General features: G+C 50.8%; 2 protein-coding genes, 1 long non-coding RNA gene and 1 other non-coding gene across 11 annotated transcripts in view; 3 read left to right on the forward strand and 1 right to left on the reverse strand.

Moving 5' to 3' along the window:
* Positions 1-27188: 27188 nt before the first annotated feature.
* Positions 27189-100608, reverse strand: NDST1 (N-deacetylase and N-sulfotransferase 1). Of its 8 annotated transcripts, none has more exons than XM_030826534.1 (16): positions 100357-100608; positions 77371-77450; positions 63547-64446; positions 57146-57640; positions 52499-52586; positions 50526-50680; positions 49662-49847; positions 46202-46330; positions 45286-45468; positions 43884-43980; positions 42595-42718; positions 39970-40144; positions 37174-37224; positions 35633-35742; positions 33555-33657; positions 27189-32199 (listed from the first exon to the last, which is right to left on the reverse strand). In XM_030826534.1, the coding sequence occupies exons 3-16, from the start codon at positions 64057-64059 to the stop codon at positions 32080-32082; spliced, it is 2529 nt and encodes an 842-aa protein (XP_030682394.1). In that variant the 5' UTR covers positions 64060-64446; positions 77371-77450; positions 100357-100608; the 3' UTR covers positions 27189-32079. The 8 variants fall into 8 exon arrangements, with proteins under 8 accessions (XP_030682394.1, XP_030682377.1, XP_030682395.1 ...); XM_030826517.1 differs by having other exon boundaries at positions 37054-37224; positions 100357-100607; XM_030826535.1 differs by lacking the exon at positions 37174-37224.
* On the forward strand, positions 41878-41976 carry LOC115832029. Its single transcript, XR_004027505.1, has one exon. It is a non-coding gene; the product is annotated as a small nucleolar RNA U13 (small nucleolar RNA).
* On the forward strand, positions 100388-111393 carry LOC115838001. The gene is made up of 3 exons (XR_004033067.1): positions 100388-100479; positions 101080-101150; positions 111141-111393. It is a non-coding gene; the product is annotated as an uncharacterized LOC115838001 (long non-coding RNA).
* Positions 111394-138041: 26648 nt separating this feature from the next.
* Positions 138042-142263, forward strand: part of RPS14 (ribosomal protein S14) — a 5543-nt gene continuing 1321 nt past the window's right edge. Inside the window, exons 1-4 of the mRNA XM_003266643.4 lie at positions 138042-138110; positions 140063-140213; positions 140831-140992; positions 142122-142198. Coding sequence (XP_003266691.1) covers positions 140065-140213; positions 140831-140992; positions 142122-142198 — 388 coding nt within the window. The 5' untranslated portion in view covers positions 138042-138110; positions 140063-140064. The remainder of the gene's footprint in view (positions 138111-140062; positions 140214-140830; positions 140993-142121; positions 142199-142263) is intronic.

Here is a 142263-nt window from a genome sequence, read left to right on the forward strand (position 1 = left end):
TGAGTCTTGACAGCTGTGAGCCTTGGTTTCCTTGTCTGTAGAATGGGGGAAAGATGATAATCATAGTATCTACTTGTTGGGTTATCAGGAAGACTAAATAAGAGAATGTATGTAAAGGGCCTGGTGCACACGAGCACCCAGCACATGGAAGATACGACTCATGTCAGGGCCACTCTGAACTCCCTTAGGATTCCATGTCTGAGCCATGTATTTGGAGTGCAACACATGCCACCTTAGACCATTAGTGCTCCCGGTGGCCTGTGCTGTCTCCCCAAATAAAAGCCCTGGCCTGGGCACAGGGAGCCTCAACTGTGAGGCCTGGCTCTACGCTCCCTCCTCGTGTGACCTGAGCAAGCCCCCTCCTTCTAGGCCTCACATGATGGGATGAGCGCTCAGTTTCCCAAAGGATGGGAACCTGAGCTACCCACCCCACCACAGGCCCAGTGGTGACCTCAGTGCCAGGCACACAGTAGGTAGGTCCTCCAGTGGCTTGAGAGAGCAAAGGAGGAGAGAACAGGGAGAGGCCGGCAAGGAAAAAGAGGGAAAGAAAAAGGATTCAGGGACAGGGGCAAGGGGCTGCCCCCCATCCAGTTCAGAAGCGCAAGTCTGGGGAAAACTCCACATCTATACAAGCCAAGAAGGTGGTTTACAGCCTGTGTTTATTATGCTTACTGTGTCTCTAGCTGCCTGAATCTGGACAAGCCAGGTCTGTTCCACTGTGTACCAAGGGCTGGGTGAGGCGTGGGGGGTTCATGTGGTGAACACTCGGCTACCGCAGCCCCGGCAGGAAAGCAGTGTGCAGGGAGTTGGGGGGCCAGGTTGTGTCTGAGTGGTGGGAGGGGAGTGTGTGCTGAGGGTGGGGCTCCTCTGCTCAGCATCTCTGTGACCTTAGGCAAGTGACTTTCTCTCATCCTTGCAATGAAGCTAACGAAAGGAGGCTTAGACAATGCCTGGAAGGGCCTGGCATGTAGTAAACGCTCAATAGGTGTTATTAAAAGTATTACTACATTATTATTATTGTGTGTCTGAATGTGATCTGCATGTATGAGGCAATGAAGATGCAGTCTTTAGTTAGAGAGAGAGAGAGAGTGTGTGTGTGTGTGTGTGTGTGTAGGGTAGAGAATGCTGCTGGTAGTAGTTGACTTTATGTGCAAAGTTAAATGAGCGTCTACATGTGAATGTCAAGAAAGGTGCTAGTTCCGTGCAGTTGGGATTCTTGGGTTCCAGGAAGCCTTGAGAGGTCACACCCAAGTCCATTCTACTCCTCCAGCCTTCTCTGAGCAGTCACAGCTCATGCCTCTTTGTCACACATCCCTGTCCTCAAAGAAAAGCAGCCAAGTCTTCTTCAGTTGCTCACTTCAGGGCTGAGCTGCTCTTGCCCTGGCCAGGGTTTCCAGTCTGTTGGTAGGAAGCTGGGCTGTCACTGCACAGGCCCCTGCCTGGAGCAGTGCCCATGACACGAACATCCTGCCCTTGTGCCTCTCACAGTCCCCAAGTGAGTCGCAGAAGTCCCTGCAGTGGGCATATTGTAGAGGACCTGCTGTCATTCACAGACTGTCTAAACTGAAGGAGGCTGTGGTACTGGCCCCCCATCACTCCCAATGGGTAAAGTGTGGACTAGACAGGACCTGGCCAAGGTCCCTTCTGTTCCAGTCCAGGACTTCCCCACCATGTGAGATGCCCTCTAGAGAGAGATCAATGGGGCGAGATATTTCTGGGCTCCCAGGCCAAACTTGTCTGGCCAGAGTGCCCCCCCCAGCCCCTGGTGAAGGGCCTTGCAGTACCACTAACCACCTTCCAAGGTGGGGTGGGGGCACGGTGGACATCGCGGGCAGCTCTGAGGGAAGGACATTAGCAGAGGGAAGAATGAGGGCCTGCGTGTGCGAGTTCAGTTGGTTCATAGGTTTACCCTTTGAGCAGTTTTACTTCTTGCCATTTATCCCAGGGAAATAATTCACATGTGTACGAAGGTGCAGGTACCAAGAGATTCAATGCTGCATTGTCCATTCAAGGGACATTTTGAAAATCCCCTAAAAGCTCGACAATATCAGGCAGCTATACAATGGAACGGCCCTAAAATGGTCGAAGTGGATCTGCATTTCCTAACATGGCCAGGTGTGCACCACTGGTGTTGAGTAGAAGAAGCAACGCAACAAAGCTAGATGGGTATGATAAGCCCACTTTCCTGAAAAGTAAACATACATAAATACTACATAGACCCAGGATAGAAATAATAGGAGAAATGATACCAACATATTGGCAGTTAGTCATTTTACATGGTAATTTTGGGGTGATATTTAGTTCTCTTTTTTGTTATATTCTCTTCTAGTTGTTATGTGTTTAATAATAAAATCACTGGCTGTGTGCAGTGGTTCATGCCTGTAATCCCGGCACTTTGGGAGGTTGAGGTGGGAGGATTTCTTGAGGCCAGGAGTTTGAGACCCTGTCTCTTAAAAAAAATAAGACAACAATAATAATAAAACCATTGAAAGGGCTAGAGATGGTGGCCTGCAGCTCTCTGCTATAATCACCATACTTGAGAGGAGCTCATGAGGAAATGTGCCTTGGGTTCATCTCAGCACCTGCTGGAGGGACTTTGAGAAGTCCAGAATCTGCTTTCGGATCCTCTCCCAAACCACTCACCCAGGGGCCTCAACTTGGATTTTCCTCCTCCGTGGATGGTTCAGGTGCCAGTCACACCTCCCCCTGTGGCTCTGGCCAGGGTAACACAAGAACCTTGGGCAGGTGGGACATTTTCCTTTTTGGAGCTGAAAGCCCTTTCCTAGGCAGCTGTGTGCCTCTCCCAGCAGGACAGGGTGGGTGAGTACCCCACCCCCAATTCTGAACAGAGCCAAAGTCCAGGAGACACAGTCATCGGCCAAAGGTCAGCAGTACAGCCAACGCCACCTGGGCCCAGCTGCTGAGGGGAAGGAGGTAGAGAGGTTCGCTGTCTGGGCAGCTGCCCTCTGGCCCGCTGCCGGCCTCCCCTGCCCCCACCCCAGCTCCCCAAAGGCCAGGAACATCTGGCTGCTGGCCTAGCTCCAGGAAGGGTGAGTGAAGGGGCCTCTTTCCACCAGGCCCGCCGCTGCCGCGGTGCAAGGCACATCAATCAGGACCGCAGAGCTGGCTGGTGCTGGGAGAGGAGCCGGCTCCTTCCCCACCCCCTCCCCAGACATTCCTGCGTAATGGAATCTCCTTTCCTGTTCATTTATTACCAACCCGCAGGACCCCGCCAAGCCCCGTCTGCACACTCAAGCCCCACCGACCCTGCCTGTTCCTGGGGAAAGGGGTTCCTGGGGGTCCTGGAAGGAGCGACCCTAACGGCCACTAGCAGAGTCCCATAGTAATCCTCTGCCTTCGTGCACTTGCCCAAGGGGCCTGCTCTGCTAAGCACTCACATAGGAGATCTCAAGTGTCTATGCCTATGATATGAGCACTCCCATCCTCATGTTAACAGATGAGAAAACTTCAGCTCAGAGATGTTAAGCCACTTGCTCAGAGTCACACAGCAAGACAATGGCAGAATCTGCCAGATTCCCAAGCCCAAGCTCTTTCTTTTCTTCTGTTGAAAAGACTATTCTTTCCCTCACTGGATGGTCTTTCTTCGAACCCTTGTCAGTTGACCATAGATGTATGGATTTATTTCTAGACTCTAGGCTTGATAAACACATATCCTTGTGCCACACTGTCATGATTACTGTTGCTTTGCAGTTGCTTTAAAATCTCAATGTGTGAGTCCTCCTGCTGTATTCTTTTTCAGTATTGTTTTGACTATTCTGGATCCCTTGAAAGTCCATATGAATTGTAGAATTAGAATGTCAATTTATACAATTTATGTCAGCTAGGATTTTGATAAGGGTTGTGTTGAATCTGTAGATCAATTTTGGGAGTACCGCCATCTTAACAATGTTAATTGAGTCATCTAGTCCAGGAATATATAGTATTTTCCATTTGTTTAAATCTTTACTTTCTTTCAACAGTTTTGTAGTTTTCAGAGTATAAAATTTGCATTTATTTTGTTAAGTTTATTTATACGTATTTTATTTTTTCTGATGCTACTGTGAGTGGAATTGTTAATTTAATTTCTGGATGGTTCATTGTGAATGTGTAGAGATACAATTGATGTTTGTATATCAATCTTGTATCCTGCAACCTTGCTGAACTCATTTATGAGTTTCAATAGTTTTTTAGTGAATTTCTTAGGATTTTCTATGTGTAAGATCATATCATCTGTGACTAGAGATAGCTTTACTGCTTCCTTTCTTTTTTTCTTTTACGTTTACTTACGTATATTTTTATAGCGACAGGGTCTTGCTCTGTCACCCAGGCTGGAGTGCAGTGGTGTGATCACAGCTCACCAGAGCCTTGAACTCCTGGGCTTACACAGTCCTCCAGCCTCAGCCTTCTGAGTAGCTTGGGATGACAGGTACACACCATCACACCTGGCTTATTTTTTTTTTATTGTGTTGAAGTGAGGTCTTGCTTTGTTGCCCAGGCTGGTCTCAAACTCCAGGCCTAAAGCAATCCTCTCACCTCGGCGGCCTCCCAAAGCACTGGGATTATAGGCACGAGCCACCATGTCCAGCCTATGTCTTCCTTTCCAATCTGGATGCCTTTTTCTTTTCCTTGCCTAATTACCCTGACTAGAACTCCCAGCACATGTGGAGTAGAAGAGGCAGGCATCCTCATCTTAGCCCCTTTCTTCTCTATGTCCCTTCCTTTCTTATGGCTCCTTTTCCTCTCCTCCACCCAATGAGGGGTGGGAATGGTGTTAGCAGAGAAGAGAGTCTACACAAGGGAAGTGGCAAGAATAGAATAAGAAAGAAAAAAACAATTTGTCAGATACCTGAAAGTCCAAGACTATATCAGGATCCCCACTGTATAATTGAGAAAACGGAGGCCCAGATAAAAAGATGTGACAATTAAATTTATCGGACACCTACTCCATGCCAAGTACCCAAGATACAAAGATGAATCAGAAACTCAAGGTTGAAAGCTGGAATTCAAACTGGGATCAAAGTAGACCCACACTACCATCTTGGAAAGGAGGGAAACATAAAAGAAACCCGTCACTATTGCTCTTAAACCTCTTTAGAAGCGGAGGCTCGGAGCTATCAGGACAGTGGCCACTGCACACAGCCAGGTGTGCCAGCTGTGGTGGGGTGGGCAGCTCTAGGCACTGGCACAGGGGCTGGCTCTGTGTGAAGCTGCAGTTGAACCAGATGTACTGCAAGCAGCTTCCACTGTGGGCACCGGGGAACATGGTGGCTCCTGGAAGCTTAGAGACACCAGAAACCCGAGTCCCAAAGAGGGTGTCACAGCCCTGGCTCAGGGATCCCCTAGGTCTGGGCTCCCTGAAGGGCTGCAGCTCCTCTCTCCTCACCACCCGCAACATGGCAAGTGGGGGGCATGTTTCAGCCTGTTGGTGTTACAGCTCTTTCAGTCCCACCATTCGGTAGGTCCCGAGTTCTTGTCCTGTGTCCAGGAAGTATGAGGTATGTGGACAACTGGAGGGTGAGCAAGACAGAGAGGAGCTTCACTGGGTGACAGAACAGCCCTCAAGAGACCCAGAGTGGGTAGCTCCTTCCTGTAGGCAGGCTGTCCCAATGTGTCCATCTTTCAGCGGAGAGGAGACCCACAGTGGACAGCTCCTTCCCGCAGGCAGGTCATCCTGACAAGTGTCCATCTCACAGTGGAGAGAAGACCCGCAGTGGGCAGCTCCTTCCCGCAGCTGGTAGTCCAGACATCTGTGTGAGTCTGGCTGAGTCTGGGTTTCTATGGGCTTAGAAGGGAGAAAGTTGTTGCTGATTCGTCCATGGGCAGCCATAGGTGGCCTGGAAAAAGCACCATTAGTTATCATTCTGGGCTGGGCCGTGGACTTCACCCAGAATAGGCAGCCCAGCACCCAGGCTTCAGGCCATCCCTAGCTTGAAGGTGGGGTTTCACCAGGGACCTGCCCCTTTCTGCCCAGGAATCTGTCTGCCTCTGCCATCAACATGCTGTCCATGGTGTTCAGGCTGTTCATGGCAAGGAGTGCCAACAGGCCAGTGCTGAGCTGCCCTCAGCCGTCCCTGGCCTTCCTCCCATACTTATTGGTGCCCAAAGTCCAGAGGAGGTCAAGGTGGTGGGGGTGCCGGTGTGTCAGTGCCACCTCAAATGCATGCACACCTAGCTGGGTTGTGACAGCACCTGGGCTCAGCCACAACTTTGCTCCAAAATCACAGCAGGTGCCAGGAGCAGGGAGAGGCCAGGGAGCAGGAGCAGGTACATCAGAGCCTGCACGGGGAGGGGGCTTCCCAGGCCCCTGAGCACACAGGGATGCCCTGATCCAGAGCTGCGGCTGTGCCTGGGAGCATGGGCTCCCACCCTGCCGACTTGGTAGGGGCGGGGCTCCTGCCTGTTCTTGGCCCCCTCTGGCTCTGCAGGATGCGCAGCCCTGGCAGTACCTCCCCCACTGCAGCTGATGTCCCTGCAGCGGCTGCTCCAGACGGGCCGCTGCCGCCATCAGTAGCCACCCCGGTGCTCTATTGTGAGGATTAGATGACTGCTTAATAGGTGAAGTTTGTGGCAAAGGGCCTGGCATGCAATGGAACTATGCGAGCCGTCCCTCTTTTGCATACTTGGCACCCAGAGAAGCCAGCCCTGTTGTGCTATGGAGTGTAGGTGGGGTCATGAGGCCGTCTATGCTGGGACTTCGGACAGGACTTGTCCTTGCTGCCTAGAGCCCTTTGGAGTCATGGAAGAAACTGCTGTGGCTTCTTTTTTTGGTTTTGAGATGGAGTCTTGCTCTGTCACCCAGGCTGGAGTGCGGTGGCACGATCTCGGCTCACTGCCACCTCCGCTTCCCAGTTCAAGTGATTCTCCTGCCTCAGTTTCCCAAGTAGCCGGGACTACAGGCGCCTGCCACCACACCTGGCTAATTTTTTGTATTTTTAGTAGAGACTGGGTTTCACCGTGTTGGCCAGGATGGTCTCGATCTCCTGACCTCGTGATCCACCTGCCTCAGCCTCCCTAAGTGCTGGGATTACAGGCGTGAGCCGCCGCGCCTGGCCGAAACTGCTGTGACTTCTGTTCTGCTTATAAAATGGGACTCCTTGGCACTTGCCAAGGGCCTGCGACATGCAGACCTACTGCTGGGGACTTCCCAGAAAAGGCGATAATTGCGATTGTTATTCTTATCACAGCTCACTATGTGTGTCAGTCAGGGTTCAGCCAGAGAAACACAACTAGTAAGAGATGTATAGTAAGAGATTTACTGCAAAGATTTGGCTTACGTGATCGTGATCGTAGGAGCTGGCTAGGTGAGTCTGAAATGCATAAGGGGGATGGTGAATTTTATGTGTCAATGTGTCAACTTGACTAGGCCATGCGGTGCCCAGAAATTTGGTCAAACATTATTCTGGGTTCTCCTATGAGGATGTTTCTGGGTGAGATTGACATGGGAATCACTAAAGGCAGATGGCCCTCGCTAATGTGGGTGGGCCTCATCCTGTCAGTTGAAAAGAACAAAAAGGCTGATCTTCCTTCCAGTAAGAGAGAATTATTTTTGCCTGCTGGCCTTGGAACTCAGGCATTAGCTTTTTCTACCTTTGGATTTGAACTGAAATAGCTCTCTTGCTTCTCAGGCCTTCAGACTCCAGACAAGAATTACATTCTCAGTTCTCCTGGGGCTCCAGCTTGCCAACTGCTGTTCTTGGGATGGGTCAGCCTCCATAATCTGGGGAGCCAATTCCTTATAACAAATCTATCTATATAAATACATGTGTGTGCACACACGGGTACACACACACATACATACACATGCACATGCACACACGCATGCACACATGTGCACATATGCACACACAAATGCACATGCACATATGCACACACACATGCACACATGCATGCACACACGAACCCACATGCACGCACCCACACACATGCACATGCACACACATGTGCACACACAAACGCACACACGTGCACACATGCGTGCACACATGCATGCACACACCTTCTATTGGTTCTGTTTCTCAGGAGAACCCTAACACAGCAGGGCAGGTTGTCCAGAAGGGCAGGCTGGAACCCTCAGGCACAGCACACACTGAAGCTGGTGTCCACAACTTCTCTTCTTTAGGGAAACTTCAGCTCTGCTTTTAAGGCCTCAAACCACTTAAATCAGGTTCATCCAGATCATCTCAGATGGTCTCCCTTACTTAAGAGTCAACTGATTATGGACTTTAATCACATCTACGAGATACCTTCACAGAACACCTAGATCAGCGCCCGACTGAATATCTGGTGACCATAGCCTGGCCATTGACCATCACAACACCTGCTGAGTGTGATGGTGAGCCCATGACTACAGAGCAGCTGATTTGTATCCCCAAAAATCCCACGGGAAGATGTTTTTAGAACATGTCTTGCCCAAAGTGACACAGCTGGCCAGGGGGAGCGCTGGTGTTAGAAGCCAGGGTTGCCTCCAGAGCTCAGCCTGAGGCTCTGAACCCCTAACCCACCTTCTCAGCCCTCATAGAGGCCCCTGTGGTGGGACTCTCTTCTCTGCTTTTGAAGGACACAGAGGCTCAGAGAGGGCAGGTGGCTGCCCCAGTCACACGGCTGGGCGGTGGAGGCTGTTCCATTTCAGCTCTAGGCCCCTCCTCACAACAGCCTATGCTCACTCCCCTCCCTAAGCAGTCCACCCCAAAGGACAATGCTGAGTTTCTGCCCAGGAGCTCTCTGTGTGATACAGGCACCCCTCCCTCCGGGCCTGAGCATCGCCCAGTGTAAAGAGGGACAGGGGTCTTCCAGGTTTGAGGTCGGGGGCCCTGGCCTTGGAGCACAGGGTAGAATCTCAGGACCCCTGGCTCCAGGGAGCTCCTATTTTGGGACTACTCCCACTCTTGGGAGAAGGTGCTGAGGGTATCTCATGGGGGCTACTCAGTTAGGACCAAATGCCCTCAAATGGCCTCCCTCCCAGAGGGCCTGCATCGCCCGGTAGAACATGTGTTCCTGGGGAAACCAGGGTGCCTCCTGACAGACAGGCCCCCAAAGGGTCCCAACACAGCCGAGCCTGTGGTCAGTCCAAGCCATGGCCCGGCCCACCTGCCCACCCTTTCCTGTGAGGGCCTCAGTGCCAGGGGAGGCAGCCCCTGAACAATGCCTCACTCTGTTCTTGGCCTGGGCAGGGGCAGCTAATTCAGCCACACCTCACACCGGCTGCAGATCCCACACTCCCCTGCTCTCCCCTGCTCTCTCTGGCTCTCCCCTGCTCTCCCCTGTTCACCCTGATCACCTCTCCTAACCCCTGCTCACCTCCGCTAACTGGCCTCAGGAAACCCAGACACTCCACACTTAGCACCCTCCCAGCTCCCTGACAAGCCACAACTCAAAGGTCAGGAGTGACAGCCAAACGACTTAGAGGTCCTGGGGCTGGGGGTTGGGGATGGCCCATCCTCAAGGCCAGCCATGAGCAAAGAGCCTACCCAGCCAATGTAGCCCCACCTTTGCTCAACCACATTGACCATCATCATCTGGTGAATGAGGAGAGGGGCTCAGAGAGGCTGGGCAGCTTGCCTCTGGTCACACAGCCCAGGAGCAGCAGAAGTGGAACTCAAACCCAGGTCTTGTGCCTCCAGAGCCCATGGTCGTAACCACTGCACACAACTGCCTTTAGGAAACCCCGAAGTGATCATGAGTCCAAGAACTCAGAGGCACCTTGCGTGGATTTCAGCACATATGCATGGATGCGCGTGTGCGCGCGCGCACACACACACACACACACACACACACACACACACGCCTTCCTCGGTAACCAAACCCCATAGATGGGGCCTGCCCTTCCCAGGCAGCCTTGAAAAGGGCCTTACAAGGGTCTGAGACATTCCAAGCCCGGTCCCTACCTTCACCTGGAGGGGGCCTCTCTGCCTCCCACATCCCCAGCCTGGGCCTAGGAGTCAGAATCACAGCTCAGAGTCTCCTTGGTGTGTGTACATGGCTTGGGGAGGTCAGCCCCGCCCCAGAGCACCCCCAGCCTGCCAGGCCTGTGGGTCAGCCAGATCCCTCCCCCAACCCTCTCAAGGCCCACAAGCCCCGGGCCAGGCCTGGCTTCCGGAGCTGCCGCCACCTTGGCTGGCCACACCACACATGGTTTTAATCAGCAGCCTGCCTGGATGAATGGCGCCTTGTGAGAGCGCCGCAGGGCTCACCTCCACGGCAGGGACAGGATGGGCCAGGTGGGGCAGCCTCAGGGAGGGAGGAGTGTGAGGGGACCCCATGTGGGGGTCAGGCTGGGGGTGAGGGGGACAGACGGGGACAGCCCAGCACAGCAGTCATGAGCCAGGGTCTGTGGCCAGACAGAGAGCGGGGAGCCTGGCTCTGCCACCCACAGTCTGCGTCCGGGCAACTCACGGAACCTCTCTAAGCCTGGGCCCCACCCTGCATATAAATGGAGCCCTTTACGGGGGGCTGTGAGGATTTCATCTGAGGGTGCTTGGTGCATAGTGTGGGCCTGACACATGGTATGCACTTTGTACCTAGAGGCCAGCCCAGGGCTGGGGGCAGGGGACTCACAATTTGATTTAATGGAAGAGTGGAGAGAACTCACCTTGGAGCGAGGTGGCTGACCTCCAAAGAGGCTAGGGGTGGCATCTACGGCTGACTCTGGTTTCCTCAGTTCCAGGCCCTGGGCCTCTGCTGCTCCCTCCACCTTTCAAAGGGCCTCACAAAGAGTGCTGGAGGGGCACACCTCAGCTCCTCGAAGGGCCCACCTCGCCTCCTTCCGTGGCAGGCAAAGCTTCAGACAGTACTAATTAATGTTTATTGAGTACTTACTAGGTGCTGCACCTGGGTGTTTCATGCATAATCTCATCTAATCCTCCTTTTATGATTGTTTTCATTTATGTAGAACAAAACTATGACTCAGAAAGGGTAGGCAACCAGGCCATGGCCACACAGCCAGGGAAAGGCAGAGCTGGGATGCGACACGGCAGAGCCCTGCTCCTGCTCTTGCCTCAACTCCACCTACCCTGTGTCCTGTCGAGGGAGCACCATTTCCCACAGGGGTGGCTGGCAGTGGGCAGCCTCCCTGGGGGAGCAGAGAGTGCCTTCTCCTCGGGCCTCCAGTGGACAGAGCTGTCTCCCTCACTGGCAACCCTGCTCAGCCTCCCTTCCCTCCCACAGAGCCTCCGAAGGCCCCATCCCAAGGGCCCAGGACCCGTGTCCTCCTCCCTGCCACTCTCCCAGCACCCACCAAGCCTGGCTCCTGGGTGTCTGAGAAATTATGGGAGGGAGGGAGAAAACATCAAGGGAGGGCCCAAACTTGTCACGCCTCTCCTCACTGAGCCATCATGGCAGTCCTGTCATGTGGGGTAAAGTGCAGACTCCTATAACCCCTGCTGAACCCCTGCCCCTAACCTCCACCCTGCAGACTAAGGCTTTCAGCTCCTCCGCAGTGCTGGCTTTGTCTCTCATCTCCAGGCCGTGCTCATCTTTCCCCCTGCCTGGGACCCTCTCCTTTTCTACCCTGGCTAACTTGTGGTCCGAGCCCCGTGCAATAGGATGACTGTGTGAAGCCCCTCTGTTCCCCACCCACCCCCTAGAACAGCCCCTGGAGCACTTCTGGGAGCAGAGCTCTGGGACCTCTGGGAGTTGCTCCAATTTCAGAATCCATTTCTGCAGAGGAAGGACTGCATCCTCTTTCCTCTGTTGGAGATGGGGACATCACCTTTGCAGACTGGTTTTCTCTCGTTCCTCTTCAAGTTCAACTATCTGCAGAGCCGTGGGGGCTGCACTCACATGCCCACATGGGTGTCACTTGCCAAGCTAAGCTCCCAGCCTTTCAGTGGTTCTCTGAACTCAGCTGAGACCATTTCTAGAGGACTGTTGAAAGAATAAGGCATCCTGCTGTCTTCTACATAGATTAGGATGTCTCCCTCAAGCTGACTTGGCCCAGCTAAGAACCGGGTGAGCACACCTTATTGGGTGCTCCCCCCACCCAGGGTCTCCCTGATCCCCCTGCCCTTTGGTATGATGGGTCAGCGAGGGGCCTTCGGGAAACAGCCCTGTGGAAATAACTATAAACACTCTCAAGGGTTAAGCCACAAAAATGTTTCACATAGCTTTGTTTATGATACTAAAAAATATCTAGAATAACCCACACATTCAACAATTAAATAAAGTGTGATACATCCATAAAATGGAATTCCATAAAGAGGGTTATTTAACAACACAGAGAGATGGTCACAATTTATCTGTAAGCGAAAAAAGCAAATCATAACATCTTACGCTGGAAGAGGAAAACCTCCAGGCAGTTCAGTGAACGAAACTGAGGGATGTAGAATGAGGGGTGCTTCAGGGTGCAGACTTGGAAGCTGGAGGCCCGGGTCCTCCGGCAGCCTCTGCCCCCTTGCAGCCAAAAGACTTTGGGCCATTCACCAAACCTAGAAAGCTAGAGGTGGCCATCTGTACAATTGGGATAATATTGTACCTACAGACATACTAGCCACTTAGCACACTGTGTGGCCTGCAACAGACATATAGACTAAGCATGCAACAGACATTATAAACATCATGTATGGGCTTACTTCCATATTATGGGTGATTTTCATTTTCTTACATTTGCCTATTTGTATTTTTTTTTTTTTTTTGAGATGGAGTCTCGCTCTGTTGCCCAGGCTGGAGTGCAGTGGTGCAATCTCGGCTCACTGCAAGCTCCGCCTCCCGGGTTCACGCCATTCTCCTGCCTCAGCCTCCCGAGTAGCTGGGACTACAGGCGCCCACCACCACGCCCGGCTAATTTTTTGTATTTTTAGTAGAGACGGGGTTTCACCGTGTTAGCCAGGATGTTCTCATCTCCTGACCTCGTGATCCACCCGCCTCAGCCTCCCAAAGTGCTGGGATTACAGGCGTGAGCCACCACGCCCAGTGCCTATTTGTATTTTTAAATTTTTCTGCAATGAATGTTACTACTTGTATTAACTTAAAAAGTAAAAGCAAACATGACTTTACAAGGAAACAGCCCAATGGAACTCATTCCTGTGTTAATGGCCAGCATGTTGTTAAGGACATTGCTTATTATGCTGCCCTAGTGAGATTTCCTGGGAGAAACTATGATCTGCTCTTGGAACCAGGAGGCTTCGCTGGTCACACTGGCTGCCTGTGGGCTTCAAACAGCTGTGTTCTAACCTCAATGCCCACTGTGACAGAATCATTTAAATAAACTATGACACGGCTCTACCACGTACACCAGTTTGTCATGTACACAGGAGAATGTCTGAGAGATTTCCACCAAAGGGTTAGAAGTATTACTGGGGGACAGGAAAGAGGGGGACATTTGAGCCTTAAATTTTGTGCACTTCAATAATGATTGCAATTCTTTCACAATAATCTTGTATTATAATCAAAATAGAAATAACATAATTTGATGTAGTAGAAAAATATTTAACAACATATAAAGATGTTGACAATTTATTATGATTTAAAAGAGTTCGTAGTCTGGGTGTGGTGGCTCATGCCCATAATCCCAGCATTTTGGGAGGCCAAGGCGGGCAGATCACTTGAGGCCAGGAGTTCAAGATGAGCCTAGTCAACATGGTGAAACTCCCCTCTTTTTCTTTTTTTTTTTTTTTTTTGAGATGGAGTCTCGCACTGTTGCCCGGGTTGGAGTGTAATGGCGCAATCCTGGCTCACTGCAACCTCCACCTTTCAGGTTTGAGCGATTCTACTGCCTCAGCCTCCTGAGTAGCTGGGATTACAGGTGCCTGCCCCCACGCCCGGCTAATTTTTTATATTTTTAGTAGAGAAGGGGTCTCACTATGTTGGCCACGCTGGTCTCAAACTCCTGACCTTGTGATCCGCCCACCTCAGCCTCCCAAAGTGCTGGGATTACAGGCATGAGCCATCGCGCCCGGCTGTGAAACCCCCTCTTTACTAAAAATAGAAAAATTAGCCACGCATGGTGCCACACACCTATAGTCCCAGCTACGTGGGAGGCTGAGGCATGAGAATCTAACCACTTGAACTCAGGAGGTGGAGGTTGCAGTAAGCCAAGATCGCAATGCTGCACTCCAGCCTGGGTGACAGAGTAAGACTCTGTCTCAAAAACTAAAAATAAAAATAAAGGGGGTTTGTAAAATACAGTGTATGCATATTCTCCTTTCTGCAAAAACAACTTTATATATCAGACAGAAAGGAAACGTCCTAAAATATGAACCATGGTTATCCAGGGTGGTGGGATACAGACATTTAGATTTTCTTCTTATGTGTCTGTATGTTCTAAATTTTCCACGATGGAGATTTATAACTCTTGTGATGAATGAAAAAAATGCATTTTCTTAAAAGGAAAGATTTGGCCCCAGCTCTCCCCTGCCCTGAGTGCCTAAGTCACAGCAAACTCATTCTTAGCCTTCTCGCCTCCTCGCTCCTCACCTAGGCATGTCTGTTTCCCTCTGGCTTTCATATGGGCCACCTTGCTGTCCTTCCTGTGTCCTTGTAAAGGGCCTGAAATCCTTGTTAGAACCAGGCAAGGCAGAAGTCAGGACACAGGCCCAGCCTCCAATGGTCCCCCAACCACCCGCCGCCGCCTCCTGGGGCATTGTTCTCATTAGTGAGGATGCAAAGCAGACCCAAAGGCGGAACTATAAACACCAGAGGCAGAGACCCATAAACAGCTGGGTAACCAACTGCAGCTGTGCAGATGGGCCCTGGCCACACTGGGGGGCAGATGGGGGCTGGGCTGGCCACTGAGGAATTGCCCTTTGCCTGTCCTCCTTAGGCCATGAGCTGCCAGGAGCCAGGTGGGCACCACTAGTTAGAGAACTGGGGGGTGGAGGGTCTGCACAAACCTAAGTGAGATTACATGCAAGTGAGCAGGGGTCTGGGGGCCAAGGATTCTCAGGCACCTGAGCCCCATTACCTATGCACCTGGGCCTCAATTTACCTATCCGAAAATGGGGAAGAAAAGAAGTAACAGACTAGATGGGCTTTCTCAGCTTTACTACATCATGACCCACCCATACATCTATGCACTAGGCCTAAATGCCTGTAATGTATCTGTATGTAATAAAAATATATACTATGCGATAATATAAACAAATGTTGTAACGAAATTATCTATACCATAAGCCATACATATTATATGTGTATAATATTATATATTATATGTTTTATATCAGCCTCTTTAATGTTATGTTTCTAAATGTTTAACGACCATCTCTGGATATCTGTGATCAGAGAGTATGTGGAGGCAAGCCAGGAAGACCTCCTGGGAGAAGGGAGACTTAAAGCCTATGAATTCCACAGGCAAAAGGAATGAGCCTCCAAAAAGGTTATAATGGAGGAGAAGGGAGATTTGAGTGTGAGGGGATTTATAGGGCTGTTGAGGGTCATCTGGGGAAGGGATCCATGTCCATCTTCCACCCTAGAAACAAACCTTCTGGCACAGGAGAGGGCAGGGAGAAAGCACAATGGACTGAAGTGACTAAGATTTGCCAGCCCCAGAAGCTCCCAAACCTGGTTACATAACAGGACTACTGGGGAACTTGGTAAAATACAGACTCTTAGGCCCTTCCCAGGGCTCCTGAATCAGAATCTAGGACAGTAGTGTCTGAAGATTTGAATTTTTAATAATTGCCTGGTGGACTCTGAGGCTAGAAGTCTGTTACAGGTGGGTGTTTGGGAACCTCTGGCCCTGAGCTCCCAGTGTCTGTGGATTGGATGTAGGGCAGAAGGAACACCCATGATTTTCACATCCTGTCCTGTGTCTGATCAACCAACACAGGGTATAGTCATTGCCAGACAGCTGGTGCCACCCTATGCTTGGGGTCTGATGGGACTGGGGACCCTTGAGAAGCTCATCACCTAGTGAGGGGTCCAGACCCCTATATCAGCCATCTGAGCTCAGTGCTGGATGTTGGAATCTTCTCAGGCGGCACAGCCCAAAGGGTTGATGCTGGAGGAGCCCAGAGGAGCAAAAGCAAACCTCTGAAAGCAGGACTAGGAAGGGGACCACAGAAGGCTCTAGAGAAGATACTCTGAAGGATGGGGAGGATTCAGATGATGGAACAGGAGAGGAACAAACAGGCTATATGGAGGGAATGGTGGGATCAAAAGCGAGAAGTGCAGAGGCAGTAGAGGTACAAATCATATGGGAACCATTTTCTGGCCATATGGTTTGTCAGGGGCTCTTTCTGTTGGGCACTGTGAAAAGGCAGTGTGCTGAACAGCCTGGGCCAGGGGACCAGAGAGCACATCTCCCATGTCATAGGCAGTTGGCCCAAGGTCCCAGAGGAAAAGCCCAAGCCTGGGACTCCCCCCACCTACCTGGGGGAGACTCCCCGTCCACCAGGCCCAGCCATGTGACTTACCCAGTTCCCCCATCTGGGATCACATGAGGCAGGCATGGGCAGGGGAGAGTGGCAAGTTCCAACTCTGACCCCAAGTTCAGAATCTCCTTTTCCAGAGGGGCCCCTGAGGCCAAGTCAACCCTGATGCAGGTCACATCTCCCCAAGCCAATTCAAAAATGGGCAAAAGACTTGAACAAACATTTCTCCAAAGAGACATACAAATGTCCACCAAATACATAAAAAGATAATCAACATTATTAGTCACTAGGGAAATACAAATCATAACCACAATGTGGTACCACTTCACATCCATTAGGATGGCTATAATTTAAGAAAAAAAAGGAAAATAAGGCCAGGCTCACACCTGTAATCTCAGCACTTTGAGAGGCCGAGAGGGGAGGATCACTTGAGCCCAGGAGTTAGAGGCTGCAGTGAGCAATGATCACACCACTGCACTCCAGCCTGGGCAACAGAGTAAAACGCTATCTCTTAAATAATACTAACAACAACAATAATAATAATAAGGCCAGTCACGTTGGCTCACGCCTGTAATCCCAGCACTTTGGGAGGCTGAGGTGGGCAGATCTCTTGAGCCCAGGAGTTTGAGACTAGCCTGGGCAACATGGCAAAACTCTGTCTCTATAAAAAATCCAAAAATTTTCTGGGTGTGGTGGTGCATAACTGTAGTCCCAGCTACTCAGGAGGCCAAGGTGGGAGGATCCCTTCAGCCTGGGGGGAGGAGGTTGCAGTGAGCCATAATCCCATCCCTGCACTCTCGCCTAGGCAACAGAACGAGTCTCTGTCTCAAAAATAAATAAAATAAAGTGGAAAGAAACAAGTTTTGGTGAGGATGTGGAGAAATTGGAACCCTTGTATATTGCTGGTGGAAATGCAAAATGATTCAACTGCTATGGCAAAAAGTTTGGTGGTGCCTGAAAAAGTTAAACATAGAATTACCTTATGACCCAGCATTTCCCTCCTACATCTACACCTAAAGGAATTTCAAATAGATAATTGTACATGAGTATTCACTGCAGCACTATTCACAATAGCCAAAAAGCGGAAACAACCAATGAATGGATAAACAAACATACCAGTAATGGAATCGTAGTCAGGCATTAAAAATGAAGTATTAACACAAGCTACAACATGGATGAACCTTGAAAGCACATTGAGTGAAAGAAACCAGGCACAAAAGGCCACATATGGAAGAAAGATTCCATTTATGGGAAACGTTCCGAATATGCAATTCATTGAAACAGAAAGTGATTCAGTGTCTGCCAGGGCCTAAGAGAAGGGAAGAATGAGGAATGACCACTTACTGCTATGAGGTTTCTTCTTGAGGTGATGAAATGCTCTGGAATTAGATAGTGGTGATGGTTGCACAATTTGCTAAAAACCACTGAATTATACACTTTAAAGTATTATTTTGTGTATGTAAATTATATTTCAATTTAAGAAAACAGAGCTGCCTTGAATGCCATATATGTATTTTTATTGTGGTGAAATACATATAACATAAAATTTGCCATTTTAACCATTTTAAAGTGCACAATTTAGTGGCATTAGTACATTCACGATGTTACACAACCATCGTTACTATCTATTGTCAACATTCTCCATCACCCAAGGAGAAACTCTGTGCTCCTTAAGCAATAGCTCCCATCCTCCCTCTCCCCTCAGCCATGGTAACCTCTAACCTACTTCTTATCTCTATGAATTTGCCTATTCTAGATATTTAGTATAAAGGAAATCAGACAATATTCGTCTTTTTGTGTGTCTGGCTTATTTTATTTCACATAATGTTTTCAAGGCTAATTTATGTTGTACCATGTATCAGAATTTCTTCCTTCCTTTTTTGTGGTGGAATAATATTCCATTGTATTATATACCACATTTTATTTGCTCATTCATCTATTGATGGACACTGTGTTCTTTCCAGCTTTTGGTTACTGTGAATACTGTTTAACCTTTTGATGAAACACTCAACTGTTTTCCACAGTAGCTGTACCATTTCACATTCCCACCAGCAATGTATAAGGGTTCCAGTTTCTCCATATCCTTATCAAAACTTATTTACCTTAAAAAAAAAAATTATAGCCGGCCACATGTGGTGGCTCATGCCTGTAATCCTAGAACTTTGGGAAGCCCAGGTGGGCAGATCAGCTGAGGTCAGGGGTTCCAGATCAGCCTGGCCAACATGGTGAAACCCCATCTCTACTAAAAATACAAAAATTAGCCAGGCCTGGTGGTGGATGCCTGGAGACTGAGGCAGGAGAATTACTTGAACTCGGGAGGTGGAAGGTGCAGTGAGCCGAGATCACACCACTGCACTCCAGCCTGGGTGACAGAGCAAGACTCAGTCTCAAAAAAAAAAAAAAAAAAAAAAAAAAAAAAAAAAAATTATAGCCATCCTAGTAGGTGAGAAGTGGTTTTGATTTGCATTTCACTAATGACTAATGTGTTGAGCACCTTTTCATGAGTGTGTTGGCCATTGTATGTCTTCTTTGGAGAAACATCCATTCAAGTCATTTTCCCATTTTTTAATTGGATTGTTTGTCTTTTTGTTTTTGAGTTGTTCTTTATATTTTTTGGGTATTAGGCCCTTATGAGACATACGATTTGCAAATATTTTCTCCCATTATGTGGATTGTCTCTTAACTCTCTTTATAGTGCCCTTTATTCTTTCTTTCTTTTTTGAGACAGGGTCTTGCTCTGTCACCCAGGCTGAAGTGCAATGATGCAGTCTTGGTTCACTGCAACCTCCACTTCGCAGGCTGAAGGGGTCATCCCACCTCAGCCTCCCAAGTAGCTGGGACCACAGGCACACCACCATGCCAAGCTAATTGTTGTATTTTTTTGCAGAGATGGGGTTTCACCATGATGCCCAGGCTGGTCTTGAACTTCTGCTCTCAAGTGATCCACCCACCTAGGTCTCCCAAAGTGCCAGGATTACAGGTGTGAGCCACGGTGCCTGGCCTTAATGGTGTCCTTTGACACACAAAAGTCTTTTAAATTTTAATGAAGACAAATTTATTTTTTTCTTTGTCGCCTGTGCTTTTCGTGTCATATTTAAGAAACCATTGCCAAATTCAAGGTCATAGATATTTGCACTTATGTTTCTAATAGTTCTAAGTTTAGATCTTAAATTTAAGTCTTTGATCAATTTTCACTTAGTCTTGGCATATGGTATGTGGTAAGGGTTCAACTTCGTTCTTTTGCATGTGATATCCAGGTTTTGGAGCACTATTCTTTCTCCAGTGAAAGGTCTTAGCACCCTTGTCAAAAATCAATTGGCAATAGATGTGAGGGCTTGTTTCTGGGCTCTCAATTCTACCCCAGGGTCTGTATGCCTATCCTGTGCCAGTAGCACACTTATAATTACTGTAGATTTGCAGAAGTTTTGTTTTCTTGTTTTGTTTTGTTTTGTTTTTGAGACAGAGTCTCACTCTGTTGCCCAGGCTGGAGTGCAGTGGTGCGATCTCTGCTCACTGCAACCTCTGCCTCCAGGGTTCAAGTGATTCTCCAGCCTCAGTCTCCCAAGTAGCTGGGACTACAGGCATGTGCCACCACGTCCAGCTGATTTTTGTACTTTTAGTAGAGACGGGGTTTTGCCATGTTGGCCAGGCTGGTCTCGAACTCCCAATCTCAGATGAGCCACCCACCTCGGCCTCCCAAAGTCCTGGGATTACAGGTGTAAGCCACCGTGCCCAGCCTGCAGTAAGTTCTGAAATCAGAAAGCATGAATCCTGCAACTGTGTCATTTTTTTTCAAGATTGTTTTGGCTATTCTGGGTCTCTTGTAATTCCACATGAATATTAGGAATTTTCATATTAGGAATTTTTTTTTCGTTTCTGGAAAAAAACCTATCGGATTTTGATAGGAATTGCAAAAAATCTGTATATTCCTTAACAATACTAAGTCTTCTAATCAAACATGGGATGTCTTTCCATTCACTTAGATCTTTAATTTCTTCAAGAAATGTTTTATAGTTTTCTGTATTCAAGTCTCTCACCTCCTTGATTAAATTATTCCTATATATTTTATTTTTATTTATTATTATTATTATTATTATTATTTTGAGAAGGAGTTTACCTCTTGTTGCCTAGGCTGGAGTGCAGCGGCAAGATCTCAGCTCACCGCAACCTCCACCTACAGGGTTCAAGTGATTCTCCTGCCTCAGCCTCCCAAGTAGCTGGGATTACAGGCATGTGCCACCACACCCGGCTCATTTTGTACTGTTAGTAGGGATGGGGTTTCACCATGTTGGCCAGGCTGATCTCAAACTCCTGACCTTGGGTGATCCACCCGCCTTGGCCTCCCAAAGTTCCAGGATTAGAGGTGTCAGCCACCACGCCCAGCCTATATTTTATTCTTTTTGATGCTATCATAAGTAGAATTGTTTTCTTAACTTCCTTTTTGGATTGTTCATTATAGTGTATAGAAATTCAATGGATTTTGTGTATTGATTTTGTATCCTGAAATTTTGCAAAATTCACTTATTAACTCTAATAGTTTGTGTATGTGTATGAATTCTTTTGGGTTTTCTAGGCATTAAGATCATGTCATCTATAAGTAGAGATAGTATTACTTCTTCCTTTCCAATTTGGATGCCTTTTGTTTTTTTCTTGCCTAATTGCTCTGGAACTTCCAGTATTGTGTTGAGTATAAGTTTCTAATCTTAACTAGAAGTTATGAAAACAGACATCCTTGTTTTGTTCCTCATCCTAGGGGAAATGCTTTCAGTTTTTCACCATTAAGAATGATGTCATTTGAGCCCAGGAGCTCTAGACCAGCCTGGGCAACATGGCGAGACCCTGTCTCTACAACAAAAATAAAAAATTAGCCAGGCGTGGCACGTGCCTGTAGTCCCAGCAATTTGGGAGGCTGAGATGGGAGGATCGCTTGAGTCTGGGAGGTCGAGGTTGCAGTAAGCCACAACTGTGCCACTGCACTCCAGCCTGGGCAACAGAGCGAGATCCTGTCTCAAAAAAAAAGTTATGTTAGCTGTGAGTTTTTCACATATGGCATTTATCATGTTGAAAGAGTTCTTTTCTAGTACTAGTTTGTTAAGCGTTTATATCATGAAAGGGTGTTGGATTTTGTCAGATGCTTTTTCTGCATCAGTTGAGATGATCATGTGGTTTTTTTCCCCTTCATTCTAATAATGTGGTACATTACTCTGCTTTCATATGTTGAACCACCCTTGCATTCCTGGGATAAAACCCACTTGATCATGGCATATAATTTTTTTGTTTTTTGTTTTTTTTTTTGAGATGGATTCTCACTTTATCACCCAGGCTGGACTGCACTGTCGCAATCTTGGCTCACTGCAACCTCCGCCTCCTAGGTTCAAGCGATTCTCCTGGCTCAGCCTCCCGAGTAGCTGGGATTACAGGTGCATGCTGCCATGCCTGGCTAATTTTTGTATTTTTAGTAGAGTTGGGGTTTTGCCATGTTGGCCAGGCTGGTCTTGAACTCCTGACCTCAGGTGATCCACCTGCCTCAGCCTCCCAAAGTGCTGGGATTACAGGCGTGAGCCACCGCACCTGGCCTGCAATTTTCTTTTCTTGTAGAGTCTTAGTTTCAGTATCAAGGTAATGCTTGGCCTCATAGAATGAGTTGGGAAATGTTCTCTCCTCTTTAGCTTTTTGGTAAGAGTTTAAGAGAAGGGCCGGGCGTGGTGGCTCACGCTTGTAATCCCAGCACTTTGGGAGGCCGAGGCGGGTGGATCACGAGGTCAGGAGATCGAGACCACGGTGAAACCCCGTCTCTACTAAAAATACAAAAAATTAGCCGGGCGTGGTGGCGGGCGCCTGTAGTCCCAGCTACTCAGAGAGGCTGAGGCAGGAAAATGGCGTGACCCCAGGAGGCGGAGCTTGCAGTGAGCCGAGATCGCGCCACTGCACTCCAGCCTGGGTGCCTGGGTGACAGAGCAAGACTCCATCTCAAAAAAAAAAAAAAAAAAAAGAGTTTAAGAGAAGGATTGATGTTAATTCTCCTTTAAATGTTTTGTAGAATTCACCGATGATGCCACCTGGTGGTAGGCATTTCTTTGCTGGGAGTTTTTTGATTACCAATTCAATCTCCTGACTTGTTACAGGCCTATTCAGATTTTCTATTTCCTCTTGAGTCAGTTTTGGTAGTTTGTGTGCCTCTAGGAATTTGTCCATTGCATCCAGAGCATCTGATTTTTTAACGTGCAGCTGCTTATAGCAGTCTCTCGTGTTCCTTGTTTTCCTGTGAAGTTGGTGTTGTGTGTGTGTTTTGAAGGGTCATTCTCAGCGCCTCAGATCACCCACCACTTCCATTTCAAGGTTCCAGGAAGAACAATCAAATGTAATGAGTTTCCACATTGAGTGGGCTGCTTGACTCCTCAGCCCATCCTGATCTGCCTCAGGACAAAGGTGGCAGTGCCACCCCCAGGCTCAGGCTCAGAAATGGGGTCTGTATGTGTGTGATACCAGGAACTGGCAAAGACTTCACTGAGCACTCACTGTGTAGCAGGCTCCTGCTGAGGGCTTTCCAGACACTGTCTCTTGATTCCTCACAACATCTCTGTCACCTCAGTCCTGTGACTATCCCCACTTCACAAAAGCAGAGACTGAGGCTCAGAAACATGAAGTACTTGACCAAGGTCACACAGCCAATATTGAGCCTGTATTTGAAACCAGATCTACCCAGCTGTGCATATTCTGACTACTGTACTGCACATCCTATTCCTTCCCAAGGGAGAACACCCCAGAATGGGGCAAAGGCCAAGGAATTCAAGCTCCAGTTTTTACCCCCACTCCCTGAAAGGTGTAGTAGAGCAGAGCTTCTCCAAGTACCCATGCAGAGGAGCCCCCCATCTGCTGCCATGCAGCGCAGTAAATACCCTCCACCCACGGACCAGAGGCACCCATGGAAAAGCACAGTGCAGAATAGCCTGAGGGTACACACCAGTAGGGCGTGCATGCGCAGTCAACTGTTTGTATATGTAAAACAATTTCTGGAAAGATCCACAGAAACTGCTAATGGTGGTTTCCTCTGAAGAAGTGAGTTGGAGGACAAAGGTCAGGGAGTGGAAGGAGACATACATCTCGCACCATTCCGTTTGTACTTCTGCTTTAGATTTGTAGGTACACATACTGTTAGGCACCTTTAACAGCTTCCCAGGACCACCCAGTCCCCAGCCCTATAAAGGGCAAGGCCAGGCTCGGTGAATTGTCCCCACTCTGCCTCATGGTCATGGCACTTTCCTGTGCCAGGACACATTCCCAGCCTCAGGCCCAGGGGGCAGGACAGCCTAGTGGACTCCAGGCTGTGGACTCTCATGGACCAATGACTACCAGCTCTGTGATCCTGGCAGAGTTACTTAACCTCTCTGAACTCAAATTCCTCAAATATACAATGGGAATGATAATACCTACCTCAGAGGATTGTTATGAAGATTAAAAGAGGCCGGGCAAGGTGGCTGATGCCTGTAATCCCTGCACTTTGGGAGGCTGAGGCAGGAGGATCATTTGAGGCCGGGAGTTCAAGACCAGCCTGGGCCACATGGCAAAACCCCATCTTTACAAAAAATACAAAATAATTAGCCAGGCGTGGTGGTGCATGCCTGTAATCCCAGCTACTCAGAAGGCTGAGGTGGGAGAATGGCTTGAGCCCAGGAGCTTGAGGCTGCAGTGAGCCGAGATCACTGCATTCCAACCTGGGTGACAGAGGGAGACACTGTCTCAAAAAAAATAAAAAATTTTAAAGATAGCACTTGATAAGCAGAGGGTCTGCCTGACAGGATAAGAAATACTTTTTATTTATATTATTTAATTTATTGATGTTAATATTGATGATAATATTGCCCCACCACCATTAATCACCAGCCCAGTCTTCCCGGGAGGCATTCTTGCTGACTACACTGTGAGAGGCTAGGATAATAGTGCCCCCTGGTGGACACCTTTTGGACTGCATCTGATGAGTACCTATCATCTAGTACCACTAGAGAAAGAACAGGAGTCAAAATTCAGTTCCATTTCTTCCTTTTTACCCCTAAATATTAGGTTGGTGCAAAAGTAATTTAAAAAAACTAATACCTCACATGCACTTCATTAGATACTCTTTCATAACAGTAAAATAATCAAAACCAGAAAATTGAACATCAGTTGAATAGTATTTATCTAATCCACACGGTCCATTTTGACATTCTGCTAGGTGTCCCTATGGTATCATTTATAGCTAATTGTTTCATGGTCCAGGACCCCTCCAGGGTCACACATGGCATTTGATTACCACATCTCTTTAGTATCCTTTAATCCTGAACCATTTCTCAGCTTTTCTGTATCTTTCATCACCTTGACACTGTTGGAGTTCAGGCCAGTTATTTTGCAAAATGTCCCTCAATACGGATGTGTCTGTCTGTTCCCCTTGGCTGGATTCATGTCCCGTGTTTTTGTTAGGAATTTCCCAGGTGTTGCACTGGGTCCTTCCCATTGCATCATATCGGGAGACACATGGTGTCAATTTGTTCCAGCAATGGTGATATTAACCCTAGCTCCCCCGTCTGTCAGCCTGGGGAAGCTAAGCTCCCAGGGCCAGAGAGGAGTTGAGACTGGCCTACAGTCACAGGAATGTTAGGCTCTTCAGCTCAGGGTCTTCACGAATGCTTAGGATAAATGCAGCAAGGCAAGAAATTCATCACCGGCACCTAGGCCTCCTCCAGATCCTAACTCCATAGGAGCTTAGGGCTGGGTAAAGCAGTGTTGGCCTTCATCGCATCGTCGTGTAAGTCTAGCTGCTTGGAGTCCCCCTTTCTGCTTTGTCCATTTCTATTTTTCATTAAGACTTTTTCATTCCACAAATGATATACAAATACATTATACTTGTCTTATATATATTTCAGCCAAGGCTGAAGTCTCCTTTGAAAGTTCCCCTTCTCAGTCTTTCCTCCCCTAATATCAGTTTGATGTGAGATACGTCTATCTACAACCCCAGGAAAAATACAAACTGTAGTGTTCTCTTTCCATGATGGTCACATTGTATAGGTCTGTCATAGAAACTTCCCTGGCAGGGCTTGGAGACTGAGCTCAGTACTTTCAACTGAACCATCATTACAGTGAATGGATACACTGGAGGTTACCTAGCTGAGCCCCTGTGGATGGACATCTAGGTTGTTCCCAGCGTTTTGCTATTGTGAAACACACTGCCCTACACGCATGATCCAGGCTTCTCCAAGGGAACTCCCCACCTCTAGAAGCCCGAACCACTCCTGCGGCACCAGATTTCCTGGGTGGACATCCCCGTGGGGGGTGAGGAGGGGCTGATGGGCTGCTATTCATTCAGCCTATTAGAACTGCAGGACTTTTAGGACCTCTGGAAGCAACTGGGCTGGGTTTTCACAATGTGTTTTGAGAAATCTTAGGGTTCCAAGATAGGCTAAGAGACAGGGAGGAGGTGAGCTGGGAAGAGTCCAGAGCTTCACTCCCACTCCAACCACAGAGCACTCTCACCTTTACCTGGTTTTCAATTAAGTGATTCTTTCAAAACAGAATCTCAGCTGTATTTAAATTCAAAAATCCCTGTTGCAGGCTGACCCCTCAGCTGGCACAGTCACCTTTCTGCACCATGCCTCTGGATCTGCTCTTGTCCATGCAGCCTCCAGCTGTGTTCTTGCTGGTGTGGGCCACCTGACCCAAGCCAAGCTCCCAGCTGATGAACTCCAAAGAGGGCTCTGCAGGTGCTGCCCTTGTGCCATCAGAGGCGGCACTGTGGTATGTTCACTTTGAACATACTGGGTCCTGGGAAGCAGGACTGCCCAGCTGCGTCCCCAGCATGCCCCTCCTCTGCCCCTCAGAAGCTGTGCCCACTTCTGGGTACCGTCTCTGACATACATGGTGGCCTGGTTCCGTGTTCCCAAACTTCCCTGAACACCAAGGAGTCCGTTAAAGTACACAGTGCTGGGTCCCACCCCAGAGGTTCTGAGTGAGCAGATTTTGGGGGAGCCCAGGAATGTATATTGTTTAAAGCTTCCCAAGGGGATTCTGAAGGAGCACGTCTGATCACCTGCATTGCAGACACTGGCCTGGGCCCCTCCCTACCTGTGAACTCTCCTTCTCCAGGCAAATCTCGAGTCTGGCCCTCAATTAGGCTGTGAGGGCTTCAGTCATTTGTTTTACCCTGTTTTCCTGGACAGTGGGGCTCTCCGTATTAATTAGAACCCATAGGAACCATGGATCTGAGCCAGAGTTTCCCACTCTGAGCCAGAGTTACACTGGGCTGCCTCAGTGCACTGGAGGGCTCGTTAAAAATTCCTCAGTGTACTGGAGGGCTCCTTAAAGATGTTGGGCCCCACCCCACATCTGCTGGAGTTGAATCTCTGGAAGTAGACCTGGGAATCTGCATGTTCTAGGCAAGTTCTTCAAGTGAGGCCACGGAGTCCAACTCCCTCCATGTGGGTAAAAGTGAGGGAAATGGGATAAAACAGTAAAAGTGGCTTGCCCCCAGCTACAATATACATTAGTAGCAGAAATGGTTCCAGTCCCCAAGTCTCTTCTCGGTCCAGTGCCCGACCCCCAGGGCTTCTGAGCAATCCAGCTTGTCTGAGGGCTCCTGTCATCTGAGATGCCCCCTGTGGCTGCCCCGGGATAGGCCTCTGCTGTATCTGGGAAATCTTCCATTTATAACCCAGTGAAAATGATCTGTGTTGACCAAGTCACCATGTGTATAGGTGTGTGCATATATGTGGGCACGTGTGCATGCCTGAGGTGGCAGGGACAAGCGGGCTTTGGCCATGCATGAAAACACCCCTACTCCACTCTTCCCTGCAGGCCTTGCAAAAAGGTCAGACAGGACCAAGGTGTGCAAAAAGGTCAGACAGGACCAAGGTGTACAAACAGAACCCCACTTTATTAGCAGTTAGTTCGAGATTGTACATTAATGGAGGAAGGTCTCACCTTTAACACAACCCAAAACGGCTGGTTTGAGAGCGCTCATCAGGCAAACTGGGTAGCACCCACTCTCCCCACTCTCCCCACCCCCCTACAAGGGAAGGAAATCTCTGCCTGCTCCCCCAATGTGCCCCCCACCCTCTCCAGTCAGCCCTCTCCTCTCCCAGGAAATGACATGAATTTCATGCACAAATTACAAAAGGAGCCCTCTTGCTAATAATAAAAGCTAACACGGTCATAGAAAACCCTCTCCTCCCTCATTCTCCTCCAGGGCCAGAAAGAGGAAGAGCAGGAGGGATGAACTTCTTAGGATAAAACGCAGCCAGTTACCCCCAGGTTCCTGGCATTGACCCCACAAAACCCTATGCCCGTCCCTTGGGGAAGCTGAAAACTCTCCAGCCGTCTGAGCTGGCAAGGGCAGCCAGCCCAGAGCTGTCAAGCCAGGAACCCACTATTGCCTCAAGGGCCTGGGCAGCAGGGGGTCTAGGCACCCCCCCCCCCCCACCCATCCTCACATCAACTAGAGCACAGCTGCCTCCTTTGATGTGTGAAAATCCCTGCTGTGGCCCCTATCTGCTCATTCTACAGATGAAGAAATTGAGGGCCTGGGAGGAAGATGGTCAGGCAGCTACTAAATGCGTCCGGCTGGGATGAAATTTCACAGCTCCTGCCGCCAGCCAGGGCTCTTCTCACACCACAGCTTTCGGCAGGCAGTTCCCCATGTAGGCTTTTCCCTGCTGCAACCGAGAGCCTGGCTCTGCTCCAGTGCACACAGACCACGGGCCTCCAGGAAATGAAAACCCTGGGACCCCAAAATAGAAAGACAGAGACATATGATGTGTTTGGTGCCCTGTGGCCCATCCCCAGGGTCAAAGGCCCAGCCTTCAGGCATGCAGCCTCTTCCTTCCAGAGTCCTGTGTCCTTCCTTCCGAGGCCCAGATATTGTGGCCTTCTCTAGGGAGCCTTTCCAGACCCCCCCAGAGCTCTTGCTCTAACTGGCCCCTCTGCTGTTTTGGCACTTGGTACAGGTGACAGCGGAGGCGCATCTTAGGCAGAAGTGAAGCTGTCAAGTCAGCACAAAAGGCAAAATCTCATGTAGCCTAAATTATCCTTGAAAGTACAGGGGATAGAAGAAGTGGTTATGCGACACCATGAGCAAACAATTGGACAAATTCAGAATGTGGGGCTTCAACAAGACAGCAGGCCTAGGGCCTCAAAAACAATGTCATTTAAAAACTCAAAGTGAGCCGAGGGAAGACCTTTCAGCATTCAAAGAGGTTTTAAAAACATAGTTAGAAAATGCAACGTGTGCACCGTGACTGGATGCTGATTCCAAAACCAGACATAAGTTACCTGGGAGACAATTGGGGGGATTTGAATACAGATTAGATAGCAGACATCGTTGGGAAATGACTTCTCGTCTTGGCTGTGATACTGGGCCAATGTGTGGGACAATGCCCTAACTCTTAGGAGATGCAGGCTGAAGCTTTCAGGGATCAAGTTTCATGATGTTTGCAATGTACTTTTAAATTAGGACAGAGAACATATATGTATACAGAGAGAGAAAAGTGAATGTGGCAAAATGTTAATAATTTTATATCTAGATGCTGGGGAGTGGGCATTCATAATTAAATGTTTGGTAAAACATTGTTGTACTTGCTTTTCCCACTAACAAGCCCGTGGGCACAGCTCTGTGCTGGGACCACCAAACTCTGCAGGTCAGCGCAGCAGCTCTCCTCTGCTGGGAACAGATGGCTTCCTTAGCTGGATCCAGAAGCACTGACTGCTCATCAGGGGGGTTCAGAAAAGGCCCATTTTTAAACTTCAGACTCATCCCCCAAGCAGCAGGATGCTCCACCACAGAAGGCTCTGGAACCCTGAACGACTAAGGCAGCTGCAGGTGACACTAGCACCTGCACCCACCCTGGGGCAAAGGCTCATGGAGGGGACCACAGAATAGACGGTGGAGCCACCTGAACAATTTCAGCTATTTCTCTCCTTTTTTTGGCCAAATGATTAGAGTGAATTGGTGGACACTGAAGACTGGCCTTGCTGGCCCACTCATCTGTGGCTTTCTCTTCTTGGGAGGGGGTGTCCGTGTACCCATTAGCCAACAGCCCCTCAGGCAGCTTATCTGCCTCTCCTATCCCCCATACCTGCAAGTCCCGGCAGTGTCTGGGCCTAGTGGGTCTTCAAGAAAGGTCTGTTAGTGGGAGGAGAAGTGGCAGCAGCGACCTAGGCAGGACTTGGAACATGTGGCAGGTCCAGTCCCCAGGCTTGCAGAAGGGTCCAGGCAAAAATCCAGAAGATCTCTGCTGTCACAGGATTTCCAACCGCCTGCTCCTTCCCACAGCCAGAGGCAGAGAGAAGTGGAGCTCCTGCCCCAGGCCAGCCCACCTCTCCTGCCTTCCAGGCTCTGCGAGAGAGGCCCCCAGGCCCAGAGGGTAGATTTCAGAACCTGGGAGCTGTAAGATCCTCACCCATCCCGCAGCCCAGTCCCCTCACTGACGGATGGGACTCTGGAAGTCACTGCCCCTCTCTAGAAGCCCCTGGCTCCATGGTGTGGGCAAGTCTTCATAAGCACACAAGCAGACATGCCACCCTGTCCTCAGACCCTTTGCTGCTCATCCTGCTGGCCCAACGATGCCCAAGGTTCCCAGGCTTGCAGGCCCCATTGGGAGGCATGATGGGGACACTGCTGTGTACACAGTGAAACCACCTGCAGCTGGTCCCACTGAGTGTCCAACTTTCTTCATCCCAGCAGAGAACTGGAGAAAAGGGAATCAGCTCAGAACAGACCCAGGTCCTCACAGGCTGGGGAAGGACCCCTTGAGGGAGAACACGACAGGGATGCAAACGCAGACCTCGGAATGAGAAGGCTCAAAGGCACCCTGGCTGGGAAGGAGTGGTTTGTCCCCATATCCTGGAATGACCATGGTGTGACGGAGGAAGGGACAGGAACCTGGCACAGAGTAGGGTCCCAAGGATGGGCTCAGAGGCAGTGTGGCATTGGAAGAGGAGCACAACGGGACTTGGAACTGGGAGCCTCGGGTTCAACGCTCAGCCCTGCTGCCAGCTGGCTCCATGACGTCGGCCAAGCAGGCCACCTCCCCTTTCTGGCCCTGTTTCATACCCGTCAAAGGACCTTGCAGCCCCAAGACGCTAGAGTCTTCTGAACAAGACAAGGCTCTCCAGAAAGTATTTCCTGGGGTTCAGAGGGAAGCAGAATTTGGCAGTTGGAGGGGGCCAGGGAGAGACACCCCAGCCTCAGTCACTTCACATTGTTAAACGGGGTGGGGTAGGAGCAGACCCCAACCAGAAATCAGCCCAGAGATCCCACTGTCTACAAGGGCCTGGAGACAGTTCTGTGGGCCCTGGTGGGCATCCCAGCTCTCAGGGCAGCTCCCAGCCTAGCACCATGTGAGGGAGAGTGGGTGGGCCAGCTTTTGACCCCAGCTCTCCTAGCCCAGCCCTGGCTGTTTCCTTTGGCCAAAATCCCCTCAAGGTCACTGGACTTCACGCAGCCCGATGTCCTGGAGAGAGCTGGTCTTCCCTGCGCATCTCACCACTTCTGTTCACCTAGGGTAGCCCCAGAGCAGCCACAGCACTGGGGAGGGCCCCTTCCTACTGTCTGCTCAGCCCCAGGCCACTGAGGACACAGCCTCCCTCCCTGCCACCTCATCTCTAGCTCTAAGACAGGGCGCCCCCTGAGACTGGGGCTTACCACCATTTTGTAAGACTGAATTAAAAACAAACCCAACCAAAAAAAATAGAATATATATATATATATATATACACATTTTATATATATATATAACACAGTGCGACCCCAGCACCCAGGGTATAAACTCTGGCACCAAAAAAAAAAAAAAAAACCAAAATATTAAAATACTTTAGCTTCTTAGTATTTGGGAGGTTAAGGGGGTCTCTGAGAGCCCTCGGCCACAGGTGGCCGAGCAAAGCTGTGGCCGGCAGTCTCACCAGCTCGCCCACGTCTGCCTGGGCCTGAGGCTGGGAGGGTGTGGGGACCGCGTCTGTACATGGGAACATGTTACTGGCAGACCCCTGGTCTGCCTCAGTCTTTTACCACAGGAAACACCACACATGTCATATCCCAGGGGGGAAGAAAGGGGTGCAGGTGGGGCCCGGAGAACTGGGCCCGATGGCAAGGCAGTGCCCCAAGGCCCTGCGGGAAGCCTTGAGGATGGTGTGGATACTGTAGGAACCAGAGATTCTTTCCCCAGAACGGGAGGGTGAGATGTGAAGGTAGGAACCAGATGTGGAGGCTGGGAGTCCTCTCGAGGTGGCCACCCTCCCATCCAGCCTAGGACTGACTCCGGGGACCCAGCTGGCCCCTTGGAAGAGCCTGGCTTGAAACAGGGAAATGTCCAGTCTGTCTCCCCCCACCAGGCTCTCCTCCCCTACAGCCTGGAGGACAGGGACATATGGCAGCGAATACTGAGGGGCACCCTGCGGAAGCAGGGAGTGATGGGTGACGAGAGGGGACGGTCGGCGGAACACAGTGAGGGACAGAAAAGAGTCTTGTGGACTCCCTCCTACCAGGAAGCAGCCTCCCCAGGAGCGGCTGGGAATGGAATGGACCTCTGTTGGCGAGGGAGGTCCCGTAGGCCGCAGACCCAGCAGTGGGTGCTCCGAGGTGCTTGCAGACCCGCCTGGTTGCTCCCCCGGCCCCACCAAGCCTCCACAGAGTATTGCTCATAAGCGCGCAGCTGCCCTGGCCCAGCTTCCCACTCTGCAGCTCAGTCTGGCTCAGAGTGTGGTGGGATGTACCAGCTGTCACAAACGTTCAGTCTGGCTGTGGTGGCCGAGGCTACCTGGTGTTCTGGAGGTCCTCTCGTAGCCAAGTGGGAAGTGTCTGGCCCATCTTGTACAGCAGCTTGGAGAGCTCGATGTTGTGGTCCCGGTAATAATCCTTCAGGAAGGCTCGGGACTGTAACGGGAAGGAAAGCTCAGACCTTGCATACTGACTTAAGAGTGACCTCCTCTTTAAAAATCGCCATGCTCGGCCAGGCGCGGTGGCTCACGCCTGTAATCCCAGCACTTTGGGAGGCCGAGGCAGGTGGATCACCTGAGGTCAGGAGTTCAAGACCAGCCTGGCCAACATGGTGAAACTCCATTTCTACTAAAAATACAAAAATTAGCGGGGTGAGGTGGTGGGCGCCAGTAATCCCAGCTACTCGGGAGGCTGAGGCAAGAGAATCTTTTGAACTCGGGAAGTGCAGGTTGCAGTGAGCCAAGATCACGCGATTGCACTGCAGCCTGGGTGACAAAAGCGAAACTCCGTCTCAAACGAAAACAAAAAAACAAAAAACCCACCATGTTGATGGCACCACCCCCCATACACATCTTATTTATCCACAATCTCCTTCTAAATGGTAGCCTCCAATAGCGAACTCCCAATTGGCAGGAGCATCAAAATAGAGCTAAGTCAAAATTCTTCTGATAGGGAGAGGAGAGAGAATTAATAATCAAATCCCAAGGCGGGGCAGGGCCAGGGCCAGGCACGGTGGTTCACGCCTATAATACCAGCACTATGGCAGGCTGAGTCGGGAAGATCGCTTGAACCCAGGGGGTCGAGGCTACTGTGAGCCATGATCATGCCACTGCACTCCAGCCTAGGCAACAGAACAAGACCCTGTCTCAAAAACAAAACAAAACAAAAAAAACAAAGCAAGTAGGAAAAGGAGGAAGTAACAAGACCCCCAGTCTGTGACCCTTTTTCTATATATTTTTAAAATTTCTTTTTTTCCCCCTATGTTTTTACACATGCTGTTCTTACCTACCCTCCCATTCCATAAGTCCAAATCCTATAAAATGGATCTCATCCTTCTAGGCGCAACTCTGGAGACCCCCATTCCTCCTTTAAGGAGCGCCTTTTTTACCCCTCTCAGGTTCAAGTGACATCCCCTTGTTCTGAATTCCCATAGCACTCGTGTGCCCTCTCTGACTGCGCACAATACTCTCTGCCTGTATTCTACTTAGCGGTGTTGGGACTCATACCCCTCCAAGACCAGGGGTTCCTTGAAGGCAGAGAACATGTCTGGCTCATCCTCAAAACCCCACAGCACTCAGCCCTTAGTAGAAGGTAACCAACACTTGTTTGACGAAATCAGTTCTGACCCACCATGTCCCAGCCCCCGTTTCCTCCTCTTACAAATACTGTCCAAGAAATGCTAAGGCCGTGAACGTGCTGAGTGCATGGTAAAGAAAAGAGAACGCCCTCAACCCCATACAGGGACCCCTTACACTTATGCAGGTGCTACAGGTAGTGTGTCTACCACTTACATCCAAGTCCATCTCGGGATATTTCCGGCCCTTGCTTTTGCCCAGACACTTGGTTTTTCCTCCTTCGAGCAGTTGGCACCAAAATCCTTTCTTTGGATCAAACCTGTGGAGGTGGGAAAGTCTCTGGATGGGAGCTGGGTCAGCCCACCCACTTCCGACCTTAAAGCCATGTTCATGGACCCCAGGAATGGCAGAGCCCAGGGAATCTACTGCTCTTGAACCCACGTGGACTGTCAGAAGCTATGTGCCATCTGTGGGATCAAATGTGTCCTACGCTGCACTAAACGTGCCTGTCCTACTTCCGGCAAAGGGCAGCTCGCACATTCTGAGTCTTCTCTTCTCCAGCCTGAGCAGCCACAGCCGCTTCAGCAATCTACAACATGAACAGTTTCCCATCCTTCAATGTTCTGGGAAATCTTTTCTGGCATTCTCAATGCTGAGTAACTTTTTTTTTTTTTTTAAACCCAAGAAGGCTTCTTTACCCCTCCCAGCATCACTGGGGGAGAGGGGTGTTTAGTGGAGGTTCTTTTGCTTTTTAATAAATTTCATCTTTATCAAAACATGCAGTATCCACAGCTGCACTTAAGCATGCCTATCACTGGAGAGTTTCATTTTTTGGAGTAAACTTCAGAAGTGACGCAGCAAGACTGCCAACATCATCCTGTCTTCAAAGGCATTTTTGGGATATGAGATCCGAAGCTGTTATGGGAAGGGAGGAATACTGACATCAGAATTTAGCCCTGGATCAGGAACTATGAGGAGATTCTTGAGCATGAGGGCATCAAGAAAACAGAATTCCCATGAATAGCAGAAGAGAACAGAGATTTCTGAATGGGTCACAGGATAGGTATAGACGATGACGATGATGATGGTGATGATGATGATGACAAGGACAACAGCAGCTACCATTTATTTAACACTTAGTGCATGCCAAGCTCTCAGCTAAGAGCCCCACATGAAGCTTTCATCCAATTCAGTGACCTTCAGGATGCAGGGATTACTATCTTTATCCCCAACTTACGATGAGGAAAGTGAGGCTTGAAAGACTGAGGAAATGGATGTGGGGCCCTAACCCAGGCATCTCTGACACCATGGCCCACAGCCTCAGCAGGTGGCCCTTTCTCCCTCAAGGTGAAGGACTGACTTCCCTTCTCCCTTCAACTCCCACGACAGTGAAGATGGAATATTCTTGTTGCAAAACTTTCCCAAGAATGGAGCCAGGGAGGGTGACTTGATTCCTCCTTCTCTTGGGGTCCCATCATCCAGCTGAGTGTGTCACTTATCTGTGACATAGCACAGGAAAGCAGCCTTTCCTAGCTCTGAGCTCATGCAATGCGGGCAGGCCCTTACTCATAGTGGGAGGGCATTCTTAATGCACTTGCACCAGGTTCTGAGTGAGTAAGGTTGTTAACTGTCAACAACATTTGTGTTTCCTTTTCCTGAAATCATAAGCCAAAATCTAATGCTGGCCGGGGGCAGTGCCTCATGCCTGTAATCCCAGCACTTTGGGAGGCTGAAGTAGGCAGATCATTCGAGACCAGGCTGAGCAACATGGTGAAACCCCTTCTCTACAAAACATACAAAAATTAGCCAGGCATGGTGGCACATGTCTGCGGTCCCAAGCTACTCAGGAAGCTAAGGTGGGAGGATCACTTGAGCCTGGGAGGTTGAGGTTGCAGTGAGCCAAAATCACGCTACTGCACTCCAGCCTGGGCAACAGTGACCCTGTCTTTAAAAAAAAAAAAAAAAAAAAAAAAAAAGCTAATGCTAAGAAAATCTCATGGGAATTAGGGCTGCTCATTACTGATCTAATTTACTTACATAAAACACTCTGAAAATGTTCAGCCCAGACCAAAGAGAACACCCCATGATGGTCTGACCAGAGTAGAACAGATTCATCACCTCCCTTTTTCTTAAGGTGATACGTTTAACAATCTGACTTAAGTCATATTAATAACTTTTCATACTTGCTGACTCTAATTAACTTCTCTCTCTCATAATTATTCAAGCCTTTGGCTTTTTTGGCCCAGGTGCCTTATCAGGGAAATAACCTGCAGAGAGGCAAAGGCAACACTCACGCCAAGGTTTTGTGGTAGTCAATGGTGTTGGTCACCCCAAGGAACTTCTGCACCATGTCCATCACTTTGGCAGGTTCTGTGCGTAGCAGTTTGCCATCTAAGACCAGAATCTGGAAAGGGAGAAAGGGGATCGGGACCTGCTTTGACTTCGGTGGCAAACAAGGGCAACAGCCACAGCAGCAGGAATGGGCCTGCTTATAAATATGGGACCCTGCACCCTCTAGAATCTGGCTCCTCCTCCCCTGTTGAAGGGCAGGTATCCCCAAGCTCAGGCCTCTGTGGTCTCACGCCTGCTTTCTACCAGCTTCTGCTGCCCAATGCCATTTCTCCTAGAATTTAAGCTCTCACCAAAACCCTGCCTGCCCCTCAGGTCCCTACAAACATCCCTCTCTGGCCTCTCTCTGAGCTTCCAGTCCATGTCACTCTCCTGCTCAAACACTCCACAAGTTTGCCTAAAAGGCCTGGTATGGCTGGGCATGGCCGGGCACGGTGGCTCACACCTGTAATCTCAGCACTTTGGGATGCTGGGGCGGGCAGATCACTTGAGGTCAGGAGTTCAAGACCAGCCTGGCCAACATGGTGAAATCCCATCTCTACTAAAAATACAAAAATTATCTGGGCGTGGTGGCGCATGCCTGTAATCCCAGCTACTTGGGAGGCTGAGGTGGAAGAAAGGCTTGAACCTGGGAGGCAGAGGTTGCAGTGAGCCAAGATCGTGCCACTGCACTCCAGGCTGGGAGACAGAGCGAGACTCCATCTCTAAATAAATAAATAAATAAATAGCCTGGTATGATTGGGCTCCTGCCTGCCCCTCCAATCAGGCTCTCCCTCCATCACCACACCCAGTCTCCTCGCTCCCACCTGCCTGCCTCAGGGCTGTTTGGGTCCCTTTAGGGCTACAGGGTCTGTGGTGATGGGACACAGGCTTGGGGAGTTCTCATGTATCAACCTTGGGATAAACAGGTCTACAGTATTTTTAGGCCAGGTACAGTGGCTCAGGCCTGTAATCCCAGCACTTCGGAAGACCGAGGGAGGACTGCTTGAGCCCAGGAGTTTGAGACCAGCCTGAGCAACATAGTAAGACCTTGTTTCTTAAAGAAAAAAAATTAGCTGGGTACAGTGGCTCACACCTGTAGTCTCAGGTACTCAGGAGGCTGAGGTGGAAGGATTGCGTGAGCTCGGGACACCGAGGCTACAGTGAGCTGAGATCACACCACTGCACTCCAGCCTGGGCAACAGAGTGAGACCCTGTCTCAAAATAATAATAATAATAATAAAATCTTTTTATAGACCCAAGGGTCTAGCTCTCCAAGGAGGGCATATCTGTCCCCGTGGCTGGTGAGAAAGACTTGGAGGCTCTCCGCTAACCACAGCAAGCCAGTACTGTGACTGCCCTCACAAGGGTCAGGGACAGCAGCTACCTGGTTGGCGTGATAGGCACTGAGCCAGCGCTCGATGTGGGTGGCGTACCAGCCGGGGACCAGGCAGCGGTTCTGGAGGGCACGAAGCTTTGAGGATGCATCGGAGCCGGCCGTAATCACCTCATGGAAGGTGTACTTTAGGGCCACTGGGTCGTCGTGGGCTCGCTGGTGCTGTAGGCAAGGAAAGAGGGTCAGCATGCCACATGGAGGACACAAAGGAAGTGGCCTTAGAGGGATAGCAGCCCACAAGGTGGCCAGAAGAGCCTCAGCTGGACCCAGGAGCTCTGTGTCTGAGTCCTGGCTTTGCCTCTCACTGTGTCCAGTATCAGTGGAAGCCACTCCTCCCAGAGCCCCAACTTCTCCATCTTTGAAATACGGGAGCTGGACTAAATCAGGGTTTCCTGAGGCCAGGAATGGTGGCTCATGCCTGTAATCCCAGAATTTTGGGAGGCTGAGGTGGGTGGATCACTCGAGGTCAGGAGTTCAAGACCAGCTGGCCAATGTGGCGAAACCCCGTCTCTACTAAAAATACAAAAATTAGCCGGCATGGTGGTGCACGCCTGTGGTCCCAGCTACTCAGAAGGCTGAGGCACGAGAATCACTTGAACCCAGGAGGCGCAGGTTGCAGTGAGCCAAGATCACACCGCTGCACTGTTGTCATATATAGAAGGCAACCACTCATAAATGCAATAAAAACAAAGCAATGTTCTCAAACTCCAGCCAGACACAAATGTCTGCAACAGGCCCTGAATATGCTCTCTTTGTTGAAAGCGGAGGTTGGCAATGTTAAAAAGGACATAAGACCACTTGCACTAAAGTGAGCATTTCTCCTTTAAGGAAATCAGAAGGATTGGGAAAGAACTATAAAAGGGAGACTGGCTGGTCTGAACCACTTAAAATAATGCCATGGGAGGTCTGAATCTGCAGAATTCACTAAGTCCAGAAAGCCAGAGCTCGGGCACCTGTGCAACAGGCACTATCCCCCAGCCACCAACCCCCTCCCCTGAGGATCACATACAGCCCAGGGCCGGGGCAATATGGTGCACAGCAGCCTCCTCCTCATCCCAACCTCCTTCTGAGACAGGCCCCCATCCTTCCTCTCCTCCAACATCTTCCCAGGTCCTCCTGGAGAGAATGAGTATCGCTTCTCCTTCTCTCCTTTACCCCTCTTGATCATGGACAGAAAAAGGAATAGGGTCTTAGATTTAGAGACTTGGATTCAAATGCCATCATATGAAACTTGCTGAAACTTGGTTTTCTCATCTTTGAGAAGGGGACACGAACGTGAAACCCCTCCTCTGCCTTCTAGAAACCCGCTGTGACTCTCCAGTGAGGTGGCAGATGTACAGCAGTGTCAGTGCAGAACAGGGACTGACCCAACCTGTGGCGGCTCCCTCTCTACCCTACGTTCCCCCATGAAAGCAGACTGCCCGTTCCCTGCACAGGGCCAGTAGGCAGGGGCACATGGCACGGCAGAAAACAGAAACACTTGACAAGTGTTTCTCAGTTTTCTTCTCCTAAAGAAAAAGCCACAGGAAAGCAGACATCAGGGCATAAACAGAAGCCCTAGAGAACAAGAGCAAGAAGGGGCTTCCCCACCAGCCTCACAGACTGGCAGGAGGAGAGACTTCCATGGGAGCAAAGAGGAGGCAGGTGCCAGTCCTGCAGGAGACCGTGAGGTCCCAGGCGGGAGGCAGCCACTGTCACATCTGAGAAAAGAGCCTCAAAGCAGGGTGGGAACTATGACAGTGGCCAGGCCTGAAGAGGCTGTCCCAGCCAGGACAGGGGACACTTCTCTGGCAACCATGGGCTAAGACCCAGGGCCCCACCCCCTCCCCAACACCAAGCACAGGCCTGGTCTGCTGGGTTAATGAGGATGCTCAGGACCTCGGCCTGGACAACAGGGTGGTTTCTGCTGGGGCGCCACTTCCGAATCACAGTGCTTGGCTCTGTGGCATAATCACAGGAATGCTGGCAGCCAGGGGAGGGACTCCCCCTACCCCACCAGGGAAGGCCTGAAAGCATTCCTGCAGGCTCAGTGGGCTGGCAGGCAGGAAATTAAGTCAGGCCATAGGCATTAAAGAGAGCTCTGGTTCAGCCGGGTGCAGTGGCTCATGCCTGTAATCCCAGCACTTTGAGAGGCCGAGGCAGGCAGATCACAAGGTCAGGAGTTCGAGACCAGCCTGGCCAACATGGTGAAACCCTGTCTCTACCAAAAATACAAAAATTAGCCTGGCATGGTGGTGCACACCTGTAATTCCAGCTACTTGGGAGGCTGAGGCAGGAGAATCACTTCAAACCGGAAGGCGGATGTTACAGTTGAGTTGAGATCAGGCCACTGCACTCCAGCCTGGGCTACAGAGCAAGACTCCATCTCAAAAAAAAAAAAAAAAAAAAAAAAAAAGAAAGAAAGAAAGACAGCTCTGGTTCGTACATGTCCCATATAGGGGCTTGGATCCACACCCTCTCCATGTATCATAGTCCAGGTAACTGCCTCACCTGGTCAGGTGCCCGCCTTCTCCACTGTGAATGGCAGTCTTGTGTCTTGTCCTTCCATGAGCTCCCACTCCCACCCGTGTCCAGCGAGGAAGTTATAGTCAGTATGATCCTGCATCGCTGTTCACCAAATCTAAGCTTCCTCTAGGTGTAACCAGCCTCCACCTCTTGTCAGTGTCAGAAGTAGAGGCAGGACCCCGCATGACACTAGGCAGATGGACAGTTAACTGGTGTCTGGCTTTCCATTTCCACCTGTCACCTCCACCAGGGACTCTATTCTCAGCCACCACCAAGCTCCAGGAGCCTGGCTCAGGGCTGGCACACAGTAGGTGCCTACTAATATCTGTTGAGAGTGAGTAACAGAGTGTCAGACGGAGCCCTGCGTTCCCTACACAGGGACTCCACCCCAGCCCCACTCACCTGGTACCATGAATAGGCCCGGTCCGCGGGGTTGATGAGGATGGTCAGGACCTTGGCTTTGGGCAAGAGGGCTGCTGCCCGCCGGGGCGCCACTTCTGAATCAAAGTAGTTGGCGCTTTTCTCAAAGTAGAAGTCAGAGGTGGTGTTGGAAGGGATGGGGAAGAACTCCATGTACCTGCAGGAAGCCCAGAGAGGGGGCTCACAGACAAAACTCAAGAGGAGGGGGCTAGAGGAATGCAGCACAAGGGTGAGGCACTGGGGTAGAATGTCCTCAGAGAGCAAGCAGGACGCTTTGCTCCCAACCAAACAAGGACTTGCCTCCAGTGGGGATTCTGGAGGGGAATGGCCTCTCGGCAGCCTCCCTGTTTCAAATTCGTTCCTTTTCCAGAAGACTCTGGAGTCGGGAGGATCTGAAGACTTGTGGGTGCGCCGTCAGTTGCAGGTCATGGGGAGGGGGTAATGCCCCTCAATCCTAAACTCTAGGATCCCGCCCCCTCAGCTGCTCCAGGCTTAACTGCCAGGGCTGTCACTCTCTCTGCCTCTAGGGGGCGAGCTGGGGCTCAGAGCGGCTCCAGGACTGCCCCAGGGAGGCTGGCACAGAGCAGAGGGGGACTCTAGAAGGTGGGCTTTCTTTCCTGACCTGGGGGAACACCTTCTAGGCCGTCACTGTGGACCAGGATCTCCTGCTACCCACAACCCCTCCCCAGCCTGCTGTGGGTGAGCACAGCTTTCCAGACTAATGCCCATATCCCACCAGAGCAATGGCCACCTCTGGATGAAGGAACCTCTGGAAACCAAAGGAACACTCCAGACCCTCCCAGGGGAACCTACCTATGCAAAATCAGGGTCCAACTTCTGGGGCTTGTAGGAAGCAAAGTCCACTCTCATGAAAGGTACAGGGTCCCTATCCTATCCTGTGAGGTGGGGCTGCTCTAGGCTGGTCCCAAGGATGCGCATCATCAGAGTGTTCTGGGGGCCTGCTAGATTCCTGCACCCCACTTTAGACCTGCCTACAAAATCAAGCTCTTGGGAATTGGGCCAAGGAATCACGCTTTCTCTCATCTTTCTTAATTTTCCTTGCATGTCCACAATCCTTTGTTTACAATATCTCAATTGAGAAAGCTCTGAAAACACAGGCTTTGTTTCCTAGGTTTGTAGCAAAGCCATTTGGCAACAAAACCTGACTTATTCCTCTTACTTAGTGTAAATATTCACATACTTTGCTACAGACATATTAATGAATTTGCTAACAGGGTGCTGCTCCAGGCATCGCTGAAGATGTTACTAAATATATGGTTTCGCACCACATTACCTTTCTAAAATCTGAAAAATGTTGACTTCCAATGATCCATCTGACCACAATAGATTTTAGATAAGAGACTGTGGAGATGTTAGAAATGTAGGTAGATGGGCTGGGCGCGGTGGCGCACGCCGTAATGCCAGCACTTTGGGAGGCCGAGGCGGGCAGGTCACGAGGTCAGGAGTTCAAGACCAGCCTGACCAACATGGCAAAACCTCATCTCTACTAAAAATACAAAAATTAGCCAGGCGTGATGGCGGGCGCCTGTAGTCCTAGCTACTTGGGAGGCTGAAGCAGGAGAATCACTTGAACCCAGGAAGCGGAGGTTGCAGTGAGCCGAGATCGCACCACTGCACTCCAGCCTGGGTGACAGAGCAAGATTCCATCTCAAAAAAAAAAAAAAAAAGAAATGTAGGTGGATGGATGGATGGACGGATGAACAGATACAAAGGCAGACAGACAGAGCAATGATACACAGATAAAAAAGAGAAATATGCACAGAAAAATACCAAAAAACAGACAGAAGACCCATAACCTCTCCACCCAGGGAACCCACTGACATAAAAATAATAAATAATGGTAATACATGGACAAGGTTTAAAAAGGCAAACTTTGCAGTCCATGCACGTGATGATTGGTGTTCACAAACATGTGAGGTGTACCCACCTCAAACCTTGTTATGATGTTGGCACATTACCTGCCTGACATGAAAAATTTTTAAAAAAGAAAGAAAAAAGGCAAATAGAGAAAGATGCCAACTGAAAAGGTGGAGAGTAAAACCATCTCTGCTCTGGCCCCCACACCCTTAAGGGAACCTCTACTAGGACCCTCTGCTGGGAACCTCTACAAAGGTAACCTCTGCAGGCTCTGGTGGGAAGTGGCAATCTTAATGACTTCCCCAGGTGATGCCCAAAGACCAGTGACCTGCCCCTGAAGGGCCTGCAAGAACACCTCTGCTTCACAGTCAGCCACACACAGTGAGGAGGGCCAGAACATTTGGATTTCAGACCTTGGGACCCTGGGCAAACCCTTCTCCTCCCCAAGGCTCAGGATGTTTTTCTGCAAGCAAGGGAGGGGTGGACTTGGACTTCAGCGTCTGACTGCAGGCAATAGAGCAAAGGGGCAAAGGGCCTCCTCATCGAGTGTCCTGTCTATGACAACACTGTCACACCATGATTCAAGGGTCACCGCACTTTGTCCCTGTTTACAGGAATGACAGCTGTGTGTGAGCAAGCTCCAGCTGCTTCCTGCTGTGTCCACAGCAGACTCCCGCGAGGCCCCAGGATGGCCTTCCCGTCCTGCTGTGGACAGAAAGGCCAACTCACCAGTCGATGCCTTTGTGATAGTTGTGGCCATTAAAAAACTGGATCTCCTCAAAGGTCTCAGAGCTGGGGTAGTTGCTGCTTAGGTCAGGGTGCATGCCCAGGAACAGGTAGAGGGCAGTGGTGCCTGTGGGGAGGGTAGACACCTGAGACCCAGGGCCCAGCCCCCAGCCAAAAAATAGAGTCTGGGTTCTGGGCCTAGCTCCCCACGACCCACTGGGGGCTCCTGGGAAGGTCTCTGCCTTTCTCTGGTCTTAGCTTCTTCCTCTGTGCAATGAAGCAATTACTAAATCCAGGGTGGCAAATATACGGCATGCATGTGGACACCGCAACTCCTGTACCTACTGCGGACATCACTAATCTATCACAGCATTCTTCACTAAACAAGGACTTGGCCTCAGAATCCGCCTCACCACTGCACTCTGGCAGCCACGTTTGACTGACTGCTGTCCCCTCAGCATCCCAGAAGAGCTGGTCCTTTCCAGCTCTGGGCCTCTGTCCTCTGGCAGTTGGTAGGAGCTCAGGGAAAAGGGAGTTTGTCACCCTCCAGCTCTGTTAATGTGAAATTCTTAAAGAACGAAGAAATCTTGTTCCTATCTACCTCTGCTCACTCATGCACCCTGCCCTACCTCCTCCTCAGCGAGTTCATTCACTTTCTGTGGTATAAGTCGATGGTTTACATGCTATAATGAGAGCCCAGAAGAGAAGGAGGCTATAGAGTTTGGCGATTAAGAGTGTATGTTTCAGGGTCACAGAGACCAGAGTTCGGGCCCTAGAATTGCCATTACCTAACTGAATATGTTAAGGAAAGTCACTTGACTTCTCTGAACCTTGAGTTTCTGTCTATAAAATGGGAGTGCCCATTTGTGCCTTGCAGGGTTGTATGGATGACAAATGCTTAGCAATCATGTCACTGCTTCTCCCTGCTGCACCTCTGGCAGACACGGCTAATTGATCACTGTCCTCTTTGTACCCGTTTTGCTTGGCATTACTCAAACTAGCAGAGCAACTGATCTGGGCTTCTCTGACTGGACTTGGATACTCCCAGGATAATGCAGGGAGAGCTCACTGAGGCTATGGTTCAGGATATATAGGAGAACTCCAGGCCTCTCCTCCACCTCTTTCCCCTCCATACTGACAGGCAATTTGTGTTCACCCCAACTTCACTCCTACTTCCTGGGAAAGAGGGAGCAAGTTATCCGGGAGTGGGGCCAGGGGGAGGCAGTCCTCAGAATTCTGTGGCTGAGACAGCAGGCAGTTGGGGAAGCTGGGTCAAGAGCAGAGAGACCTGCCTGTTTTCTGGGGGCCGATGATGAGGAGCTTTGGGAAGCGGTCACACGTCTTCTCCTTGGACCAGATGTCTTTGTGACGTTTGTCCTCGCAGGGGTCCTAAAACAACAGTGGAAGGGACGTGTGGGGTGCCCCAGAACCCAGTCAGCAGACTCCCACTGCACATGGATGTGTGGCCCTTACAGCCCAACAGGCATAATACCTACATGCTACATGTGTCCTTGTCACATCCCCACCCCCAGACACTGAGCCACTGACAGACAGGCTCCACTTCTGGTCAGTTTCATGTCCCCCAAAGAGCTGGCAAAATGCCCCTTAGCACGTAACTGGAACTCATAAGCACTTGTTGAATTTAACTGGACAAGCTGCATCTGAACCAGGGGGTCAAGAAACGTTTCCTATAAAGTTTAATTAATCTTTTGGTAAGTATTTAGTAAATATTTTAGGTTTGGGGTATGGAAGTTTCCATTGCAACTACTCGACTCTGCCGTCATAGCACGAAAGCAGCTATAGACAGTACATACAAGAATGAGCATGGCTGTCTGCCAATAAAACTTTCTTTACAAAAACAGGTCTCAGGCTGGATTTGGCCCATGAGTCATGGTTTGTGGACTCCTGGTCTGAACTATGTGACTGTCACCAATTCCAACTTCTGCTTCCACTTTTTAAAAGCCCGTAGGAGCAGACTTTCCCAAAAACTGGCCCCCAAACCCTCCCATCAATCCCTTTTCCCGCTCAGAGCCTGCTGGAGTTAGAAGAGATACAAGAGATTATCTAAGAGTCTGACCAAGACAGGGCAGTCACTTTCTATACTTCGTCTGCACTGTGTTCACTTGGAGTTGTTTTTTGTTTTTGAAACAGGGTCTCACTCTGTTGCCCAGGCTGGAGTGCAGTGGTGTGATCACAGCTCACTGCAGTCTCAACCTCTAGGCTCAATTGATCCTCCCACCTTTGCCTCCTGAGTAGCTGGGACTACAGACATGCACCCTCATGCCCGGCTAATTTTTGTATTTTTTGTAGAGACAGGGTTTCGCCATATTGCCCAGGCTGATCTTGAACTCCTGGGTTCAAGCAATCCACCAACCTTGGCCTCCTAAAGTACTGGGATTATAGGGGTGAGCCACTGCACCCAGCCCACTCGCTTTTTTAACACTGTTTTTTCCAAGGCTATGTATGACTGCGTGTATGTAGGTCTGCGTGGGGAGGTATGTACATGTATGAGCATGCATGTGTGCAAAGGAGTGAATGCACCCATGCTGGTAAGTACATGGGGACCTGAGTTTACATTCAAGCGAGACTGTGAGGGCATGACGGCTGAGCCTTGAGTCCATATCTGGAGTGTATGCCTGTGAGTGGTGGCGTTCCATCCCTGCAGCAAGGTACCCAGGCTGCCCAGCCTCCCACCTGCCACAGCGGGTCCTTCTCCTCGGAGAAGATCTGGAAGTACTTCTGCGCCAACTGCACAGGGGGCAATGTCTGCAGCCGGAGGTTGGTCCAGGAGTGCAGGAAGCGCACCAGGTGCTTGAAGGTGTACAGGCCCAGGCGGTCATTCCCATAGTTGGACAGGTGCGTCATGAAGATGCTGATCTGCTCCAGGGGAGGGGAGGAGAGAGGCAGGGCCCATCAGTGTCTGAGCCACCCTCACCGCCAACTCTGACCCTTCTGACCCTGCCTCAGCTTGCAAGGCTCCTGATGACCAGTGAAGTTATGCTGGGGCTGTCAACAAACTCGCTGCGAGTACTTGGATGAGGCAACAGATGAACCAGGCCTGACTGACCCCAAATATTACAATCCTGAAATGGAAAGCAGACCCAACGTGGGAGCTATTTGGGTTTTGTTTTGTAAATGTTAGGGGTGGGGTGCATGGAAGATAAAGAGTACTCAGCCCACAGAGCTGAATAACAACCACCACTTGAAGTTTATTTAATATTATTAAAGTAGAGGTAATTGTTTGCATTTTACAAATAAGGAAAGCGAGACCTAGAAAACTCAAATGCTGTTTATATATGTGTTTATCTGTGTATGTGCCTATACACACATAAGCAAAGCCTGAAAGGGAACATGCATAAAAATGCCAACACTTTTGTATTAAAGTACATGATTAGGAAAGGGAAAAAAAAAAAAAGCACGCTCAGATGCTTTAGCCAAGGTCACACAGCCGAGACAGGACAGGGCCAGTGCTGGAGAGTAGGTCTCCCAACTGCCAGGCACTCACTCATGCCTCTCCGCCCTTTCCTGGCTCCAGGAAGCCTGTGTCAGCTGCAGACGGGCTGTGCAGCAGCCCCTTCTCACCAGCAGCCATGGGCTGTGGAGCACTCACAGGATTGAGGAGCACGGTGAGGAAGAGCTCGCCCCCGTTGATGATCTTGTCCAGCTCGCTGGAGCCACCAGGGTACTCGTTGTAGAAGATGGTGTGTGTGAAGAGGCCGCAGGTCTGCCGTGGGAGAACCTGCGAAGGGGGTGGGGGAGAGGAGCTATGGTGCCTTCTGGAATGAGGGTGGTAGGAGGACTCTTCCTCAGAGGAAGAAGGCCTAGCTGCTCCTCAGAAAGGCAGTCTCCATGTGGTTGCACAGCCCCTACCCTTGGGTGCAGCCTACAGCACAGTGTTCCCCCCGGTGAACTACGGGCCCTTGCCATTTTACAAACTTCACTGCTATTCTCTGCACAAAATGAGCAGGCATCAAAGTAACAGAGTGGGAATGTTTCTGGAAACTTGGGACTGCTGCAGCCACGGCCCCTGCCTGGCCCTCTCTGAAGCAGCAATCCCAGACATGTTCTGCAAGCCCCCTTGCAACATTAGAACCTCACCTGGTGACACTCGTTGTCACACACTGGCTTAGCCATTTGTCGTCTGCCTCCCCTCATGAAACTGTGAGCTCCAAGGGAGCAGGGAATGGGCCTACCTTGTCACCACCTCATCCCTGGAGTTCAGGTTGAGGACCTAAAGGAGTGCCTGGAGTTTGGCACAAGGGCCTGGTGCTGAGTCAGTGGGTGGATGGGTGGATGGACTGATGGACAAATATACAAACCTTGCCTACCCACTGCTGCCCCAGCTCAACTGATGACAACTCATCCTTCCAGCACCTCAAGCTAAAAACCCTGCAGTCATCTTGGACTCCTCTCTTCCTCCCCCACCCTACATCCAACTCATCTAACCACAGGCCTAACTATTCTAAGCCCAGAGTATGGCCACGTTCCAACATTGGGCCCTGGTCCAAGCTGCTGCCACCTCTGGTCTGGAAGACTGCAGTGCCTCTTAACTGGTCTTCCTGCTGCCACTTTTGTCCCCTGCAGTCTCTGTACCTCACAACAGCCAGAATGATAGAAATCCCTTTCAAAGATGAGTCAGATCATGCTCCATTCAAAACCTTCCCATCTCAGCCTAAAAGCCCATGGCCATCCAATGGCTGGCCTTACATGGCCCTATCAATCTGGTCCCTCACCCACCCCGACCTCATCTACCACCGTCCCTCACTCCCCTCCAGCCATCCTGGCCTCCTATTTGGCCCTCAAACACAGCCAGCACAGCCCGCTTCAGGGCCTTTGCACTTGCTGTTCTCTGCCTTGAGTGCTCTTCCTCATGTGGCAGCGTGGCTTATCCAGGAAGGCCCACCTAGCCACTTTATTTAAACCAGCTTCTCCTCTTGCCAGCCTTCCTTCCTTCCATTTCCTGCTTAACTTTGTCCGTGGCACTCATCACCATCTGACCACTGTATACTTTACACATGTATCAGGGGAAACCAACCCCCGATACTCAACGTGGGTCCTTTTCTATTTTCCCTAAGTGTCTGCTGGTCTGAGAAATAAAGGGAAAGAGTACAGAAGAGAGAAATTTTAAAGCTGGGTGTCCAGGGGAGACATCACATGTCAGCAGGTCCTGTGATGCCCCCCGAGCTGCAAAACCAGCAAGTTTTTATCAGTGATTTTCAAAAGGGGAGGGAGTGTACGAATAGGGTGTGGGTCACAGAGATCACATGCTTCGCAAGGTAATAAAATATCACAAGGCAAATGGAGGCAGGGTGAGATCACAGGACCGGGGCGAAATTAAAATTGCTAATGAAGTTTTGGGCACACACTGTCATTGATAACATCTTATCAGCAGACAGTGTTTGAGAGCAGACAACCAGTCTGACCAAAATTTATTAGGTGGGAATTTCCTCGTCCTAATAAGCCTGGGAACGCTATGGGAGACCGGGGCTTATTTCATCCCTTATCTACAACCATAAAAGACAGACGTTCCCAAAGTGGCCATTTCAGAGACCTCCCCTTGGGAATGCATTCTCTTCTCAGGGATGTTCCTTGCTGAGAAAAAGAATTCAGCGATATTTCTCCTATTTGCTTTTGAAAGAAGAGAAATATGGCTCTGTTCTGCCTGGCCCACAGGCAGCCAGACTTTAAGGTTATCTCCTTTGTTCCCTGAACATCGCTGTTATCCTGTTCTTTTTTGAAGGTGCCCAGATTTCATATTGTTTAAACAATTTGTGCAGTTAACACAATCATCACAGGGTCCTGAGACGACATTCATCCTCAGCTTACGAAGATGATGGGATTAAGAGATTAAAGTAAAGACAGGCATAGGAAATCACAAGAGTATTGACTGGGGAAGTGATAAATGTCCATGAAATCTTCACAATTTATATTCTTCTGCCATGGCTTCAGCCGGTCCCAACGTTGGGGGTCCCTGACTTCCCGCCACTAGAATGTCAGGTCTACAAGGGCAGGAACTTTCCTCCATTTTGTGCATTTCTGTGTCCCCAGTGCCAAGGAAAGGGATAGATGCGAGGCCAGGCATGGTGGCTCATGCCTGTAATTCCTGGCACTTTGGGAGGCCAAGGTGAGCAGATCCCCTGAGGTTGGGAGTTCGAGACCAGCCTGACCAACATGGAGAAACCCTGTCTCAACTAAAAATACAAAATTAGCCAGGCATGGTGGTGCATGCCTGTCTTCCCAGCTACTCGGGAGGCTGAAGCAGGAGAATTGCTTGAACCCAGGAGGCAGAGGTTGCAGTGAGCTGAGATTGTGCCATTGCACTCCAGCCTAGACCAGAGTGAAACTCTGTCTCAAAAAAAAAAAAAAAAAGAAAAAAGAAAGAAAGAAAAAAAAAGGGATAGATGCATGGTAGAAGCCCCAGGGAAAAAAAAAAAATTTTTTTTTTTTTTTTGAGACAGAGTCTCACTTTGTCATCTAGGCTGGAGTGCAGTCACGCAATCTTGGCTCACTGCAGCCTTGATCTCCCAGGTTCAAGTGATCCTCCTGCCTCAGCCCTGCAAGTAGCTGGGACTACAGGCACGCACCACCACACCTGGCTAATCACCAGGCATACTTTTTTTTAGTACTTTTTTAGTAGAGATGGGGTTTCACTACATTGCCCAGGCTGGTGTGAAACTCCTAGGCTCAAGCAGTCTGCCTGCCTTGGCCTCCCAAAGTGCTAGGATTACAGATGTGAGCCATCAGGCCCAGCCAAGAAAAAAATGTTTAATCAGTAAAAAGACTGTAACAGAGCCCTGTCCCACATCCTCATCAGAAACCTCTTTCGAGAATGCTCACTATTCCTTGATCCTCTGTCACAGAAGCTAAGAAAGAGCTCATGAAAGGGGTCAGAGTGGCAGCTCACCTTCCCTGGGACAGAGAGCCTCAGGTGCCAGAGGAGGCAGCAGAAGCTGATCTGCAACCCCTAAGCCAGCAAACCAGAGCCATGCTTCCCAGGACAGCGTGTGCACACACACGACAGACTGTGCTCTCCATTCTGCCACCTCCTGGGCTTCCAGGGGCCCACTCACCATGATGCCATTGTGGATGAAGCCACGGCGGTAGCGGGCTGGCTTCAGGTGGGGGTACTCCTCCGTGCTGGTCACGCGGATGCTCCACACCTGCTTCCAAGCCTCGTACAGCTGCACATGCACGGGGTACACGCCCGAGTGGTGGGGCGCCACTGCATACCCCATGTCTGTGGGAATGCCATGCTCCTGGGGAGAGGATGACCAGGCCAGGGTGAGCATAGGGGTCCTTCCCCTTTGGGCCTTATTCCCCCTTTGTAGAATGGGAGAGAGAAATCAGAGGCTAGGTTGGCATGGCTGCTGGTCTGAGCCTTCATGGTAAGGTGGGAAGCTGAGGCCTGGGAGGGCAAGGAATGTGCCCAGAATCTCAGTGTGGGCAACTGGCAAAGCTGGGATTAGAACCCAGGTCTCCTGACTCTTGGTCCGGTGCACATGCCTCTAGCACAAAGGACTCAAGTACCCTGTAGTGAGGGACACGGATGAGGGCCTTTCCTGCCTTCTCTTCATTCTACCTAGCACCTAGGGCTCGTTCCCTCCTCATTGAGCATCTCTTCCAGCTTTCCAGAGCCTCCCCTTCTAGTAAGAGCTTGGGTGCAGGAAACAAATGGCCTGAGTTTAAGTCCCAGCTGGACCTCTTAGTAGCTGGTGTGACCTCCCTGAGCCTTGGTTTCTTGTCTGTAAAGGGGTTATTCTCTTGAGGCTTCAAGGAGGCAGTGGCTATAAAGGCAGCTCTCCCTGGGCCCTGGCCCAGAGGTGTTAGTAAAAATCCATCAGAGCAGACTGCAAAAGCAGCAAGAGGCCAGCAGTCTGGACCTCTAGCCCAGCCCTTAGCCCGCCCCACTCTGCCCTGCAGGGAATCTTACTCACGACAGCGAACTTCTTGTTCAAGGCCATCTGCTCGGCCAACACGGACTGGTTGTGGAAAAGGTGGGGCTGCATGTGGCTCCACATGTGGGGGAACCACCAGAACTCCTTCACATACGACAGCAGCAGATCATCCCCAGCGTCCTCCGCATCAGTACCTGCAGCAGCACAGGCAGCTCAGACCCGCCCACTGGGCCTCTGCCTGGGGATGGGAGAGCAGGGCCACAGCCTACCCAGGAGCTGCCTGAAAGAGTTATCTGGGCTACAGCACAGGAGCAGACAGAGCCCCAGCCCAGAGCCCTGAATTCTAGTCTAGAGTGTGCCCTTGACTCAGTGGGGGACCTTGGCCAAGACTACCTGCTCTCTAGATCCTTGGGCCCATCTGCACAATTCAGGGTCTGGAGTCAATGATCTCAAGGGTTTCTTCTACCTCTGACATACCTGCTCTGATTCTATTCCAATGATCCAAATCAGGTCACTTGTCTTTTATCTAATGATCTATGGAAGCTCTTTGTATATATACAGGACGTTTGACCCTCTATCTCAGACACATTACTATAACCACCTCTGATATACTAAGGGTTATGAATATAAAAAACAACCAGGTGCAGTGGCTCACACTTGAAACCCTAGCATTTTGGAAGGCCAAAGTGGGAGGATCGTTTGAGCCTAGAGGTTTGAGACCAGCCTAGGCAACATAGTGCGAGGCCCCATCTCTACAAAAATTTTTAAAATATTAATAGCCAGGCATAGTGGCATGCACCTGTAGTACCGGCTACTCGGGAGGCTAAGGCAGGAGGGTTGTTTGATCCCAGGAGTTCAAGGCTGCTGTGAGCTGTGATCGCACCACTGTACTCCTGCCTGGGTGACAGAGAGAGGTCCTGTCTCTAAAAATAAATAATTTTTTTTCTTTTTGTTTTGAGATGGAGTCTTACTCTGTCACCCAGGCAGGAATACGGTGGTGCGATCACAGCTCACTGCAGCCTCGAATTCCTGGGATCAAGCAATCCTCCTGCCTTAGCCTCCCAAGTAGCTGATACTACAGGAGCACGCCACCACACCAGGCTAATTTTTGTATTTTTTTGTAGAGATGGGGTTTTGCAATGTTGACCAAGGTAGTCCCAAACTCCTGACCTCAAATAATATGCCCACCTCAGCCTCCCAAAGTGCTGGGATTACAGGCGTGAGCCACAGCACCCAGCCAAAAACAAATAAAAAATTTTAAAAAGAATATAAAAAATACAGACAGACAACCCAGGATCACTCCTATTTGGCTTTGGGGCTATGTTGCATATACTCTTCCATCTACTGAATTATTGACTAAATGGTTTTCTTAGAATTCAAGAGACGCTGTCTCAATGAGGCCTGGGCAGAAGGCAGTGAGGGGGAATGGTCACTGCAGATGACCAGCTCAGGGGTTGTTCCTTCCTACCCAGTCCCTGAAGGACAGCAGATGAGGAGAGGACAGCAAGTGAGAGAGCCGCAAAGAGGAAGGAAAGTGTGCACCAAGCAACCTATAGCCCTCACCCTCAACCCTTAGGACTCTAAAATAAACCCAGGACACTGGTCATCCGAGGTGGGTACAATTACAGGGCATCTTCACTTTCTATGCTACATGTTTCTGTAATGTTCTTAAAATTCAGCCAGCTTCTTTTATAAGCAGAAATAATACACATAATTGTAAAAGATAGGAGGGAGAGGCAAGAGGGAGAAGATGCCCCACCCAGGCCAGCACAGCCCGAAACGACAGGGAGGGACAAGCGGCTGCTGTTGCTGCTGCTGCTGTCCCCAGATGGCCTCTGCCTGGGCTGTGACTGCTCTTGTAGGCTGTTGGCTCCACGGGGGCAAAAGGGTCACCTCTGCCCCTAATGTGGGCCAGTAAGCCCACCTGCTGCCCTCGTGGATGGGTGCTTTGAGGGTTTGGGTGCTGAGGAGTCCTGGTAGTTGCTAGTGAGGGCAGGGGCAGGCCCACTTACCTGTGTGGAAGAATTTCCCTGAGTAGCCCAGGTTGAAGGTGAAGTTCGGGATGTGTGCGCGTAGTTCGTTCTGTGTGTCAAACAGGGCCTAGGACAGGCAGGGCAGAAACGAAGGAGTGAGGGAAAGCCAGGAGCTCCCTGCTCCTCCCACTGAGGGCAGTGAAAACACGTGGAAACCTCTTGTTCAAAAATGATAAAGAATGTCAAGGACGGCGTGGCGGCTCATGCCTGTAATCCCAGCAGTTTGGAAAGCTGAGGCGGGTGGATCACTTGAGGTCAGGAGTTCAAGACCAGCCTGGCCAACATGGCAAAACCCAGTCTCTACTGGAAATACAAAAATTAGCCAGGCATGGTGGCACAAGCCTGTAATCCCAGCTACTTGGGAAGCTGAGGCAGGAGAATCGCTTGAACCTGGGAGGCGGAGGTTGCAGTGAGCCGAGATCGCACCACTGCACTCCAGCCTGGGTGACACAGCGAGATTCCGTCTCAAAAAAAACAACATCAAGAAGGCAACAGCAGGCATTAAACCATGTAATGGGCTCCCGCTGAGCATGGGGCTCTGTGTGGCTGCACAGATCACATACTCTTGAAGCCAGCCCTATGCTGCCGTCCCCCAGGCCTCTGGCAAGGGAAAATCTAGAATCCCACCCAGCTCTGCTATGTGTCCTTGAAAAGGCTTCACATTCCTCTAGGCCTTGGTTTTGTCAAATGTAAAACAGGGATGATAATATCTCCCTCATAAGGCTCTTGCAAGAATCAAGTAAGATAACCGCATGTATGCCAGCTATTCGGGAGGCTAAGGCAGGAGGATTGCTTGAGCCCAGGAGTTAGAATCCAACATGGATCCAACTGTAAGACCCTGCTCTAAAAAGATTAAACAATTATAAAAAAGATATTGTAAGTAAAACTGCCTGACATCTGGTAAGTGATGAAAAATGGTGTCCAATGCTATGTCTGTGGTCACTGCCGCTGTGAGCCTGTGTCTTCATCTATCAAATGTGGAGGATTTCTCTTTGCTGATGGAATGCAACGCTGATATTAAAGGGCCATAACCTTTCCAAGGATGGGATACTGTGCGCCCACCAGTGCAGTCTTCCCATGCACTGCATACCCAGTGCTCTTCAAGTCAATGAAGGGACACTGACTTATGAAACAAACATACAGGTGTACTCTGGGGTTAGGACACATGAGCCACAAAGTGACTCAGAAACCTGTAAGAGCCGCTGGGCGCGGTGGCTCATGCCTGTAATCCCAGCACTCTGGGAGGCTGAGGCGGGCAGATCATCTGAGGTCAGGAGTTCAAAACCAGCCTGACCAACATGGTGAAACCCCGTCTCTACTAAAAATACAAAATTAGCCAGGTGTGGTGGCAGGAGCCTGTAATCCCAGCTGTTCGGGAAGCTGAGGCAGAAGAATTGCTTGAACCCAGGAGGCGGAGGTTGCAGTGAGCGAAGATCGTGCCATTGCACTCCAGCCTGGGCAACAAGAAGAAAACTCCGTCTCAAAAAAAAAAAGAAAGAAAGAAAAGAAAAAGAAAAAAGAAACCCGTAAGAGCCAGCTATCAGAGCACTTTACAAACTAAAAGTCCTGGCCCTCCCCAGGCAATGTAGTCACCACCAGCATCTTACCAGGGCCGTGCACTGCCTGGTGGACATGCATGCTCCAGCTGTGTGGCCTTGGGCAAGTTACCTCAACTCCCTGAGCCTCAGTGCCCACCTCTGTAAAATGGGACTCAGAACAACACCCACCTCACAAGGCTGCTGTAAGGACCCAGTGAAGCAACAGCCAGAAAGGGCTAAGCACAAGGACTCACCAAGCCCTGAATAGGCAGCTGCTATTGGTATTATTTAAATTGTGCTGTACAGTCAGTACTGTACAAGCTAATGAGGCGACATTCATGTCTCTGAAAGAAGGGCTCTGTTGTAGGCTGTGCTTGGGATTAAAGAAAAAAAAAAAAAACCTCTGCCCTTTCTGACTCACAAAAATGTTTAAGGCAAGTAGGATTGTGGCTGGAGAAGCACTTTGCAATCTGAACTGAGCTGAGTGTGTAAAAGAGGGTGCCTCTATTTGCATTTTTGGTTTGTATCCTATTTTTCTATTTCTATTGTTCTACAGAAATGGCCTCAAACCGCTATCATTCCTCTCACTTTAAAAATAGAAAAAATAGGGCCAGGTACGGTGGCTCATGCTTATAAACCCAGCACTTTGGGAGGCCGAGGTGGGTGCAGCACTTGACTCCGGGAGTTTCAGATCGGCCTGGGCAACTGGCGAAACCTGGGCTCTACAAAAAACTAGCTGGGTATGGTGGCATATGCCTGTGATCCCAGCTACTCAGGAGGCTGAGGTGAGAGGATTGCTTGGCTTAGGATCACTTAAGTGAGCTGTGATCCCGCCACTGCACTCCAGCCTGTGTGGCAGACTAAGACTCTATCTCAAAAAAAAAAAAAAAATTAAAATACGGAAAATTAATAAGAGAGAGAAATTCAGGGCTTATAGGAACACAGTGAGCCCAGGAACCTGATCTCCTCAGCCTCAACCTGACCCTGGACCACAGTCTCTCCAGAACTCACTGGACAGACAGCAAGAACCTAGGTTCCTGCAGGAGAAAATGAGCTTGGGCCACTGGAAGAACATCTCAAGTAGAACACAGAGCAATCTACCTTGCCAGAGGCAGGTGGTGGCACTGCATGAAGACTTAGACTGGAAGGCTAAAACGTTCTTTAAACAGGAAAGCCTTTAAGAGAATGGAATTTCAGGAGGAAACACAATGCGTAAAAGCAGCGCAAAGCAGCACTGCTGGAGCAACTGAGGTGGAGCCTGGAGGGCTGAGCCTGGCACCAAAACATCCCCCTCACCCCCACTCCAGCTATCCAGGCACCTATGGGAGACCCCTGGGGCACCAGGAAATAGCCTGAAAACTTCCCATCCACCCCATCTCATCATTTTATAGCTGAGGCTTAGGCATGGGACTCGACTCAAATTAGGTCTTAACTCCTCAGACAGTGCCTGCTCCCGAATGTCATCCATTTTGCTCTTCTCTAGAGGTATAAGGAAGAGCAAAGTTCACTCCTGACCAAGGCAGGGCGATGAACGCCACCAGGACCTTCCTTCCAGGCCCCAGGGCCAACCCCTACCAGAGATTTCAGAATTCCTCTTACAAGTCTCTTTTTAAAGCCTCCTGCTAACATCAAAGACAAGCCTGGGTTTGGTGCTAATATGTTTCTAACACTTGCTAATCTCCTATAAGAGAGGACAGGCTGTCAGCAGACAGCAGAATGTCTCTAGAATTTAATCCCCCTGTTTTGTTTTCATTGGATTTATTGTTATGGTTGCCCTCTATTTATGGCAACTGATCCGGATTTCCTATTTACACCAGGATGCCATCTCCTTTGCGAATAAGTTTAAGTAAAACAGTGAGTAGATGAAAACTGTATTTTAAAGATTGTTTAATGGTCTTAATTTGTAGGCTGTTTGTCACAATGACAGTTCACGTGTGTGTAAAATCTTGTGGTCTGAAAAGTACTTTTACACAGTTTTGTTTAGTAAACACTTTTTTTTTGAGACAGGGTCTTGCTCTGTGGCCCAGGCTGGAATGCCATGCACAATCATGGTTCACTGCAGCCTCAACCTCCCAAGCTCAAGCAATCCTCCTGCCTCAGCCTCCCAGGTAGCTGGGACTACAGGACGACTACCACCACAGCCAGCTAATGTTTTATTTTTTGTACAGACAATGTCTCCCTATGTTGCTCAAGCTGGTCTCAAACTCCTGGGCTCAAGCAATCCTCCTCCCTTGGCTTCTCAAAGTGCTGGGATTACAAGCACAAGCCACCACACCCGGCCAGCAAACCTTTTTTGAATTAAACACATGCATTCCACTGTCTACTTACACCTCAGTTAAAATCTGCCTCATGCATGATTCAAGCTTTCATCCTTATTTTAAGAGTTTTGTAGGCGCTCTGACATTAACATAAACATTTTTAAGAGTTAAAAATCATATTTAAATTAAAGGCGGACAAACAGCATTGTACAGCTCCCATCTTTGTCCGGATGTCTTCTTCCATACATATTATACAAACTTAAACTCCACATTCCAGATGCAAAATTCCTCTATATTCAATACTTCAATACAATAAAGTTTTTTTAATTTTTTTGAGACAGAGTGTTGCTCTGTCACCCAGGCTGGAGTGCAGTGGCACAATCTCGGCTCACTGCAACCTCCACCTCCCAGGTTCAAGCGATTCTCCTGCCTCAGCCTCCTGTGTAGCCAGGATGACAGGCATACACCACCACACCTGGCTAAGTTTTTTTTGTATTTTTAGTAGAGATGGGGTTTTGCCATGTTGGCCAGGCTGGTCTCAAACTCCTGACCTCAAGTGATCTGCCCACCTCGGCCTCCCAAAGTGCTGGGATTACAGGTGTGAGCCACTACACCTGGCCAATGCTTCAATCAAGTTTTAAATGATACTTGCTTCTAATAAGACAATTAATAAAAACCAACTGGCAGGATAGGAAGCAGAGTGGGACTGTCTTTTAAGTAACTCCCAGCACAGGGGAGATGCAGACAGGGCACACCCACGATGGAGCACCTGAAGGCTGAAGCTTGCCAGGCCCCGCCTGCCTTGCCCGGTCTGGCACCCCCAGCCATACCTTCACGTCCTCCACCTTCATGCGTGTGCCCTCCTTGCCCACGAAGATGTCATCAATGTCCACCAGGATGTAGCGGTCCAATGGCAGGGAGAGGCGCTTCCCCGTGAGGAAGGCCACGGCGTCCACGAAGACAAGCTTGTGAAGCCAGAAGTTCAGGTTGTTGCCAAACAGCACGCGCTGGATGCCGTCGTGCAGGCCCAGGTCCTGGACTACAGTGGCGTGCAGGGCGGCGTGCAGGCCGGCATCTGCGCCCAGGTGCGGGATGGACTCAGATGAGCGCGTCTTGGCCAGCAGCACTGGCTCATAGGTGGAGTGATTTGACTGGAACACCGTCCAGTCCTCGCCGGGGAGCACACCCTTCTCCACCTCGCTAGGTCGCGTCACGTAGAGCAGCGGGGACTTGGGGTTGATGCTGCAGTCCTTCAGGCCCAGGTTTGAGTGCAGGAACAGGGGGAAGCCCTTGAGCTGCGCGCTCAGCAGGCTGTTCTCATTGGCCTGCAGTCAATGGGGGGCAGGAAGGGGAATAGAACTGTCACATCCAGAACCCCAAAGGACACAGTCTCTCACATGTGGACCGTAACAGTGGTATCAATATTCACCAACATTCATGGAGGGCTCACCACCCTGGCCCTGCGCTCCACCCTGCACAATAATATACTCACAAACACACATGACTCACTTACCAAAGCCAGGCACTAGGTGCCGTGCACTTTGCAGACAGGAATGCCGTTAACCCTCCAGTGACCCCATGATGGAGACACTGCTCTCATACCCATTTTACACATAGCAGACAGAGGCCTAGAGAGGCTAAACCACACAGAAGAAAATCTAGCAGTTGAGAATATGAATCCTGCAGACTGCCTGACTTTGGGCAAGTTATATCACCTCTCTGTGCCTCAGTTTCTGCTGTAAAATGTGGCTAAGAACAGAAAATAACTCCAGGAGTGGTAGAGGATGATCAGTATCAATACCGGCAACGTGCTCAGAATATGGCCTGTGGCATGATGAGAAACTGCTCATTCAGTCCTCACAGCAGCCTGCGTATCCCACTTCACAGGTGTGGAAACCGAGGCTTGGAGGGGCATGCTGCCCTCAGTAGCACAGTGGTTGGGAGGAGCTATGAATCACTGCCAAGAGGTCGAGCCCTAGCACCCACACACCTAACCATTAGGCGTGGTTGCCTGGGGTTTCCAAACTGGCTCTGGCCACGCAACCTTTTCTTCAGGAGACATCTTACGTGGATGCCAATGCAGAAGCTCAAAGAGGAGGTTTCTGCTGGGGGTGCCCCATACGCCCCTAGCACTCCAGAGGCCACTCCCTCACTATGGTGCCTGCCCGGTCATTGCCATCAGTGGTGAAGTCTCTGCCTCCCTTCTCTCAAGGCATGTGGCTGCCCAGCTCCCTGGAAGTCTGAAGACAGTGTGCCCCAGTCCCCTCTTCCCTAGGCTCACAGCCCCTGTTCCTTCATGACCTTCCTCACCCTCTCAGCCACCTGCCCCTGAATATGGTACAATTTGTCCTTGTTCCTGTGCCAATTCCATTCTGTCTTCTTGGCCTGACAAACTCCTGCTTATAATTCACACCCAATGCATATACCCTCTTCTCTGCACTGGCCTTCCTGAGCCCATGTTAAAGCCTCAGCTGCAGCATTTCTCACCTCAGCTGCAATATTTTATTTTCAGCGTTCTATCTCCCACCAGCCTGCAACCCCTTAAGGTTAGGGGCTATGATGTTTCACCTTTGGACCCCTGGTGCCCAGCTTGATACCCAGCAGGAACACACACAATTTAACGCAGAACTGGATTTTTAAAAGGAATAAAAGAGGAACAGCCAGCTCTCCAGTACCTGGCATATGATAGATGCTCAATACAGGTTTCATCTGTTCATTCCACAACTATTTGCTGTGTCAGGCACTGTTTTAAGTGCCAGTGATACAGTGAGAAAAACAAAGACATGGGCCCTGCTCTCATGAACCTTAAAATCAAGGAGGGAAGAGAGACATTCACTGAAATCACAGGAATAAATATAAAACTTCAGTGTGGCACATGCTACACAGAGGAGGTTCATATTTGTGGAACACTAGATTACTGGGCATAGTTAGTGGGCTCAGAAGGTCTCCTGGAGAAAGGGACTTTTGAGCTAACATTTAAAGAACAAATAAGCACAAACAAAGGGAAAGGTAGAGGCCAAGAATAGCAAGTGCAAAGGCCCTGAGGTAGGACAGGCCTCAGCATGACCAAGGAATAGCAAGAAGGCAGCAGAGTGACCAAGAGGGAAAGGAGGAGATGAGGCAGATAGGTCAGCTGGAGCCAGGCCTGCAAGGTGCTGGAGGATTGAAGCAGCAGCAGGAAGGCCTCAAAGACTCCATCAAAGGATGACAGGTTCCAATTTGCATTTTAAAAAGATCCATGTGGCTGCTGCCTGGAGAGTGAGTGGGGCAGGGCAAAGCAAAATGAGTTTGGAGGGGGAGATGGGGTCATGTGTGGGGCCCCCAGGAGAGCTGCTCAGGGGGCACTCACAGGGGTGCGCAGGTCATGCAGAGCTGTACCTGTCCAGAAGAGTGCCTTTCACTCATCTCTAATTCCCAAAAAGGCTCTGCAGGGCCCTGGCCTCGTAAACCACATTAAGTAGCCTGCATGTGATTCTCCAAACATCAAGAGTACCTCCCCACCTTGTCCTGAGCCAGCCTCGGGTGCTGAGGCTGTGTGGGGACAAAAGCGGTAGGGGCCAGAGACATTTCAGGCCATGTCCATCGCCTGCTGAGGCCTAGGATGCCACACTGGACCACGGGTGCTGAGGGATCCCATTTCAAAGTCCCGACCCTGAGCTGACTGCCAGGTGCTGGAGGCTCAGTCAGCTGCCCAGCCATCCAGGAAGGGAGGAAGCCAAGTCACTGATGGCCTATCCGTTGGCAATGAAATGAACCAGCCAAGAAGGGAATGGAGGGCCTCAGCACCGAGAGGCTGGCCTCACTGCAGGCCTCACTACACAGCAGTGGAAATCCCTCTTGCTCCTCACCACTGAGTACCCGCTCCGGAGACACCAAATCTTCCAATGGGGTCCCCCAGGCAGAGGGAGGAGAAGCCCTGATTCGGGAATGCAGAGGTGGAGGCCAAGCACAGACCTCACCATTACCTGGGGGACCTTGGGAATCCCACATCTCCTCTCTGAGCCTCAGGCTCCCTGTCAGTCCGTTTGCTCCTGGGGCTGGGTTAGAAACAACAAGCTGGACTGTCAGATCTTGGCTCTATGACTTACCACAGGTTGAGCATCTCTAATCTGAAAATCCAAAATGCTCCAAAATCCAAAACTTTTTGAGCACCAATGTGACCTCCAGAGGTCATGCTCAAAGGAAATGTTTATTGCAGCATTCTGGATTTCAGATTTTCAGATTAGGGATGCTCAACTGGTAAGTAGAATGCAAGCATTCCAAAATCCGAGACACTTCTGGTCCCCAGCATTTCAGACAAGGGACACTCAACCTGTAGCTATGTCATTCTGGACAAGCCATTTAACTTTTTGAACCTCAGGTCCTTATCTGAAAATAAAGTGCCTACTTCACAGGATAGCTGTGAGAATTAGCCATGAAATGCCTGCAAAGCACCAAGCTCAGTGACTGGGACACAGTAAGTGCTCAATGAAAGAGGTCAGGTACTCCTTGCCAGACCCCTGCCAGGGTGTGTTTAGCCCCAGGTCACCTGGAACTTCAAGGTTGAGGCATGACAGTGCCAGGCAGTAGGGATCCAGATGAGGATGACCCTATTCCCACCCTCCAGGATCCCACAGGGGCACACATTGGTCAGGGCCACAAGACAGACACAGTGTTACCACTGCTGTTTACTGAACCTGGAGATGACAAAGCATGATAGCTACCATCTATTGAGTGGCTCCAGTACCAGGCAATGGGCTCAGTGCTCCCCGCCCACTGTCTTGTTTTCAACACACACCAGTGAGGCAGGAGCTGTAATTAGCCCCACTTTGCAGATGAGTTGAGCATTTTACCCAAAGTCACTCTGTTTCTAAGTGACAGAGAGATCTGAATCTGTCTGGACTTTTAAGTCCCTGTTCTCACACTGCCCTGGGAATCCAGCACCAGTGGGAACTGGAAAATGAGTCTTCAGATCCCTGGAGCCCACAAACAATCCTCACTTGGCAAGCCCAGCACACAGCGGGGAAGCTGGTCTTGCAGAAAGAGTGGAAAGATGTGCCTTGACCACCAGGGGGCATGCATTTGAGCAGAAAAATCACAGGCCTCTGCTCAAAACCAAGGATAGTCTTGTCCTAGGCAACAGGGTAGGAAGAGAGCACCAAGTCCTTGGAATTACCACTGGCCCCACATTGAGACTCTGAATATGTCCCCACCCCTCACTGGGCCTCCTGTTCACCTTCTGCAGAGCAAGGAATTGGGGCCAGACAGCGCCCAAGCTCCATTGTACCAATTATGCCCAATGACCACAGCCCATTGCCTGGTCCCCAAAGACTGTGGGAGCTCTGTGCACTGGGTGTGGCCTCTGATGCCACTTCTCCTGAATAAATGGTATGTGAGGCTCCTGGACTCATCACATCGTGGTTAAGACTAAGACCTCTGGGGCAGGACTACTTGAGTTCAAATCTCAGACCTATACTCATCAGAGACGTAGGCTTGGACACATTGCTTATCCTCCTTTGCCTCAGTTTCCTCCTATCTTAAATCAGGCTGCTGGCCACCTGCCTTGGTGTGAAGTGCGTGAATCTGCACAACGCATGTAGACGGTGCATGGCACTGAGTGAGCACTCAATAAACGTCAGCCTACTGACGCTTTTCAGGCCTGGAGCTCTGAATAGAACTTAATGAAGTTCATGGCAGGAAAGGGTACAGAGTCCAAGAGAAAAGAGAAAAACAGACAATGGAGATAGTCTGACTTGATGTCATTGTAAAGCCATAAACCAGGCCAGCGTTCCCCTGAGGGTGCTCTGTAAAAGAAAAGGTTTTGTGATCAAGCCAGTTGAGAACAAATCTCACTGGTTGCTCTACTGCAGGACTTCTAAGGGCCTTCAAATTCTTGGTTCACAATACCTTTCAGTGGCAGAGCTTCCTGCTGTATTAGGGTGTGAAAGAACACACCATGAGAAGCCCTCCAGGAGACAGGGCCCAGTGCACAAGTGCACTAGGAAGGCCTGGCACAAACGGGCACCCAGCAGTGGACACGGGCCACTTCTGACCCATCTCCCGCTCCTCCTCTCCTGGCTCACACCAAGCAAGAGGCTGCTTTAGGACTTGTGCACTTACTGTCCCTTCTTCCTGGAAGACTCTTTGCACAGAAAGCCACACGGCTCCTCCCCTCATTTATTTCAGGTCACTTTATCAAAGACGACTTTCCTAAAATAATGTCAAGCTCCCACCCCCACTACCCTCTGTGTCCTTTCCCTGCTTTGTTTCTTTTTGTACTGATCACACCTGCCCCATCCTGTGTTTATTTGCTCACTGCCTGTCACCTACCCACTCCCACAGCACTGAAATGCCAGCTCCATGACAGCAGGGACTTTGTCCACTTCGATCACCGCTAGCACAGGACCACAAACACTGTGAGTGCTCAGTAAATATTTGTTGAATGAAGGAACAAATTCCCTGCCACCTCCAAAGCATCCAACTAGAGTCCCAGCTAGTGTCTGCTTTCATCTTGCAGGTCAGCCTTCTCTGACCACAGCATCTGGATCCCCCGCCCACCATTCCCAACCTCCCCCCGCCAAGGACAGATTCTCTGTGACACCCTTTCTGCAAGGACCCCAATCCTGACGGTCATTCTGGGAGCCCCATAAGGCCCAGAACAACTCCCCATCTGCCAGTGGGATTTCATTCTCCTTTCTCCTCACACAAAATGGCTCTGGGTCAGAAGGTATATTAACACCACACTCCACTACCACCAAGAGGAAAGAGCATGGGATAGACAGCCCAAACTGTCTATGTCTAGGTTCAAATCTCAGCTTCTCCACTTACAGGCTGCAAAACCTTGCATAAGTAACTTAACCCCCGGAGCCTTGGTTTGCTCATTTGAAAAATGGGTGCACAGGCCCTCCTAGGGGAGATTGCCTTGACAGGTTTTGGGGCACCTAGCAGAGCATGCCCCTCCGACTTCACACTTATCCTTGTGGCCTCCTTTAGGCAAGCACCTGCTGTGTGCTGGACCCCATGCATAGCAGGTGATCCCCCAGCATGCTCCACTAATACTTACAAAGCCCTTGCCAGGCAGTGGGCACCGCGTGCTCCCAGTGCTTTACATATACTCACTCATTTAACCCTCCCAACAACCCGGGAGGCAGGTGCTACCATTACACCCATTTCACAGATGAGAAGTCAGGCACTGAGCTATGAGTCTGGAGAGGGGGCTCTGAACTGCTCAGGGACCCTGCTTCTTGTGTACCTTGAAGAAGCCAATGATGCCCACGCCATAGGCCACACAGTACTTGTCCAGCAGCTCCCGGTTCCAGGCGTCCAGGTTGACATACTTGAGGATGTTCTCATAGATGATGAGGGCGAAGCGGCCACGGCCCTTATCAGTGAGTGTGGGCATGTCACCCTTGCCCGGCGCAATCTCTGTGCGGTATTTGAAGCGGCTGGACTCCAGGATGGCCACCACCTCCTGGCCCAGTTGCGAGTAGAGGCTCTCCACAAAGACCAGCACCAACGGGTCCGTGCGGGAAGGGGTGGCTGCCTGCACAGGCTTGAGCGGCAGGAGGCGACTGGGGGCCATGGGCGGCGGGTCCCCGCAGTCAGGCTCGGGAGCATCCGCCGAGGGCTCCAGGCCTCGCTTCCAGCCATATAGGTAGTAGGCTGAGATGAAAACGCTGAACAGGCAGAAGACGAACAGCAGGAAAAGGACAGCCTGCGGGGATACATGCCGACACAGCCTCCGGAAGCATGCCAGGGCAGGCATCCTGGCCTCCGAGACCTTGGCCACTGGAGGCCCGGCCTGCCCTGGCTACCCCAAGGCCCCACACAGGAGGAGACACGAGAATCGTCCACTGACCAACAAATTCACAGAGACTTAGGAAGCGAGGCCCTTGTGGGGCACTGGGAGTGGAGGATCTGGGCCCCCAGTCCTTCCTCCCAGCCAGGGGCGCAGTCCACAGGCTGGTCACGCTCCTTCCTTCCTCCGCGCCCCTTTATGTCACCATGGCAAACCCCCGCGTGGTCCTGTGCAGAGTAGAAGTGCCCCAGGGCGTCAGGGCCTTCTGGGGTTGCAGGGCAGCAGGCCAGAGGACACTGGGCAGGCCCGGGGGTGCCGCATGCCGCTCACTCCGTGGGGCCCACGGGACTAAGGCTGTGGAGAGTGGAGAGAACAGGAGCGTCAGAGTGTGGGCTTCAGGGTTCAGCTAACTGTGGACACACAGGAGCTGACCTAGGAGTGCCCAAATGCAAATACGGCTGCCGAACCAAGGTTGCATGATTTAGAGCAAGCTCTTTAATATCTCTGAGCCCCAGTTTCCCTACTTGTAAAATGGGGCAGACAATAAATAATATGAACCCATCTCATGAGGGGTTGGAGGATTAAGTCCAACAATGTTTATAAATGACTTAGAGCAGTACCTAGCATATGGTATCTACAAATGGGAGTTGCTATTTTTGATCATTATCGGAGTCCAAGGCTAGGCCAAGAAAAATCCAGGAGCGGGAAGGATGGGGAGAAATGATAAACATTTGCACAGCCTGGGAACTAGAGGTAGAATTCTAAATCATGACTGAATACCACATCCTTGCCATATTCCATTCCCTTCCTAACCCGTTGCCCTCTTTGAATGAGCCCAGCAGCCCCATCTGATAGACGAAAAGACTGAGTCTCCATCCGAGGAAGAGACTCAGAATGAAGCCAAGCCAGGATTCATTAGCAGGCTGCAGGGCATGTGTGCCTTAGCTGTGTGAGAAGGCCTCAGGTGACCATTACACCTTTCAAGCATCAGTGAGCTCACCTGTAACACCAGCACCCCTGCAGCTCATGGCTGTAGCTGAGTGTTAAGTAAATGTGTCTGAGGAGCTTGGCACAAGAAACATGGTAGATGTCATATTTGCCCCTAATGCAATCAGGTATCTCTCATCCTCGGGGTACGTACCCACAGGTGCACACAGCAGCCCAGGACAACAGACGACCAAACAGCCTTCCTGAGGATCGCCATACTGCCACCACAGGATGCAGAGGGGAGGCCTCCCCTGCCCTGGACCTTCTGTCCACCCAGGCAGCCATAACTCTGGGTTCCAGCCTCCCCCTCAGCCTGAACCCCCCGCACCCAGGCCACGCCTCCTGTACTCATCTCACTGGAAAGAGTTAATGAAGATGCATATACACAACACAAAGGCCCCAATTCTCTCATCCCAAACAGCAACCCCAAACACAGCCTTCCAGTCTCCCTTAAATAGTAATGAAGTCACAAGAAGTGAGATTTCCCAGCAACCCAAGGAGCAACTTTCTTTTTTTCTTTCCTTTTTTTTTTGAGGCGGAGTTTCACTCTTGTTGCCCAGGTTAGACAATGGCGCGATCTCGGCTCGCCACCACCTCCGCCTCCCCAGTTTAAGTGATTCTCCTGCCTCAGCCTCCTGAGTAGCTGGGATTACAGGCATGCACCACCATGCCCGTAGAGATGGGGTTTCTCCATGTTGATCAGGCTGGACTTGAACTCCTGACCTCAGGTGATTCACCCGCGTTGGCCTCCCAAAGTGCTGGGATTATAGGCATGAACCACCACGCCTGGCCCCCAAGGAGCAACTATCAGTCACAGCAGCTCAAAGCTAGAAGGAGAGTTGCCCAGGTCTAGATGGAAGGTGTAAGAGCCAGGGCTAAAGAGGCCAGCGGGGAATTCAAGGCTTGGGCCCAGCCTCGAGGGTAAAGATCTTTGAAATCCCTTCCAGCCCCAAGACTATATGATGTGCTCAGCATGGGTACAGCATGCTCCAGACTCAACAGCTGCACTTCCAGGAATTTATCCTAGAGGCATTACTGCAAAAGTGTGTAAAGATTTTTCCACAAGAACACAAATCCTAGTGCTGCTTATAACAGCAAATCCCAAACAATGGGAGATTGTATTTAGGAATTATAACACAAGGGTCGGGCGTGGTGGCTCATGCCTGTAATCCCAGAACTTTGGGAGGCCGAGGTGGGCGGATGACTTGAGGTCAGGAGTTCAAGACCAGCCTGGGCAACATGGTGAAACCTCATCTCTACTAAAAATACAAAAATTAGTCGGGCGTGGTGACACACACCTGTAGTCCCAGCTACCCAGGAGGCTGAGGCAGGGGAATCACTTGAACCTGGGAGGCGGAGGGTGCAGTGAGCTGAGATCACGTCACTGCACTCCAGCCTGGGTGATAAAGCGAGACTCCATCTAAAAAAAAAAAAAGAAATTATAATACAGGCATATGATGAAATCCTAGGCAGCCATTTACAATATGTTGAAGAAGGACATGTACTGACATAGAAATATAATTACCATATGTATTGTCAAAGTCAAAAACATTTATAAAAGTTTGTACGTGTGGTCACAATTTTGTTAAAATATTTTTGTGCATAGGCTAGAAACTGGTGCTAAATGCAAAAAAAAAAAAAAACATTAACAGTGATTATCTCTGGGTGATTTTTATTTCCGCTTTTTGTTTGTGAAATGAGGAAGTGACTGGGACAACAGGTCTGGTCTCAGCTCTGCCATGATGCACTGTGTGGCTCCCTCTGGGCTTCCTACATGTTAGAAGGGGGTTGGGGCAGGTGATCTCTGGGGGCTCCTTCACCTCTGATATTCTACATTTCTGTGCCAGTACCCTGAGGAACCAGAGGCAGCCAAGAAAATGGGCATCTGCAATGCAGGGGGACAAGTGTGACAGACAGGGATGGGAGGGGTGTTTTGGAGAACTGAGGGGTCCTTAACTCTTCTGGCAGGGGGAAGGAGGGGACAGGGAAGGCTTCCTGGAGGAAGGGTACCTAAGCTGACCAGAACAAAAAGTAAGGGTTGGGCAGGGGTAGATGGAGGAAATGGCACATACCACAGTTTGGAGATAAGAGCATGTGTGGCACTTTCCAGGGACTCCATGCAATTCTAGCTGAGAGCAGGGCAAGAAGGAGGAGGTGTCCTGGGCAGAGCCAGGAAGGCTGGGGTGACTGGTCCTGTTTACACTCAAGGTACCCAGGTATCCCATTTACCACTGATAAGGGCAGCCTGTGGCCGAAGCCCAGCCCCACCCCTTGGCCTAGGGCCAGGACAGAAGCACAGTGGATAGGAGGTGGGGATGCCCTGATGGCGTCCTGCCCACGTTGGCCACCCAATCCCATGGAAGCGGAGGAGAGCAGCCACCAGCCACTCCTCACAGGCTTGAGTGCTGTGGTCAGTGACCCTCTGTCAGATTAACAACCTTTCAGAGTGTGAATGATGCAGCTCAGAGTCTCAGGAATGTGGGAGCCACGAACCCCTGTGGGAATCTGACATTTTTCAGACATAAAAAATATGCACATTAAAAAAATGCACATGGTTGCCAGAGGTTGGGGGTTGACAGTATGAATCAGCAGAGCAAAGAGAATTTTTTTGGCAGTGAAACTACAGTGTATGAGACAACGATGGTGGATACATGTCATTATATATTTGTCCAAACCCACAGAATGCATACTACCAGGGGTGAACCCGAAAGTAAACTATGGACTCTGGGTGATAATGCTGTGTCAATGCAGGGTCATCTGTTCTAACAAATTTACCACTCTGGGTTGGGCACAGTGGCTCACACCTGTAGTCCCCTGACCCTGGGAGGTCAAGGCAGGAGGATCACTTAAGGCCAGGAGTTCAAGACCAGCCTGGGCAATATAGCAAGACCCCCATCTCTACAAAAAAAAAAAAAAAAAAAATGAGCCAGGTGTCAGGGCATGTGCCTGTAGACCCAGCTACTCAGGAAGCTGAGGCAGGAGGATCACTTGGGCCCATGAGGTCAAGGCTACAGTGGCCATAATTGTGCCACTGTATTCCAGCCTGAGCGACAGAGCTAGACTCCATCTCAAAAAAAAAAAAAAAAAGTACCACTCTGGTGGGGGATGTTGATAATGGGGGAAGCTGTGCGTGTGTGCAGGGGAAGAAGGCATATGGGAAATCTCTGTATCTTCCTTTCAATTTTGCTGTGAATGTAAAACTAAAAATCTAAACAATAAAGCCATACACACACACACACACACACACGCTAGAAAATGTCATAATGGTGTGGTGGCTCACGCCTGTCATCCCAGCACTTTGGGAGGCCGAGGTGGGCAGATCACTTAAGGTCAGGAGTTCAAAACCAGCCTGACCAACATGGTGAAACCCCATCTCCACTAAAAATACAAAAATTAGCTAGGCATGGTGGCAGGCACCTGTAATTCCAGCTACTCGGGAGGCTGAGGCAAGAGAATCACTTGAACCTGGGAGGCAGAGGCTGCAGTAAGGCGAGATCACACCACTGTACTCCAGCCTGGGCAATACAGCGAGACTCCGTCTCAAAAATATATATATCATAGGCCGGGCGCGGTGCCTCACGCTTGTAATCCCAGCACTTTGGGAGGCTGAGGCAGGCGGATCCCGAGGTCAGGAGATCGAGACCACGGTGAAACCCTGTCTCTACTAAAAAATACAAAAAATTAGCCAGGCGTGGTGGCGGGCACCTGTAGTCCCAGCTACTCGGAGAGGCTGAGGCAGGAGAATGGCGTGAACCCGGGAGGCGGAGCTTGCAGTGAGCCGAGATCGCGCCACTGCACTCCAGCCTGGGCGTCAGAGCGAGACTCCATTTCAAAAAAAAAAATATATATATATATATATATCATAATAATTTCAAGGAGTTCAGAGCCTCCCCGCCACCTATCCACAGACCTAAAGTCCTAGATTAATGGACCCTACAGGTTACACCTGCAGACTGGAGCCAAGTGGCTTCGATTCAAAACTAAGCTCCACCACTTAGTAGCTGTGTAATCTTGGGCAAGTTATTTAACTTCTCAGTGCCTCAGTTTCCTAGCATGTAAAATGGAAATTCTACCTACTTCCCAAGGTTGTGAACATTAAATGAGTTGATACATAAGATGCTCAGAACCACGCCTGGCACACAGCTGCTGTTATCACGCACCCCTGTTGCTTATTTAACATACTTACGACAATCCCTCACGATGTGGATCACAGCTTAGCTCACGAAGCACTTTCAAGCTCATCCCTCTCTTGAGATTCTGACAGCCCCAGGACTCAGGCAGGGGAGGGCAGCTCATTTCACAGAGGGAGAGCAAGGGCTGAGGCAGGCAGGCACCAGACACACTTATTACACAGAGGGCCAGGCAGCCAGGGCTGCTGTCCTCCTCTTGCAGCATGCCTGAAAAGCAGCCCTATCTTTTGAGGCTGTGGCCCTTACTGGGAGCTGGCTGGCTACCTGGATAGAAGCCAAGAAGCTAAAGATAAGGCCATGGCAAAACCCAGGGCAGAGGGAGAGCAAGGTAGCCCCTGTCCTCAGAGAAGGCCAAATACCCTGGGGTGGGGGCGGGGGGGAAGCCAGTTGCTTTGTAGCAAAGCGCCAGCCACTCAGCCGGCTGGCAAAGGGGGCTTCCAGCACAGCCCCTCTGCAATCCACTCAGAGGCTGCCACCCTCCACCCAAGGCCCTCCTCACCCACCTGCACCCCAGAACTCCCGTGGCTCAAGGGGTAAATAACTGAGGGGCTTCTAATCCCCCTGCAGCCACCAAGGCCTCAAGGACAGCTGGGGCTGAGGCCTCAATGACCCCCACCACCCTGGGCCTGCTGGGCCTTGCAGACATCACCAGCAGTTTCCCCTAAATTCCAGCCTCACCCAGCCAGTCACCAATCTTGGGGAAGCATTGAGGCTTTTGCTGATGAAATTCCCATTGCCTGGAATGCCTCCCCGGACTCCTTGGGACACTTACTCATCTTTCAAGATCCCGGTTCCAAAGTCCTGACCCCTCTGAAGTCATCACCAACCACTGCCCCCTCTCCCACTCCTAAGTCTCATTCCTCAGGCTCCCGCCTCATCCCCACTCCACGGTGCAGAGGCTGAAAACCAGGACCCTGGAGCCCAAACAAAATGCAGACTGTGCTCTTTGGCTTGCACAGTATTTTTCTTTAATTTTGGATTCGTTAGCAACATTTTTAAATCAGGAGATTTTACATAAAAGTCAGAACTTCTAACTTGTCTCTAAAGAGGGCAAGTTCTGGTGACACTGGGCACACATCCTCACCCACCACCATCAGCTGAGGAACTTAAGAGTGCCAGCCGCAAATGGGCCCTGTATCTTGCAGTTGACACCATCAGCATCTCCGTGTACAGTCTCACAGCCAACCTCTTTCCTTCATTTGGCTTCCTGCCCAGCCCCTGGGTGCACCTGAGCATGTGGTCTGTGCAGAGTAAACTGCGGGCATTCCTGCACATGGCTCCACCTCCTGTAACCTGCAGATCTGTGGGGCAGGACCAGGGCTTACTGACCTCTGCACAGGCCCTCACCGGCACCCAGCACACAGAGCCCTCAGCACAAAACAGTGTCCTTTCTTCCTCCTCCCTCGATGCCCGGGTGCCACTCAAGGGCAGGAAACAAGTTTGATTCATCGTGGAAGCTCCCACTTTTCCCAGGGTCAGGTCCTTATTGAATACTCAGGATATAAATGAATGAGCAGCTGTTATTATTTCCAATTTACAGATAAGGAGACAAAGACTTCAAGGTGAAGTGACTTGCCACAGTCACATGGAAACCACCAAATCTTAACTCAAATGGGTTTCCTTCCTGACTTTGAGTTTGGTCTTTCATTCCTCCCTGAAACCCAAGGGTTTCTACAATAAAAATAACACTAACAACATTATAATTATCATCATTATGAATACTGCCATATAATGAGCCTGGCACTGTGCTAAGCACTTTTCTTTTTTTTTTGAGATGGAGTCTCACTCTGTCACCCAGGCTGGAATGCAATGGCACTATCTTGGCTCACTGCAACCTTCACCTCCCAGGTTCAAGCAATTTTCCCACCTCAGCCTCCCAAGTAGCTGGGATTACAGGCACCCACCATCATGCCCGGCTAGTTTTTGTAGATATGCGGTTTTGCCATGTTGGCCAGGCTGGTCTTGAACTCCTGACCTCAGATCATCCACCCACCTCGGCTTCCCAAAGTACTGGGGTTACAGGTGTGAGCCACCGCGCCCAGCCAGCACTTTTTATACCTCATTTCATGTAATCCTTACAACTAATATTGTTATCCACATTTAGAGTTGAGTAAAATAAGGCTCAGAGAGGTTAAGTCACTTGCCCAACATCACACAATGTTCAGTGGCAGAGCTGAAATGTGAACCCAGACCCCATGGGTGGGAGATAACTCCAGAGCCTGCAGAGGAACCTTGGCTTGGGGTAGGCAGGGGCATGAGGGGAACCTCAGCCACAAAGGCCAGTGGCCCACAGCCCTCAGCCAGCCTCCCACTGCACTCCCCTAGCCCTAGTCCCAGCTTTCTCTGCCAAGGTGCTGAGGATAATGAATGAGATGCTCTGGTCGTCATGGAGACGCCATGGCAACGCTGCACTTTCGGGAAATACCACGGTAACCGTGGCCACTGCTCTGGAGTTGAAGTCACTCTATCTAACATCCCCACCTGAAAATGCTGCCCCGGACCCATAAGGGAAAAGGGACAGAGGTACAAGGGCCTTCTTATAGGAGCAAGCTGTCCAGAGACTGGGACCAGGGAAGGGGGTCCAGCTTGGGCCTGTGATGAATGGGTGGGCTCCAGGAATGAGACCAAGAGCTCTGTAAGAGCAGGTACGGAGACTGAGCAAGCCATGCCTTTCATGGTGAATTGTGCCCAGTAACCCAATTCACATGTACACAGTGCCTACTGTGCGCCAGCAGGCCTCCTTAGAAGGGCTGTGCACACCCCTCTATTTCACTCTAGTGGTGACAGCTAGCATAACAGTTAAAGGCCCAGACTGGAGCTAGCCTGCCTGAGCTTGAATCTTTGAATCTTTTCTTTCTTTTTTTAACAGTCTTGCTCTGTTGCGCAGGCTCACTCCAGCCTTCCCCTCCTGGGTTCAAGCTTCGAGCGATTTTCGAGCCGCAGCCTCCTGAGTAGCGGGGGTTACAGGTGCCTGCCACCACACCCAGCTAATTTTTGTATTTTTAGTAGAGACAGGGTTTCGCCATGTTGCCCAGGCTGGTCTCGAACTCCTGACCTCAAATGATCCACCTGCCTCAGCCTCCCAAAGTGCTGGGATTATAGACACAAGCCACTGTGCCCAGCATATTTTCATTTTTTGAGACAGTGTCTTTCTTGTTGCCCAGGCTAGAGTGCAGGGGCACAATCACACTTACTGCAGCCTTGACTTCCCACGCTCAAGTGATCCTCCTACCTCAGTCTCCCAAGCAGCTAGGACTACAGGTGTGTGCCACCATGCCCAGCTAACTTTTTAATACAGACAAGGTATCCCTATGTTGCCTAGGCTGGTCTTGAACTCCTGGTCTCAAGCAATCCTCCTGCCTCGGCTTCCCAAAGTGCTGGGATTACAGGTAATTCAAGCCCCAGCTGGGAGCCACTGCACCCAGCTGGGGCTTGAATGTTGGCTCCATTATTTACCAGCCTCATGACCTTTGAGAAAATCTCTCAACCTCTCTGAACCTCAGTTTCACTAACTCTAAAATGGGGTTTATACTACTTATCTATCTTGCAGGGCAGCTGCCAAGACAAAGAGAGATGAGGCATGTAAAACACTGAGCTCAGTGCCTGGCACATGGTAATATAAGCTAATAAAATGATTACTCAGTAACAGATTTGGAAAGTGAGGCTCAGGAAGGAACTGGCCCAAGGCCACGTATCAAATTAGTAGTGAATTGAGAAAGAGAGAGGAAGGGAGGCCAGGCTGACGCCAGAGGGAAGGAGCAAGAGAATGGGATCCAGGAAGGAGGTTCGAGATCTTTCTGGGAGTGCGGAACAAGCAAACGACCTGTTTCCTCATCCTGTATTTACTGAGCACCACTAGGCGCCAAGCATGCCACTAGGCACTGAAAATGCAGTGGCGACCATGACCTTCCCATAAGGGTTTCTAGAGGTCTCTGGAACCCAAGGTTTTATGTCTCTGGTATGACATGGCTGCAGTGAATGGGGGAAGGTGCCCACAGCCCTGAATGCTCACCCAGCCCACATTTTATTTCCAGCCTAGGTCACTCTTGACAATGCCCTCTGTGGACCACACACCCCTCCCCGCACCCCCCAACACACACCACACTCACATGCACACGACAGGCTCGAATGGCATCATCATAGGCATCTGGGCCACATGCACATGGGGTGGGGGCTGAGAGGAGGTCAGTGCAGAAAGAGCTCTGCCAGCAGCCTCAGAAGGATGTGAATGGGTACCTGGACTTGGGCAGGGACCTGAGCAGGGGAGGGCGTAGTAGTGGCTGCACGCCTGAGGAACAGGTAGCCCCACATGCACTCAGGGCCACTCCCCATAGCTGATCCAGCCCCTCCCAGCCAGTCACACCCCCAGCACAGTCACATCATCACCCCCCACCCAGCCACACCCCACAGCTTCCCAGCTCCACCAGCCACCCTACCACAGCCTGCTCCACCCACCACATCCAGCTCAGCAAGGAAAATCCTCCACATTTGCTTCCCAGCTGTGCAGGAGTTTCTCCAGCGTGATTACATCCCTGGGAGGCCGAGACCAGAAGCAAATCCCTTCCTCTGCTGGAATCTGCTACATGCCCCAGCCCCCATCACCTCCACAGTGCTGCGTGGCCAGGAGCCAAGCTGCCGCCTGTCAGTCACCCCAGAGTCCAGGACTGCCACCACCGGGAAAGAGACTGTTGGAGGTCTGGCTCAGAGTCGCAGGGCCACAGAGAGCAGTCTACCCTGCAGTAAGCCCCTGAGGACACCTAGACCCAGAGAGAGGAAAGGACCTCCCAGCCTTGTGCCATCTGGTGTGCCCCACTCTCATGTACCTTGGTCCATTTTCTTGTCCATTAAAACCCTGTCCCTCCTCCTCCAATGCCAGCCTCAGCAGGGAGGTGAACAAGCCTGCTCTGGATTTCTAAAGTCCTGGTTGAGCTCCCCTGCTCCACATCCCACTATGCAACACCAGGTATCAGTTGTTCTTGCAACTAGAATGTGGGGCTCCCAACTTCACTGAAAGCTTTCCAAGGCACAAGCCGTCTCCTACCCACAGCAGGTACTCAAGAGCCTTGTGCCCTTGCCAATTACCTTCCTCTCTGTGAATCTGCTACACGACATCTCCAAGCTAAATGCATTAATAACATTAACTTCCATTTATGAGACATGCCATGTCTGTGTTACATGCCATTATTTCAACCCTACCACAGCATCATGACCTAGATTCCCCCCATTATACGGATGAGAAACTGAGGCTCAGAGAGGCCAGTCACTTGCTGCAGCCCACAGAGCTAATAAGGAGGTGAATGGGAACTTCAGCACACAGCTGCTGGGCTCCAGAGCCTGGGCCCCTCATCCCCCATCTCCACAGCCCCTCTGTGATCACCTAAGACAGCTAACACTTGCCAGATGCCCTGCACATCCCATTCTCCATTCCCTTTGAATAGTTTTCTGTCTGTGTTTGTTTTCATCCATTTTATATGTGTTTTAGTATCACAAGCAGCCTCTAGTGATCTTTCTTGGAAGTAGCCCACAGATCATCCGTCAATCAACAACGAAACAAAGCATTAAGCACTACTGGTTCACTCCCTGGTTCTCAACTTGTGAATCTGTTCTGGGTTCCCTGGCAGGGAAGGCCCAACAGAAAACCTCAGGAACTTAGACCTCACTTGTTGAGAATGTGTCCTTCTTCCAGCAGGGCCTGAGTTGCGAGTTTACTTTTGTACCAGCTCTGAAAAAAAGGGCTTACCGAGCAAACATACCAGAAAGCCTGGGGGTGGGGCTGTGTGGGGAACACGGCAGGTCACCTGCCACCCTCCCGTCCAGGACGGGACAGTCCTGACAGTCCCACTGAGGCTCTTCACGCACACCAAGGCTGTCAGGCCCATCACATAAAATGTTATGCAGTGGCCACAAAGCTTCCCAAAATGGGGCTCTCTGCCCACCCTATCCCCAAATCTGCCTATGACAGAGTCAAATCCATCCAGAACTATTGTTTTCTTAGGCTCAGATCACAGACGCTCAAAAGGAACAAAGCAGCATATCCCAACACATATCATAACCTCCCTTACTGGCGGCCAACATTAAGCTCCTGCAAACATCTGGGGCTGTGCCAGGAGCCTTCCCTGCTCCACCACGCTCAATCCTAACGCCCTGAAAGAGGTGTCACTGCTATGAGCACTTTATAGACAAGGAAATGGAGGCTCAGAGAGGGCAAGTAACTGCTCTAAGTCACACAGCTAGGCAGAGGTGGAGCTAGGATGCCCCTCCCAGCCCACCCCACAGCCCCTGTTCGTGACCCCTCTGCAGTCCTGCTTTCCACACCACTCCCAAGCCAGGTCTGCAGCCCAGGAGAAAGGCTTCCTGGAGGCGACCAGGCCCAGGGCTGCTGACCCGGCTTCTCTAGCTGAGCTTCAGCCTCCTGGGAAAGCCTGCACTGCAGAGAGGTGCACCATGGGACCCAGCAAGGCAGGACTTCAGCCAGAGGGTCCTCACGCCCCCATCAGACACCCCAACATAAGAAAGGGGGATGGCAGCTCGGGGCGGTGGTCCCCGCCTGTAATCCCAGCACTTTGGGAGGCTGAGGCGGGTAGATCACAAGGTCCGGAGATCGAGACCATCCTGGCTAACATGGTGAAACCCCATCTCTACTAAAAATACAAAATTAACCAGGTGTGTGGCACATGCCTGTAATCCCAGCAACTCCAGAGGCTGAGGCAGGAGAATCGCTTGAACCCGAGAGGTGGAGATTGCAGTGAGCCGAGATGGCGCCATTGCACTCTAGCCTGAGCTAAACTCCATCTCAAAAAAAAAAAAAAAAAGCGGGGGCCACCTCCTGCCCCAGGCAGAGGCCTCATGCTAAGGAAGAGGCAGGAGCGAGGGTCAGAAGCAGGAGATCTCAGCTAGCAGGGCACCGCAAAGGAAAATGATGAGCACCTCACCTCACAGCCTGGCATGTGCCAGGCGCTCTACCAAGCACTTCCCAACCCTCACTTATTTGTCATTTATGCCCAGTAAAGTAAAAACAATTTTATCACACCCTGAGCTTCTCCCCTATCCGCCTCCCCTGCAGAGGAGCTGGGAAATGTGGGTCACCACCAGCCCCCACCCTCCCGCATGCCCGACTCCAGGCCTCAGATATACCCTGAGAGATTCCAAGGCACAGGCAGACTCAGGGGCCTCCATCTCATGGATGCAGAAGCCAAAATCCACGCGGGCCTGGAAACCGCAACAGCCTCCCAGTCCTTCCCGAGGCCCTGAACACTCAGGGGATGACAGCCATTGTCCCCTGAATGAGCCAAGCTCCCCCAGCCTGTGAGGTCAGGCAGAATGCTGGCAGGAAGACAGAGGCGGGGGGTGCCACAGCCTCCATCGCTGCCTGTGAGTCTCTGGGCAAGTCCCTTCCCTTCTCTGAGCCTCAGTTTCCACAACTGCAGTGAGGGGTATAGACTAGAGGAGAAGTCTGTGACCTTCTGGGGGTTATAGAACCCTTTGAGAATCTAATGATGGCGATTAGCAGATTCTCTCCCCAGACACACAAATTCAGAGTGGTTGTGACTGGCCCCCATCAAAAGCCAAGTTAAGAACATGGAAATTCTCTAGGGGCCCCTCTGGCTTTGACAAGCCATGGCTCTCATAGTCTAGACAGGACCAAAGCCACAAACACAACATCTGAGAGCTGTGGGATCTCACCATTCCAGCTTCCCCCGTGGCCCTGAAGTAAATCTTTAAACTCTTGGACCTGCTGGCTTCAGGTGGATTTGTGGACATGCCTAGCTGTCTGGAGAAGCCACAGGAGAAACTGAGCCCTTCCTTCCCATCCCTCAGCCTCCTCCTCCTTCTCCTCCATCAGGAATCTGCCAGGTCAGCCTAGACCTCTCCCTGAGGCAGTTCCGGGAGCTGCTTCTGATCTGGAATGAAGGCAGGACCCAGTGCCAGGCTCAAGTGCCATCCTGTACCCCCAGGTCCCTCCTGGGGACACACACACATACCACATACACACACACACACACACACACACTCAGATGGACCTGGAAGGACTGGACAGGGCAGGGGGCCAGGGACAGTGGTCAGAGGGGACAGGAGCCAGAGAGAGAATGACCAGACCCACCGGAGCTCCAGGCAGTGGCGTGCAGTTCCTCTTCACTTCGCCACGCCCTCTCGAACGTCCTCTCCTTAACACGGCTGCACCTAATCCCAGGGCCAGGAAAAATGGCATTACTGTTGGCCCAGTCCCCTCCCCAGGAGAAAGGGAAGGCAGAAGCAAGGGAGGGAGGTGGCCCTAGAGCACCCTGTGCCACCAACCACGTTCCTAGAAACCTCCACGCCCCTTCATGCCACCTCCCTTGTCAAGGCCTCCAGCCCCTACCTCCTTAACCCCAGAAAGAAGATGTCCTCTTCCGATTCTGCCCCGTGCCCAGGGGACCACTGACACCTCGCTTGCCTCACCCAAGCCCTGCCTGGAGGAGCCTTCCATGGGAAAGGAAAAAGCATGCCCCTCACCCTCGTGCTAGTGGGTCTTCTGACCCTCTCAAGAGAGGTAGCAGCCAACAGCAGGAGGAGCGCTCACTGGCAGTAAGGATAACTGGGTCCTGGTTCCAGCCCTGGCCCTTCCCCCTCCAGACCTCAGTTTCCCCACCTGTCCTGAGAAGAAGAGGAAGGACTGGTATGCCCGGCTGGTGGGAAGTGTCTACGATGCTGGCTTTTGGCCCCTGGCCTCACCCAGCTCAGCTGCCAGGCCCTTCCCTGTGCCCCACCCTGCAGAGGAGGAAGAAAGGTGACCGGCAAAGGTGTGGAGGGTGTAAGAATCCATGCTGGAGCCTCAAAGTGCTAGAGCTGAAAAGGGTCTTACAAAGACGAGACCCAGAGAGGAGAAGCAACTTGGCCACGGTCACAGAGAACACTGGAAAAGGGCCAGGCTGGCCACGGCTTGCTTCTTGACAGCAAATGCTTAAAAGCACCCAGCTGAAAAGGTATTTGCCTTCTTAGAGGATGCCAAAGAGAGCACAAGGCAACCTGACAACGATAGAATTGCAGGCTCTGAGAGCTGCAGTTAAAAAAAAAAAAAAATGGTATGTTTATATGTGGGGCTTAAGGATGGAGGTTGGGCTGGCTTTCCAGGCTCCTCATGTCACATCACGTGGGTGGCCAAGGGTCCTGCTAGCCACAGGGAAATCCTAGGAGCCCCTTCCAGGGATTAGCAGCTTTGGCCACCTCTCAAGAAGTCACCTAAGGCCCAGGAGGCAGGCCCAGCAGTGGTGACAGAGAGAATGGCTCAGATGGACACCCCAAGACTAGCCCACTCTGGAAGACGCCAGAGCCTTGGAGAGACTGAAAATCCCCCAAGCTCCGTGGCCAGTGAGGACGGAAGCCAGGTGGGCTAGGGATAACACAGAAGAAGGGAAAAGCTTTGAGCCATCTGGAGCCCCTAATCTCCTAGAGGCCTGGTGGGCACAACACAGGGCCTGCTGAGACCAAGGAGGCTTCACCGAGGGCCCACATGAAAGCAGCCAGTCCCTGTAGACTTGCTGGGGCTTGTCATCAAAACAAAAGCTGGCCACCAACACGCCTTGGGGTGTTAAGGGGCTCAAAGTACTTACATGGAGGCGCAGCTGGCAGGGGGAGGGAGCAGGAGGAGGGGAGAGGTGGGGGCAAGTAGGCCCGGCTTTCTCTAGGACACAGACAACAGCTAGAGAACAGAAACGTGGAGCAAAAAGCACTGGGTGACCTACTTCACAGAGGCTCCTTTTAAAGAGGAATAGGGGGCCTCGGCGAGACTCTAGAAAGTACCCCACAGGGGTCCAGAACGGTTCATGGGGCCAGGAGACCAGGGTTCCAGTCCTAGATCAGGGACTCACCCAGGACTAGGCTCAGGTGAGGCCAGCAAGGAGCCTTTAAGAAGGCGCTCACTGCCAGGTGCGGTGGCTCACGTCTGTCATCCCAACACTTTGGGAGGTCAAGGCAGGTTGACCCAGGGGTTTGAGATCAGGAGTTCAACACCAGCCTGGGCAACATGGCAAAACCCCTTCTCTACAAAAAAAAATTACAAAAATTAGCCAGCACAGTGGCGTGTTCCTGTAGTCAGTTACATGGGAGGGCTGAGGTGCGAGGATCACCTGAGCCCAGGAGGTTGAGGCTGCAGTAAGCCCAGATAGCGCTACTGCACTCCAACCTGTGCAAAACAGCTAGACTTTCTCTCAAAAACAAAGGTTCTTATTCTCCACAATGTGCAAGCACATAGCAGGCACCTCCTGAGACGCTGCACTTAGATGCCTCACTTGCCTCATCCTAGGCCCAGCCTTACACAACCTGCCTGTGACCTCAGGCAAGTACCACTCCTTTCTCAGCCTCAGTTTGGTCACATAAAACAGAATCATGAAGCTAGGCATGGTGGCACGAGCCTGCAGTCCCAGCTATTCAGGAGGCTGAGGTAGGAGGATTGCTGGAACTCCGGGCATTCAAGGCTGCAGTGAGCTACAACTGCACTAAGGCACTGCAGCCTGGGAGATACAGCAAGACCCCATCAATAAAAAAAATAAAATTTTAAAAAACAAATTAATTTAAAAAATTGAATCATGCCATATGATTCCAAAGACCCTCCTAAATCTAAGCTGGGTTATTCTGTAGGGAGCATAACCGACCTCTGCAGCAAATCCCCAGAAATGGGCACAGTGGCCCCAGCTCCCTGCCATCAATAACCTGTCAGTCACCATGTTGTCAGTGACCACGTTCCAGGCAGAATACACATTATACAACCATTATGCCATTATGTTCTGGGCTCTTTGTTAAATGCTTGGCCTCTACTTGATCATGGCCTCATTTTACACATATGGAGCCTGAGGTCCATAGAGATTAAGCAACTTGCTTAAGGCCCCCGTTGGGAAGTGCTTAGCTGAGATTCGAACCAGCGTCTGTCTGGTTCTTAATCCCCACGTTCCATGGCATCAGCCACAGATAACAGAAACCCCACCAGGGCTGGGGAAATGCCATCAGCTCTTTGCACCTCCCACATTTTCTAGCATATAATGCCGGGGCTAATGTGAAGGCAGGCTGGTGGACAGCCGGGAGCAGGTAGGCGGGGATGGGGAAGTCTGTGTGGGCACTGGGCATTCCACAGATGAACCAGCCTCCAGCCCAGCCAGCTGCCCACCACTGTGGTTACAATGCCCTCATCGCCATCAGCACACCACAGCCACCGCTGTGCCATTTTTAAATCATTACACAGATGCAAAGCATTTTCACAGGCATTGCTGTGGCATCATATGCCAACTTTATTAAAGTATAGCAGAGATTTCTTCCCCCTTTCTCAGAAAAGGAAAGTGGGGTTTCCAGAGAATAAGTGGCTTCCCAACAAGCACACAGGAACGCAGTATTTGAGGTGAACTTGGAGCCCACATCCTCCGCCTCCCAGTCCAAGCTTGGGTCTACTCCTCCATGCTCACGACTTTCCAGTTCAACCAACTGATGGGCCTTTGGGAAAATGATGACCATTTCTGAGAGTTTACTTGGTACCAGGTGTTGTATTGCTACTGTTTTCATTTCATAGAGACAGCGGCTCAGAAAAGTAGGGTATCATGCCCAAGGTCACCAGGCCAGGAAGGGGCAGAGCTGGCATCCAAACAGAGTTCAGACTGGCTCCAGAGCCTGGGGCCTAAACCTCATGCTGCACAGCTCTGTTGGGGAGACTCTGTCACAGGCAGTCAGTGGAGGGGACGGGAGGTAGACACATCAAATAGTGTGCGCATCTGGCAGATTATGGCAAGATTACAATAACGGAGGACAAACAAAGCTCTTAGGGAGCCCGCAAGAGGGAGGTTGTTACAAATATCCAGGCAGAAGGCCAGGAGTCTGTGCAGAGGACATGGAAACAGAGGGGAGTGACAGATATGAGGGAGGCAGCCTTGTGAGACCTTGGTCAAGTGCCTTGCTCTCTCCAGACCTCAATTTACCAAGCTGTTAAGAAAAGTCCTTGGAATATCTCCAGAACCCCTTTCATCCCTGAAGACTCTTGGGCCCTGGGAAAATAAGCAATGCCCGGTGACAGCCTGGCTATGAGCCCTGGGGACTCTGAAATGTCCTTGGCTGTCCTGGCACAGCTCAACTGCTGGGAAACAGGCTTGCAGAAGCACAGGGCTTGGCTGGCATGCCTGGGCACCAGTGAAGTGTGGGTTCTGAAGGGGCCACATTCCGCCCATTGTCGACCTCTCCACGGCTCTGCTGGAGCAAGCACCACCCAGCCTGGATGCAGACCAGAAACCGAGGTCACTCCCAGTGCCCAGTGGACTGCCACTCCAGGCTCCGCCTGACCCACCAGTTCTGTCCAGAGCCCTACCTACAAGTAAATTAAGTTCCTTTGATTCATTCACCCCCAAAGCCCTTCCCTCACATTTCCCTAAGGCTGGCCACTGGGATATAGAGACAAGGGGTCCTATAGGAGGCCTTAAGGAAAATGACCACCCCACCCCAAGGGACCTGTGCAAAACAGAGGCTGCCCATGCCAAGCCAGTGAAGACCCTTGGCTAGGGAAAGGAAGATGATCCGTTAGGGCCGGCCCGCAGCTGTCACTCTGGAAGGTGGAAGGGGCTCTTGGACTTGCTAAGAAAACTCAGCCCAAGTCTCCACACTCACAGCTGCCCCATCAAAAACATGCCTGGCATGCTCCTGTTCAATAACCTCCCACGGTTCCTCCCACTCACTAGGCCAAGCCCCTTACCTGCCTGCCTGAATGGGTCACTGTGAGCAGAGGCCTTGGTTAACTAGGTGTGCTATATGCCAGGGCCTTGCTAAGTGTTTTATTTGCTTGTTTATTTTTTTGAGACAGAATTTTGCTCTTGTTGCCCAGACTGGAGCGCAATGGTGCAATCTCGGCTCACCACAAGCAACCTCCACCTCCCAAGCAACCTCCATCTCCCAGGTACAAGCGATTCTCCTGCCTCAGCCTCCCGAGTAGCTGGGATTATAGGTGAGCACCACCACGCCTGGCTAATTTTGTATTTTTAGTAGAGATGGGCTTTCTCCATATTGGTCAGGCTGGTCTCAAACTCCCGACCTCAGGTGATCTGCCCGCCTCAGCCTCCCAAAGTGCTGGGATTACAGGCGTGAGTCACCGCACCCGGCACTAAGTGCTTTATGGACATTTCCTCATTCAACCTCACAGTAACCCTGTGAGGCAGGTACTATCATTGGCCCATTTCTACAGATGAGAAAATTGAGGCTCAGAGAGGTTATGTTACTTGTCCAGAGTCTCACAGTCAAGCAGCAGGCAAGGATTCATGCCCACGCCTGCCTGACCCCAAGCCCAGATTCTTAACCACTGTACCATGTGGCCTCCTCAAATACTCCCTGCCACCCTCAGAACCCTGGGGCCACCTCAACCCTTCTCCATACAGGAGGGGAAACCAAGGCAAAGAGCTCTGTTGGTAGCAGAGCCAGGATAAGGCCTGAACCTCTACCCCACCCTTCCGCCCCCTACTTCACCTACCCCGGAAGGAACTCCCTGCCAGGAGGCGTGCCAGGCAGAAAGGCTAGGACCATCACAGTGACAATGAGGCTTCAGAATCTGCCTTTTTCCTCTGTCCAAAAGGAAGAGAAAAGCAGAGGGAGGTTTGCAGAGAGAGAAAAGGACATGAAGGGACCAGGAAACATTTGTTCTTACAGAACAGACTCCTAGCATTGGGGCCCCTCACACAACCCCTGCTGCTGTTCCTGACAGCAACAGGAACATGCAGGACCCAGGACCCATGTGCACCATGCCCCTCCCCCACCAGCATAGGCCCCACCCCAGCACAGCTGACCCCAAATCTTTTTTTTTTTTTTTGAGACAGAGTCTCGCTCTGTCACCCAGACTGGAGTGCAGTGGCATGATCTCGGCTCACTGCAAGCTCCATCTCCCGGGTTCACGCCATTCTCCTGCCTCAGCCTCCCAAGTAGCTGGGACTACAGGTGCCCGCCACCATGCCCGGCTAATTTTTTGTATTTTTTTAGTAGAGATGGGGTTTCACCGTGTTACCCAGGATGGTCTCAATCTCCTGACCTCGTGATCCACCCACCTCGGCCTCCCAAAGTGCTGGGATTACAGGTGTGAGCCACCACACCCGGCCTGCTGACCCCAAATCTTAATTGCTCTCCCCAAACCTGCTTGTCCCACAGCCTTCTCTGTCTTGGTAAATAGCAATACTGTCCAACTGTCCTTCCAGTTCCTCAAGCCAGAAACCTTGTGGTCAACCCTCTCTTCTCACACCCCACATCTAATCCATCAGCAAATCCCATCAGCTCATCCTGCAAAATAAATCCAGAACCAACCCCTGGTTGCTCCCCCGCCTTCCCCACCCACCACTGACCCACCCAACCTCTCTCGTGGCAAGACTGCAGCAGCCTCCCAGCCAGTCATCCTGTGTCCACCCTCACCCCCAGCAGTCTCTCTAAAATGTGTACCCAAACCAGTCAGTCCTCACACCGGGCCTGCCAACAGCTTCCCCTCCACTCAGACTCAAACAACAAAGTCCTCCCCAGGGCCAAGAGGCCCTGCCTGTCTCCACACACCCTCTGGCCCCTCTCCTCCACCATCTTCTCATTCTTCCAGCCCTGCCTCTGGCCACCCGTGCCCTCCAGTTCCAGCGCCTTTGCCCTGCAGCTCCCTCTGCTTGGAAAATTCTTCCCTCAATTTCCCATGGGCCGCCCTCCCAGAGTCTACTGCCCCTCACCAGGGACCATCCTGACCACCTGACATGGCAGAGTCACTCCCCCAAGTCACACTCTTGACCCACAAGCCAGCTTTATTTTTCTTCCAGGCACATCTCACCACCTGACAGTGAGCTTGTTGGGCTGTTCATTTCATCCCACCACTTGAATGTCAGCCCCACATCCAAAACAGGGTCTCCATGTGTTTTGTTCACTGCTGCATCCCAGTTCTAGAAAAGAGCCTGGACCAAAGTAGATGTTTAATACAAATATACTGAATGAGGGACTATTGTCTCCCTCATCTGAACACACCTTTAGGCTTACACAGCCCCTATAGACCAGGGGCTAGAGGCCGATACAAGACTCCACCTGGGCCAGCTAAAACCCTGAGGGTTTTCGCCTGGCCAGTTCCCAGCCAAATCCCCAGTTCTGTTCTAGGCCAATTGACTGCTTGAACCAATGGATGACAAGACTTTACGTTTGTCCCTGTCCGGTGCCTTGGCCTCTCCTTTTGGCCATGACGGAGAACTTCTGAGTCCTGACAGTTGGGCTGCCAGAGGGAATGTGGACTGGACTGCCGCCACCCACCTTCACAGCCCTTCCAGCATCCACCCAAGGCTGCCTACCCCATGCTCCCAGCAGGAGGAGGCAGAGGAGAGAGGCTGGTGCTACGCTTGCCCTTTTCCTGTGGTCAGCAGGAGGACTGTCAGAAGGAAGCTTTGTTCTCAGAATGAAGAGCACGAAGCCTAGTGCCAGGCGGAAGCGGGCACAGAGGCAGCTGGCCCATCAGACAGTTTAAGGAAAGACAAAACAACAACAACAAAAAATGGGATGGAGTATGTTTGAGGGGTAGTTTGCACACCCAACCGGTTTCATGCCTCCAGGGTGGCTGTGATGATGGTTCATTTTTCCAGGCTCTAACTAGGTCGTCATAGACAATCAGATGATTGTCCCAGCTAGGTGATCTGCCACTGGCCCTGCAGAGGGAGGTGGAGATGGAAGAGTGTGGCCTTGCCTAGCATTGGAAGACCTGGGGTCCCAGCCCGGCTTTCCACCCACTCATGTGACATTAGGAGAGTGTCTTCCCTCTATGTATCTCAGTTTACCCGGCTGTAAATGGCTTGCTCATGCCTGCACTTGATGTTTCAGCCTGCCTGCCACAGGACCACATAGCAGGAGAGCCCCTCAGCCTGTGGCTAGGTCACTGGGCCACCCAGGCCAGGCTTTCCCTGTGGGGCCTGATACCAGGGGCACAGCACTTGCCCACTTTGAGCCAGGCTTCCAGTCTGCCTCCTCTCCTGACCTGTTCCCTAATGTGAATGTGAAACTCCTCTGGGCCTGGCTAGGGTGGGGCCAGGACTGGCAGCCCTCACCCCACCCAGACACTGGCACCTGCCCCAATCCACTCTGTGTTATCCTCTCCAAGGATAGCTCACATTGCACTCAGCCACGACAACTGGGGAAGCCCAGAACATTGGCACGGGGGCAAAAGAGTAGCCCAGAGAGAGAAAGGGGCATGGTTAATGTCGCCCAGCACAACAGCCACACAGGGCTCCTCCCTACCAGCCCTGGGCTCCATGCACTAAGACAGAGTCCTTGAAGAGTGGTCTATAGACCCCCTGGTCTGAATGTTCTCAGGATGGGGAGGCTATACCCTAGAATGAATCAGAGCAGGAGGCAGGGGGTGGGGGCAGCAATCTGCATGCATTTTTGCAAGCTTCCCAGGTTTTTCCTGTAGCCACAACAATTACAACCTCTCAGCTAAAACCTCTTCCAGGAGAAGACGTCTTAGGAGGCCCTAGGGAATACTTAAGATTTCAAGGCCGGGCGCGGTGGCTCACGCCTGTAATCCCAGCACTTTGGGAGGCCGAGGCGGGCGGATCACGAGGTCAGGAGATCGAGACCATCCTGGCTAACATGGTGAAACCCCGTCTCTACTAAAAAATACAAAAAAATTAGCCAGGCGAGGTGGCGGGCGCCTGTAGTCCCAGCTACGCGGGAGGCTGAGGCAGGAGAATGGCGCGAACCCCGGGGGACGGAGCCTGCAGTGAGCCGAGATCGCGCCACTGCACTCCAGCCTGGGTGAAAGAGCGAGACTCCTTCTCAAAAAAAAAAAAAACAAACAAACAAACAAAAGATTTCAATTGAAAGAGTTAAATAAACCTTAGCTGGACAGACAGTTGGACAAGGGAGCTGTCGGATAAAGTAACATACTCTAGGAGGAGAAAGCACAGAGAGGCCTAATGGAGAAGAAGCCCAGGCCAGTAAACATCTGAACTGGTCCACACCCCCTCTTCACCCCAATGGCCTCAGCACACAGAGGTCTGGACCTGATACCCTCTGAAGGCTGCTGAGCACAGTCCTCCCCTCCCTAAACTCCTCTAAGCACACCATGAGAGTGAAACCTGGTGACAGCTGCAGGTGGATGCTCCTCTCCTTGGTTACACTGCAGGGTGGGGCCTGCCCTTTCAGGGACTGTTATCTGCAGCCTAAGAAGCCGCCTGGGTCAGTGGCTAAGCAGGCAGAGCTTATCTTGGGGGAGGGTTCAAGGGTCACAGAGCAGGCTGACCCAGAGGCCTCTAGCAAATGGAACCTTCACAGCTGGAGGGATAGACCATGGCCACACCTGCTTTCACACAGGAAGCACTTGTTACGCTCCTACTGGGGACACCGTCCTGAGCCTAAGCATGATGCTCCAATGCTTCCATGCTTCAAGGGACACAAAGGTGATTCAGCCCACAGCCCCTACACCCGCTGCCTTAGAAGAGCCCACAAAGGAACAATGTAGGAGAGAAAGTGGTTCATGGCTTAAGGACAGGGTTGCAAACTCAGATGCCTCCAGTGACCAGAAAGATCATGTAAGCGTATGAAATGGCTGGCTGGGGATGGGGTGAAGTGTACATGCCTCACCTCCAACAATGACCCCTGGAGAATGTAGGCTCAAGGTTTTCCTATCTTCCAATTTTTGAAATAATGCCAGAAGTCTGAGTTTTTATGTAAAACGTCTGGATGGCAACCAGCTCAATATCTCGCATGGGCCAAACAAAATCTGCCCATAGGGCAAATGCAGCCTACCAGTTTGTGACCTCTGTTTTCTTAAAAGGGACAGAGAACACGCTGTGGAGCTCAGTAGAGGCCAACTTCCCTGCAGCTGAGGTACCTGGGAAGGCTTCCTGGAAGAGAAGGCATTGGTGCTGGGCTGCAAGGATGGTGAAGGCTCTTCTGGGGAAGGAATCCTGGGTAGGGAGTGGGGTGTACCTGTAGAACTGCAGAGGCCATGGGCAGGAACATCCTGTCCCTACAATCTGGCAGGCTGGACCAAGAGCCCAAGCCATCTAGACTCCTGCGTTTCCTCCCCAAAAGGAGGCATGAAGCAGGCATAGAGGCATCAGTTTAGCGCTGTCCCCAGGTAGTGGGAGGAGGGGCCGCCAGCCCAGCAAACCTCCGGACTAAACTAAATCAATTGGTGGCAGAATAGCAAGGGTCCGATTTCATCCCTGGAGCTTGAGGAACAGGTCAGCTAACAACAGCTCCGTGGTGGGAAGGGAGAGGAAGAGACAATAGAGGGACAAAAGGAGGTTGAGAATCGTGCCCTGCCTGGCCAGACCCGGCTGGTTACATAACCCTGCCTCAGGACAAAGCCAGGGAGGGCCTGGGCTAGGGAGTCCCAGAATGCAGAAAGGGTTTCCCCCACCTCCCCTGCCCACCCCTGCTCTCTAAGCTGGTCCTGCAGCTCCTAGAAAGCCCAACACAGAGTGCGGAGCCAGGGGTGGAGACTAAGACCCCAGGATCAGGCACTTACAAGATCACTCAGCAAATTCATAGCAGAGCTAGAACTACCAACAGCAAACTTTTACCAAATGATTACTTTGTACCAAGCACGAGATAAGTCCTTTACAAACATTAACTTACCTAAAAGTCTAACTATAACACCATGAGATAAATACTGTTATTGCCATTTTACAGAGGAGGCACAAAGTAACTTACCCAATGTCACACAGCTCCTAAGTGGAGGAGCCAGCTCAGAAGCCAACAGCCCATCTCCAAGACCATACTCTGACCCAGGATGCTACACTGCCACCAGGCTACTTTCTACTTGTACCACGCTGCCACCATTTCTCAAGCCCGCAGTGCACACGGCCCCCCGTCAGCACTCCACAGGGACACCCAGCCTTCTGATGATCTGATGAAACCAATAAACTCTTTCTTCAGAAAAAGAAAGCACAGAAATGCCTACAACACACTGCACCTTTGGGGGCTCATGGACCCCTGCACTGGTGGGAATGGACAGGTCACGATCACAGGATACTCAAGAGACAGGAGGTAGCAGAGGGAGCCAACTCCCTCAGGTCCCCTGGGCCTCGTCATATCAGCTTTCATCCACAGGCGTGGGCATGGATCGGTGCTCAGGGCCTCATCATCCCTTCGGGGCTGGGAGAACAGAATGAATCATGGCACACAATGGCCTGCGCCTCTGTATCCACTGGGTGTGACTCACAGCTCCCAGCTGCTGGGCAGACGGTGCACAGCTGGGCCTGGCATCTGGATGGGGGTGGCATTACCAGGTGCACCATCTCAGCCTTCTCCCCACCAGTGGGCTCATCTCGCCCAAGACCAGACCTGGCCCTACCCTATCCCCAGCAGCAATGAGCATTTTGAAGGGAACCCCTCATCAGCGACTGCCCAGCCCCCATGCCAGCCAGGTCCCAGGAGGTGGTAAGTCAAGATGGACAGCCTCTTGCAACACATAGGAAGATCCAAGACCTCGGCTGCCTCACTGTGTGACCTCAAGCAGGCCCCCAACCTTTCAGCCTCCATTTCACCAACTATAAAGTGAGAAGACTACTTGATCGAGTCCTTCCCAGCTTCAATGCCCTGAATCTATAAAAACAGCACCTAATGGCCGGGCGTGGTGGCTCATGCCTGTAATCCCAGCACTTTGGGAGGCCAAAGTGGGCAGATCACCTGAGGTCAGGAGTTCGAGACCAGCCTGGTCAACATGGTGAAACCCCGTCTCTACTAAAAATACAAAAAAAATTTAGCTGGGTGTGGTGGCACACGGGAGGCCGAGGCAGGAGAATCACTTGAACCTGGGAGATGGAGGCTGCAGTGAGCCAAGATCGCACCACTGCACTCCAGCCTGGGCGACAGAGCGAGACTCTGTCTCAAAAAAATATAAAAATTTCAAAAAAAAACAACAGCATCTGACAAGCTTCACAGAGTGCTGGGATCCTGCCTTCAGAAAGTTACACAAACATCCTTCAGAGAAACAAAAGTCAAACTTAAAGCCTGTATTTTTTTTTTCTAAGGATATCAAGAAGCCCTTTTTAACTTCCCTCATCCCACCTCCATTGTTCCAAATATCCTCTCAGGGCCCAGAAAATACATTTGGTTTCCGTCTGGGGTTTGGGCTTCTTGGTGCTCTTCCTCTTGGAAGTTGCCCCACCCCTTCTTGGCAGCCTCTTCATAAGGCACCTTCATCTCTACCCCCAGCACTGCTCTGGGCCACCCTGAGGGCGACGGCTACTCAGCCTGCCAAAGAAGGGGTGGGGTAGGGACAGGTTTTGGGAAACAAATCCCTTCCTGGTTGGAACTGAGACAATTCTGGGTTCTGGCCTCAACAGTAATTCTGACCCCGTGTGGCCGTGGGTGAGTCCCTGCTCCACTAGGCCTCAATCCCCTAAATGTGAAGTGAAGGGGTTCCTCTGTCAGAGAAAGACTGCCCACCCTTGGGCTCCTGGGCAGCAGCTTGGGGACACTGAGGCAGGAAAAGACAGCAGAGTGGACAGTGGGCTGTGATCATGAATCTCACATCCCCTCTTGTTAGAACCAAAGGAGATCTACCTTTTTTACTGTTTGAGACAGGGTCTCACTATGTCGTCCAGGCTGCTCTTGAACTCCTGGGCTTAAGCAACCCTCCTACCTCAGCCTCCCGAGTAGCTGGGATTTCTGGCATGTGCCACCATGCCCAGTTAGAGATCCACTTTTATCTCTCTGATTTGTTCTTTTGCCCTAGCAGTGGAACCTTGAACTCACAACTGAATCTCTGGGCCTCAGATAGCCCATCCACAAAACAGGAGAACAACAATGTCTGCAGTGGAAGCCCCAGCTTGGAGGCTGGAGCCCTAACCACCCCAACACAATCCCATCCACCTTCCTCCAAAGCCTAATTCACTCATTTGACAAAATATATATTTGGGGACATCTTTAGAAAATCGCCGTAAGTTGTGCCTGCGATACAAACACTCCATGACAATCCCCTACTGCTCTCCTTCCAATGAGATCATGCCTTTAAGCACTCTATATCTCTCCATAGAATTCTTATATCTATCCTCTTATAGCTGTGTGGCCTCAGTATTTTCATCTATTAAGTGAGGACAATAATAGTGATGATAGTGCCTACCTATAGGATTGTCCTGGGGATTACTTCTGATAAGGTGACATGGAAGTGCCCAGCAAGCATTTATAAGCTGTCAATAAATGTGAGCAGCAATTATGATCATCATCATTAAAATTATTAAGGCCGGGCGCGGTGGCTCATGCCTGTAATCCCAGCACTTTGGGAGGCCGAGGCAGGCAGATCACTTGAGGTCGGGAGTTCAAGACCAGCCTGACCAATGTGATGAAACCCCGTCTCTACTAAAAATACAAAAATTAGGGCCAGACGCGGTGGCTCAAGCCTGTAATCCCAGCACTTTGGGAGGCCGAGGCGGGCGGATCACGAGGTCAGGAGATTGAGACCATCCTGGCTAACACGGTGAAACCCCGTCTCTACTAAAAAAATACAAAAAATTAGCCGGGCGCAGTGGCGGGCGCCTGTAGTCCCAGCTACTCGGGAGGCTGAGGCAGGAGAATGGCGTGAACCTGGGAGGCGGAGCTTGCAGTGAGCCGAGATCACGCCACTGCACTCCAGCCTGGGAGACAGAGCAAGACTCCGTCTCAAAAAAAAAAAAAAAAAAAATTAGCCAGGCATGGTGGCAGGCGCCTGTAATCCCAGCCACTCAGGAGGCTGAGACAGGAGAATTGCTTGAACCCGGGAGGCAGAGGTTGCAATGAGCCCAGATTGCGCCATTGCACTCTAGCCTGGGCAACAAAAGTGAAACTCCAACACAAAAAAAATAAAAAACAAAAAAAATAAAATGATTAGGCCGGGTACAGTGGCTCACGCCTGTAATCCCAACACTTTGGGAGGCCGAGGCGAGTGGATCATGAGGTCAGGAGTTCAAGACCAGCCTGGCCAATATGGCAAAATGCTGTCTCTAGTAAAAATACAAAAATTAGCTGGGCGTGGTGGCGTGTGCCTGTAGTCCCAGCTACTCGGGAGGCTGAGACAGAAGAATCACTTGAACCAAGTAGGCAGAGGTTGCAGTGAGCTGAGATCGTGCCACTGCACTCTAGACTGGGTGACAGAGCAAGACTCCGTCTCAAAAAAAAAAAAAAATTATTGAGGCCGGGCGCGGTAGCTCACGCCTGTAATCCCAGCACTTTGGGAGGCCAAGGCAGGTAGATCACTTGAGGTCGGGAGATTGAGACCAGCCTGGCCAACATGGTGAAACTCCGTCTCTACTAAAAATACAAAAACTAGCCACGTGTGGTGGCACACATCTGTAATCTCAGCTACTCGGGAGGCTGAGGCAGGAGAATCGCTTGAACCTGAGAGGCAGAGGTTGTAGTGAGCCAAGATCACACCATTGCATTCCAGCCTGGGCAACAGAGTGAGACTCTGTCTCAAAAAAAATAAATAAAAGAAAGAAAGAAAGAAATTATTGAGATGCTGACCAGGTACGGTGGCTCATGCCTGTAATCCCAACACTTTGGGAGGCCAAGGTGGGAGGGTCACTTGAGCTCAGTTGGATTCCAGCCTGCACAACATGGTAAAGCCCCATCTCTACAAAAAATACACACAAATAAATAGCTGAGCATGGTGGTGCACACCTATAGTCCCAGCTACTCAGGAGGCTAAAGTGGGAGGATCCTTTGAACCTGGGAGGCAGAGGTTGCAGTGAGCCAAGATCGCACCACTGCATTCCAGCCTCAGTGACAGAGTGAGACCCTGTCTCAAAACAAAAGGAAAAAAATTATTGAGATGCTTAAAACCACTGGATTGATAGCAGTTAAGGCCACTCAGCCCTCTCAGACTACATATGGCCGTTGTAATCGCACATGTGTGCACCCACACCACACACACGTGTGTATATACACACCTAAGCACACTATACTTTTTTTTTTTTTGAGATGGAGTCTTGCTCTGTTGCCCAGGCTGGAGTGCAGTGGCACAATCACGGCTCACTGCAACCTCCACCACCTGGTTTCAAGCGATTCTCCTGCCTCAGCTTCCCAAGTAGCTGGGATTACAGGCACCCATCACCATGCCCAGCTAATTTTTGTATTTTAGTAGAGATGGGGTTTCACCATGTTGGCAAGGCTGGTCTCAAACTCCTGACCTCAGGTGATCCACCCGTTTCGGCCTCCCAAAGTGCTGGGATTACAGGCATGAGCCACCATGACCAGCCTATTTATTTATTTTAGAGACAAGGTCTTCCTCTGTTGCCCACGCCCGGCCCTAAGCACACTATTCTTCAAGGCAGAGCCCATGCTCTCTGCCCAACCCCTGCCCTGGCCCCAGCCCCAGAAGAGAGCTGCCATGTCCCTGGCACCCATGCTTGCCACCCACAAAATCTCCCCTGCGCTTCTAGCTCCCCAATCCTGCCTTCCTCATGTTGCCCCAGCACTGGCTCCTATAATCATGCTGGGGTTCTGTTGTATTCCATCATTGTGTCACGAGATTGTTTCCTGGGGGATAGGGAGCTGTTACAAGATGGGGGCTCCTTGAAGACAGGGTGGTGAGAACCTGGGCTTTACTCTGGGTCCCCCACATCTGCTGGGTGACTGAATATGCTGAAAACAAGAGAGCCCAAGGAAACAGGCATCAGTTTTTTTTTTTAATGATATATCCTAGTATTTCTTAAAATTCAGCATGTGGCCAGGCGCAGTAGCTCATGCCTGTAATCCTGGCACTTTGGGAGGCCGAGGTGGGCAGACCACCTGAGGTCAGGAGTTCGAAATCAGCCTGGCCAACATGGTGGAACCCTGTCTCTACTAAAAACACAAAAATTAGCTGGGCATGGTGGCAGGCACCTGTAATCCCAGCTACTTGGGAGGCTGAGACGGGAGAATCACTTGAACCTGGGAGGCAGAGGTTGCAGTGAGCCGAGATCGCACCATTGCACTCCAGCCTGGGCAGCAAGAACAAAACTCTGCCTCAAAAAAAAAAAAAAAAAAAAAAAAAAATCAGCATGCATTAGAATCAGCAGGAAGGTTCTTAAAACAGATTGCTGAATCCCACCCTCCAGGGTATCTAATTCAGCAGGTCCAGTATAGAGCTAGATAATTTGTACTTCTAACAAGTTCCCAGGTAATGCTGATGCTACTGATCCAGAACCCAACTTTCAGAACCACTGACTTAGCCTGCAGGTGGATCAGAGAGAGCTTCCATGAATAGATGGTGCTTACACTCATAGAAGCATTAGCAGGAATTGCCCAGGCATAAGGAGAGGGGGAGGGAATGAATGCAGGCAGAGGATGCAGCATGAGTAAAGGCTCTGCTATGACAACACTCATTTCTCCTCATCTGGCCTCTGCCTGGGCAGGTCATACTTGCAAGCTGGTGGTGTAAACCAGAGGTGGCTGCTGTGCAGTGATGACTATAGCAAACCTCCACCTAATGCCACCCTGGGACCTGCCCAGACAGGCCAATCCCTTGGACAGCCTGGGATGATAAAAATCCAAGCCCTTCCTCGTGGAGCCAGACCTCAGGTCTGAACGAGGCCAGAATCCCCACCACATCTTAATCACATGAGCTCCAGGATTCTGCTCCCACCTCCAGAAACAGGGAGCTCGCTCCCTGCAGACACAATCCCTTCCATCTTGGCTTGCTCTAATTTTTTTTTTTTTAAGTCTCCTCATTACACTGAGTTGAAGTCAGCCTCTCCTGGCCCATCCATCCATTGGATTTGCCTTCCAGTACCTCACACAACAAGTCTACCTCCTCTGGCCAGAGCAACCCCTCAGAAAGCAGTGGGCCCTGACTGTAATCCCCTGGGACTAAACTTCTCCAGGCTGGCCACCTACCTCTCTAAGCCTTGGTTGCTACATCTGCTAAAAGGGAATAATAATAGTGCCTATCTCTCATTGCTGTTGTGAGGATTAAACGAGCTCCTTAGTCAATAATATCAACTACAATAATAACGATAACTCACATAGACTGGGCTCACAGTGTGTTATCTTTCTAAATCCTGTCAGATGGGGACAATTATCATCCCCTTTGTACAGAGGAAGAGCTAAACAGCTTGCCCAAAGTCTCACACATAGGAAGCAGCCCAGCAGGGACCTGAACGCAGGCCACCTGGCTCCAGAGCCTGGCTCTCAACCTTTGCTCTGTCTGGATCTTCTAGTCACTTGCCCCAAGACCAAGCCCATGTCACCTGTCTCTGCCACCAACCTCTCCCCCTTCCCAGGCAAAGTGAGACTGGGTGGGAGGCCTCAAAAAGCTCCAGCCCATGCAGTCTGGGGTACGCGTCCCTGGTTACGAGGATAGCCACAGGGCCGCCAGCCCAATTTATCTGGTGTAATCTTTAGACATCCTTCAACATGGTTACCAGGGAGGAGATTGAGCCCATGGAACTTGAGCACCTTAGGCTTGATGACAGGAAGAGGAAAAACAGAGGCATAACGAAGAAAAGAAATCCTGTCCAGCTTCCTAGATGAGACCAGATGTTCCCACATGCCATGCAAATTGCTCTATCTCTCCAGGCCTCAGTTTCCTCATCTGCACATGCCATCTCCGGCCATTACGCAGAAACTCAAATTCCAGGGATTCTTTCTCTCATCTCTAAAAGGACAGATCCCCTCTAGCTACAAACAATAATCATAACAACTGTTATCTTTGAACAGCTTCTACTTACTGCACACTTATTATGTCAAAGCACTGATTTCCTTAACCTCCCTAACAAAACAGAACTATTATTATCCCCATTGTGAAGTTGAGGAAACTGATATCCAGGGAAAGTTAGGTAATTTACCCTAGATCACGCAACTAATAGTGGCAGAATGGTGATTTGAGCCCAGGACTTTTGATTCCACTCTACAACACTGCCCACCCCCATTGGAAATCGGTCATGTGCAGCCCCTGCCTCCAGAGCACAGAGCCTAGAGGAGATGAGACTTGTCTTTAGGAAGCTAGAGTTCAAAGCTAGGAGCTGAAGGGCCCATGAGAGGTCCAGGTAACAGGTTCTACACATGTAAAGGAGGGAGCAGGCAATGCCAGCTCTGGAGAATTAGGGATGGCTGCATGGAAGAGGTGACCCTGGAGCTGGGTACTGGTAGGGAGGATTTTGGGGTGAGCAAGGGGAAGTGACTGGAGTGCAGCATTTTCACCATGAGCAGATTTGTAGAAGCAGGAGGGGTCAGGAGCATAGCCAGGGAGAGGGAAAGAGGCCAGTTCTGCTTGAGGGTTGATGGGGAGTGGGAGAGGGGGCCCTGCAGTCACACAGCAGGCACTTCCCATACATTGCCCTCAAATAAACAAATGCTCATTCGTCATGCACATTTTAAAATTAGATTAATCCAATCTGCATTCAAGAAATAAGGTGACTAGAAATAAAAAGGGCCAGGAGGCAACTTAGCACAAACTCCCCTCCATCTAGATAAGGATTTTGATGGCAAATTGGCTTTAGCCCTGAGGCCACAGGGTCCAGGACCGCTGCCCCCCAAACATCCACCTCTTCCAGTGAGCTCCACACCTCCAAGACAAAAGCTGCAAGGCAGAGCTTTGTAAGAGCCCCACAGACAGAGAAAGCAACTTTGCTGGTGACCCCCAGAAACCAAGAGGGCCTCCTTTAACCTCCACTGCAGGGAAGGAGAGGCACAACCCCCGCATCTTCACTTTCAAATCCACAAACTCACCAGCCCTTTTGCCCTAAGCCCTACTGATTCAGCCTGATTCATGATTTAGCCTTATTTCTTCGCAGGTGAGGAAAAAGAGACTGACCCCATTTCACAGATGAGAAATGGAAGCAGAGGGTTCAAATCCTCTGTGAAAGCACAGTCCTTAGCCCAGCTCTGGCCACTGCTCCAGACATCCCCAAGGGGCCCCTTGACAGTCAGCTGGGCTGAGTGTATTCCAAAGGGCAAGGACTCTCCCAGTGGAGCTCTGCAGGCCAGGCCATATGGAACTCCCCAGGATGTGCAGGAAGGGCAGCTCCAAAGCTATGAGAAAACAGGGGGTGGAGGTGGGCCGGGCACCATCCAAATGCTGACATTCTTGGGTGAAAAGGGAACTGAGAGTGGCCACCCAGGCCTGCCCCTGCTGATGCATCCTCTTGCCGCCTCTGCAGCTCTCCAGGCTCTTTGCATACCTTCAGCCATGCTGTTCTCGCCTTCTTTCTGGGCAGCTTACTTCCAGACTAGCTTCCTTGGAGCTGTCACCCCTGTTGCTTTCTCCATCCTCAGGAACCCTGAAGGACAAGACTATGCCCCCTACCTGTAGAGGGCCTTTCAAGGATTTGAAAGCAGTAATATTGCCCCTTAAGGGTTATTCCCCAAACCTTAAGACCACCTGTGATGATCCCAAATGCCAAGACAGCTACAAAGTCCTGCAGCTTCCCCCCTTCCCTCTCAGTCCACCACCTGAGTCAGCCTGTGGTCAGCTTTCTGCAGGACCATGATGAGCGCAATCTCTGGCCTGGTCTTAACCCTGCCAGTCTTGCTACCATCTTTGGTCAAAAGACCCCTAAGAAGCAACACGGTAAAGCAGAAATAGTTCAGGCCTGGGTTCAAATTCCAGCTCTATAAGTGACTCCACCCCTCTGAGCCTCTATTTCCCCATCTGAAAATGGGGCAGGGATAGGCGACCAGCAGCAGCAGCTACTTTGCAGAGTATTGTGAGATTTCAATGGGGTGTCTGTAAAGAGCCTGGCATGGTGCCTGACACAAGGCACAGGAACAGGCATCAAGTCAATGAGCTACTTACAACCCTCTGTCCTCTCTATAGGCTACAGAATAAAATCCAAACTCCTGAGCAGGGCATTGCAGGCTCCCCATGACCTAATCTTGTCTCCTATTGTCCCATTTCCCGCAGTCTGCACCCTCGAAAACATTTCCTCCTCCAGGAAGCCTTGCTGACATTAATAAGCAGAAAGCGTTTCCTTCCGCTGACCTTCCAAAACCCATCTATAACTGATCAGATCCTGCCCCATAGCCATCATCTGAATCCTTGTCTTCTGTCCCCCATCAGAACAGCCTCTCCTGAATCCAGCAGGACTGCACCCCATTTCATGTCCCCTGTCACCCTCAGCCACAGACATTTTCCATACACATTTCACAAATTACCCTAATGTTCCATTTCAAGTAAAGAATGTCCAAGTCCTCCAAACAGTCCAGATATTTCAAGCTATACTCAAATCCAAATTCCAGGCCAGTAGAAGTCAGCCCAGCCTCTAGAGACTTGCAGGCCTGGCTTTGGTCCCAAAGCATGGAAGGGAGGCCAAAGCACAGCCAAGCAGGTCCAAAGCCCAGGGCAGAGAGAGCTCTGGGCTGCCTAGACCAGAGCCCATTTGTGAGTTTGTCAGATGCCAACCCCCAGCCTATGATCTTAAATTATTGACCACATCCTCAACTTGTGATTACAAAACTGTTCCTCGCATACGTCCTTGTGACAGGAGGCTCACTATCCATGTTCTGTTGCTTGCTGGGGCCCTCCCTTTACTTGTTGATTCCCCCAGAGGCCTTTCCTTTTGCTCTGACCACAATGACAAGGACAGTCTGACCATATGACGAGTCAGCCTTCCAACTCCTCCATTCAATGCCCTGCTTTTCTGAGTCCCTCAATGTCCAGCAAAGCAACGGAATTTCCACATTTATTCCTACAAGCTGAACTCTCAGCCCAGGAAGGCCCCCTATTCCCAGGGCCCTCAAAAAGCCTACAAACCCTGCAAAACCCAGACACAGTGCTGGAACACCCCTCGGAGCAGGCTGAAATGCACAAACTTTCCTTCCCCAAGAACTTCTCTCATTATCTACCCCCACCCACCACACTCTCTCTCAGCCCTAGATTTAAGATGTTGTTAATTAAATTGCAATTTGTTTTCCACTTTTAAAGTAATTACTCAAGGACCTCAATCAGAGCCTGATCAGTACTCATAAGATGTCACCCCCCACCAAATGATTGAGCCAGCCCAGGGTGTGAAAGCCAGCAGAAGTCTAAGCCACTTCACACATTCACTTGTGGGATATTTACTGAGGGCCTACAGGGTGCCCAATACTGAGCTAGCTAGGCTCAGGGACCTGTACACACACGCATTCTCCATTAGGGTTCTGCAATCCTGACACTATTACTATCCTCAAGGACTTTGGGCATCCAGACCCGTCTATTAGTTAGCAATGAGAACCCCTGCCATGGCCAAGTTACACAAGAACACCCTTGCCCTACCTCTGCCCCCTGCTGATCTGAAAGTAACCTGGTCTGAATGAAAAGTAAAGATTCGGCTGTCCCTGGTTGCTAGGGAGAGAGGCTTGTTGACAAAGCCACTAGCTGTCTCCAGTCAGAGCTAGGGAGACGGGCTTCTCCCTGCACCACCCGCACTGCCATAGACCCAGCAGCCAGCAACAGCACTTGGACCATTACGGAGTTCCAGGCCCAGTCTCCAACTGACCATCCCTCCTGCTCCAGCTGCCCATGCTAACAAGAGCCAAGGCACAAGACCTCACTTGGAACAAGTACCAGGCAGAAGACAGCATTACCTGCGGGTGGGGAAAATGAGGAAGAGGACAGATGTCCCCATAATTTAAACTGAAAATGAAACTGTACAAGGCCAAAGTTGTAAAAAAAAAAAAAAAAGAAAGGAGAAATAAACTGTGAGCTGTCACAGCAAGACACTGTAGAGATCTGTGGTTGAGACACAGGCTGAGAGAGGGACGTAAAACCCAAGCTCCACCACTTTCTATCTGTGTGACCTTTACAACCCTGCGCCTCAGTTTGCCCCTCCGTAAAATGTGGTTAATAGTAATGTGGGAGAATTAAATGAGAGAATGTATGTAAAGCAATGAATTCGTCCAGCGCCTAACACACAGTAAACGTGAAATGTACTTGTTGAATATAAGCATGCCACCATTTACTGAAATACCACACACTCCTCTCATCCTTATTCTAGCAAATACTATTCTCCCCATTTTACAGGTGAAGAAACTGAGGCTAGGGGAAGGTAGGGAACCCACTCAAGGTCACACCGCTGGAAACTGACAAACAGCCAGGTCGCTCTGAAGAGACCTGGAGGCAAAACTGCCCGCAGGCCATTCTGAAAGCTCTCCTGGGTGGGGAGGGCGACAATGGATCGTTCAGGGGGTGGGGCTCTGTATTCCCTTAGCCTCGCAGGGCACACCGGGCTGCTCGAATCTGCAAAAAGCCAAGTGACCAGTCCCCGGATTCCCGGCCGGTCCTAGAGCCCACCCGTCCCACCGGCGCCCCCTCCTCACCCCTGTCCCAGGGCGTTAAAGAGCTGCGTGCAAAGGGAGAACTTCTTGCTCCCGAGACCCTGAGGGAGAAGGGGAGTTAGAGAGCAGGCCGCTCAGAGCCCGCAGAAAACCGGTCCGGCTGCCTCAGCCTTCGCGAAGCCAGGACCCGGCCTCTAACCCCCTCCCTCGCTAGACAAAAGTTTCCCCTGTTCGGGAGCAGGGGAGGGGGAGGGGGCATTCCTCGTGAGTGACATTATCCGTGACCTACAGCTGCCGCGCTGCCCTCGCCCGCACCCCAGCCTGCCCCCGGCCCCGCGCGGCCCCCTACCCTTTGTCCTCCCACCCCCGCGCGCGGGGCCCGGCCGACTCCACCCGCCCTCCCGGCGCCCGCCCGCCCGGCGCCCGCCCGCACCAAACTTGCGCCGGCGGCCGCTGGGGGCCCTGCGCGGCCTGCACGCCGGGCTCGGGCCCCACCGGCTGGGCGACAGGGGACTGGCAGGCCCGGGCCCTCCCGGCCTCTTACCTGCCACGGCTGGGGCGCCACTCGGGGGAAGGGGCGCTCCCGGCGAGGAGCGGGACGCCTGGGTCCCCCGGGCCGTGCGTGCGCCTCCGGGCTCCGGCCCGGGCCAGGGTTAACCCCTTCGTGGCCGCCTCCCGCCGCTCCCACCCGCGCTCCACGCCGCCGCCGCCGCCTCCTCCCGCCCGCTCTCCTCCCCCTCCCGCTCCCTCCCGGTGCCCAGCCCCCAGTCCCGGCCCGGCGCTGCGCCGGGGCAGCTCGCAGCCTCACCCTCGTCCCGCGGCGGGGAGGGGTCTCCCTGGAGACTGGAGGTTGGGGCGCGCTGCCTCGCCCCCTAGCCCAGAGGGGCGTACCCGTGCGCCGATAGCCCCCAAGCCCGTCTCCCCTTACCTCCTCGGCCCAGCGCCTACCTCCCCGAATCGCGGCCGCTGGGAGCGGGGTTCGATCCCGTGATGCCGCGTGGGTGCTGGCCAGAGACGAGCTCCGGAGGCCGGGGCGGTCGGCGGGCGTGCGGTGAGCGCCCCGGGGCGGGGGCCGGGGCGGGACCGAGCGTTGCTATCGGGGCTGGATTTCTCGACTTCCACCCAGATTCTCCTCGGCCCTCCCGGCCGATTCGGTGCTGCTCGGCGACCACGTGACGCGGGCTGCCTTTGACCCCTATCTCCGAGCGGGTAGGGGGCGGGGGCCGGAGGGGGTGTCAGATGCAGGACCCACGAGGGCCGGGGCGGTTGCCCGCGTCCCCCAGGCGGTGACCCCCAGGAAACAAAGCCCGGGGGGAAACCAACAAGTTATTCGGGGTCAGAGACGAAACAGCGCTGGGGGTCGGGAGAGGCGGCAGAGAGAATGTGGGAGACAAAAGACCCGCGCCCGCGGCGGCTCCGAGGGCCCTGGGAGCGCTCTGGCTGGGCTCGAGAGGGCCTCCAGGCTCTTCCACTGCTGGGCTTGTGACAGCTCTCCAGGACCTCCTGGGACAGCTCCCCGACCACCAGTGCTCTGCCAGAGTGACCCCTCCTGGACAGACCCTCCCTCCCCCAACACACACCTTTGCCCTGACTCTCGAAAACGCCTTTATCGTGATTATGTGGTTCATTTACTGGTTTCATTGTTTACTAGAATGTCATCTTTCCCAACAAGTTGTTCCCAGCAGAATCCTCTCTCCTGGCACAAAACAAGCAGATGAAGAGGTAAATGACCTTGTGCAAATCTCCCGCTGAGCCTGCCTCCCACCCCCCACCCCTGTTATTCTAACCATCCCAAGGACTCTGCAAATTAGGCAGGATGACAGTGGTTGTTCCCGTTAAACAGATGGGAAGAATGAGGCTCAGAGAGATGAGATGATTTGGCAGGTTAATGAGAGCCTAGGCTGGCGCTCGGATCGGCTTGCTCCCAGTGGAGGGCTTTCTGCCATCCATGAGCTAGCCTGTAAAATGAGCAGGGTGGGGTTGGATGAGTGAATCCCTTAAGAAGCTTTTAAGGATGCAGATCACCAGGCCCCTGGAGATCCTGAGTCTGGGAAACAGTGGATTGGTGGATTCTTAAGGACCTTTAGAGGCTCAAGATTATCCAACTGGGCCGGGTACAGTGGCTCACGCCTGTAATCCCAGTACTTTGGGAGGCTGAGGCGGGCGAATCACGAGGTCAGGAGTTCAAGACCATCCTGGTCAACATGGTGAACCCTCCACTCTACTAAAAATACAAAAATTAGCTGCGGGTGGTGGCGCATGTCTGTAATCCCAGCTACTCAGGAGACTGAGGCAGGAGAAAATCACTTGAACCTGGGAGGTGGAGGTTGCAGTGAGCCGAGATCGTGCCACTGCACCCCAGCCTGGGTGACAGAGCAAGACTCCGTGTCAAAAAAAAAAAAAAAATTAGATTATCCAATTGTAGGAATAAAGCTCGAAAAATATACAAGGCCGGGTGTGGTGGCTCATGCCTATAACCCCAACACTTTGGGAGGTTCAGGCGGGCGGATCACTTGAGGTCAGGAGTTGGAGACCAGCCTGGCTAATATGGTAAAACCCATCTCTACTAAAAATACAAAAAAAAAAAATTACCTGGGCATGGTAGCAGGTGCCTGTAATCCCAGCTACTCAGGAGGCTGAAGCAAGAGACTCACTTGAACCCAGGAGGTGGAGGTTGTAGTGAGCCGTGCCACTGCACTCCATCCTGGGTGACAGAGCAAGACTCTGTCTCAAAAAAAAAAAAAAAAAAGGGCTGGGTGTGGTGGCTCATGCCTGTAATCCCAGCACTTTGGGAGGCCAAGGTGGTGGATCACAAGGTCAGGAGTTCAAGACTAGCCTGGCCAACATGGTGAAACCCTGTCTCTACTAAAAATACAAACATTAGCCGGGTGTGGTGGTTCGTACCTGTACTCCTAGCCACTGGGGAGCCTGAGGCAGGAGAATCACTTGAACCTGAGAGGCAGAGGTTGCAGTGGGCTGAGATCACACCATTGCACTCCAGCCTGGGCAATAGAGTGAGACTCTGTCTCAAAAAAAAAAAAAAAAAAAAAAAGGCTGGGCACGCTGGCTCGCGCCTGTAATCCCAGCATTCTGGGAGACCGAGACGGCTGGATCACCAGGTCAGGAGATCAAGACCATCCTGTCTAACACGGTGAAACCCCGTCTCTACTAAAAATACAAAAAAATTAGCCAAGCCTGGTGGCGGGCACCTATAGTCCCAGCTACTCCGGAGGCTGAGGCAGGAGAATGGCATGAACCCGGGAGGTGGAGCTTGCAGCGAGCCTGGGTGACAGAGCGAGACTCCGGCTCAAAAAAAAAAAAAAAAAGAGTGGGTGGGGTTAGATGAGTGAATCCCTTAAGGGGCTTGCTAAGGATGCAGATCGCCAGGCCCCTGGAGTCCCTGAATCTGCAGGTCTGGGGTAAGGCTGGGACAAATTTGGAAAACAGTGGATTGGTGGAATCCTAAGGACCTTCAGAGGCTCAAGATTATCTAACTGTAGGAACAAAGCTCAAAAAATATACAAGCCAGCAGAGCAAAGCAAAGGAGGACAGAGAAGCCAAGTCAGACATGTAAGGGTGGGACAGACTCCTGTTTCCTCCAAAAGCCAACCTCCTTGTGTTGAAGAAAGGGGCTTTCTGTCAGCCTACTCATATCTCAGAGGGGGAAAGAAGTGGAGGCCTTAACAAAGTGAGATGCTGGGAGATTGGACCAAGCTTCTGACTTCCATATGTGACCATGTGACATCTTTGGACTGGGTGTAGTCAGATAGGACTGGACCTGATGGTGATGGCCACAAGCCCAAACTGCAGGCCACATACAGAGATAGGCTTGTGACTTCCTAGAACATGGTCCTGTCACTCTTCCAGTTTGATGAGGGTAATCAGCATAGACCAGCAAATTCTCCTTGGTAATGTGTTCCTGTGCTCAGCAGTCTAAAATCTTTGAAGAGGGTCTGGGTCTTTGTCATGCTAATTTCTGCCTTAGAGGGTCCCTTCCAGCTACATGAGGCCCTGTGAGCATCTTCTCTGTGCCAGGCACTGTGCTCCTGGTAAGGTAGATGCAGAGTTGAGACAGGAGCTTGCACTCCCAAGAAGTGTCCATATTTGTTTGGAGATGACCTGCATGTCCCTCCTTATGTCCAGAGGCTGGTGGAGCTGAGTGCCTGCTGGTGAGATATAGTATAATGCTGTGGCTTAAGGAAGAGAGGGGAGCCTTGGTTTTTTTTTTTTTTTGGTTTTTTTTTTTTGAGATGGAGTCTCGCTCTGTCACCCAGGTTGGAGTGCAATGGTAAGATCTCAGCTCACTGCAACCTCCACCTCCCGGGTTCAAGCGATTCTCTTGCCTCAGCCTCCCCAGAGCAACTGTGATTACAGGTACCTGTCACCACGCCCGGCTAATTTTTGTATTTTTATTAGAGATGGGGTTTCACCATGTTGGTCAGGCTGGTCTTGAACTCCTGACCTCAAGTGATCCACCCGCCTCAGCCTCCCAAAGTGCTGAGATTACAGGCATGAGCCACTGTGCCCGGCCAGAGGGGAGCATATTGAGGGAGATTTTACGAGAGGCAGATTCTGAGCAGGGTCAGGAAGAATGGATGGGATCAGGGTGGGGAGATGGACATTCCCAGCACAAGGAACAACTCGTGCAAAGGCCACATGGAAGGCTCAGGAAAAGCAGAGTGTTGCATGGGGGAAGGGGATGGAGGAAGCAGGGAGGAAAAAATGAGCAAGAAAACTGGAGAGCTGGTCAGGAGCAGATGATGAGTGACCTTGTGTGTGATAAGGTCCACGGACTAGACCTTATCCTGAGGGCCTGCCAGAATGAGCAGACAGGTGAAAGAGGTGATAAGAGTAACCTGTGGGAATGTGGAGCGGAAGGGAAGGGCGGGAAGCCAATAGGCCAGTCAGGTCAGGGAGCTGAGCTCCCCTGGCTCACTAGGGGAGTGGCAGATCCACAGCATTTGGAGGCAGCCTGTGAGTTGGGGCGACTCCACGTCTCTGGCAGCCCTTGCTCATCTTCTCAGGTCTTGGGAGTTGCTCTTCACCGAGCTGCGCCCAAATCCTTCCAACTCATTGTCACCTGGAGAACCTATAAGGAGGCGAGGCCCGGGCCCCACCCAGGGAGGTGGCTGCCATGGGTACAGGTGAAGCATGGGACCTACATTTCTAACCACACCCTGGGAGGTTCTGAGGAAGACTGCTCTTGAGGGCCTGGCTCCTCTCTCTCCACAGGACCATCTTTTTTGCTGAGGGGCCCCCCTGCCTAGACTCCATCCTCGACCCCAGGTGGCTCCCACTACCCACTTCACATCCTCGCTGGCTGTCCCAAAGTCAGCTCCAACCCAACAAGTCAAAGGCTGAACTCACCAACCTGCTTCTTCTCTTCCTCCTGTGTGTCCAATTCACATGTTCGGTCCTAAAACCTGACGCTCCACTCGTCCCCACATCCCATCCATGAGCCAGTCCCATAGGTCCTATGTCCAGTTTTTTTCTCTAACCCAACCCCATCTTTTCTTTCTTTCTTTTTTTTCTTTTTAAGATGAAGTTTTGTTCTGTTGCCCAGGCTGGAGTGCAGTGCCGCCATCTTGGTTCACTGCAACCTCCACCTCCTGAGTTCAAGCAATTCTCTGCTTCAGCCTCCCGAGTAGCTGGGACTACAGGCACCCGCCACCATGCCCGGCTAATTTTTTTGTATCTTTAGTAGAGATGGGGTTTCACCATCTTAGCCAGGCTGGTCTTGAACTCCTTACCTCGTGATCCATCCGCCTCGGCCTCCCAAAGTGCTGGGATTACAGGTGTGAGTCACTGCACCCGGCCCTCTTCTTTATCACTACCACCCTAGTCCAAGATGCACAGGTCTCTGCCCTGACCATATTTACAGCCTCCTCACTGTGTGTCTCCCTCTCTCTGACTCTATTGCAACCTCATCATGACCATTTCCTAATTAAAACCACAAGAATGTCCCAGAGTTCCCAGGATAAATTATCTGCCTTGTCCTGCCTTACTGGCTCCACCGCCCTCAGCAGTATACTCCACCTTCCCCTTTACCTAATTTCCCATTTAGAGTATGGATGCCATAATATGCCATGGGATTAGAGTTTAAAATAAAAATAAATAAATAAATAAAATAGAGTATGGACTCAAGCCAGGCTTCCTGGGTTTGAATCCCGACTCTGCCACATATAAACTGTGTGACCTCGGGCCAGTTTTTCAAACTGTCTGTGCTCAGCCCTCCTCTCTAAAGTGTGGATAATTATAGTACAACATACCTCCCAGGGCTGTTGTGAGAATTAAATGAGTTAAATATGTAAAGCCCTTAGTGTGTTATCTGTTACAGGACAAGCACTGTACAGTTACAGTGTCCCTCAGTATCCATGGGGGAATGATTTCAGGACTTTTCATGGATATCAAAATGTGTGGATATCCCTGATATAAAATGGCTTAGTATTTGCATATAACCTATGCTCATCCTCCTATATACTTTAAATCATCTCTAGATTACTTATAATACCTAATACAATGTAAATTGTATGCAAAGAGTTGCTATATTTTTTAGAGAATAATGACCCAATCGGCCGGGCGCTGTGGCTCACGCTTGTAATCCCAGCACTTTGGGAGGCCGAGGCGGGTGGATCCCGAGGTCAGGAGATCGAGACCACGGTGAAACCCCGTCTCTACTAAAAATACAAAAAATTAGCCGGGCGTGGTGGCGGGCGCCTGTAGTCCCAGCTACTCGGAGAGGCTGAGGCAGGAGAATGGCGTGAACCCGGGAGGCGGAGCTTGCAGTGAGCCGAGATTGCGCCACTGCACTCCAGCCTGGGCGACAGAGCGAGACTCCGTCTCAAAAAAAAAAAAAAAAAAAAAAAAGAGAGAATAATGATCCAAAAAAAAGTCTGTACATGTTTAATACAGACAATTTTTAAAAATATATTTTCGATTCATGGTCAGTTGAATCCACAGATTCAGAATCTGTGGGTACAGAGGGTTGACTGCTTAAATGTTAGATGAATGATTCATTGTGATCCTTTAGGTCTGAGATTTCTTTTTTTCTTTTTTCTTTTTTTCCTGCAGGCTGGAGTGCAGTGGTGTGATCACGGCTCCCTGCAGCCTTGACCTTCCAGGCTCAAGCAATCCTCCCACCTCAGCCTCCCAAGTAGCTGGGACTTCAGGCATATGCCACCAAGCCCAACTAATTTTTAATTTTTTATAGAGACAGAGTTTCACCATGTTGCCCAGGCTGGTCTTGAAGTCCTGGGCTCAAGCAATCTGCCTGTCTCTGCCTGCCTCGGCCTCCTAAAGTGCTGGGATTACCAGCCTTTTTTTTTTTTTTTTTTTTTTTTTTTATGTGTCAGGGTCTCACTGTGTCATCTGGGCTGAAGTACAGTGAGCAAGATCACAGCTTGCTGCAGCCTCGAACTCTTGTTCTCAAGCAATCCTCCCATCTCGGCATCTCTAGTATCTGGGACTACAGGTACATGCCACCATACCCAGCTATAGGTCTCAGATTAAACTTAATTTCCTCCTGGGCTTTCCCTCAGACCCTAATCCAAACCAGGCTTCCTGTATACACTTCACATCTCCCTCTTTATCACCCTCATAGTTACCTGTCAGCTGCCACTCTCTCCCTCTAGATTGTGAGCTCCATGTGGGCAGGACTGTGTGTGTCTCAGACGCCCTAAGCCCCAGTGCCCCAAACAGCACCAGGCACATTGTAGGCAACCAGCACATACTTGCTGAATAAACAGATGAAATGAAAGCTCACAGATTCATCATGAAACAGAGGACACTGTCTACCTAACAAAATGCCCATCAATGGTACTTCACTCTTCATTCAACAATTATTAGTGCCTCTTCTATAGTCTTCCTCACACCATCCTGGTGGCAGAAGAGAAATAGGGAGACACAAAGATGAATAAGATAGATGTGGTTCCTGTCCTCAAAAACTATACAGTCCACTGTGAGAAAGTGCTGTAATACATAGGAAGATACAGTGCAGTGTAACCACGTTGTTTTAATATGTAACAATTTTGTTTCCTAGGAGGCTGGGGCTGGTCTTTGGAACAATAAAAGTGAAAAGTAACTGAAAACAAACACTGTTGCCTACTTTAGCCAGCACCACCGGTTCCCAGCAAGCTACTTTTCTGTCTCTCTCCCTCCCTCCCTTCTTCCTTTCTTTTTTAACAGGGTCTTGTTCTGTGGCCAAGGTTGGAGTGCAGTGGTGTGATCATGGCCCACTGCAGCCTTGACCTCCCAGGCTCAAGCAATCCTCCCACTTCAGCCACCTGAGTAGCTGGAACTACAGGCACGTGCCACCTAATTTAAAAAGGAAAATTTTGCAGAGGCTGGGCACGGTGGCTCAGCTGAGGCAGGAGGATCACTTGAGCCCAGGAGTTCAAGACCAGTCTGGGTAACATAGGGAGATCCCGTCTCTACATACATACATACTCTAGGCATTGTGTTGTGCACCTGTGGTCCCAGGTACTTGAGAGGCTGAGGTAGGAGGATCACTTGAGCCTGGAAGATGGAGGCTGCAATGAGCCATGATGACACCACTGCACGCTAGCCTGGGTAACGGGGTGAGACCTTGTCTCTAAAAAAAAAAAAAAAAAGAATTGCTGGGTGCAGTGGCTCACGCCTGTAATCCTAGAACTTTGGGAGGTCAAGGCGGGCGGAGCACCTGAAGTCGGGAGTTCTAGACCACCCTGGCCAACATGGTGAAACCTGGTCTCTACTAAAAATACAAAAATTAGCCAGGCATGGTGATGCACGTATGTAATCCCAGCTACTCGGGAGGCTGAGGCAAGAGAATCGCTTGAACCTGGGAGGCGGAGGTTGCGGTGAGCTGAGATTGCGTCACTGCCTGCACTCCAGTCTGGGTGACAGAGCAAGACTCCATCCGTCTCAAAAAAAAAAAAAAGGCCGGGCACGGTGGCTCACGCCTGTAATCCCAGCTCTTTGGGAGGCCAAGGCAGGCGAATCACAAGGTCAGGAGTTCGAGACCAGCCTGGCCAACATGGTGAAACCCCGTCTCTACTAAAAATACGAAAAAAAAATTAGCCGGGCATGGTGGCGGGTGCCTGTAATCCCAGCTACTTGGGAGGCTGAGGCAGGAGAATCACTTGAACCTGAGAGGCAGAGGTTGCAGTGAGCGAAATTCACGCCTCTGCACTCCAGCCTAGACAACAAGAGTGAAACTCTGTCTCAAAAAAAAAAAAAAAAAAAAAAAATGTAGATACAGGATCTCCCTATGTTTCCCAGGCTGGTCTTGAGCTCCCGAGCTCAAGTGATCCTCCCACCTTGGCCTCCCAAAGTGCTGGGATTATAGGCGTGAGCCACCACACCCGGCCAGGGCTGTCTTTAGAGCAGGAAGAGTAAGTCCTGTCCCAAGGGCATCCAGGCCACCACCTTTTTCTCTGCCTGGAAACCTATTTAGCCTTCAAGGTCCCACTTAAGTAGCGCTTGGTCCAGGAAACCTTCTTGCTCCTGCTAGAGGTCTGTATGGGCCCCAGTCACAGCTCTAGTGATTTTCTGGGAATATAGCAGGATTTGTCAAGGACAATCCAAATTTCATGTCATTTGCTTCTTTAAAAAAAGAAAAGGTGATTTAATGAATGTGTAACTACATGTGATTTCATGTTTGGACTTCAGTGGAGGCAGAAAATAGCCTCTGTCAGACCACGTGACCTGATTTGTGGTTTGGAGAACATGGTCACCATAATTACAGCATTGACCACATGCTGTAACAGTTTCCTCTCTCTTTCCCTCCACCCCCCCACTGTGCCCTCCCTCCCCCAGCACACACACACACACACACACACACACACACACACACACTCACCGAACTTTTCAAGTGCTAGGACTATTTTCTTCCTGGCAGACCTTGATATCTGTTAAACAAACAGCAGAGAAAATCTGTAAAATGGGCAGGCTAGGGGGGACGGGGGAGGGATAGCATTAGGAGATACACCTAATGCTAAATGACGACTTAATGGGTGCAGCACACCAACATGGCACATGTATACATATGTAACAAACCTGCACATTGTGCACATGTACCCTAAAACTTAAAGTATAATAATAATAAAATGTAAAAAAAAAAAAGGGCAGGCTATCCCTACTTCAGCCATACAATGGATATAAAATGTGGAAACCGAAGACTGATATAGGGGATGTGGGTAATTCACAGCAATTAATTACTGACTCTGATGCATGCCACCTGCTTTCTTGTATCTGTTACTTCAGCAACCCAGAGAGGTACAGCAACTTCCCCCAGGTCACACAGACAGGGGTGGCAGAAGACGTTTGGAATCTGGGTCCATCCAACTAAAACATGCAATTATTGTCACCACTCACACTACCTCCCAGTACCTAGGGGCCATAAGCCCCCAAATTCGCCAAGACCACCTAGGCTCTGTGCCTCCTTCCCTCACTTCCACGGAATTCCCTCGTGCCTTTCCTTCTACACACCACTTTCATCAGTGCCACTGCTGTTTGAAGAGCACTTCCAGTGGGTTCCCAAAGCAGTCCTGTCTTGGGATCCAGGTTTCCTGTTTCAGGCAGAGCCTAAAGATGCATGTTGTGCCTTCCCAGACCTTCATCCCTCACTCCTGGGTGCTGCTAGCACAATCCATTTCACATGTAGCACTTTCCTCCTGGTTTTGGTTTTGTTTTGCTTTTTGTGACAGAGTTTCGCTCGTGTTGCCCAGGCTGGAGTGTAGTGGCACGATCTGAGCTCACTGCAACCTCCACCTCCCAGGTTCAAGCAATTATCCTGCCTCAGCCTCCTGAGTAGCTGGGATTACAGGCACCCACCACCATGCCCAGCTAATTTTGTTTGTTTGTTTTGTTGTTTGTTTGTTTGGTAGAGATGGGGTTTCACCATGTTGGCCAGGCTGGTCTCGAACTCCTGACCTCAGGTGATCTGCCACCCATGGCTTCCCAAAGTGCTGGGATTACAGGCGTGAGCCACAGCGCCTGGCCAGAAAGTGCTTTCTAAAAACCAGGAAGAAGCCAGGCAAGGTGGCTCACACCTGTAATCCCAGCACTTTGGGAGGCCGAGGCAGGTGGATCATGAGGTCAGGAGTTCAAGACCAGCCTGACCAATATGGTGAAACCCCATCTCTACTAAAAATACAAAAATTAGCTGGGCATGGTGGCATGCACCTGTAGTCCCAGCTACTTGGGAGGCTGAGGCAGGAGAATTGCTTGAACCCGGAAGGCGGAGGTTGCAGTGAGCCAAGATTGCGCCACTGCACTCCAGCCCTCCAGCCTGGGCGACAGAGTGAGACCCCCTCTCAAAAAAAAAAAAAGAGAGAGAGGAAGGGAGGAAGGAAGGAAGGTAGGGAGGGAGGGAGGGAGAGACCAGGCACAGTGGTTCACGCCTGTAATCCCAGCACTTTGGGAGGCCGAAGTGGGCGGATCACAAGGTCAGGAAATCGAGACCATCCTGGCTAACACGGTGAAACCCCATCTCTACTAAAAATACAAAAAATTAGCTGGGCATGGTGGTGGGTGCCTGTAGTCCCAGCTGCTGGGGAGGCTGAGACAGGAGAATGGCGTGAACCCGGGAGGCAGAGCTTGCAGTGAGCCAAGATCGCATCACTGCACTCCAGCCTGGGCAACGGAGCGAGACTCCGTCCCAAAAAAAAAAAAAAAATAGAAAGAACAAATGAACTTTCTCATTCTGTACACCAATTCCTTGGTGCCCCACAGCAGCCCTGAGAGGTAGACACAGCAGAGATTTTTTTCACCCGCATTGTACAGAAGAGAAAATGAAGCTTTGCCCAACCTGCGGGAGATCCCCTCACCTTGCAAAAGAGCCAGGTTGTGGCTAAACTGGGTTCTTCAGTCCCTGGACCATTTAGCTTGACTAAGAGAACAGGAATGGAGGCCAAAAGATCTACAAAATCCTTACACAGAGAAGATGACAGCTTCTACAAATAAATGTCAATCAGTTCATTTCCCCTTTTACTGTGTTCATTGTAATGCACCAATTACAACCTGACAAAAGTAAAACACTGCCAAGCACAAATGGTCTTTAGATGACCCTTATCATCTAGAGGCTCAAAGTCCCTTGAGGATAAGGCCTGGTCCAGGGCCCAGGGCTGAGTCTAGGCCTGGCGAGCAGAGTGCTAGGCTCAGGTGCCGTCAGGGCGGTAGGTGTGAAGGGCCATCCAGGGATTGTTCTTTCACATCCTCCCAGCTGCTGGTCAGAGGGGCTCTGCCCTGGACTTGCCCTCACCACAGGCCATTTCTCATCCACTCTTCCACCATCTGACCTCCTCATTCAGCGATTCTGATTCTCTTCACTTTAGAACTAACACTTTTGACATCATTCAAATCAAAACATTAGATTAACCCCCAGAAGAGGGGAAGGCTTCAAACGGACACTGAAAGGTTAAGTGGCTGGCTCAGGATCCCAGTGTCTGCACAGCAGAATCCAAAAATGCTCCCAATGAGTGATGCAGGAAGGGGTGGTTGAAGTTGCCTGGCCTGGAGGTTGTCTGCAGTTCTCCATGCCCATCACTCCATACACACACACATGCCCACTTTGTTTCTCTGAGTTATTCTCCTGTCCCCGAACACGTCCAATTCTCCTTATAGAAATGGAGAAACTGCTGGGCACAGTGGCTCAAGCCTGTAATCCCAGGACTTTGGGAGGCTGAGGCAGGCGGATCACAAGGTCAGGAGATCGAGACCATCCTGGCTAACATGGTGAAACCCCGTCTCTACTAAAAATACAAAAAATTAGCCGGGCTTGGTGGCGGGCGCCTGTAATCCCAGCTACTCGGGAGGCTGAGGCAGGAGAATGGCATGAACCTGGGAGGCGGAGCTTGCAGTGAGCCTGGGTGACAGAGCGAGACTCCAGCTCAAAAAAAAAAAGAGAAATGGAGAAACTGAGGCCCAGGGAGTCAGAGGGGCCTGCCTAGTCCAGCGGTGGCCAGCAGGTGAGCTGGGACTAGACCTGGAAGAATGTCTATCAGCATTCCCCTCTGCCTATCCTGCATATCTCGGAAGCTGGTAAGGACTCCCAGAGTTGAGCCCAGATGCCATTCCTAGGTGCTTATAGACATACCAGCAGAGGGTGAGGGAGCAGTGCTGACCTGTGGGAAGTCAGCTCTGGGACCGGTGTGGTGGCCAGCCCTTGTCTGGGGCTCTGTGCTCCAACAGGCATGGACATTCTTATCATTCCAAGGCCCTTTCCTCACTCCAACCTGTCTGGGCTGTATCTGGGGTGGGATGGAGCTGGGGCTGGGGGTGGGAAGAGTAAGGGGAACGGCAGGGATAAGCCCCATAGCACACAAAGCATGCGGTCACACTCACTTATGCTCAAGAGTCTGCATGCCCCATACAAATCCCACCTCCCTTCTTCTGCAACTCGCCCTCCATCCAGTGCTTGGGTTCTGACATCAGACTGTCTTGTGTTAGAATCAAGGGTCAGCCCTCACTTACTGTCATTTAACTTGGTTTCAATTGTTTATTGCAGGAGGAGGATACTAGTATTTACCTTATAAGGTTGTTGAGAGGATTAAATGAAATATTAGGAAATTGCTTAGCACTATGCCTGGCATAGCTATAGTTTTCTGTTTGTTTGTTTGTTTTTGAGATGAGTTTCGTTCTTGTTGCCCAGGCTGGAGTGCAATGGCACAATCTCGGCTCATTGCAACCTCCGCCTCCCGGGTTCAAGCAATTCTCCTGCCTTAGCCTGCTGAGTAGCTGGGATTACAGGTGCGCACCACCACGCCCGGCTAATTCTTTTTTGTATTTTTAGTAGAGACGGGGTTTTGGCATGTTGGCCAGGCTGGTCTGGAACTCCTGACCTCAGGTGATCCACCCACCTTGGCCTCCCAAAATGTTGGGATTACAGGTGTGAGCCACCACATCCAGCCAAACTATAGTTGTTACTGTTACTTTTACCTAATGCTCCCCTATAGGTCACTGGGATATTCTCATTCTCTCTCTCTCTCTGTCTCTCTCTCTCTCTCTTTCTCTCTCTCTCTCTCATACACACACACACACACACACACACACACACACACACACACACACACACCCGAGACTAGCCTCCAGGCTGCCCTCAGTCACTGACCTACGTGGCCATCCTGTCACTCTCTGACCCCTCTATCCAGGCAGGCTGGGACTGGGTCATGTGTTCAGCATTCCTTCTGCCCAGAATGCCCTCCCCTCCACCTCATCACAGTCCCAGCACCCCTTTCCTTCAAGTCCCAGCTCTAGTTTTACTCCGCCAGGACCCCACCTGACTGATTCCAGCCTTTCTGCTCTGTGTGGAGACCTCTGGGTGAGTCACTGCCCCTCAGCACTGCCTTGGAATTCGTGACTCTGTCAATGAGAAAGCCTCTTCCTTCTTCCTCCTCAGTCTCTTAAAGTTGAAAAAAAAAAAAAAGCATTTTTTCAGGCAGACCTGGGGCTCCTGAAATTGACCTGAGATTCCTGTGCCACCCCTCACCCCAGCACCTGTAGTCACTCATCCCACATCTCCCCAGGGCTGGGAACAGACAGGACTGAGAGACCAGGAGGTAGGCGCCAGTCACCCAGATGGAAAGAAAGGGTAATCTACCAATCGGGAGAGGCTGGTAGGACCCCTGCACTACTGGGGTCTCAGGAACAGCTTTGCCGAGGGATAGGGAAGCAGAGAGGCCTGCCAGGAGCTGAGAGTCCTGGTGTGGGTCCCTGAAGCCCACCTGCAGAGACTGGTGTCAAGGGAGAGCCTGTAGCCTGCAGGACAGTGGCCCAGGGAAGGGGAGAGGCAGGACCCAGCACTCTTGCCTTTGCTGGGAAGGAAGACTCAGGCTTGTCCTGTGAGCCCCCACAGGTGGTGTGGGAACCCACCGAGAGCATGGGAGAAGCTGAGGGAAGCAGGCACCACCCAGCATCGGGAAACTCTCCCTAACCATTCAAAACACCCAGTGGCCTTGTCAGGGGGCCAGTGGCCTTGTCAGGGGGGAGTTCTCTACCCAGCAATGGAGAGGGGTTGGCAGAGGCTGGACCACCGCTGCTTAGGGTGGGCTAGGAGGATCCCTGCCTTGGGTGGGCAAGGGACCAGGATTCTTCTCAAGTTCTTCCAGGCTCTGAGAATTAGTGCTAAAATTCACAGTCAGCGATGTCATGATCTAGAAATCTGGTTCTAAAATTCTGTCACATTAAAGTTCTGAAATGCCACAATTTTTTCTTGATTCTGAGATTTTAAATATAATTCTAATTTTCTAAAACTGCTTAGTTCATTAGAAATGTTGGCCGGGCGCAGTGGCTCACGCCTGTAATCCCAGCACTTTAGGAGGCTCAGGCAGGTGGATCACGAGGTCAGGAGTTCAAGACCAGCCTGGCCAACATGGCAAAACTCTGTCTCTACTATAAATACAAAAATTAGCCCGGTGTGGTGGTGGGCGCCTGTAATCCCAGCTACTTGGGAGGCTGAGGCAGGAATATCGCTTGAACCCATGAGGTGGAGGTTGCAGTGAGCCAAGATCGCACCACTGCACTCCAGCCTGGGCGACAGAGCAAGACTCTTGTCTCAAGAAAAAAAAAAGAAAAATAATGCAAGCCACATATGAACAGTCACATTTTCTAGTAGCCACATTTTAAAAAGTAAAAAGAAACAAGTGAAATTAAATTTAGAAATATATTTTGGCTGGGCAAGGTGGCCTACATCCGTAATCCCAGCACTTTGGGAAGCCAAGGTGAGAAGGTTGCTTGAGCCCAGGTGTTTGAGATCAACCTCGGCAACATAGCAAGACACTGTCTCTACAAAAAATTAATTAAAAAAAATTAGCCCAGCATGGTGTGAGCATTTGTAGTTCCAGGTATTCGGAGCCCGAGGCAGGAGGATCGCATGAGCCCAGGAGTTTGAGGCTGCACTGAGCTGTGATTGTGTCATTGCATTTCAACCTGGGTGACAGATCAAAACCCTGTCTCTGAAAAAAAATAAATATACAAAAAACAAGGGCTGGGTACCGTAGCCCATACCTGTAATTTCAGCACTTTGGGAGGCCGAGGCAGAAGGATCACTTGAGCCCAGGAGTTTGAAACCAGTCTGGGCAACATAGTGAGGTTATATGTTGATATATAGCCTCATTATTTTAAATAATGACTCCTCTAATTATTTAAAAAAAATAAAGACCAGGTGTGGTGGCTCATGCCTGTAATCCCAGCACTTTGGGAGGCCGAAGCAGGCGGATCACCTGAGGTGATCTGAGGTGGCTGAGTCTGAGACCAGCCTGGTCAATATGATGAAACCCCATCTCTACTAAAAATACGAAAATTAGCCGAGCATGGTAGCCCTTGCCTGTAATCCAAGCTACTCGGGAGGCTGAGGCAGGAGAATTGCTTGAACCCAGGAGGCGAGGATTGCAGTGAGCCGAGATCACGCCATTACACTCCAGCCTGGGTGACAAGAGCGAAACTCTGTCTCAAAAATAAAATAAAATAAAATAAATAAATAAATAAAATAAAATAAAATAAAAATAAATAAATAGGCCAGCTGCGGTGGCTCACGCCTGTAATCCCACCACGTTGGGAGGCCAAGGTGAGCAGATCACGAGGTCAGGAGTTCAAGACCAGCCTGGCCAACATGGTGAAATCCTGTCTGTAATAAAAATACAAAAAATTAGCCGGGCGTGGTGGCATGCGCCTGTAGTCAGGGGCCTGAGGCAGGAGAATCACTTGAACCCAGGAGGCAGAGGTTGCAGTGAGCTGAGATCACCTCCACTGCACTCAGCCTGGGTGACAGAGTGAGACTCTGTCTCAAAAATAAATAAATAAGAAATATATTTTATTTGGTTGGGCACAGTGGGTGGCTAATGCCTATACTCCCAGCACTTTGGGAGGCCAAGGCAGGAGGACCACTTGAGCACAGGAGTTTGAGACCAGGCTGGGCAACATAGTGAGACATTGTCTCCACAAAAAATAAATAAAATTAGTGGGGTGTGGTGGTGTGTGCTTGTGGTCTCAGCTACTCAGGAGACTGAGGTGGGAGGATTGCTTGAGAACCAGAGGTCAAGGCTACAATAAGCCAAGATTGCGCCACTGCATTCCTGGGTGACAGAGCGAGATCCCATCTCGATAAATAAATAAATACGTACATACATACATAAAATTTTAAAAATAAGAAATATATTGTATTAAACCAACATACCCAAAATATCATTTTGACATGTAATTAATATAACGAAATGATTAATGAGATGTTTAAGTTCTTTCTTTTGTGCTGAGTCTTCCAAATCCACTGTGTGTTCTACTTAAAGCACATCTCAACTTGGACTAGTCACATTCTCAGTGCTCTATGACCACATGTGGCTAGCGGCTACAGTGCTGGACAGCATAGTTTAGAAACCTTAAATCCTCTGACTCAGTTTTGTAAAATTCTAGGATGCTATACCTCTGAGATTCTCAAATTCTGCAGCATACCAAGGTTCTGAAATGCTACAACTGTGCTTCCACCAGATTAAAATGTTTCATGAACCACATCGTCTTTATTCAGTCTATCAGTGATGGGCATTTGCGTTGGTTCCATGTCTTTGTTATTGTGAATAGTGCTGCAATAAACATACATGTGCATGTATCTTTAAAATAGAATGATTAAAAAAAATTTTTTTTTTTTTTTTTGAGATGGAGTCTCCATCACCCAGGCTGGAGTGCAATGGTGCTATCTCGGCTCACTGCAACCTCTGCTTCCTAGGTCCAAGTGATTCTTCTGCCTCAGCCTCCCGAGTAGCTGGGATTACAGGTGCACACCACCAGGCCTGGCTAATTTTTGTATTTTCATTAGAGATGGGGTTTCACCATGTTGACCAGGCCAGTCTTAAACTCCTGACCTCAGGTGATCCGCCTGCCTCGGCCTCCCAAATTGCTGGGATTACAGGCGTGAGCCATCGCGCCTGGCCTATAATAGAATCATTTATATTCCTTTGGGTATATGCCCAGTAATGGGATTGCTGGGTCAAATGGTATTTCTGGTTCTAGATCCTTGAGGATGATTCCTGTCTTCCACAGTGGTTGAACTAATTTACATTCCCACCAACAGTGTAAAAGCCTTATGAGATCATGTCCTTTGCAGGAACATGGATGAAGCTGGAAGCCATCATCCTCAGCAAACTAATACAGGGACAGAAAACCAAACACCACATGTTCTGACTCATAAGTGGGAGTTGAACAATGAGAATACATGGACCCAGAGAGGGCAAAAACACACACTGGGACCTATAGGTGGGGTCTGGGAGGTCGGGGAAGGGAGAGCATCAGGACGAATTGCTAATGCATGTGGGGCTTAAAACCTAGGTGACAGGTTGATAGGTGCAGCAAACCACCATGGCACACGTATACCTATGTAACAAAGCAGGTTACATAGGTATACATGTTCTACACATGTATCCCAGAACTTAAAGTAAAAATAAACAAAAAAAATTAAAAATAATAAAATGTTTCATGAGCCTCAAATCTGCATTTGAAGGCTTCTATCCACACGTTTTGTATGGAAAGAAATCTAGATCCCTGTAGAGCCTGTGGGGTGGGGCGGGAGCAAGGAGCCCTCCTTGGCTGCCCCCACCATCTGGCCAGCCTGTGGGAGAGGGGATGGGCATGCTCCTTGCAGAACTACCTCTCCTGCCATCCCTCCAGCATGGCACCTCTCCATCCATGTGTGCCTGGAAGTTAGGGTCCTGCCTTCCAGTCCTCCTGGGAAGGGGGTGTGCCCCTGCTTCCTTCCCTTCATTTCTGTCCACTCTGGGGCATCTGGGGGCAGCAGTGGCAGATGGAACAGGGAGTCAAAATCCCAGATGGAATCTCCTGAGGATGGAACTGATCTCCATTTGCTAAGGCTGGATCCCTCAGGAGCCTGGGGAGGGCAGAAGTCAGAGGCCCGCGGTCTGGGGCTTGGAGAGCCAGAAGCGCTCTCTGAGGGCATGTGATGGCCTCTTTCACAGTGCAGATGGGGAAACTGAGACCCAAGAACAGAAGGGGTTGCCCAAATTAGGCACAAGGTGAGTGTCATGCTCTGCCAGAAGGAATGTCCCCTGGGTAGCTGCAGGCTTCTCTTCCTACTCCCAAGCTCCCTCTCCCATCCCCACTTGTGAGGAAGTCGAGGCACAAATCTGGCATGGCGAATGTCAGGGAGGCTGCAGGAAGGCCCCCCCATAGCTGTTGTGTCCAGGTGGGTGACTTCTCAGCTTTGGGATATGTCTTCGTGTCTTATGGTTTGGGCTGCTATAACAAAATAGACTGGGTGGTTTTTAAACAACAGAAATTGTTTCTCACCATTCTATTTTTTTTTCTTTTCTTCTGCTTTTGAGACAGAGTCTTGCTCTGTTGCCCAGGCTGGAGTGCAGTGGCGCAATCTCGGCTCACTGCAACCTCCACCTCCTGGGTTCAAGCGATTCTTGTGCCTCAGCCTCCGGAGTAGCTGGGATTACAGGTGTGCATTACCACACCTAGCTAAACTTTTTTTTTTTTTTTTTTTTGAGACGGAGTCTTGATCTGTGGCCCAGGCTGGAGTACAATGGCACGATCTTGGATCACTGCAACCTCTGCCTCCCGGGTTCATGCGACTCTCCTGTCTCAGCCTCCTGAGTAGCTGGGATTATAGGTGCCTGCCACCATGCCTGGCTAATTTTTGTATTTTTAGTAGAGATGGGGTTTCACCATGTTGGTCAGGCTGGTTTTGAACTCCTGACCTCAAGTGATCCACCCACCTCAGCCTCCCAAAGTGCTGGGATTACAGGTGTGAGCCATCGTGCCAGGCGCTAAATTTTTTTTTTTATTGTTGTATTTTTAGTGGAGACAGGCTTTTGCCATGTTGGTCAGGCTGGTCTCAACTCCTGAACTCAAGTGATCCGCCTGCCTCAGCCTCCCAAAGTGCTGGGATTACAAGTGTAAGCCACTGCACTCAGCCTGTTTCTCACCATTCTAAAGGCTGGTAAGTCTGAGATCAAGGCTGTGGCAGATTCGGTGTCTGGTGAGGGCTGGCTTCCCCATTTGTAGATGGCACCCTCTCACTGCATCCTCACATGGTGGAAGGTGTGAATGAGTTCCCTTGGGCCTATTCTATAAGAGCACTAATCCCACTTATGAGGGCTCTGCCCTTGTGACCTAATCACCTCCCAAAGACCCCACCTTTCAATATCGTCACCTTGGCAGTTAGGATTTTAACATGGATTTGGGAGGCACACAAACATTCACACCATAGCAGGATGCTCATGTCAGGCTCAGAAACCTCCTGGTTAGAACCTTGCCCCAGGCTCTCCCTTGGCCCGGAACCGTGGGTCCTGCAGAGGGTCTGGGGAATGGGTACTTGGCCACAGGCAGCAGCCTGGGTGAGGTGTGATGAAGCTGGAGCTAAGTGCTAAGGGTCTCAATCAACAATAATCAGCTTCCTTCTACATATGCTCTGCTCTCCAGCTCTGAATTCCATTCCAAAGCCCTTTTGTAGCCACAGTCCCATTTTAACTTCACAAGCACCCAAGAGGAAAAGAAGGCAGGGGACTTGACATCAGCACATAAACTCCCAGTCAGAGGGCCAGTGTGAGAACTTCGCTACTGCTCCTCAACTCCATGCCATGCCTCTTCCTTTTTTTTTTTTTTTTTTTTTTTTTTTAGACGGAGTCTCACTCTGTCACCCAGACAGGAGTACAGTGGTGCCATCATAGCTCACTGCAGCCTCGACCTCCTGGGCTCAAGCAATCCTCCCATCTCAGCCTCCCAAGTAATTGAGACTATAGACATAAGCCACCACACCCAGCTAATTTAGAAAATTTTTGTATAGACAGGGTCTCACTATGTTGCCCAGGCTGGTCTTGAACTCCTGGGCTTCAGCAATGCTCCTGTCTCAGCCTTCTAAAGTGTTGGGATTATAGACATGAATCACCATTCCCCTTTTTACAGATGGGGAAACTGAGGCCCAGAGAGGGGCTGTGACTTGTCCCAGGCTACAGAGCCAGAGGGAGGCTGAGTCTAAGCTCCTGAGAGTCGTGGGCATCATCTATTGAGGAAGCCCCCCACCTTGCTGCGCTCCCAGGCACCCAGACCCTCGGCGGCCGAAGAGACAAACATCAGAGGTCACTGACAGCCACATTTTCCACGGGATGCTTCCAGGCTGGGTTTCCCCTCGGAGGAAGGCCCCAAGGTTGTTCCGCATGGTTAGGAGAACTGGGAAGGAAATGACAGAGATCCTGCCACAGAGGGCAACAGAAAACAGCCTGGCCTTTGGCCTCTAGGGATCTGGCTCGGCCAAAGTCTGGTTTGGGGAGGGAGATGGGGGGCACAGCAGGAAGGCAGGCCTGGAATCTAGATTTGAAAAAGCACAAGCTTTGGAGTGAGATGGCCTGGATTCAAGTCCCCAGGGCTGCTACTGAGTGGCTATGTGGCCCCATGTCCATGGCTCCACCTGGGCTCCCTCCTCTACCTGGGCAATGCCCATTTCTGGTAAGAATCTGAGTGTATATAAGCAAAGCCTATAGTTGCTGAATAAATGCTAGTTCTCACTCAAATGCCCCTCTGGGAAGCAATGAGGTCCTAGGGCCCCCATCTGCCACTCTTTGCTGCCATAAATATGCTCCATAAATATTTATTGAATAAACAAATGAATAAATGAATGCTGCCAGCCCAAAATATAAGGGAAGGCTTTGAACCCATCTATCAGGAGATCCAGCAGACTCTGACAGAACTTGCTGGGTGGTCTCATTTTTAAAATAATATATAATAATAACTAACCTTTCTAAAGCACTCACTACGTATCAGGCTTTGCTGGGAACTGCAGAGCACTCGGTTTTCCCAGCAGCACTGTCAGGAGCTATGACTATTATCCCTGGGCTCCAGATGAGGAACACTGAGGCATGGAGAGGCCACAGAACCCTGAGGTCACACTGCTAGTTGGTGGCAGAGCCTAGACTTGGACTCAAGCAGCCTGACCCCAGAGCCCCTGTTCCTTGCTCTGGGATGGCTCTTGGGACTTTTATTTTATTTTTATTTTTATTTAAGATGGAGTCTTGCCCTGTCACCAAGGCTGGAGTGCAGTGGCATGATCTCGGCTCACTGCAACCTCCGCCTCCTGGGTTCAAGCGATCCTCCTGCCTCAGCCTCCCAAGTAGCTGGGATTACAGGCGCCCATCACCACGCCTGGCTAATTTTTATAATTTTTAGTAAAGACAGGGTTTCACCATGTTGGCCAGGCTGGTCTTGAACTCTTGACCTCAAGAGATCCACCGGCCTTGGCCTCCCAAAGTGCTGGGATTACAGGCGTGAGCCACCGCACCCAGCTCTGGGGGCTTTTAGCCTCCCCTTCCCAGCTTCCCGCTTCCTCGGCCAAGGACTCCTGTGGGGTGAGACTCCCTTTCTCAGGTTGGTGCTGCTTAGGACTTCCCAATGGTCTTAGAGGCTCCTGCAAATCAGCCTTGGGGAGCATATGTGGGAGATGAAGTGGGGGTCTGCCCAGCCCGAGACTGTTGCTCAGGTCCTTTGTCAGAGACTAATTCTCTGCAGCTTTCTGGTTGCTTCCTGCCTCAGAGTGAGGCAGGAAGCAAGGCCAACAGGGATTTTGGCTCCAGCTCCTTTGTCCTCACTCAGCTCATCCTCCCCCTCCCCTATTCCAACTTCTGGACCAGCCTTTTTGCCTAACCAGGGACCTTGAACTTAATGTTCACTCCCAGGCCGACTTCCCAGTGTAAGAGCAGCAACTCAGGGCTGGGAATCCAGAGACTGCCAAGAACTGAAGGGTGCTTTTCCTTCTGGGTGGGCAGATTTGGAGAAAGCCTGCCCTGAGATGGGAGAGATAGGGGTGGGTCTGGAATGTGCAAGCAGCCCGCACCTGCACATCAATTTACAAAGAAGCTCCACAGTGATCCACTGATCCTGTTGGTTCATCCCCAACCATCCCAGTTAGAGATGGGTTAGCTTGTTATCATCCCAATTGAACAGAAGAGGAAACAGGCTCAGGAGGATTTAGTGACCTGTTCATGACTACGTAGACATTTAGGGGCAAAAGCAAATGTTTACCCAATTCTGCAAAGATTGTAAAGTAATACTTTTTTTTTTTTTTTTGCGGAGTCTTGCACTATTGCCCAGGCTGGAGTGCAGTGGTGCAATCTTGACTAATCCTGCCACCACACCTGGCTAATTTTTGTTTTTTGTTTTTTGAGACGGAGTCTCGCTCTGTCCCCCAGGCTGGAGTGCAGTGGTGCCATCTCGGCTCACTGCAAGCTCCGCCTCCCAGGCTTACGCCATTCTCCTGCCTCAGCCTCCGAGTAGCTGGGATTACAGGCACCCGCCAACACGTCCGGCTAATTTTTTGTATTTTTAGTAGAGATGGGGTTTCATGGTGTTAGCCAGGATGGTCTCGATCTCCTGACCTCGTGATCCGCCCGCCTCGGCCTCCCAAAGTGCTGGGATTACAGGCATGAGCCACCGTGCCCGGCCAATTTTTGTATTTTTAGTAGAGACGGGGTTTCATCATGTTGGCCAGGCTGGTCTCGAACTCCTGACCTCAGGTGATTCACCCGCCTCGGCCTCCCAAAGTGCTGGGATTACAAGTGTGAGCCACCACGCCCAGCCATAATACTATTATTATTGCAAATATTTTCTAAGTTCTGACTGTGCTAAAAGCTTTCCTCTTATTACCTCATTTAATCCTCTCAACAACTCTAAGAAGTAGTGATCCCTATTTTACAGATGAGGGAACTGAGGCTCAGAGAAGCAAATCACCTGCATAAAGTACACTTAGTCACATCCACTAATCAGAATGTGAAAGCCAGATTTGAACTCAAGTTTGTCTGGCTCTAAAGTCTGAGGCTTCACAGGCAAGATTCTACCTCGGGTGGAGGAGTTATTGTTTCCCAATACAGGAGGTGGGGTAAGCCTGACTTTACCCACCTGTTCATGATGCTGCTTCAGGCTTGGTGCACACAGCCCTGGGAATCCTGCAGGCAGTGGGCCCTGGAGAATCTAACAGGTACTGCAGGATTTGGGGGGCACTCTGGGGCCATGTGTGAATGTGACCCCTCTCTGCACAGCAGCAGCCCCTGGTCTAGGCAAAGGTGGCCCTCTGACAGCCTTCATAGATGAACTCTGCAAAAGCAGATTAACTCATTCACTCAACACCAGCCAAGAAGCCTTCACATCTCTATGCACAGACACCTAGTTATTTTGCCAACCTCCCAACCACCGCAAGCTACATAATTTGCAGGGCCCAAGTGCAAAATAAAAATGCAGAAGGCTTTGTTCAACCATTATTAAGAATTTCAGAGCCTGGCGCAGTGGCTCACACCTGTAATCCCGGCACTTTGGGAGGCCAAGGCAGGCAGATCACCTGAGGTCTGGAGTTCAAGACCAGCCTGGCCGACATACTGAAACCCCATCTCTACTAAAAATACAAAACTTACGCGGGCATGGTGGCATGTGCCTGTAGTCCCAGCTACTCAGAAGCCTGAAGCAGAATAGCTGAAAGCTGGGAGGCGGAGGTTGCAGTGAGCAGAGATCGTGCCACCGCACTCACCAGCCTGGGAGACACAGTGAGACTCCGTCTCAAAAAAAAAAAAAAAAGAATTTCAGGACAGCAACCACGGTGCATTCAACCAAGCGTGGGCCCTGTGCAACTGTAGAGAGGTCACAGGCTCCTGGTGCCAGCCCTGTCTCCAGCTCATCTCGCTCCTTCTCCCTCTGGTTCTCCCGCTTACCCCTGGCCACTTTATCCTCCTTTCACATCCTCATGCTAAGCTCAGGGCTCTTGCGAAGACTATTCTTCCTGTCAGGAACCCTTTCCCAATCTTCCCTCATAACCGAGTTCTTATGATTCAGGTCTCTGCTGAAATGTCACCTCCCTGGTGCCCCAGCCTAAAGTAGCCACCCACATAGCTCTCCATCCTGTCTGCAATTTATTTCCTTTATAGTCTGCACCACATTCTGTGACCTTCTGTCTATTTGTCAGTTTACTGTTTACTGTCCATCTTCCCTGCTAGGATGTTGACTTGGGCAGGCATGGCCCACATCTGTCCTATTCAGCACCGAATCCTCAGAGCCCAACCCAGTGCTTGGCTCACAGTATGTTTTCAATAATTATTTGTGGCTGGGCGTGGTGGCTCACACCTGTAATCCTAGCACTTTGGGAGGCCGAGGTGGGTGGATCATTTGAGGTCAGGAGTTCGAGACAAGCCTTGCCAACATGGTGAAACCCCGCCTCTAATAAAAATACAAAAATTAGCCAGTAGTGGCAGGCACCTGCAGTCCCAGCTACTCAGGAGGCTGAAGCAGGAGAATCGCTTGAACCTGGGAGTTGGAGGTTGCAGTGAGCCAAGATTGCACCACCGGACTCTAGCCTAGGGGGTAGAGACTCTGTCTCAAAAAAATAAATAAAATAATAATTATTATTATTTATAAAACAGTGAATGAGTGAACGAATGAATGAATGGACACCGACATCCTAACAACATTTTCTCACCCTTATGCCTCTCCCTCGGCAACCCAGATGAACACAGGTGTTCCCCGAATGTCCTGGTACCTAAGACACCCCAATAGACAGCAAGGGAACTGAGAGAGGCAGGCAGATCCCAAGGCCTTGAAACAAGGGCAGATGGAAGTGGCAAGGCCTGGAGAAGAGTAGAAAAAGAAAGGTCAGGCCCAGTGGCTCACGCCTGTAATCCCAGCACTTCAGGAAGCTGAGGCAGGAGGATTGCTTGAGCCCAGGAGTTCAAGATCAGCATGGGAAACATGGCAAAACCACATCTCTACAAATTAAAAAAGAGAAAAAAAAGGAGGAGGAAGGGAGGAAGGAAAAAGGAGCCCACAGGAAGGAGAAAAGAGGTAGACAAAGAGGGGAGAACTTGTTGAGCGTTGTGATAATCCCATTTCTTCTCCTTATTAGTGAAACTAATAATTACTATTAATACCTGGCCCCTCCCTGGCCCTTTCATCCAGGCTGGTGGGGAGGTTTTGAAGATGAAAGTCTGGGGGGCCTCTCTAGATGCAGGTTTCGGGGATTCACAACTACTAATTAAACTTGGCAGCGCCTCTAGTTCCCTCCCCCACCCCCAGGGATGCTGGGCCACCAGACTCAATGCCTTTCCAGGTGGAACACAGCAGGGAGCTGCTCCCTGGGCTGGGCCTCCTCCTGAGAGGTGTTGAGTAGCTGCAGTTGTGGGGGATGGGGCTGTCAGCTGAGACAGTCATGAGGAGGTGCCAGAAAGAGGAACCTCACACCAGGTGGCTGAGACTCAGGAGCCCTGCCCTCAGCTGAAATTACAGCCCCATCCCTGAGGCTGTCCCTTACCCCATCCCAGGGTCTGTGTGTCTCTGGGCCCTGCCAGATGGTAGTGGGGGAAGGGTGCCAAAGGGAGAGGAGGCTCCAACCAGACAAAGAGACAGAGCCAGCATGTCCAGCTCCTCCGTGTGGCCCCAGGGGCACCGAGTCCTGGTATCTGGCATCCTCAGGGTCTATTTTGTTCCACCTCCCCTCAAAGAGGCCTCCTCTCTCTAGTGGCCATGACTGGCATCAGCTAGCCTGTCCTGCACACCTCCAGTGATGAGGCCTTCACTACCTGCCAGACTGTGGGCTGTGTGAAGGGATCTCATCCAATCCCTTGACATAAAATGCAACCTAGAGGCTCCTGAGGTTACATCAGCAGTCCTAAACTTCCCAATAAGCTCCAACTGCTCGCCCCATCCTTCTACTAGGATATCACACAGAAGGCTCCAAAAATAGCAGGGCCTGAGCCTGATTCCAGCCTCCACCCAAGTTGTGACCTCCCCCTGGCTCTCCCCACCTTGGTTAATAGCCCCATCATCCACCCGTTGCTCAAGCCTAGAACCAACAATCATCCTCACCCCTCCATCCAATTCATCTGAAAATTCTACAGAGTCTGCTTCCAAAGGATCTCTCAGATCTGACCATTGTTCTCCGTCTTCACAGCTGCCATCGCGGTCTAAGCCCCCATCACCTCTCACCAGCATGACTGTCTCTACCTCCTCCTGCTCCCTCTCTTGCTCACCTTCAGCCAATTCTCCAAAGCCAGAGTAGACTTTCATTTATTTTATTTTTTATTTATTTTATTTTTATTTTTTGTAAAGACAAGGTCTTGCTTGCTAAGTTGCCCAGTCTGGACTCAAACTCTTGGGCTCAAGCGAGCCTCCTGCCTCAGCCTCCCAAAGTGCTGGGATTACAGGTGCAAGCCATCATGCCTGGCCCAGAGCAGACTTCTAAAGACAAATCAGAACATGTGGCTCCCTGCTTAAAGCTCTTCACTGCCTTCTCATGCAATCAGAATATAATCTACAGTTGGCCGGGCACAGTGGCTCACGCCTGTAATCCCAAGTTTGGGAGGCCGGGGCGGGTGGATCATTTGAGGTCAGGAGTTTGAGACCAGCCTGGCCAACATGGTGAAACCCTGTCTCTACTAAAAATACAAAAATTAGCCGGACATGGTGGCACGTGCCTGTAATCCAACCTACCTGGGAGGCAGAGGTTGCAGTGAGCTGAGATTGCGCCACTGCACTCCAGCCTGGGCGACTGAGTAGACCTGTCTCAAAATAATAATAATAATAATAATAATAACAACAATATTACAACAACAACAATAATAATAATAAAAAATCTACACTCCTTGACAAGGCAGGGTCTAGCAGGCCCAGAGGATCTGGCCCCTGCCCTCAGGGACAGCCCTACCACTCTCCTCTCTCCTGGCCCCAGCCCCGCCTCCTTGCAGTTCCTCGGGCTCCTCCCAATCTTGGCAGCCTGTGCACTGCTGTCCTCTGTGCCTGGAAGGCTGCTCCTCCAGCCCTCCTCATGGCTGCACCTCTCGCGCTTCAGGTCTCAGCTTCCGTATCTCCTCCTGAGCCCTCCCTGCGCCTGAGCCCTGTCCACCTCGAGAGTGAGCCTACCTTGGAAACTTCTCAGGTGTGTGTATTTCTTTCATAGCCCTTACCACAATCTCTAACAATAAAATTGTTGGCGGGCTTATTTGTATAACGCCTGGCTGTCTCCCCATTAGGTTGTCCCTTCCGTGGGGAAGGAGACCCATGTCTGTGTTATCCGTTGCTTTATCACTCACCAGTGCCTGGTACACAGTAGGTGCTCAATAAACTCGCTGAATGAATAAATGACTCGGGATCCATGCCCTGGCACTGCCAGCCCATCAGGTCCTGCCCTTCCCTTTGGATGGACTGAGCGCAGGCCCTCTGAGAGCTGGCCTGCGACAGGCAGGGCACACAGAGGCCGGGTGCCATCTTTGTCCACTTCACCACCCTGAACCATCTGAGTGACCTGGGCGCAGCCCTGACCTCATCCCACTTAAAGCTTCCCGCTGAGTAAAATGAGAATAATAATCTGAGCTCCTGGGGTGTGATGGGACACAAAGGGAGAATGTACATCAAGGCCGTCATCACATCACAACCACATCCTAGGACGTCCCAACCATCTTCTGGGCTTAGAAACCTCACCCTGCGCCCACCCTCCGCCCTCCCCTCTCCGGCCTCCGCCCTCCCCTCTCCGCCCTCCGCCCTCCGCCCTCCGCCCTCCACGTGTACCTGCCCCGGTCGAGGCGGGTCCTTTCCCTGCAGCACGGAGATCCGGCGCCATCTAGCGGGCACTTCGGGAAGAGCGGGCGTTCTCCACCCCTGTATTCCACGCACCGTGGGTGGGGCCGCACCCCGGGACCCCGCCCCGACATTCCTCACTGGGCAGAGTTGGGCCCAGGATCAAACCGAGGATCTGCCTCCGTTGGGTCAGAGCGACGGAGACCTCTCACCCACCGCCCCCAAGGCCCAGGCCCCAACCTTTGATCTTACCTCCCACCCACCCCCTCCCCTCAGCACAGGGACTTCTCCCGAATCCCTGAATGATCCCAGGTCCCCTTTGATTCAAGACCTTTCCACGGGCTGTTTCGTGAGCTGGGAGTTTTTTCTTTTTTTCTTTTTTGAGACAGAGTCTTGCTCTGTCGCCCAGGCTGGAGTGCAGTGGCACGATCTCGGCTCACTGCAAGCTCCGCCTCCCGGGTTCACGCCATTCTCCTGCCTCAGCCTCCTGAGTAGCTGGGACTACAGGCGCTGGCCACCACGCCCGGCTAATTTTTTGTATTTTTTTTTTAGTAGAGACGGGGTTTCACCATGTTAGCCAGGATGGTCTCGATCTCCTGACCTCGTGATCCACCCGCCTCGGCCTCCCAAAGTGCTGGGATTACAGGCCTGAGCCACTGCGCCCGGCCTGAGCTGGGAGTTTTCTCCCACCCTCTTCTTCCTGTCCTGGCTGTCTCCTACTCCCATTTTGGGCCCTCCGGCAAGGCCCCTGAGCAAGCCAGAGCCCTCTGTATCCCCCGTTCCTTACTTTGTCCTTGTTTCTTGCCCATATTCCCTGCTAGACAAAGCCCCTTGGCAGCAGGCCCTGACACAGTCACTGTATGGCGAGTGCTGAGATGACAGGTCCTGGGGCACATAGGGGCTCCCATCAGTTGCTCGCAGACCGCGTTTGAGTCCTGTGAGCATGGGGAGCAGGTGAATTACAGCCCTGGAGGATGAAGCCTGCCGGTCTCTAGAGGGGCATTGCTACAGAGGTAGCCATCTCCAGGCCTTTTGTAGCCCCTCCTCCCCTGGAGGGTGTGCACCTGGCCTAATCCCCAACACACACACCGCCGCTCTCCCTTGTGTGCCACACTTACACATGCAGACTAGAGCTCATGTGTGTTCTGGGGCTCAGACCAGCAATAGACCCATGACTCCACGACAGCTTCACAGCAGCCAAGACTTTTGAGGTCTTCCCTCCAAGTCCCAGGACCACCTGGGCCACAGTTGGTGTCTGATTCCTAGCTGTGTGTCTTGGTGAGCAAACTCACCCTCTCTGAGCCACAGCTTCTTCCCACCCTTCCTCTGTTGCATTTGCAAACTACCCTTCAAGGGGAGGAGGGGATACAGCTCCTGGACAAATGACAGTATGAGCTGCTGCCAAGAATGGGGAGCATGGGGCCTTCCAGGTTGAGCTTGAGGATCCAGGAAAGGGCTTGGCTTCTGCTTGCTGCAGGCTAATTCCTTGCTCTTGCTTCATCCAATCAGCAGATATTTACAAAACACCTGCACCTGAGGTTACAAGACTTGAGCTCTGGAGTCAGACTGCTTGGGCCCAGATCCTGGTGCCCCACTTAGAGCTGTTGACCTTTTACTCGTGTCCTCAGTTATAACCGGAGGGATTAAACATTTTTTACCTCCTGTGGTTGTTGAGAGGAAGCTGCTTGCTTTCCACTTCTGGGATGAGAACTTTCTCCAGTTCCTGCTGCCACATTTGCCCCCACCATCTTCCTTCCTCATTAGCACCTGAGGTGAGCTGTCCACATTCCTGCCTAAAGCTGATGCTTCCACATGTGCAGCAGAGGCCTTTATCTATTACCTGCTCAATGTCAGGGCTCCGGCATGTTTTTCCTTCGCTTCTAGACTATTCCCAGCAGTGTTTAAATATCTGTTATTGATGCAACCTTAAAAAAGAAAAAAAAGAACCTCTTGATCCCACATTCCCATTCTCCATCTGCCTGCTGGCCCACCTCTGCAGAAAAACTCAAGAGCTGTCTATGAAGGAACTGGGCATGGTGGCTCACGCATGTAATCCCAGCATTTTGGGAGGCCGAGGTGGGAGGACCACTTGAGCCCAGGAGTTCAAGACCAACCTGGGCAACTTAGGGAGACTCAGTATTTAAAGAAAAATGAGGGCCAGGCACGGGGCTCACGCCTGTAATCCTAGCACTTTGGGAGGCTGAGGCGGGAGGACCACTCGAGCCCAGGAGTTCAAGACCAACCTGTGCAAGTTAGGGAGACTCAGTATTTAAAGAAAAATGAGGGCCAGGCACAGTGACTCATGCCTGTAATCCTAGCACTTTGGGAGGCCGAGGCGGGTGAATCACTTGAGGTCAGGAATTCGAGACCAGCCTGGCCAACATGGTGAAACCTCATCTCTACTAAAAAATTAGCCAGGTATAGCCGGGTGCGGTGGCTCAAGCCTGTAATCCTAGCATTTTGGGAGGCCGAGGTGGGCGGATCACGAGGTCAGGAGTTCGAGACCATCCTGGCCAACATAGTGAAACCCTGTCTCTACTAAAAAAAAAAAAAAAAAATACAAAAAAATTAGCAGGGCGTGCTGGCGGGCGTCTGTTGTCCCAGCTACTCAGGAGGCTGAGGCAGGAGAATGGCGTGAACCCGGGAGGCGGAGCTTGCAGTGAGCCGAGATGGTGCCACTGCACTCTAGCCTGGGGGACAGAGCCAGACTCTGTCTCAAAAAAAAAAAAAAAAAAAAAAAAATTGGCCGGGTATGGTGGTACAAACCTCTAATCCCAGCTATACGGAGGCTGAGGCATGAGAATCACTTGAACCTGGGAGGCAGAGGTTGCAGTGAGCCGAGACTGCATCACTGCACTCAAGACTGGGCGACAGAGTGAGATTCTGTCTCAACAATAACAAAATTTTAAAAATTAAAAAAAAAAAAAAAAGTAACTGGGCCAGGTGTGGTGGCTCACGCCTGTAATCCCAGCACTTTGGGAGGCTGAGGTGGGCAGATCACGAGGTCAGGAAATTGAGACCATCCTGGCCAACATGGTGAAACCTCTTCTCTACTAAAAATACAAAAATTAGCTGGGTGTGGTGGCGTGTGCCTGTAATCCCAGCTACTCAGGAGGCTGCGGCACGAGAATTGCTTGAACCCAGGAGGCGGACGTTGCAGTGAGCTGAGATCACACCACTGCACTCCAGCCTGGCGATAGAGAGGAACTCTGTCTTAAAATAAATAAATAAATAAATAAATAAATAAATAAATAAATAAATAAATAAAATATTGGAAAGAGCTGTCCAAGAGGTGTGGACCTCCCTCTCTTACTCCATTCACACTTTTGCACTCCCCCCGCCCAGCCCCCCCCAATCAAGCTGCTCTTGTCAAAGTCCCCAGTATTTCATGTTGCTACATCCAACGGTCATCCTCAGCCCTTGTTATCCTTGACCTCTAAGCGCAATGGCACAGGTGCACACTCCCTTCTCCTTGACTGCATTTCTCCAGTTGCCTTCTGGATGTGTCCTCTCCTGGTCTCCTCTCATTTCCGTTCATGGCTTATTTTCCTGGCTCTCTCCTTCTCTTATCCCCATGCTCTCAACGCTCAGTCCTTAGCCTCCTCTTTATCTACACGCAGCCCCTTGGTGGGACTCATGACTAAAATCAGTCTCGTGATTTTAAATACCATCTGTATGCTGGAGACTCCCAAATTTACACCTCCAGCCCTGATCCACTTCTCAATTCCAGATTCATCTATCCCAGCTGTCATTCTGACAGCTCCACTTGGATATGTAATAAAAAGCTCAAACTCAGGCCTATGAGTGGGCATCTGATCTTCCCCTAAAAACCTCCTCCACTCTCTGCCTTCCCTACCCCAGCTGAGGGCAACTCCATCCTTCTGGTTTCTCCAGCCATAAATGCTAGAATCATCTTTGACAACACTTTTTTCCCATGCCCCATGTCTAGTCTAATCTATCAGTAAATCCTGTTGGATCCATTTTCTCATTTTCTTTTCTTTTTCTTTTTTCTTTTGTTTTTTTGTGAGACAGAGTCTCACTCTGTCACCCAGGCTGCAGTGCAGTGGTACAATTTCAATCTTTGCCTCCTGGGTTCCAGTGATTCTCATGCCTCAGCCTCCCGAGTAGCTGGGAGTATGGGTGCGTGCTACCATGCCCAGCTAATTTTTGTATTTTTTGTAGAGATGGGGTTTTGCCATGTTAGCTAGGCTGATCTCGAACTCCTGACCTCAATTGATCCACCTACCTTGGCCTCCCAAAGTGCTGGGATTACAGGCGTGAGCCACTGCATTCGGCCACCATTTTCACTTGATCTTAGCCAAAAGGCCGAAAAGCGATCGGCCCCCATTTTCAAAATAAAACCAAATATTAGCGACTTCTTTCTACCTCTACCGATGCCTCCTCCATCTTAGCTACCAATATCTTTCACTTGCTTTATTGCAAAAGCCTCCTAACCATCATCCCTGCTTCTACTATTGCCCCTCACCCCACCCCACAGAGCACCCAGAGTGCACCTATTAAAACAGAAGTCAGTTCTGTCACCCTCTGCTTAAAACCTTCCAGTGGCAGCCGGGCGTGGTGGCTCACGCCTGTAATCCCAGCACTTTGGGAGGCAGAGGCGGGCGGATCACGAGGTCAGGAGATCGAGACCATCCTGGCTAACACAGTGAAACCCCATCTCTACTAAAAATACTAAAAATTAGCCAGGCGTGGTGGCGGGCGCCTGTAGTCCCAGCTACTCAGGAGGCTGAGGCAGGAGAATGGCGTGAACCTGGGAGGCGGAGCTTGCAGTGAGCCGAGATTGCACCACTGCACTCCAGCCTGGGCAACAGAGCAAGACTCCGTCTCAAAAAAAAAAAAACCTTCCAGTGGCTCCACTCGGTAAAAGCCAAAGAACTCTAAGGCCTACATGGTCTATACAATCTCTCTCCACCCCCAGTGACCTCTCGTCACATCTCCTCACCTGCCTGCCCTGGCTCACCCCATACCAGCCACCCTGGCCTCCTTGCTGTCCCTAGAACATGCCAGTCATACTCCCACCTCCAGGCTTTGCACATGCTGTTCCCTCTGCCCATAACCATCTTCCCTTAGATACCTGCAAGGCTGGCTCCCTCTCCCACCTTGCGGGGAAAAGAAAGAGAGATCAGACTGTTATTGTGTCTATGTAGAAAGAAGTAGACATAAGAGACTCCACTTTGTTCTGTACTGGAAAAATTTTTCTGCCTTGAGATGCTGTTAATCTGTAACCCTACCCCCAACCCTGTGCTCGCAGAAACATGTGCTGTGTTGGTTCAAGGTTTAGTAGATTTAGAGCTATGCAGGATGTGCTTTGTTAAGCAAATGCTTGAAGGCAGCATGCTTCTTAAAAGTCATCACCAATACCTAATCTCAAGTATCCAGGGACACAAAACACTGCGGAAGGCCGCAGGGACCTCTGCCTAGGAAAGCCAGATATTGTCCAAGGTTTCTCCCCATGTGATAGTCTGAAATACGGCCTTGTGGGAAGGGAAAGACCTGACCGTCCCCCAGCCTGACACCCGTAAAGGGTCTGTGCTGAGGAGGATTAGTAAAAGAGGAAGGAACGCCTCTTTGCAGTTGAGGTAAGAGGAAGGCATCTGTCTCCAGCTCATCTCTGGGCAATGGAATGTCTCGTTGTAAAACCCGATTGTATATTCCATATATACATATATACATATATCTCCTACTGAGATAGGAGAAAACCGCCTTAGGGCTGGAGGTGAGACATGCTGGCGGCAATACTGCTCTTTAATGCACCGAGATGTTTTTGTATGTGTACATCAAAGCACAGCACCTTTTTCTTAACCTTGTTTATGATACAGAGACATTTGTTCACATGTTTTCCTGCTGACCCTCTCCCCACTATTACCCTATTGTCCTGCCACATCCCCCTCTCCGAGATGGTAGAGATAATGCTCAATAAATACTGAGGGAACTCAGAGACCGGTGCCATCGAGGGTCCTCAGGATGCTGAGCGCTGGTCCCCTGGCACTCTTTGTCTATACTTTGTCTCTATGTCTCTTTCTTTTCTCAGTCTCTCGTCCCACCCGACGAGAAACACCCACAGGTGTGGAGGGGCAGGCCACCCCTTCACCCCCTCACAGCTCTGCTCAAATCTCTCCTCAGCAAGGCTGCCTGGCCCTCTCTGTTTAATTCAGCCACCCACCCCACCCGTTTCCTCAGACCCTCAGTATCCTTCGCCCTGCCTGACTTTTTCTTTCTTCTTTTTTTTCTTTGAGTTGGAGTTTCACTCTTGTCACCCAGGCTGGAGTGCAACAGTGCGATCTCAGCTCACTGCAACCTCCGCCTCCCAGGTTCAAGCTATTCTCGTACTTCATCCTCCCAAGTAGCTGGGATCATAGGCGCCTGCCACCACCCCCAGCTAATTTTTGTATGTTTAGTAGCGATGGGGTTTCACCATGTTGGCCAGGTTGGTCTCAAACTCCTGATCTCAGGTGATCTGCCCACCTCAGCCTCGCAAAGTGCTGGGATTACAGGCGTGAGCCACCACACCTGGCCAACTTTTTCTTCTTTCCACGGGACTGACCCCCTTCTAATATAATAGAAAGCTTACACAGACATTATGTCTGCCCTTCCTTCCAGAATGTAGACTCTGAGAGGGTAGGGACCATTGTTTTTGTCACTGATGTATCCCAAGTATTTACAACGTCAGACACATCCTAGGTGCTCAGTGAGTGCTCCCTGAGTGTGTGAGCTCTGAGAGGGGAGAGTAAGCACACCCCTGTGCTGGCAGTGTTGACAGTGCAGGGGTGCGGTGGGGTGGGGAACACAGACATGGCAACAGGGAGGTGAGGCCCCACGGAAAGTGGCTGTGCCACCCCTCCAGCCTCAGCCCCCATTCCTTTTCCCTTATTCACGACACCCCAGTACTACTGGCCATTTTTTAATTCCTTGAGTTCTCCAAACACCTACCCACCTCAGGGCCTTTGCATATTCTATTCTCCCTGCCCAGACCATTCTTCACACCTTCACCTAGCTAATTCCTACTCTACTTTCAAGTCTCAGTTCAAATGCCATGATTGTATCTCAGTGCCTGACAAAGAGTAAGCGCCCAATAAAGGTACAAGTTTTTGGCTGGATGCAGTGGCTCATGCCTGTAATCCTAGCACTTTGGGAGGCCGAGGCGGGTGGCTCACCTGAGGTCAGGAGTTCAAGACCAGCCGGGACAACATGGTGAAACCCCGTCTCTACTAAAAATACAAAAAATCAGCCAGGTGTGGTGGAGGGCACCTGTAATCCCAGCTACTTGGGAAGCTGAGGCAGGAGAATTGCTTGAACCCGGGAGGTGGTGGTTGTGGTGAGCCGAGATCGTGCCACTGCACTCCAGCCTGGGCGACAGAGTGAGACTCGGTCTCAACAAAACAAAAGATACAGGTTTTCAGTATACATTTTAAATATATATATATTGGGTCTCACTATCGCCCAGGCTGGAGTGCAGTGGTGTGATCACAGCTCACTGCAGCCTTGACCTCCCGGGATCAGGTGATCCACCCAAGTAGCTGGGATTATAGGTGCAGGTCACCATACCTGGTTAATTTTTCTATTTTTTGTAGAGAAGGTGATTCACCATGTTGCCCAGACTGGTCTCCAACTCCTGAGCTCAAGTGATCCTCCTGCCTCAGTCTCCCACAGTGTTGGAATTACAGGCGTTAGCCACTGAGCCTTGCAGTTTTCAATATACATTTTAAAATGCACTATTATCGGCCAGGCGCGGTGGCTCACGTCTGTAATCTCAGCACTTTGGAAGACCACGGCGGGGGGTGGATCACCTGAGGTCAGGAGTTCGAAATCAGCCTGGCCAACATGGTGAAACCCGTCTCTACTAAAAATACAAAAAAAAAAAAAAACTACCTGGGCGTAGTGGTGTGTGCCTGTAGTCCCAGCTACTAGGGAGGCTGAGGCAGGTGAAGGCGACAGGGTGAGACTCTGTCTCAAAAAAAAAAAAGAATAAAAATAAAAATATAGTATTATCATCCCATTTCACAGATGAGAAAACTGAAGCCCAGAAAGGTTACAATTTTTGCCCAAAGACCCATAGCTAATAACTGCAGAAACAATAAATATGTTGATTAAATAAAGTGGAGTTTGAAAGCAGTGACTTTGATGGTTTCTGGGATAAAGATAAGGCTTCCCTGTGGAAAAATTTGTCCTGAGGTGATTGTGTGGGCTGCCTTCAGCCATAAGATCAAGGCTTGCTCCCTCCATGAAGCCATGTGAGGTTTGGAAGTCTGTTCAATACAACTCTTAAAGCAGAACTCACTCCACAATACTCCAGTCTCTGCTAATATACTGGGAAGCTCATTACTTAAAACAAAAATGCCCTCTCTTTCAAAAACTACAGACATTTCACAGAAGAGATGCAAATGGTTAAAACAATCCATAAAGAGATGTCTGACGTCACTCATCGTGGAAGAAATGCAATGCAACAAGAAGGTATGTTGAGGCTGGGTGCATTGGCTCACGCCTATAATCCTGGCCCTTTGGGAGACCGAGGCGGGTGGATCACCTGAGGTCAGGAGTTCGAGACCAGCCTGGACAACATGGTGAAACCCCGTCTCTACTAAAAATACAAAAATTAGCCGGGTGTGTTGGCGCACACCTGTAATCCCAGCTACTCAGGAGAGTGAGGCAGGAGAATCACTTGAACCCAGGAGGCGGAGCTTGCAGTGAGCCAAGATGGCGTCACTGCACTCCAGCCTGGGCAACAACAGCCAGACTCCGTCTCGAAAAAAAAAAAGAAGGTATGTTGAGTTTTTCAGTTTAGCAGAGTGAATTTTTTTTTTTTTTTGAGACAGGGTCTCGCTGTGTCACCCAGGCTGGAGCCACAGGATATATTAATATATAAAAAATATATTTATAATATTTATATAGTATGTAATACAAAAATACTATATTCCATATAAATATTACATATAGTATATAGATAAAATGTATCTACTGCTTACCTAGCTCTGTGAGGTACACTTCTTGGCCTTTCCCCACAGGTCGGACACATTCTCCCAAACCTTCAAGGTCCTTCAATATTGTTATTAGAGGCTAGGCATGGTGGCTCACGCCTGTAATCCTAGCACTTTGGGAGGCCGAGGCAGGTGGGTCACGAGGTCAGAAAATCGAGACCACCCTAGTCAACACGGTAAAACCCCGTCTCTACTAAAAATACAAAAAAAAAAAAAATTTGCCGGGCGTGCTGGCGCACGCCTGTAGTCCCAGCCACTCGGGAGGCTGAGGCAGGAGAATCGCTTGAACCTGGGAGGCAGAGGTTGCGGTCAGCCGAGATTGCGCCACTGCACTCCAGCCTTGGCTACAGAACAAGATTCAGTCCAAATATATACATGTATATTGTTATTAGAGGGTTATGTGGAAGTAGCTATTAAACACATGGGCTTTGAAGCTAGAATTCCAAACCCGTCTGCAAAGGTGTGCTCTCAGTTAACATCCTTTATCTGTAAGAGGGAAATCAAAACTATTTGATAAGTTCTTGAGGAGTAAATTAAGCAATGCATATAAACTGTTTAGCCCAGACCGGTCTGAAAATACATATTGAATAATTTATTCTTATTGTGCCCATTATGTAATATGCCAAAGTAAGTGATTACGGTGGGTTTTCCCCGACTATGTTGCCTAGGCTGGCCTCGAACTACTCGGCTGAAGCGATCCTTAGCCACCTGAGCAACTGGGACCACAGCCTGGCGCCACCCTAGCTTTAATTAAGGCCGTTTTGTTGTTGTTATTCCCCTGCTCCACACAAGGGGCGCTGCCGCTCCGAGGCTGCCAGGGCGGGAGTCAGGATGGCGGAAGTCTGTCTAGCCACGGCCACCGCCATCATGGAATACAGGCCCACCTCACCCCGCGGGTGTAGCCGCTTCGTACTGTCGCTTAGGCAGACCCGCTCGCAGCGACAACCAGCCCTCTGCCTCTTTTCGCTCTCCCTTAAGTAATAAACCGTCTTTCCCTTTGACTAGTCTTAAACTCTTTGGAAGCAACAATGCCGGCGTCTTCCGGGAGCCGACCTCGCCCCATGAGCTCAGAGGTATACTTCCGGGACACGGAAGTGACCCGTCGCTCCGCCCTCGCCCACTCTCTCTTTCCGGTGTGGAGTCTGGAGACGACGTGCAGGTAGGAGGCCCGGGCGCGACAATCGGGGGCCATCCTGCGGCAGGGGGACCCTGTGGGGCTTGGGACGAGAGACGGGCGTCTTTCCGTGGGAACCGAGCTAGGTGCCGGGCAAGAGACGCGCGGCTGGCCCACCTGGATCCTGGCCAGCTCGGGATTGAGTTCGCGCCTGGTCTCAGAAGGCCCGTTTTGCTTCAGGGAGGAGCTTGTGAAGTAAGGGTGAGTGCGGGTCCAGCCTTTTAAGGCCTCGTTCCCGCAATACGGCCACGGCAGCGTTTGAGCTGCACAGCGTGGTTGAGGGAACCTGGGACAGACGTGGGCTCCCGCCTCTACCTCGCCAAACTTTTCTTGGTGATCGCAGGCTCGCTCCTACTCTTCGTTTGTTTCCTCGTCTGCAAAATAGGAATAACAATAGCACCGATCCCGTAGGTTTGTAGTGATCATTCAAAGAAGGAAAGCAGGGAAAACTCTCGCACTACGTTGGATGCTTCTAAATCTGAGCGATTCTTTCCGTTGCTGAGTCGGGCACGTTGCAAGCTCTGGGCGCTCAGGGCCCAGCACCAATGTTTGCTGTGCGCTTGCCCTGCGTTTATATACCCCTGATGACCACTCTGCTCGTTACTTTAGGGGATCTTAGGAACGGAGAAACTCAAATTGGCATTTACTAAATGGCCATCATGCCGAAACATACTCATGCTTACATAGTTGAGATATGCTGGAGCCTTTCTATGCTTCTCGAGGCAGAACTATGGGCTTCTCTCGTGTGGCGCGTTCCTTAAGTAGTTAACGCACTGGGTCGTGCTCATTGGTCTGATTTGAAGATAGGAACAGTTAACTTCGTACACCCAAGACTTACACTTGAAGTACTTACTGTGGTTACACACTAACTAAAGTTTGTATAGGGAAGGCACAGGAGAGATCTAGGAACACCTGAGACAGACTAGGGTAGTTATTTGTGGTGTGGAGGCATCTTGGCAGGAGGCAGAGAGTGCTGGGCTGGGAGTCAGGACACGTTTCTAGGTTTGGTTTTGCCACTGTCTTTACTGTGACCATAGGCTGAGACACTCTCTATCTTCACCATCTGCAGGATACCGATTAGTGTTAGTGTCTTCTGAAAATGTTAAATTGTTCTGAACACCAGGAGGTTCAGAAGGCTTGGGGCTTTTTAGGCAGGAAGCAGTCTTACCCTAGCCTTCCACTTTCTCATTCATTCTCACCCGCCTTCCTCCTGTCAGTTTCTCCCTCCCTTAGATCCTGTGACAGTATGATTGCACTTATAAGGCCATAATAGGTTGAGTTATTTGGTCTCAGGACCCACCAGATTTCTGGGATGGGTCTTTTCCATTAGGCTGCCTTTTGGATGTATTTTAGTGCCTTTGATATTTGATGTTGGTGACAAAGATTTAGTTCTAAATAGTTGTGGGTGTCAAATCAATTGCATTTTTGGCTTTTGAAGGGATCAGGTGGAACACAGGAAAACAGGAGATGAGAGGCTTGAGGGCTCTGTTGGTAAGGGACCCTTGAATTGTAAGCTGAGGAGTTCATGCAGGAATCAGGCAGCTCCCTCGCCCCATGAAGGGTGTTAGGAATGGTGTTACCAGTACATGGATAGCTATTGATCTTGGGTTTCTTCTTGCCTTTGGGGATGCAGCCTTCAGGCATCTGCTGCTAGATCCCTAGGCTTCTATCCTCTAGGTGCTGTGAGCTGCGCTGTTGGTAGTTTCTGGGGAAAGGTTACTTCTCATGGTACTTTGCTATATGGCCACAGTTGACAATCCCCCAAGTGCAAAGAGAAAGAAGTTTTAGTGAGGCATAGATGAGAGAATACAGTAAAGTATTGGATGGAAGAAGACAGGGACATGAAGCAAGACTTAGGGTTTCCTTTAATAGCCAGGGGAAAGGGATTCTGGAAATGTTTTGTCTGTTAACCTTGAGTTTCTTTTCTTTCCACTCAGAAATGGCACCTCGAAAGGGGAAGGAAAAGAAGGAAGAACAGGTCATCAGCCTCGGACCTCAGGTGGCTGAAGGAGAGAATGTATTTGGTGTCTGCCATATCTTTGCATCCTTCAATGACACTTTTGTCCATGTCACTGATCTTTCTGGCAAGTGAGTACCTGGGTGGAGAGGCATGCAGCTGGCAAAAGGCTAAGGAAAGCAATGGCTGGGACGGGCTAGCAGTCAGGGGATTCTCTAAAGAAATGCTGTTTTGTCCAGGTAAGAAAATGTGCTTGTCCATTTAGCCCACAAATATTGTGATTTCCCAGGGGTTACAAGAGAGGAGACACATTCTTTGTCCTTACAGCGTGATGGTCATTGAATCCTTGGTTTCTTGGGAATTCTCCTCTTTCCTTAGTTCCCTTTGTAGGAGCAGCAATGGACTGCAAGTGAGCTCTGGGTGTGGGTTTGACTGCCATTTAGCAAGTTGTGACTTCTGTGAAATCACTCAAATTCTGAGTTTTGGTTTCCTCATATGTAAAATGAGGACAGTAGTGTCTACCTTGTGGAGTAATGGTAAGGATTAAATGCAAAAGTAGATATATAAAATGTTAATACTGAGTTTAGCTATATTGGGCCATTCAACCCCACTGGACTGAACTCCATGAGGGCAGAGCCCATGACCATCATCCTCCACCATGACTGAGCTGTGTTGCTCTTCACTCATTGGATATCGTAAGCACTCTTTGTTGGACGAGGAAGAAATGACCCTGTGCTTTTGTCCCCAGAGAAACCATCTGCCGTGTGACTGGTGGGATGAAGGTGAAGGCAGACCGAGATGAATCCTCGCCATATGCTGCTATGTTGGCTGCCCAGGATGTGGCCCAGAGGTGCAAGGAGCTGGGTATCACGGCCCTACACATCAAACTCAGGGCCACAGGAGGAAATAGGTACGAGTCGCAGAGGGGATGGCTGGGTGGTAGAAAACCTGCTGGGCTTGGGTGCTGGAGCACCTGGATTTGAGGTTTGGGTTTTTTGTTGTGACCTTGAACAAGATATTTTAGGCATATACATATTTAATAATTGGCTCCTGTGTACACCCCCCAGCAGCTCAGTGTTGAGCACCCACTGTATACCAGGAGCTGTGTTTCAGGTACTAGAAGAGAGTGATGGGGAAACATAGACATGGTCTCTACCCTCCTTGTGTGGGACTGAGGCTGGTGGGAGAGTCAGACTTTAAACAACAGAGCAGCAGGGAGTATGTGGTTTTCATTTGTGACAAATGCCTGGGAGCACAAGTAAGGAGTTGGTGATAAAGTGTAATTTAAACTAAGGTCTAAACGATAAGTCCGGAGTCCTTCCAGTGAAATAAGGACAAGAGGGAAGGGTATTCTAGCTAGAGACAACTGCAAGGAACGGTCTTCAGGTGGGGGTGAACCTGGGCACCTGTGAAGGAAAGAGGGGCATGAGGTGCAGTCAGAGGGGAAGAGGTGGAGTCCTGTAGGAGAGGGGAAGGACCTGGATTTGAGTGATGGGGGCATGAAAGCTGAAATAGATGACTGTTGCGTGAACAAGCCAGACAGTGGTCAGAACATAACAACAAACGATAGTGGCCGCCTCAGCCTAAAATATTTACTGTCTGGCTTTTTTTTTTTTTTTTCTTTCTTTCTTTCTTGAGACAGGGTCTCACTCTCACCCAGGCTGGAGTGCAGCGGCGCTATCTCAGCTTATTGCAGTCTCTGGCTTTCAGGCTCAAGCAGTCCTCCCACCTCAGCCTCCTGAGTAGCTGGGACTGCTAGTAGTAGTGCCACCACGCCTGGCTAAATTGTGTATTTTTGTAGAGATGGGGTTTCACCATGTTGCTCAGGCTGGTCTTGAACTCCTGAGCTGAAGCAGTCCGCCCTGCCTTAGCCTCCCAAGGTGCTGGGATTATGGGTGTGAACCACTGTGTACAGCCCTGTCTGGCTCTTTACAGAAAGTTTGCAGACCTCTGAACCAGCGGGGTGTTGGGATCTTAGAAAGGAGATCGTCCATTGACTTGGCCAAAGGCTTTTCTTAACTTAAACCTTCATTTTCTAGGACCAAGACCCCTGGACCTGGGGCCCAGTCGGCCCTCAGAGCCCTTGCCCGCTCGGGTATGAAGATCGGGCGGATTGGTAAGTGCCCCCCTCTAGCTCATGCTTGGGTTTATTTTGAAGCATTGGCCCCAAAAAGCACGTGC

This window comes from Nomascus leucogenys, chromosome 2, assembly GCF_006542625.1.
Source record: "Nomascus leucogenys isolate Asia chromosome 2, Asia_NLE_v1, whole genome shotgun sequence".
NCBI classification, from domain to species: Eukaryota; Metazoa; Chordata; class Mammalia; order Primates; family Hylobatidae; genus Nomascus; species Nomascus leucogenys.

What these genes read in the sequence shown, in the direction of transcription:
- NDST1 (XM_030826527.1), bottom strand. Translation starts at nt 64,059, where the DNA reads ATGCCTGCCCTGGCATGCTTCCGGAGGCTGTGTCGGCATGTATCCCCG. An exon ending in TGAACAAGAAGTTCGCTGTC is followed by an intron (nt 49,848 to 50,525) that starts GTGAGTAAGATT and finishes TCCTCTCCCCAG; the next exon opens with GAGCATGGCATTCCCACAGA. An exon ending in AGAAGGACCCGCTGTGGCAG is followed by an intron (nt 43,981 to 45,285) that starts GTGGGAGGCTGG and finishes CTGTTGTTTTAG; the next exon opens with GACCCCTGCGAGGACAAACG.